Source organism: Zootermopsis nevadensis, unplaced genomic scaffold (assembly GCF_977971745.1).
Source record: "Zootermopsis nevadensis isolate Lab colony 2312 unplaced genomic scaffold, Znev_1.0 Znev_ptg000010l, whole genome shotgun sequence".
NCBI lineage: Eukaryota > Metazoa > Arthropoda > Insecta > Blattodea > Termopsidae > Zootermopsis > Zootermopsis nevadensis.
Genome location: NW_028259142.1, coordinates 11233440 through 11352335, shown reverse-complemented (window position 1 = coordinate 11352335; position 118896 = coordinate 11233440). Strand labels below are relative to the sequence as shown.

General features: G+C 38.2%; 1 protein-coding gene across 3 annotated transcripts; it reads right to left on the bottom strand.

Moving 5' to 3' along the window:
- Positions 1 to 4898: 4898 nt before the first annotated feature.
- Toll-7 (Toll-like receptor 7) lies at positions 4899 to 117294 on the bottom strand. Of its 3 annotated transcripts, XM_087346512.1 has the most exons (4): positions 117279 to 117294; positions 111452 to 115034; positions 70519 to 70575; positions 4899 to 6069 (listed from the first exon to the last, which is right to left on the bottom strand). In XM_087346512.1, exons 1-2 carry the CDS (start codon positions 117280 to 117282, stop codon positions 111481 to 111483), a joined length of 3558 nt encoding a protein of 1185 aa, XP_087202638.1. In that variant the 5' UTR covers positions 117283 to 117294; the 3' UTR covers positions 4899 to 6069; positions 70519 to 70575; positions 111452 to 111480. The 3 variants fall into 3 exon arrangements, with proteins under 3 accessions (XP_087202638.1, XP_087202637.1, XP_021916930.1); XM_087346511.1 differs by lacking the exon at positions 117279 to 117294 and having other exon boundaries at positions 111452 to 116321; XM_022061238.2 differs by lacking the exons at positions 4899 to 6069; positions 70519 to 70575; positions 117279 to 117294 and adding an exon at positions 73739 to 73939 and having other exon boundaries at positions 111452 to 116321.
- Positions 117295 to 118896: the final 1602 nt, after the last annotated feature.

The window sequence follows — 118896 nt, the reverse complement described above, 5'->3', positions numbered from 1 at the left end:
GTGACCTGTCTTACATACATAACACTAACATGTCAAAATTATATGATATACTGGACATACTGCCACGTAATGTTTACCAGGATCAGTACGTCTACGACGGTCCTAGATTTTAATTCGTAATAGAACGTTTACTGGTGGCTGTGTTGTAAAGAAATCAGTGATAGCGAACAAGCTGGTAAGCATACCTGGTTGACGGTTATCGGAAAATTGATGGCCTTTTGAAGCATATAATGACATTAAATCTTTAGAATCAAGAACGAAAATCAGTGAATTCTATAAACTCTTTCAGATTAAGTAATTAATGATAAAACTACTAGCAATTTCAGCGGAAACGATGTGATTATAGCTTTGCTGTATCTACGGTTTTTTTTTTGTAAAGGAGAAAACTTTGGCAGTTCGCTTCAGGAACTACTGCACGTTAACAGAGCGTACAAGCATAAATATTTAATGATCGTGCAAGCGCAATGGAAACAGAAAGATTTATTAAAATCCTTAAATATTTTCCAAATGCATTTTTGTTAATGTTAATTTATTGCACATACAAATTTATTGTTGGAGAGAAAATAACCACGCAGAGAGGAAAAGATAATATTGAAGTAGATATTAATAATCTCGGCCCAGAGACCGGCAATCCTGACTGGGTTTTTTCGTGGCAAATGCCGGAATAGTACCTTAAATTAGGCTACGACCGCTTCCTTCCACAGCCTTTATAATTCACTATCACCACCCCCCCCCCCATTCCAGGGTATATAGTCTCATCTATTGAAGAAGCGTCGTTAAATAAACTACAACTAAATAAATACGGTGGATTCATGTGCTTCAGGCCGATGGTGGGCTTTTGCAAACAGGGTGAGGAATTTCGGGGTTCATGACAGACGGACATATTTGGACTAGCTGACAGACTTCTAATCGACTGCATTTAAATAAAAATAAATGCGACAATAATCACACTGATTGGAATCGCGAAAAATGTTTCCTTGTGTTTCGCCAAGAGTCAAAAAAATATTTTAAACAAACAAGCAGAAATAAAAAATAGGCCTACGTTATGTTACATTTTTAGACGAGCCGTTTCTACGAACATTTGTAAAATTCTATTTGTTTCATCTAAAACAGGAGATATGTAGGTGCAAAATGAACCAAAGTTAAATTTAGACAACTTTTGTTATAGATCTCAATTCAACACTTAATTACATCAAGAACAAGAAACAGAATGTGACTGTCGTGGTACAAAATTTACATCCGCAACAAAATTCCTGAAACATCAAAGACTGATGCGAAGAATACGTTTACGAACCACATCGAAATCCTAATATAAACTGAAATACACGTTATGTTCCCTCACTCTGAGGCATTGTGAGATTTCCGTAAGTGTCACAGCGATGCAGAACACATTTCCTTTGACATTAAAGAAATTCCCGCATCGCTGAAACATGTTCTGTTTGGAACCTAACATTAAAATCGAAGAGACACGAAATTCCACGCACGAAACTGTGATTATGTAACCCACTGTTTCCAATTCTGGTGTTTTAACTACAGAGGCACTGTCGTGATACGTCAGGTCGCTGAAGTGACCCTATCCGTACAGGTATCTGTGATCAACCGACCACTATCTGGAGAGATCCCGTTATTCGAATTCGTGGTTTAAAGGTATCTATCAGAGTAATTTTACGGTTTTTAGGTTGTCCAACGTAGCAAAAACTTTACATCCTACCCAAACGTCGCTCTGCAGAGTCCTGGATAATAATTAAAGTTCGGAAACATGCTACCATGACTGAGGATTTTCGCGTTTTCTTCGTCTATCAAGAAGAATTCTGTGGTAATACTTTAAAATAGACATAGACCACTTCTTTCGTCAGCAAATCCACTCAATCCTTCAAAGTTACCCTAGAATACGACGGCATCGTTTAAAAACAGTCATTAAATAAATAAATACGAGGTGCGATCGGAAAGTTTCAAGACTGTGTCAATAGAGGGCGAACCGGATGTAGTACGAGCTTCTGCCGCTAGGGGGTGTGGCCTACATTCATAGTGAATCAGTGTGCCAGCCGGCATCATCGAATTAGCATTTCTTTCTTAGTTACGGGCGTTTTGGTAGTGCATTACACCGACCCTCCTGCGATTTCGGAATGACGTGTGCATCAAATTTTGCCAAAGACTCGCCAAAACGGCTACGGAAACCTATGAAATGCTAAAGCAAGCATTTGGGGAGTCCGCAATGGGTCGTGCACAAACTTTTGTGTGGCATTCACGTTTTAAAAATGGCCGAACCTCTGTCGATGATGACGAGCGTTCTGGACGACCATCTTCGAGCACAACGCCCGAAAATGTTACGAAGATTCGGCAGGCCATTCACGAAGATCGACGTCGTACCATCAACGACTTGTGCGACATTGTTGGGATAGGCTATGGGACCTGTCAGCTGATTCTAAAGGAAGAACTCCACATGCGACGCATCATGACAACGCGCCAGCGCACACCGCCCTCAAAGTTCGCCAGTTTTTGGCCTCAAACACCATGGCCGTCATCCCGCACCCTCCTTATTCGCCGTGTGACTTCTTCCTCTTCCCGAAGATAAAAATTCAGCTAAAGGGAAGGAGATTTGAGACGATAGAAGAGATTCAGGCAGAATCGCAGATGGTGCTTGACAGGCTGACAAAGAAAGATTTCCAGGGATGCTTCCAGGCTTGGCAGCGGCGCTGGGATCGTTGTGTTCACTCCCAGGGGAACTACTTCGAGGGTGATGGATGAATTTAATACCTGAGATAAGTGTACGGGTTTTTATAGGCGCAGTCTTGAAACTTTCCGATCGCACCTCGTATATCACTTAAAGTTTCCTTTCAAAATATCGTTTTTTTTACATGCGTTAAACTCTTGATGTTAACTCAGATATACTCCATAACACAAGATTCTTCTAAAAAAACCTGATAGTTTTTTTCAACTGCAAGAGAAAATGTCCTTCTTTTCAATCTCATTAACGATCTCACAAAGTTCAATCACTGGACTCTAACTTCAGCTAGTTTAATTGAGACAACACTTTCCAACCCTGTTTATTTAAGGTTCAGATTTACTTATCTTGACGTAGACTCCCAGCATCAAACGTATCGAAATCCATCCAGTGTTTCGAGATGGAACATGACGACATACATAATTCCAGCTTTGTTTGCTATGTTTTATAATTCGTGTTAACAACGCACATAATGACCAGGAATGGTAATTATTAGAGACTCGGGAATTAGGGCAGTGAAACCAAGTGATAAACTTACATTTGTAAGAAAGTAGAATCTGATGAATCCGATGTCTGATCCTGGCGTTGAAACCCAGAGACTGAAGAATCGCCGGGCTCAATTCTATTTCGTGACGATCCAAAGTCTTTGTCCTCTTCTAACCACAGCGTCCGCGTTTATTGAACTCACTACATTCCTTGTACGTAAGTATGGATTATAGTTTTATTCCGGCCTGTGAAATGAATCAGCGTTACTCTATAAAAATACTTTAGGCGTTAATGTAGGCTACTATAACGAAGCCACGATTTTTTATTATTATAATTGATCGCAGCTAAAATTACAGAACACGTGTCGAAACGTATAATACAGATATGCATACAGACAAAAAAAAAAAAAATTTTGTCATATTATTCAAATAATATAACTGGAAAATTTATGAAGGATGTACATCTTGCATCAAATACTTTACGTATATTAACCCAAAGGAAACAGACCTAAGATTCCCGAGATGTTTGGAACAGAGAGACTCTTTTTGACGTAAATACGTCTATATGGAAGGGTCAGTGTCATTCCGCAAAAAAGTGTAGGAAATATCAACAATTTGTAAATATGGACTGACAACAATAGTCAGCTTGCATGCATTGTTATGTTACCTAGGAAACGTCATATGTTTACTCGGCATTGTTGTGTTTCATTACTGCCGTCAACAATCCGCTTTCGTTATTGCGGAAAGAGCTGAGCTGTGAATCGCTTGTAGAAGAAGTGCGTCGTAGAGTAGATAATTTTGTGCTGGTAAAAAGGTTTTAGAATATATATAAGAATTATTAAGAAATCTGTTGCTGCGTTTGTGTGTTGCGTCATACTATGTAGAGATAACAAGATGGATGACATTGAAGCTAAAAGAATCCGTAATACAGAATATATGACACAGTACAGAAAATGTAAAAAAATAAAAGTATTAAATAATGAACTCCACAGTGTATGGTCAATGGTGAAAAAGTTTTAATTGTAACCCTGTATATTTGTAACCACAAACCTATTGATGATTGCAAGAGACTTATTTTGAGTCATTTGAGACACAGTAAATCCTAATACAATGCTGATAATAATGACAGGAGATTTTAACATTGTTTTAAAGAAGGAGGAATGTTGATGTCAAATCCTCAATGTAGTACTACTAGATCAAAATCTTGTATAGATATGGTGTTTGCACGATATATTGATACTCTAAAATGTACAAATTTTATAACATATTTCAGCTACCACAGACCCATCTTAAGCGTAACTAATTCAAGGTAGGCAGTATTATCTTACTCAAATTTTAATCAATTGTAAAACGTGTATAAAGAAAATATTTAGAATAAAGCCAATATATAAAATTCCTTGCCGTATAGACGTATTTACGTCTAATTCTCCGGAACCGTGGTTCCACTGTCACTTTTTGTTAAACAATACAGTTAAAAATGAGACACATTTAACATCTTCGTCAGTTACATTTAAAAAAAAATTACGATTAAACATATTAAGATAAACAGCTATAATACTTGCATACGAAACACGCCAAAACCCTTATGCATTACGATAGGTTGAATATGGTAACATTTGTTAGAACTTATTAATTAAGCAGCTTCACATATTTTATAATACACGAGCAATAAATACACAGCCCACGAGTTATAATTTCAAATAGTTGTTTATTAATAATAATAATTTATGTACAACATTGGCAGCACCGTGTCACATATAAAAGCGAGGGCGAAAAGAATAATTTTCTGACTAGTTACCGTATATGAAAATTTTAACACAGTTTACACTGATACGCTTACACCCACCTACAGCTAATTTTAACAGATGTTTGGGTGGTAATTATATCATATAATAATAGTTTTCATGCAATACTGTTGTTAACATCACCACTTAGAACGTCTCCATCTATGTCTTATCGATTCAGTTCACATGGACGGGTTGACAAGACATGAAAACAAACAGTGCAAAACAAAACAAAACAAATAAAAATTAATTACATAGTTTTCCAGAATTAAGAAAGATTTCTACAAGATAATGTGCAAAAGTGAAGTTCATTTGTTTATATACAGAAGCCACAAATTGCACACTCCTCACACGTTCATTAAAGAAAACTAAAATATATGTATATGTATTTACAAGGAAAAAAAGAATAAGAAATCACTGTATTCTTCAGTTATGTTGTCAAAATTTCAATTTCCGTTGTAGATTCTTTTTGCGCGGAAGACCGGATTTTTACCAGTTTAAAGTTCTCATCACACATATTCTGCTTCGGTCACACTATAAAACACGCATTATAATTCATGACTTGGAATCACTTTGAAATATCTGCAGTTTTAAATATCACGAAAATCTTAAAACGTCTATAGGTCTTTGATACACGAAGTTGTAATTCGTAGTTACCTCTGCCCCTTAAACATCGTGCACAACGCAAAAAGATACGAGAGTGTCACGACCAAACTCGAGATTCATTAATAAAATAACAACAAAAAGCCAAGCCACAAGACACAACAGTCGAAGTCGAGCTAATGTCTCAGTTCCTTTACAGAACAAGGTTCATCCCACCCCATCCATGACTTAAGAACCTCTTCTTACAGATATAATCAGCGTATTATAATAACAAGCCTATTGTTGCACATTAGAAGCGACTGCATCGATATTATTAAAGCGTTTGACTCGGGTCTCCAGCACCATATCCGGCTGCAGCGGAGTTCGTGATGCTTGGCTAATCGTCTCCTCTAGGCCGATTACTTCTTGCTTCTTACAGACCCTCAGAAGGGGCACTACAGCTGGACGGTTCATGCAGATCACGTGTTCCTTCCTGCAAACAAAAGAAGGAAATAAAATAGTGTCATTAATATGTTACAAAGATGACTAATTTTAAAAGCTGTAATATAGGCTATGACGGAAACTCCAAGAAATAGTCCTTGCGCAGCTAAGAAACGCTCAGCTTTACAAGAAAATCTCCGAGATTCATTACCGTTTTCCACTGAATACGTAGTATCCTGAGCCAGCTAAATTCACTCAACTTTCTCACAAATTATTTCATTAACATTAATTTGATAACGTCTACACTCCGGTCTCCTCCATCTTCAGGTTTAACAATATATAGGCATACGAGGTGCGATCGGAAAGTTTCAAGACTGTGTCAATAGAGGGCGAACCGGATGTAGTACGAGCTTCTGCCGCTAGGAGGTGCGGCCTACATTCATAGTGAATCAGTGTGCTAGCCGGCATCATCGAATTAGCATTTGTTTCTTAGTTACGGGCGTTTTGGTAGTGCATTATACCGACCCTCCTGCGATTTCGGAATGGCGGATTTTCATGAACAAATCAAATTTTGCCAAAGACTCGCCAAAACGGCTACGGAAACCTATGAAATGCTAAAGCAAGCATTTGGGGAGTCCGCAATGGGTCGTGCACAAACTTTTGTGTGGCATTCACGTTTTAAAAATGGCCGAACCTCTGTCGATGATGACGAGCGTTCTGGACGACCATCTTCGAGCACAACGCCCGAAAATGTTACGAAGATTCGGCAGGCCATTCACGAAGATCGACGTCGTACCATCAACGACTTGTGCGACATTGTTGGGATAGGCTATGGGACCTGTCAGCTGATTCTAAAGGAAGAACTCCACATGCGACGCATCCTGTCTGAGGACCAGAAGCAGAATCGACTTCTCGTTTGTCAGGAGCTCAAAGATCTTGCAAGAACCGACCCCACCTTCCTTTCTAAGCTCCGTGTGACTTCTTCCTCTTCCCAAAGATGAAAATTCAGCTAAAGGGAAGGAGATTTGAGACGATAGAAGAGATTCAGGCAGAATCGCAGATGGTGCTTGACAGGCTGACAAAGAAAGATTTCCAGGGATGCTTCCAGGCTTGGCAGCGGCGCTGGGATCGTTGTGTTCACTCCCAGGGGAACTACTTCGAGGGTGATGGATGAATTTAATACCTGAGATAAGTGTACGGGTTTTTATACGCGCAGTCTGGAAACCTTTCGATCGCACCTCGTACTTTTTAATTCCTCATGTGTGTTACACGCCCTAACTATTACATTCACCTTAATTTAATAACGCTTATAAATTTCGGGATCAGTGCAACTTATGCACGTCCTCACTTAGTAAGTTTCGTACTTCTTCAAGTTTCTTTATATCTCTTGGTTCGAATTTCTCCTCGAAAAGTAGTTCTCAAACATTATAGTTACTTTTCAGGACGACAACTTAATTTCTAAATACTGAAGTACATAATATAAAATACTAGTACCTTTTTTATAGTGTTAATAGTTGTTTGTTTGCTTATTTTATATTTTAATACACTACACGGTATGCAGAGTTTTAAGATTACTGAAGTACATCCTGCAAAGCATTCTTATTGAGCCACCGACCAATTATTACTTGCGAGATACGAAGTTTTTACGGCGGTGAGGATAATGATGTTCTTAATCTCGGCTTTGGAGCCGTGTAGATTCGCATGTAGATGGAATGTTCTCTCCCTTCGTCGTCCCTTCCTCTAACGCTACAAAAAATCCCTCCACTTCCCAGTATCACCATTTCAACCCTGAAGATGGGTACAGTATGTTTCTCCGAAATTTTGCCATCTACCAACAAGTCTACACTGTGCCAAAACCCAGAACACCATCACCGTTAATCATTACTGCATTTCTGTACTAGACGTTATCATACATCGAAATGTAATTGTCCTCAAATATCTGTAGAGCATTCTACCCGCCTCTCCTTTAAAAGGATTATGCGACAATGGTGAATTGAGTTTGTTTCACAATGCTGTTCCTTTGGAAATAATAGAACAGTAGAAAGTGCAATAAAAACAGTAACTGCACGCTGGTAGTGCCGTACGTCAAACCCAGCTTAAAGATGATAAATGATGATGTATATCTTGAAAATTTGCCTAGTAGAGCTAATTGAACAAAGCACGCACGCGACAGCGAAGTGTCAAAACCTTAAGGCATATCTACTTCAGAATACGTCTTTGTTTATTAGCAATTCTACGAAAGACGTTTGACATATCTGAGTTCGGATTTTTTTATATTTCTTAGTTCAGCGAACTCATACTTGCATCACGCAACGCACTTGATTATGAAGGTCCATTCTACTGCATATTTAATGTTCTTTATCAACGTAGCTGCAAACACCAGACGGTTGTATGGTGAAGATAATAAATTAATATTATTTTTAAACTGGAATGCCAACATAAATTGGTTTAGTGATCGACTTGGTACGTGGAAATCAAGGTCTTCAACACCTAGAAACACGAAGTTATGCACACGATACACACATGATTTATGTGCACCTGAAATGCAAGTCACAAAAAGCTGTTTCAGATGTCTGTATTTAGGAGGTGATTATCATTATTCCGGCAAACAAGTAGTGAAACTCTTGAGAAGAGCAAAGCCTCTCTAAGTATATATTACGCAGCAGGATAAGATGAAACTCACACTAATTGCCCGCGAGGACGGTTCTGTCCCCAGGAACTAAATATTTATAATGACTATGTTTCATAAGACAGTATATTATTACTTGAAAAGAAAGCATGACTCAGACAGAAGTACTTTAATGCCAAACACATTTCTTAATTAAAATCTAAAGTTTTTTTTAGAATGGATGAACTGATAAAGGTAAATTAATCAGGCTTTATTGTCATCATCACCAACTGACACAAGGATTATGTCAAAATTTGTCTTTGATCGTGCCACCTCTTCATACATCTTCCTAAATCTCGTCTAACTCTACATTCAGATATATAAGTATATACCTCTGAAACAATAACAACACATTTTATGACGCTTAAATTTTTCGGAATATAATTCAAGTATCGAGCAAAAATGAGTTTGTGTTAGTAACACGTACACAAGTTAAGTCTACTATTTTTATTCATATTAATCTACTTCCTTTTTCAGAACTTCTGATTTATATAATATCTTTCCGTTCTAAGGCTTGCTTTGCTCCTAAAAATAATTGTTTAAGAAAAATCAATATTACTAATATGAAATATTCCAAAATTCTAATGCAAGTCGTATATCCCTTCAAATATTTCAGTCCTTGCCACTTAATGTTTAGTTCTTAAATATCTTTGTGCACTGCCATATGAAAACAGTGATATTATTAAAATATAAGATGCAATTCTATTGGATTCCGAAGTTCACAAAGTCCGCGAAGTGTACGCGTCATCTCTGGGTTAGCAAATTGTCTCTGAGGTCCACAATATAAAAATTCCCTCTTCAAATTATTCGCCTTGTTGTCCCTTCTTCTGCAAGACTGCAAAGATAATTACCAGGGACGTTCAAACTTTTAATATTAAAATAACAGAAATATTGCCAGACCTGAAAATGTTACAAGTCCACAGCTTCCTATCCGCATTACACTTGGCAAGAAATTAAATCAAAACACACGAACTCCATGCAGCAGGGATTTTATTGAGGAGGTAATAGATGGTCATCTAGTCGAGAAATTCCAAGTCTTCTACGGAAACCGAAGAATAATTATCGTGTTCACAAGAGCCAACCACTGGTCGCTGTTCTGAACCTGATTAATCCAGTCCACACCCTCCAACCCTGTGTTCAATATCTATTTAAATATTATCAGAAAATAATTCTTGTGATAAGAAAGTACGTTAGATGAAACAGTGCATGCAATATCACAAGATTATTTTAAAGAACGTAACCCAATATATGCTTATTATTGAGAAATTTTCGAATGTGCGTACCTACATGACAATCCAGCGCAAAACTAAATAACAGTTGCAATAACATTAATAATTTCCCATAGTAAATTACAGTGACCGAGATTACCAAAAGACATTCACCTAAAAAAAAAACCCCGCAATAAGCAGTTACCTCACATTTCTGAAGGAGAAGGAAATTACTTTGAGAATGTGCGTGATGAGCTTCGTAGAATAATAATGGATGAAAGGAAAATGATTTCATAATTTTGCATCACATGTCGTGACGTGGCTAGGTATGTGATAGAAGTGGGGCCATTAGCACCTCGGATCATCATAATTTGGTTTCGGTGCGCAAAGGATCAGCTGTTTGAACGCTTGAACGGATTAAGAACGCCTATATACAGGACTACAATGCCTATATGTAGAACAAAAAAGTTGCATTTTTGCACCTGTAATTCAAATGTTTGTGAAATACTGCCGCGTGCCGTAACTTATTAATCGACTAAGATATCACCAATTAGAGAATCAATGAGTCTAACCGATTAAGCAAGTAATCGTGACAGATCCTGACAGCGAGACCAAAAGCTGGATGCAGATTCGACATGAGGTCAGCGACCGTCAGATCATGCCAACTAGAACTAACGTATTGAAGCTTATACTCATCACAGTCTTTGTTGCATGAAAGTGCTTTACCCGTTGTTGTAATCCTTAAAGTCGACATTGCTCCCGAAATCCTGGCACCTTTATTGTGACAAACAGACGGGCGCAGTCCGGTGGGTGCAGTAACAAACCTCAATTACGACGGCCATAAAGAGTCGAGAGACGTACCTCACTTCCCTTAACACGTGGACTAATGAATTCAAAGGTTCACACCGATAGCGGAACTTAAACATCGAACTCGATGGCCAGGATGTGTCCTACGCTGCCTCAAGATTGGACTCACAACCTAAAATCTCGCCGATGTTTATCTACTGTTTCACGTTTTGGCCTGTCGAGGCTAAGGACTTGCAATGGACTGATTCCAAATCTAAAGGTTTCTACATCGTGAGCAGGACTAAAAAACCCTTTTGATTCAGGGAGGTCGAGGTGAGTGAGAGGAGTCTGGCGTAAAGGAGTAAGAAGAAAGGGTAGGCTGATGACGAGTAGAAGGGTGGAGGAAGGAACAAGATTAAGCAGAAACAATTGGACATTGCGGAAGAAGAGGTGGAGAGACGAAGAAGAATGAGGAGGAGGAGAATAACAAGAATAATAATGAAGGGAATATGGAGATCGTGATAAAAGGTGGAAAGAAAGGATAAGTGTGTATGAGGATATGGAGGTAAGAAGGAAAAGAAGAAAAATGAAGGGGGATGAGATAAAGGAAGGAAATAAAGGAGGAGTGTGGATGAGATGGAGGTAAGAATAATAATAAAGGGGGCAGAATATGAGAAAAATCAGGCGGAAAAGGAGAAGGCGTAGGAGGAGGAGGAGTTGTAGGCGGGAAGAGAGGAGAAGGGTGAAAACAGGAAGGAGCAGAATAAGAATAAGACGAAGCAGAAAGTACTCAGCTCTTGATGAATCATACTGAATGTAGGTGGTTAATTAGCGATGTTCTTTCGAATCCAAATTCTTGTGAGTTTCGCGCTAGTTCTGATCACTTGAAGTTCTCGTTCTGGTCTTATTTTCCACTGGCATACCGCCACACCCTCCCTACAGATCATACTTAATTATCGTGACTCTAGGAATGCCGGCTGCCGCAAGCCTTAAATTACCCGCGTCTCGACCTCGCACTGCAGTCGAATGCCACTGCAGCTGTCTTCCAGTTCCACACTCGCCACAGAAAGTAGAAAATTATTTTCCCTAACTAGGAATCCTAATTTAAAATCCAAATGTCAAGTTCGATATTTTATATCGTAAGAGCCGTAAGTTCACGACTACCGAATAAGAGTTCTGAAAGTTATTTTTATAACCCTGGACCGGTTCTGAGAAACATCCAGTCCTCTAGATCATTAAATTATTTGCCCTGTGGTCAGTGGTATGTAAGTCTGTGAGCAGAGCTTGTTTTGCTTTGCTTGATCATTCTGATTCATATAATGGCCCACATGTTTTGACCGGGTGATGAAACGACCACGCGCACTACTAAGAAGAGCCTTTTGAAGGTCACTAGAATGGTTGAAGGTCAATACAGATGAACGAAATACATAAAATAAACTCACATTTATCAATTCCTGTTTGTCCAGATGAATTCATATACATACCCAAAACTGCTCAAAGGATTTTGTTAAATTTAGTATGGAGTTGAATTCCTGGCGGGGGAAGGACTTCTTCGTTAGCAGCACGTTCAGACCGGAATTACTGCCTGACAGTTTAACTTCCTTCGCTGTAGGTACGGATGTCTGCAGAAAACTTGGCGTGTGAGTAACGTCACTATTGTAGGACACTGACAGTGATTATACTGATCATTCAAAACTTATCTGACATTCAAGAAGCAAACCACTCGAACAAAAAAATAATAAAAAAATATTATTTGCCAATAAAACGAAATCTTAAAACACAAACAGAACATTCACGTTAATTAACGCTACGGTCGCAACTTCTCCACTTTAACGGCTTCCAGAACTTAAAAATTAGATAAATGTTTCCAGCATGACGTGGCCAAGACTTACGCCGCGACCATTACGAGCTAGAATTTTCCTGGAGGGATAGAGGAAAACCACGAGAAACCTCAGTCAGGCGATTTCCTGACCGAGATCTGAACCCTAGGCCTCCCAAACACGAAGCATGTGAGCTAACCAGGCTGCAACGTTTTGTGGATATATGTTTTAAAATAGCTATTACTGATCTTAATAAATTTGTCTATCAATGTTAGTATGATAAACTAGTCTAGTTCACTGGACAGAGTACAACATTTCTGAAACTAGATTTGTTTCCATTCTTATGTGAAATGTGTTTGAGATTAGCTCTACTAATTGTAACATACCATTTAAATGATTTGTATCACTGCAGTTATTTGTTGTTCGTCACTGAAAACCAGCCTGTCGAATATTTGTACAACAATATAGACTTTCTAGACGCCACGGTGGTCTAGCGGTTAGAACGCTGGCCTTGTAATCCAGGGGTCTCGGGTTCGATTCCCGGCGGTGCCTGAATTTATAACTTGTGTTGGGCAAGGCCGTAGTCTAGGCAACACGGAGTTTTCCTCCGGGGGCTTCCTCGGTTTCTCCGTGGCATCCCAACAACTACTCCATTCACACACACAGAAGAAGGCAATGGCAAACCACTTTTGGATCATCTGCCAAGAACGTATATGAACAGGTCCCAGTCCGAGAAAACGATGGAAGGACCCTGTTCATATGGACCTGTCGTCAGACAGAACACTAAATAAAAATAGGCTTTCGTAAATAAAACAAAACACAACAAAGCATAAATAGTAATATGGATACAGTCCATAAATTACACAGCCGCACATATATGCACACTCTCAAATTTAAAATAACACACGACTGTTCTATCTAGACACCGAGTTAAAGTTGGTACAGCGACACGCGGAAAATAGACAAACGCCGGACTGTGTTCAGCTTTTCTTGTGCCAGACAAAGCTGAGCCTTGATCTACATCGATTCCAACCTTCATCTGTCCCAGCTGTCTGTCAAGTATCACGATATGGAGCACTTACAGTACGTATTTAATATTATTACATATATGAGCCGGCGTAGCTCAGTCGGTATAGTGACTGGCTACGGACTGGACGACCGGGGTTCGATCCCCGACGGGGGCAGAGGGTTTTTCCTCTAGCCTCTGCGTCCAGACCGGCTCTGGGGCCCACCCAGTCTACTATTCAATGGGTACCGGAGTCCTTTCCCGGGGGTAAAGCCGGCCGGGGCGTGATGCTGACCACTCACCCCCATCTAGTGCCGAGGTCAAGAATGAGTAGGAGTTATACCTCCACTCCCCCCCAAGCGTCTACATGGCGTATAGTGGGACAGCTTTACATATAACTAAGGCGACGAGTGACTTTTAACACGTGGCAACATTGTACGCCATACAGATGCCAAGCAAGCCATGATGAAATTATAGCTTTGGCTGTTCAGGTTTTAACTCTAGCTCCCATTCGTTCGGCACCTAGCATTCTCTCTCCTTCGTCCACGTAATTGTAGAGAAGCAAGGGAACGGAAGGTGCCCCCGGCCACCACAGACGTTTAAGTATAGGTGCAGAATGGGAGTGGACTGGCTTTGGACTAGAACAACAAGAAAAAGGAACAACTAACTCCCCTCTGGCGATACAACACGACCAGAAAGATACAGAGACGAAGACAAGACTGCCTTAAGCGGATTATACCCCGCTCCAGAATGTGACTTCATTGCTATTGTTTATCTATCTTTCTTTTTCTCAATCTCATGATTTCATCCACAGAAAGGAGAAACTGCAACATATACTTTGGCATTTTCTTCTTTCTATTCTATTTCGCACCTCCATGTAGTCGGCCATTTTATGAACAAGAAAGTTTTAGGGATGTCCACAACGCAGAATATTTCACAAAACATTATTAGTTGCTCGGATAACAATGAAATTAATCAGTTTTATGGCCTAAAAGTAGAGAATTTATTATCATATCCACAAAAGCAACAATGTACTACACCTGGAACTCGATTCCTCTAAAAACATATTTTAAATTTATGTTCTTATGAAGATTTCTGTCTTCTGGGTTGTTGCGCTGTGTAGTCTGGTAGGTGTTTACCGACGTTTCAGAGGTCATACTGCCTCCGTCATCAGGGCGATGAGTATGAAGATTTCTGTCTTCTGGGTTGTTGCGCTGTGTAGTCTGGTAGGTGTTTACCGACGTTTCAGAGGTCATACTGCCTCCGTCATCAGGGCGATGAGGATGAAGTTTCTGTCTTCTGGGTTGTTGCGCTGTGTAGTCTGGTAGATGTTAACCAACGTTTCAGAGGTCATACTGCCTCCGTCATCAGGGCGATTCTTAGTATGAAGATTTCTGTCTTCTGGGTTGTTGCGCTGTGTAGTCTGGTCGATGTTAACCAACGTTTCAGAGGTCATACTGCCTCCGTCTTCAGGGCGATGAGTATGAAGATTTCTGTCTTCTGGGTTGTTGCGCTGTGTAGTCTGGTAGGTGTTTACCGACGTTTCAGAGGTCATACTGCCTCCGTCATCAGGGCGATTCTTAGTATGAAGATTTCTGTCTTCTGGGTTGTTGCGCTGTGTAGTCTGGTCGATGTTAACTAACGTTTCAGAGGTCATACTGCCTCCATCATCAGGGCGATGAGTATGAAGATTTCTGTCTTCTGGGTTGTTGCGCTGTGTAGTCTGGTCGATGTTAACCAACGTTTCAGAGGTCATACTGCCTCCGTCATCAGGGCGATGAGTATGAAGATTTCTGTCTTCTGGGTTGTTGCGCTGTGTAGTCTGGTAGATGTTTACCGACGTTTCAGAGGTCATACTGCCTCCGTCATCAGGGCGATGAGTATGATGATTTCTGTCTTCTGGGTTGTTGCGCCGTGTAGTCTGGTCGATGTTTACCAACGTTTCAGAGGTCATACTGCCTCCGTCATCACAGCGGTGAGTATGAAGATTTCTGTCTTCTGGGTTGTTGCGCTGTGTAGTCTGGTCGATGTTTACCAACGTTTCAGAGGTCATACTGCCTCCGTCATCACAGCGGTGAGTATGAAGATTTCTGTCTTCTGGGTTGTTGCGCTGTGTAGTCTGGTCGATGTTTACCAACATTTCAGAGGTCATACTGCCTCCGTCATCAACCCAGAAGACAGAAACTTCATACTCACCGCTGTGAAAACCTCAAATCATACTTTTTTTCTTATCTTCGCGTTGGTCTATGGCTGCCATGTTTTACTTTCCCTTCGGGTTTTTCTGTTATAATTTCGCATGTCTCTCATGTCTCTATGCATGCTACAAGTGATGTACTTCAAATGTCCTCCTTGATGACACCAGCCAAATAACAGTGAAGAACAGACATTATTTAGCTCTTTATCACGCAATTGTAACCACGGCCGTCGTACTCATTCTCTTTTACAAGGAATCATGGCAACTGAAACAATCCTATTTATTAAGGCACTGCAGTATTGGCAGTAACCCCTCCTCTGGCTTCCTGGCCAAAAAATTAGAAGTCGGGTACAAATACTCAAAATGTTTAATTCTCCGCTATAACGACGGACCAAGTTCCACGACCGTAAATGACAGGTACAATTACACCTATGTATTTTAACCTATAAAAGATATTTCCGAAATTATGTTCTTATTCTGATCATCAATTTTAGTTTGCCTACTTTGTCTTTTCTAAGTCTCGAAATCTGATCTCCAGAGAAATAGAAACAAAGTATTTCGGTGTTCTGTAATTTTTACACCACTTTGCCATTTTATGAACTACTACTGCAATTGGATTATTATGTGTTGATAAAATGAAACTCTGAACAGTAAAGTGAGTGACTGCTAACTACGGAACATTTCTTCAACCACTTAGTGTAATAAACAAAACACTGTCGCACTGGCTTAAGCGCTTAATAATCAGCGTAAATGATTTCTCAACGGAAGATACTTAAGAAATAAGTCAACTAAAGCACATTTTATTAGACCTATATGCAGTATATTCACAAAACATTGTGAGCAAGTAACAAATTCTGGTCAACTTATCAATTCTGTTCCTAACGTAAAAACATTCGTCATGTTTGAATATTTCTAAGAAGAGGCATTGAACCGGCATGGTTTACACACGTCCTTCCAAATAAACATTGAAACTGTGCCTTCAAACGGATCATGATCGTTTCCTTCCATACACCTTCCAATCCATTATTAAAAGTTATTTTTCCATTCGACACAACAGGCTAACTCATACAGTTGAGAAATAACAGCTAAATACATTGAGAAACAATAAAAGCTGAGCATTTTGTAAAGGATCGTTGTCAAACAAAACTTCAAATATATCAACGGCGCTAGTGTTGTTCCCACCTCAAAAGTTAGCAAGGCCGCATCTTTGGAATCCTGGTTCATACGGTTAGTTAATCACTTGTAAGCGGATCTCTGTTTAAAGAAACCTCCTTCCATAGGACTGAGTTTCTACGTTAAAGTGTGGTTTACGCTTTTGAAAGCCACAAAGAGCCAGTGTGTTTTAACTCTTGAGAGGCTGTGGAGGACGTTTCTTCATTACCTTATATTCTAAAATATAAAGTAAATTCAGCCTAAGATCGGTCGGTGTATCTATGCAAGGTAACTTATCTCGTGCGTAACATGCAGAGGTTCGACAGAGCTCTTTAGAAATCCTGCAAGTTGCGATACCCCCAATTAGAAACAGCACAACTTACATTCTCGCTAATTAACTCCATGCTGTAGGGAAAACTTGAAAAGTTGATAGGTCCCGATCTAGCCAAGAACTTCCCCGCCATTATGGAACCCGGATGTTTAATATCGTGTTCACAAACGTCCGTCACTGGATCCATGAATTTGCATTCAGTGTACATCTTAACTTCCTTCTTCTCTAAGATTTAAATATTGTGTTTCTTTTTTCTCTCATGATCGTTAAACGTTCCCGACATTTTAAATAAAATAATCCGATTTCAAATATAGTTTAATTGATACTGCAGACCTTAACCCGCTGATTGTAAATGATAATACATTTCCATCATCTAGTTAGCAGAACTTCTGTATGACTCATTAATTCAAAGATATAAACAAGGAAAAAAGTGTCTGCACAGGAAAGTGGCATTATAAAACGCATTGCTCAAGAATCTGCTTGCAATGGCTTCGGATTATAACCTGTTTTACACAACAGGCTTACATATAAATTTCTAAAATGATTTTAAATGGTTACTGCTTTGTTTCTGGTAGAAGAAACATGAGCTAGCTTCTAAGAAGAGGGGTCAAAATGCAATGGACATTTCCGTACAATATATCACTGTAGCCCGAAACAAACAGACCCATATTGCGAAGGCCTGCAAAGAACTGCGTTTTACTATTTAACGATGCTTTTCAACTGAGCAGCTGATATTGCTGGTGTTCGGTAGAAAGACTATAAGTTAAGTTGAACTTAAGCTCTTCTCACCAAGCACGAAAAAAAGGAGAATGTTCGAAAGGCTATAACCAGCAGATATGTAGTTGCATATCTACAACATGCAGTGATGGACAACACGCTTATTTTTTGTATCGGTTGGTAAAACTGATATATGAGGGCTGTGTATGTGTTAAGAAGGGATTACAAGTTGGAGGGCATAATTTCCAATACCATTTATAACAAAAATGTAAATGTTAGTAAATGTTTTTTGAACATCCTGCATATAGCGTCACTTCTATGATGATTTAAGAAAAAATAGAAATGCTGTTTAAGTGAACAGTCATAGGGTATATTCGACCACGGCAGTCTTGCACATTTGTTTACAGGAACTGAGGAAAGTCGCAAAATTGCGAGACATATTGCCAAGTCGGTCGTCCTGCGTGCCCATATTTTAACTCAGGACCTCAAAATATGTATCAGAACTGCACTGATATGTCGATATAACCTATTTATCACTGTCACGGCATTAGGCAGAAGAGTTTTTCTGGTTCACGCTTCTTCTGCTTTGTCCTTCCTCGGGAAAGAGCTTCCAATATCCAACGGGAGACTGGGTCCAGCCAAGAGCCCGGCTGGATATTTTGACGAAGAGTAAAGAATCTCACACCTGCCAGATAACAAATCCTGATTACCCATCTCTTACACCAGTAACCTGAATCACTGATTGAACTGTCTTGGATCGTTGCAGTTAAACCACTAACGAACAGACGAAGCTAATACTTTTCTTGAGAAATGTAGTCACTGAACTCGCCAAGAAATTTTCCCCTTTTACTGACACCATATGTTCATATAGTGTTCACAAGATCCTGCCATTAGATCCTAACTTGAGTCAAATAAATATAATGCATACCATCACAACATAGACCATTTTAATATTATCATTAAAATGCCTAGGTCTCGCAAATAGTATTTTGTTTGGATTTCCGACTAAAATGTATACATTTCTTATTTTTTCCATGCACTTTACGTGACCCCCCCCCCTCCGGCCTGATTTGATCACCCTAATGAGACTATTTTGTGAAAAGTAAAAATTATTTAAACTCTCAACTAGGCCGAAAAATGTTTCTCCATTTTCCTGTTATGTATTTTATCATTGGTCCAAATACACTCCTCAGCGACTTATTCTCAGATATATTTAGTGTATGTTCTTCTTTCCTTGGTGAGAGACCAAGTTCCATACCCGTATAAAATAACTCAATCTGAACTTACTGTTAATTAAACTGGCATACACACATAGTCAATAATATGAAATATATGTTACCGAAAATATTTCGTTTTTTGCATTAATGAAAAGGCTGGTGGGTAGGCAGACAACAGACAACTGGCTCAGTCGGATACACAAAGCAGCAAAATAAGTAACACCCTGGCAACGACAGTTAGCAATACCCAGAGGATGGCCGGTGGGAAAGGTACACAGGTGTGCACTACCTCGCTGCTACGAGTCACGAAGAGTCCGTCACGAAATGCACGGTACCGAGCTTCAAAGTAGAGCAGTGCCTCACGTGAAAAACTAAACCATGGCCAATAGATCACGATTTGAAGTAGGAACACTTAAAGTGAGACGGATTGTTTACCCATTTAATGCAGCAACACAAATAGGTTGCTTATTGAAGACGACCGTCTTTTGCTTTGTTGCGCCGTGTAGTCTGGTAGAAGTTTACCGGCGTTTCAGAGGCCCTTGCTGCCTCCATCATCAGCAAGCACCTCTGAATGTCCAGTAAACTTCTACCAGATTAAACGGCACCGTGAGACCCTGAAATATTAGAGGATGTTTATTTTCCTATTTCAGATGTTATGCCAACACATCTTAATTACATCCCATGGAACTACAAGTTATCCTGATGACAAAAGGAAGTGGAATAATTTGTAATAACAATACATATATACAAATATAACATAACTGTAGAACGTTTCATATTTTTTAATCTTCCCCTGGGATTATGGCATTAAACTGACAAGGGTGAGAATGTTAGAATATGCAGCACGCATGTGGAAATTATACATGCATGCACCATTTTGGGTGAAATACTCAAGAAATGTGAGATAGTAGGATAATATTACAACAATGCATCCAATATAACAGTGTAACAAATGTAGAATTAGTTCATGAAATGGACTGAAGTGACTCATCTCCGCTGTATGAATTGCCGTGACCTTGAAATATGCAATTTGGTTACGGTTACTATAAGAAGCCGACTTTACCATATCAAAGTGAAAGCTAGACTTTTGGAAGACGAGAGAGAAGGCGTATCGAAATGGCACAAATAAGATCCCTAAGACCGTTCGTTGAAGCAACAAGAAGAGACCATGTCCGGAATGAAGACATTCGACAACTTGAAGAATATAATAAGATCCACGAAAATGGAACGTAAAGCCAATGATGGGAAGCTGAGTAAATTTCAGCAGACGATCTACTCAGAGCAGTAAATTAATACAGACACCGAGAACAAAGAAGCCTAGGAATTTGTGGAGAATGTCTTTGCTTCAGAACAGCGAATATAGTACCAAAACCCTGAGATGAAGAAGAATAGGCCGTATATTATTACACAAAATACTCCAAAGTTTAAAACATCGATTAATCTGAAATTCTTGTCGTATTTCTCCCATAAATGCAGTTTTGTCCTAAAGATTTCGATTTAGATACGAAACAGACACTAGAAAGCGGAAAATCGATAAGTACCAAGCGAAATGCAAGCGTTGTAACAATTTAGTGTTATAACATAGGCAAGAGAAACACTGACAATGCGAAGATTATTTCTAACACTTTCAAATAGAAATTCGATGTTCATATCAAATATTAAAAACGGACTAGAAAGACTACACACCTCCAAAATGCGGGAGTGGCAAGCTCGTTAAAGGTGTAGAGCTACGGAGATAGTATATATATGCATGTAAGTAAGTCTATACTATAAGGTTATTGAGCAGTACACATTTTAATTTGTCATTTTTGTTTATTATTTTAGTTTTCCACAGAACATTAATGTATTTTGCTCATATTTTGTCGAGAGATGAGTGTTATAAGAATTTTTCTTCTGAGACGAATCTACATTCAAGTAAGACGAAAACGAACTACAAAAACAACTGCTGAAATAATGTTTCTTATTTCAGTTTAGATGTTAACCCACGAGCGTTGTTTCACGTATATATATTATCACCCATGAATGGAAACAAATCGATTATAAATCACCGTGAAGTCTGGAGAGTTCTACAGCCGACAAAACGTCCGTGTTAAAATTCACAAAACGTGTGGGAACTTTCTAAAAGAACAAAAATGTCATGTTTGAGGTAACCTAAGAACTAAGCATATATCGAATTGATGGATAAGACAGTCATACAACATTTTAATGTAAAAACTTCACGAAAACCAAAAACGTTATGTATGAAAATATTTATTGGACCAGAAATACAGACGAAAACTATTTGTAAACAGGTCAAATTTTCTAAAATACTTCCTTCTGAACAAACGCCTATATCGCGAAGGAACCATATCTCATAAAATAGGTCCATTTAAACATATTATATTACAACAGAATTTTTAGTTCATGACTAATTCAGGCTGATTATATCCGATGCTTATAGCCCACTACTCATTTTCCTTTGCTTTCCAATGACAGTCGCAGGTGTAAATTGCTCACAAATCGCGTCATAAATCCGCTATTCATATCGGTTCAATTCTCTGGACGCTTATTGATTGCAGTCGAACGCTTGAATGTCACAAATCGCAGATGGATGATTTAAACTCGGTCAGTATCGGCTAGCTATTAGATCGGCATTAAACTACGAACGAGAGCAACCGATTATAGGCATACATAACCCAGACACTGCAGAAGGCTGGTGTATGGAATCAATATCCCGGAACGCTACCGGAGGACTTTGTGCTACAAAATAGCTAGCCTCAAATGAACAGCGGTTTGCTATCATTGCAGTTACACGTTACAAAATGTGGTAACAAGTACCAAAACTCATGATCTGTTGGGAGGTGGAGTAAGTAATGTTGTACCCACAATTGCAAGCATATTGAAAAAAGTTAACATACTGGCATAAGGTAATATTTTAATTAATAATTTTGCATTTACTCGGTACCATCGTTCACAAAGAAGTGTACGGTCTATAACATAATATTATGGCCAAAATCTCTTCATGTAAGTAAGGTATTGCCGATTTAGCGTTCTTCAGCACACAGAGAGAGGAGAAAAAGAGAGCTGAGTGAGATTCAAGGTTCTCACGGCAGCGATTATGAAGGTGGCTGTCTTCTGGACATTTCAGAGGTCCTTGCCGCCTCTATCATCTGGGCGGTGATGGAGGCAGAACGCACCTCTGACACGTCAGTGAACTTCTACTGGGCAACACGTTGTAACAACCCAGAAGACGGCCATCTTGACAATACAAATATACACATAGTCACGCTGTATCCGTCTCGTTTTGTCGAACACGGAAGAGAAGTTAGATTGTTGTATTCGGCCAAATACGGCAGTGGTCGTGTCTTCTGACGATATTTCTTAATGCTATAACAAGGCGACACGTAGTATGCAAGTCTCACGATGGAATTCAACTGTATTTTCGATTTCGGCCGCATAGGTATAAAGCACACCGACCGTAGCGCAACGTTACATTACGCACTTGTGTCGCAAGAATTTTTTTTAAAATTTGTTTGTCCTTAACAGACGGATCATCTATGGAGGTCAACTTCTCTGGCCACCACGGACACCCGACTTCATCTCTTGCAATATTTGGTTGCGGGGAATAACTACAGAATTAAATTAAACCAAAGCATGCATAATATTGATCTTAAGCAAAGAATAATCACAGCTGTTATCAGACCAATTTCAGGGAAGATTATGTAAGATATGACATGTGTAAACGCTTTACATCTGAGTAAAGAATTACTGCAAGCGACTGGAGAAATATTAGTATAAAGCTTATGGAGAGATGTCTTTCCAACTAGAATAACAGCAGTTCGGCTGGTCAACAAATTCTCAATCATTTATAGGACCTTAAAATATATTTCTCGGTTCACAGCAAATAGCCACCGGAATCTTAGCCAAATTCTCATACAATTTTTATTCATTAAAATATCAATCTTCCATTTTCGCTAAGATCAAGTAATACCCCCTCTTCAGTTTTTCAAACTAATATTTTAAGTTTCTACATGCGTACCACATGCCCAGCCCATGTCATTATCCTTTTTCCAGCTTACCGTCACTTCAACGCATGTCTATTCTCCTCGGTACCTTGAATCTTCCTTTGGAATGACAGACAAAGATCCACACCCATATAAATGAATATGTAATATCCTAAATTAATTTCATTCTTTTCAGTTTTCGCACGAGACTTGGGAGACTACAGCTATAATTTAATCAATGTAATATGCTTTCGAATTATTCGATACCAATGACGTCTTTAAATTAATTTAGGCCTCTATGATATCCCACACAAATCTCACCTATGTCTTACGATAGTCTCTCTTGTGCAGGACTGATAAAGTTAAATACTGCACGACTTTCTCACTTCCCCGTCTAATTCTTCATGTAATCATCCAAACAAGACCAGGCAAAGGAAAAGGACAAACAAACACAAACACACAAGAATTGTTTTATTATAAGGCGGATTTAAATAAATTTAAATACAGCAAGCTCTCGCCAATCGCACCAAACTCGGTCTGATATTCTGCTTTTAGTACTAAATAAAAATACGTTAAGGTCGTGACATATATAATGTGTCAGAAAGACGTACGAAAATCCGTTTAAAGTGAGTCAGACTTTTAATAACTATAAGCCACTTCAAAACTGCATAGAACCGTAATTACAGGTAACGAGAAGTTTGCTTATATTATAGAATGACACAGATGCCCACTCGTACGGCTACCAGACCAACTTCGTGTGTGGAATTAAAAATACAGGAAAGAGGAGTTACAAACTCTACATGACATGCAATTTGACTTAGACTACAACACACCCCTTGCAACGTCTACTAAATCTCATATTCTACAGGTCTATAATCAATAGTGTGGGTCATAATGGCATGAATATTCTAAAGGTTAACCCGAATAACAGCTGAATTTAGTGTACGTCCAATTTGGTTATATGCCCAGATTTTAAAGGTGTATTTAATCCACTGCAGGCGCAAAACAGAAGTATGGACTATGCTTTTTTATATTACAACAGCAACACTAATAAAACAGTTAAACAGTTCTAACATTAATATCCCATTCTCCTCTTATTAGCCTGAGGATTATTAAATTAAAGCAGAATGAGATGGTAGGGACATGTAACACGCATGGTACAAGCCACGCTGGCGAGGTGTAGGTGGGAGGATAAGATATTTAACCTTATTTTCGAGAAATAAATGTAAAACTGGCTACCGGACTGAACTAGCTGAAGACAGTGTCCAATTTCGGAAGTCTTTAAACATCATGATGAAGTTTCGGGTTTTTGCGCTGCCCCATAAATTTTGCTGAACATTTATATGAGTAACTGTTATTTCAAGCCACTAACTACAGGTCAAAATTTGAATCTGAGACCTCCCTTATACGAAGGAGTGCTAACCACTCAATGACAGTCTGACATAACAGACAGTGGAACTGTGGTGAGTAGTAAATAAGGAATCTATGTCCAGGTATTTCAGGTCCTCATATTGACAGTTAATGATTAAGTCCTCCATGCACACCCAGTCTATCAAAAACAGTTTATTTGACAACATAACCGTCAATCTTAAATAGGTATCGTTGAATGCTTTGTGCAATGAGAAATTCGTATACAATTTTGATCGGTAAATTTAAACACTTTGGCGATAAAAACACGAGTGGAAGGATAATATTAAAATGGATCTCTGACAAATGTTGGATTAAACTGGTTAAGGACAGTGTTAAATGGAATGCTTTTGTAGTACGGTAATAAAAAATCGGGTACGATAATACTAGGGCTATTTTTAAACAAACTTTAAAATAAACACCATTCACTTAGAACTGAAAAGTGGCTGACACAGTAAATCGCATTAAAATTATCCTTGTATGATGCGTACTAAACGTCCTACAGTTGAAGGCACACTGTGGTTATTAACAAACTCCATGGAGCATTCGAATAAACTAAATACGAATTTGATATCCAATGCTATTCACTGACAACAAAACCAAGAGATTAACAACTCGGAACACAGTCATTTCATTGCACATGTACGCCTATATCCTATAAGAGGTTTTTGTTTCCCTAAGGATGTCTATTATACACAGGGAGATATCTGTACACGAAAATCCAAACGAAACAATGAAAAGTACTCCATAATGCACATAGCAGTAAATTCAATGACTAGTCTACCACAAACTATTGTCCTACAAAACAATCCGGTAGGACTATACGTAGGCACAATGGAACAAGTCACGCACAAGCAAGCGCGCGCACACACACACACAAGAATATTTAAAATGCTTTGTTAAACAGTAACCACCATTAATTTTTGTCTCCTGGGACTGAGCATTACGAACTTCTGTTTAGCCATCAAAGTTGTACCACACTAAAAACCGCAATGCATTTCACTGGCTAAGCATAGTAATTTAAAAATATTTTCCTTTAAAACTACACACACTATAGGCCCATAAATTTCTTTCGACGATATGAACGAGATAAGTCGTGTAAGAAACACCAGATACTCCTTATCACTAACTCCATGGAGCAGAGTAAGTCTTGAGATGTTAACGGTATCAGCAGCTACTGATATACTGAACCCAAAGGTTCATTATCGTGTTCACAAGAACATTTCACTGATCCAAATCCTGAGCCATATAAGTACAGTCCACACCATCCTATCTTTATTCATTTAGGATACATTTTAATATTATACCCCTATCTGCATCACAACGTCGGTATTGAATAACAGAGAAAGACAAAGTTGTATCTGTGCACAATTATCGCGATATTGGGAACCACGGAGATAAAGCTCCATGGATTTTTAACCTCGTCGCCAAGGAAGATGAACTTCACGTTCCACTCGCTTTACACCAGGTTCCCTTTGGATAAGCCCACCCGTCGCGATCGCCAAAAAAGTCTCTGATCCAGAAACGAACCAACGTCTTCCAGCCCATAACCGGTCACCAAATTGGTATCCCCGGTGCATAACGTAAATGGAAATACACTCTTTCAACATGTCTTGACAATAAAATAAAAAAATTATGGTTTTCTATCAATGGAATTTTTTGAATTATTATTAAAACACACAAAAGGAAATAATACATGTATTCTAAAACGAAGTCAGCAGTCAAAGGGCTAATACAATCTTGGGAATGTTTGCTGGAACCATTGAAAAAAGCAACGACAGGTGCACTGTGAACAAAAATATAATAATGTAACGTAAATATGTTGTTTAGTGGAGTGCATATTCAGGATCTGAGAGTAATTAGCTACTTCAATAGACGTCTTTCATACTGTCTTCACTTAATCGGTTTTTGTTCCTGGAATTATTATAAAATTTACTGTCCTTCAACAGTCAGGTGCCCATTGCCCCACTTCTACTCCTTCAGACGCTTGTGAGAACGAGACATTCATTCTGTACGCCGTTAATACACTCACAGTAGAAGCTACTATTTTTTGTATAGCTGAATACACTACTTGGAGATTCCTCTTTGTATCTGTTGACTCTCAACTGATTTATAAATCTTTTTTTATTTTACTAGATTCTGACCTTGAAACCATTATGTTAATCAGCTACAGTGTAGCAACCATTCATCAGACCATGTTCGGAATGTCAGACACTTTTATGAGGATATTTTAATTCAATGATTGTAAGAAAGCAACATTAAAGTAGACTCTCAAGATTTGAGTTTCAAAAGCCACTACAAACGCAATTACACAACACACACGCACATTAAGAAGTTAAGCAAGTTTCAATAAAATTACTGAGTCCATCATCACGAACTTAAGTTACTCACTGATCTCTTGTAACAAAACTCACTACCGTCATTCTAATTTTTCAGACGTGCTCATTTAAACATCATCAGATTGTAAAGATTATGACGTCATTTTGCTAATGGTACTGGTGTCCTCTTTTGAACACGGCAATGAACCCTCAGGTTCCATAAAAGGTAAATAATTTCTTGACCAGCTGAGAGACTACTGACTTCTTACGAAGATAAGTTAGTTACGCCAACTCATGAAACGAAAGTAAGAGACGGCTCCATTTTTGATTTTTGACGGTTACTTTATGAGTATGTCAGGTCAGTAAAGTTTTATAAAATATTTTCATGCATACAGACATATGTGCGCACCTAGGAACACACACACACACACACACACACACACACACGAGTCATAGGTTAATTCTAATATGCTACTTCGCTCACTAATAAGTGAATTCGTGCGAGGTTTGTCATTATTCTCATATTCCCTGAAAAATAATTACAAGAAAATATGACAATTATACACTCCTTTATGTTCACAGAAGGCTACTACATAATGTTAATTGCCCAAGAACGCATAGAAAATGCCGTACATCTTCAGTCTGTTTTGTGCTTGTTACCAGTTATCACGTTGCTCTACTGGGCAACAACCCATATTCATACTTTTATACCCTATTCATTGAAAAGGCTCCCTCGCAAAATTCTGACAAGGAAACAACACAACTCCCTTACTAATTAAATCATCGGAGCAGGGTCCATATAGTCACAGCTAGTCAAGGAATATCCCGCCTATTATGAAACCAAAATGGTTATTACCCTACTCACAAGAGCCAGCCCACACCCTCGCAAAGTATTTCCTTAATGTAAGATTTAAATATTATCCTTCCATCAATTCCTAGGTTTCCAATGTGTAGCTTCTGATCAGGCTTTCCGACCAACATTCTGCACGCATTTTCCATCACCACCATCGTGTTACGTGTCTATCATATCATCTTCATTAATTTTATCATCATAACAATATTTTATGAAGTGTAGGATAACAATTACGAAAATCTTTACATTTTAACCTTTAGCTTACTGGAGACACATATGCTGGTTTTTGGCGGAGCATTTAAGTTTCTTTAAACGAAAGGCAATTACAGAAAAAGAAAATTCAGTGCATAAAAGGGTAATTTCCTCCAGTCCCTTGTCATTTCATTCCTCTAAGATAAAATATTTTCTTCAGCACCTTATTCTCAAACACCCTTAATTTGTGCTGTTATCTTAATCTGAGAGATCAAGTTTCACTCCCATACAACAATTAGGTAATATTACTGTTTCGTATATTTTAATATCTTCAAATAACAGACGGGAACACAAAAGATTCTGTAGTCCCCGCACGTAAACTACTCTTAATTTGTTTTTGTATGATATTTTGGTTTTTTATCGTCGTTCTCAAATATTTTTGACATTTTGGAAGGATTTATTAGCCGTCATTATATAATGATTTTGTACTACAGTCTGGGAACGAGACATGAAAATGTAGAAATACTTATTTGTTTCTGTGTTTACCTCTAGGCCAACTCCATTCCTGGCATCAAAACCGAGTTTCCGTGTTTTACTTTATGACATTTAAGCTTTCACCCAGTGTGTCGACACAGTGTATCGTTATGAATATAGTAAATTAATTTAAGATTTACTGCATACATACTAAAAAAAAGCTGTTCCACTATATGCCAAGTAGGCGCTTGTGGGGGGGGAATAATAAAAAATATATACATGAATATTTACTAATTAATATTACGTGGGTGGACCAATAAGCACAAGAAACGATATGCCCCAATATAAACTTCGGTGTTGCCGTTCCTTAGCTTGGACACTGAGTGTTACTTGCCCACAGACTGTAGGCAACACGCAAGCCAATTATTGACTTATTTGCCACCATGACTACTGCTGCCACCATTATCATCGCGAAGACTACTGAAGCTAGTACAGTGCAGTGAGAAATGGAAATAGCATACTGATCAAGTGCAATAAAGATAAGATACGACAAATTTATTATTCTAGGACTCGTTCACTGTCTTCACCGATTAGCCCATTTCTTCAATTCGGGCAAAGTTTGAACGTGCTTCTGTCGCCTGCAATAAAATATTAGCAAATACAACAAAGAAACAGCGAAACTTATTCCACAATCGATGTTTTAGTCCCAATCCGACTTTTCTCGTAATTATGATTCATCCTTTCAGCTAAAACTTGTAACTCTTCAGTTTATTCCACACGATGTTGTATTTATAATCAATATTCTTAAAGACAGAATTGTCCCTCCATCACAGACACTGTTCGTGTACCCACTAAACTAATTATGTACATCTTCAATTTTCTTTTGCAAAAATTTCTTCAAGATTTACTCCTTCCGCCAGAGTTCTACCTCTGTAATAGTACTTGTAAATTTTCATATTTTAGTAGCACGACTGTTCCCTGCAGTAAACCTTTTATTTTCGCAAACCTGTTTAGTTTTGTTAATATATAATTACTTTAATTCTTTTACTTAAATTCTTGTATTAATTTTATCTTATTGCAGACTTCAGCTGTTGGCAAGCACCCTAACAAGGAATTATTATTATTATCATTATTGGCCATCAGGCTGTTGATACAGCACACAAATAATAAAGAATTGAATTGAATTATTATTATTATGGCCTTCTGGATGTCGATACAGCACATTAATAATAAATAACTTAATTATTATTATTATTTTATTTATTCGAAATTTTACAGGGTATTTACTTCTATGCACCTGAAACAAACCTTGCCCCTGAGGTAAATAGTACAACAGCTATTTCTGAAAATATTGTTTTTTAATAAGTGTTACATGCATTATTTATTATTATTGCAGTAGTAGTAGTAGTAGTAGTTGTTGTTATTGTGTTCACTGTTAAAACCGGGTATTACCTTAGCGGCTGCACTGGGTATTCGTACTTCTGTCGCCGGTTGCAGAAAAAAATAATTTTGTGGACAGCAAGCGAAATTTCATTTCTTTAACTTAAAAAATGTATTACTACTATTCACTTGAAATCGGATGAAAGATGTATTTATACATTTCACTGAGCTTTCAAAGAAATTCGATTTGAAGTCATTGTCAATTTTATAAAAAATCAGTAATTGTCATACTAACTTGTTAAATTTCAAATGATTTGAACAATGTAACAATGTACTTTTGAGCACTAACGTTACTTCAACGTTACAGGCCTCAAGATACAGTTTTTATTTTATTAAAATATTTATTTTTGATTGTTTATTCTTGCGTTTAGATGATGCAAATGTATCTGTGTTCTTCAGTAATAGGAAATATTTGCCCTTCTCATGCAAAGGGCCGCACAAGACGGTTGCAAAGGCCATATGCGACCCGCGAGAGACATGTCAACCCTGGTTCTACACTATTACACTGTTTCGGTTCGTACAATCAACCAATAGACTAGCGATCGATGCCGGCTAGTCGACTGTTGAGCGGAGCTACAAATTGAGGTTGCAGCCAGAATGTAACATTCCACATTTTCATATCAAATACTCCTATTTTTAGATGGACGAGGCATGTATGTATTGCGTACACGGGGATGATAAATCAGTGCAACATTTAAATGACAATAACACATTAAAACTAGAATTATAGGTAAACTATGGCACAGAACCGAAAATGTCATCCACGTACGTAATTCAGGTAGGTTATCATATTATTTATATCTTAAAATATAACAAAAACAAAGTTCGGTAATCACTGTTGACGTTCGTATTCTGGGTCACAACGCCAGGTCTCGGAAGTTTACACAGCGTTATAAACCAGAAGGCTTACATCTGTCGTAAAAACCTCAAGTATCACATGGTAGTCATTGTCCCAGATCTCCGTAAAATTCAGAGTGCGTCATTAAGTTCTCTACCACGTAACTACACCGACTCTTGATATGACTCATGCCCACTTCGCCCCCTCAAATACTTTCCCTGTTATGTGTTAACACATTAAATGTCGATTCATTAAACAAGGATCACACGACAACCCTTCGACTCCCATCCGTGACTTGTGACACTGTTCATTTTACGACACCGGGCGCTCGCTTGAGATCCGACAGGTGGACAGATAAACCGTAGCAATATTTTAAATTAATCTATAAAATACATACTTTTTTGTTTCCGCTGGTTTACCATTTAGTGTGAGGATTTCATTTTGTTACAGAGTTGCCATGGTAACAAACGCTTATGTCATTCTAAACTTAAAATATTTTCGGGGAGGGACTTTGCAAAGGCTGGACGACCGCAGTTCGGTGCCCGACAAATATGTGAACCTAGTGATTTAAGTTAATAGCAATTTTAGTAGACAGCCACGAAGTTTTAATAAAATGTCGGCAGCCCGCTTATTGATAAGAAAGGGAGAATGTGGTCTCGTGTGCCGAAAACATTAACCTTTAGTTTAATATTTTTCGTGCAATAGAAATATCTACAAGTGACTTTTCCTAGCAACAGGACAATATAACAAGGGATAAATCTATAATATTTCGAGCCAAACTAGAGATAAACAGAGGATATAAATAGCAAAAATAAAATTATTTGCATACATTCAATGGAATCATTTTGAAACACGACAGCGAAGTATACAAGAAGTTTGAGGTTAACAAAATGACATGTTATTATAGAATACCGCGGAGATTTGCTCACGGCGGTAAATGTGTCGATTTCGGTCTTTTGAAATTTGCATCAACCTACAAGTCCACAAGATCTTGTAATCAAATTACCAACACTATCAAGAGGAATCACTTCCGAAGATGGAAATTACAAAGAGAAGTTTTCAACTGCAGGCCTCGGGTAAAATGCGGCCCTTGCCGTAAAGAAAAGGAAGGAGACAGAAGAAAACACCCATCTCTGATTTCTTAAAAAAATAAACTTTCATTTATCAATTTACATATGTTAAATAATATTTTCGTTTGTGATATATATTTATTTTATTGTCGTACTGTATTATCTTCGAAATTTAATAACTGTAAATTGGTTCGATATTACCCTCGACTTTTTATTAGACATCGTATTATTCGATATTTTAGATTATCCGACCGTCCTTCGGATAATTGGGACTCTGCTGTGCTCTGCTGCTGTTGTGTTACATAGTAAAAACATTTCTTATATAATCCTACAATTCCAGTGATTTGGCAGCGCACATTTCTATTCCCACAGGAGCATTTGCAACTGACACACGGTTTATTTCCGGGAGTTCGTACAAAAAAACGAAAAACGCACACGCACAAATAAGATCCAACACGGTGACATTTTCCTCCACGGCTAGTATTCCTTATTAATCCATCAGTTCCCGATCCGATTTCAACATAAAATTACTTTTCCCACAATCGGCCAACCAACGACATCATTTATTTAACGAACATGATTTCAGTCGTCTGTATTCGACTTCTGTTATTATTGGCTAATTCCGTTTGTGCGATTGGTTTCTTTCATTAAATAGACCGGATGTGTCTTCTTTTTTTGATATTTCCATTACAATGACTCGGAGGTAGTATGCATGACTGCAGATACGCCAGATGGCCCGACTCACGCTAACTCTGTTAAGTTATTTAACAAAACTGTATCTAGTAAGGAGGATTTGACTGTGTAATGAAAACTATACGTCATCTGTGTATAGCCAATAAAAGTATAACTGCTTAAAAACTGGCTCTGTTCAAGCGTACAAATACCGATAAAACTGTCATTATTTCTGAAGGTTAGAGATGGTTTTAAAGCAAACCCGTTCGTATTTCTCATAACATAACATATCAATCCCTTTGTACTGTTTGGTGCTTATAATGGAAGGTAATCTAACTTCTATGCGCACTGCACTGAAATTCAAATAGTTCCACACAGATTTGTGATTGAACGTGTCAGTAGAGGGATTGACTTCTTTAAATGCCTGACGTTTTTGAGTGGAAAAGTGGACCAAAAGTCATTGGCTGCTGAGATTTTACCTGCTTATTCCTGGATAAAGAGGCAGAAATGAGCGAAGAATATAAGTGCATAAATTAAATTTGGGATGTCAGTTGATAACGATAAATCGACACATTGATAGAGTATAGGCCTAGTATTTGATATCGATATCATTTCAGAGTTGCGATACAATACGCAATTTATTCGTAGTATACAGCTACTCCTATTATTATAAAATACTAAAACATGAATACTTTGTTCAAACAGAACATTTGGGGATATTTCTCAATCAATTAGAAAGAAAGAAATGTAATGGGTAACTAAAAAAACTTGCACAATACACATCAGACTGAATTATTTACTTAAAATATTTAGCCAGATTTAATTAAATGCGCAAATAAACTGAAATTTAAAAGTGAGTTCGACAATTCGTAATATGAGAAAGCAGGACATAGTTTTTAATACTTAATTTAATTACATTTTTTTTAAAATTAAACAAGGTCTAAACCGATAGATCGATTCGATAACGTCTCCGATATGCGAACGGAATTCCATACCGACTGGAGTCCCTATATTAAATAAACCAGTGCCTCAATATTTTTATCATGCAGCAGACAAGTACAGAGAAACAGGTCAGTAATAATAATTCAATTCAATTCCTTTATTAGAGTGTTTGCCAACAGCAAAGAGACTACGACAGGCAAACACTAATACAAAAGTAAAACAAAAAACACAAATTAGATAATAATAATTCAACAACAAGATAGTGTCTGTAATCAGTTACATTTTAACATACGCAGGAAAGTAGGGGTAAAGTTAGAGAAGAAGCATACCGAAGGCAGTTGAGACAAGTCAGGATAACCAAATAACTATTCTGTGGAACCAACTAGTCAAAACAGATTGAACCATTTCAAATAACAAACCAGATATCATAATCCGAAACAAAAAATCTTAATTGATACAGTAATACCAACCGACCGAAATATAATTAAGAAGAAAGCGAAGAAGATCTTGAAATAGAACGAATTGTGGAAAGTAAAAGTAATCCCAATAGTTATAGGAGCAACTGGAACTGTCTCCAAGTCACTCAAAAATTATTTGGCCAACATCTCGGGCTAACACGACTTTAGGGAACTTCAGAAAACCGCCATTCTAGGAACATCATACATCATTCGAAATACGTTGGTGTCTATATAATGCCTCACACAAAATCTGTTAAATGCATGTAACACTTATAAAAAAAACAAAATGTATTTCAGAAATAGCTGATGCACTATGTACCTCAAAGGCAATGTTTGTCTCAGGTGCATATAAGTAAACACAAAACGGTGAATAGATGAAATAATAATTCATTTCTTTACTGCCAGTATGCCACCAACAACCAAATGACCAATCAATGATACAGCACAAAAACACGAAATAACAATAAACAAATTATAAGAGTAGCAGTAATAACAATAAAACATAAACCTACATGTAAAAGTCTGAAGTAATAAATACGTGGAAATTGCAGGACTTGAAAATAGTTTACCTCAGTCTACTTTTGTACCAGTAAAACGGAACTCATACTTTTGAGTTATTTTTAATTCGCAGGTAGAAACTCCTTGACCACAGGGAACACTAAGACACTTCAATTTCCTAAATATTCTGAATATTTGAGGTCAACTTTCAAACCCAAATTAAATAATAACTGATTGAAATGTGATAAACAAAGGCTGGAGAATCCTTAATGACCGTCGAAGATTACAGGGCCTGCACAGTGGACGGACTCTCGCTAATTCTCATTATATCGAATTTCTTTCTGCACACGTTATGTCATTCCAATATTGTGTTCTGTTAATAGCTACTCAAATTTCCATGTGGGTTTATGGAAAAATAATTCCGTCCCTGTCTCTTTTCACTGGCAGCACGGCCACTAATTAAGTCTCTCAGTAATATGACGAACTGAACGGAGTGAAAAATTAAAGTTTATGTATGAACATGCGTTAATTAAGTTTAGTTTACTACACGGTTGGGATGATTCTATTAATAAGCAGCCTATGAATAGCAACCGAATACCTTGCTAACTCAAAAACATCGTATTTCTAATTAATTCGTGAAAGATGATCTTTCATACACGACCCTCCTACACCTATATTATGCACGAGTCGTAACAAAGCATTCACATGTCTCTATCAATCCGCATTTCTTCCTCCGTACAAAGATTAGCATGGATTCATAATTTCATGTCTCCCTTCGATCCATTGACCGTCAGGGTATGATTTATTATAGATTTAAACTTTGCACTTCCTGTGGAGGTGGTCACGTGAACTAAAGCGTAACTGCTAGAACTATGGATTCCTGGGTTTGAATTCAACTTGATGCATCTACGTGTATCGGCGTACATCTATGTCATGCTGTCCCTTGGAACGGATTATATTTCAGATCCATAAAAATAAAAAGTAAAATAAAAGTTTTTTAAGAGATTTTAGGTGGTCTCGGCAAGTATGAAGTTGGCTGTCTTCTGCGATTTCGGGCCGCGCAGTCTGGTAGAAAGTTAAGGTCTCGCGACGACTGTAGCAGCCCTGAGGATGGGAGCAGAGATTGTTCTCGAAACGTTGGCAAAAAATATTGTTTATTCACAATAATGACACCTGATGCGACTTGTAGCCCGAGAGTCTTTCATCAACAGTATGGTAGAAGTTTACCGTAGTTTCGGAGGTGCTTGCAGCCTCCATCATAAGGGCTCATCGTGATGGATCATGGGATCTTTTCATTCAATGGGTTTCACTGTGTGAAAATGAAGCTCGAAACACGAGATAAACTTCAACAGGAGAATCTAGCATTCTATAAAATCACAGCTCATCTTCGTACTTTGGCGGTGTTACGGATAAATAACAAAATATCAAAACCTAGGATTGTGCACCACGAAATTCTCGGTATTAGAAGTGAGAATTCTGAGTTATATCACCAAAGTATTTTGCATTCAGTGATATATTTAAGTACTGATTTAAGCGAATTGGTTCATAGACGTTAAAAGCCGACCTTTCTTCACCTGAAAATTGACGTACAGCGTCCATTGATAAGATTATTGAGAAATAAATTTGAAAGAATATTAAAGGAAGTGTCCGTGGCCTAATTTAAGATATTAGATCGGCATTAGCTTTAAAGGGACTAGGAAAAACACAAATTACCTGTTAGGATAACCGGTCTCCCGTTGATATTTGTACCCGGCATCTCCCACACATGATGCAAGAATGCTATCCACTCGATCGTGACGTTTCATGACATCTGTCTATTTATTGTACAAGCCTAGTAACTAAATTAGAACAATGCCAATGCCCGTTATTAATGCAATGCTTACAGTCCGGTAGAGCCAGTCCACGAAGCAACCGATTTAATATTAATGAAAATAAATGCGATTAGCATGTGTGTTCCCATTGACAGCATAGTACTGAACGATTCAAACTTTCATGGTTTTATTAATTTTTTATTACTTTACTTCCTTCGAACTTCACCATTCTAATAATAAACTCATTTACTACTTATTCTTTCTTTTTGAAATTACTAATGCTTTCCCATTGTCGCTAATAATGAATTTGTCTAAATGAAAAAGATTTTTTAAATTCAATCGACTTCATGTAAATCAGTCCGTTGAACATAATTTCCACTAGCAAGCGCCTTCACAAATAAGAAAACGTCTACCTTCCTCTACACACCTAAATGACGTCTTATATAGACACATGGATACCTCTAACTTTATCTTTTGTATTAACAGACATTTTTCCTCTTTCCACTTAACTTCTAACAACCATTTCCTAGTATGCTCTTTACGCACTGTACGAGCTGAGTTCATGCAACAACAGTGGAAACGCTTTCTTTAATGAAGTACACACGTTTCCAAAACGTGTTCCCCGAAATCTGCATTTCTCTATGGCAACTTAACTGAACCTTTTCGGTCGACGTCTCCCTTAATCCTAGAGTAAGGCTTCACTCACCTATTTTTTATTACGAATTCATGTTTATATCAATGCACGTGTACAGAAACACAAAGAATTTTTATTTTAGAGAAACTTTCAAGTTCAAATTTAAAAGTGTCACAGACATTTAGGCATGTTTGACATTCCTGTCGTAAATAATAATAATAATAATAATAATAGCAGCAGTAACAAAAACAACAATACATATGATGATACTTTCTACTCCATCAATAAAATAGCAAAGGTTGAACACTCGCAGATTCAGATCGGCGGTGATAGAACTTCAGTTGCAGATTTTGTGACAAAGGGATAGACGACAATAATTTAGCATCTCAGCACAAAAATATAGAATCACACCGCTTTCGATCCACAGCAAATCAAACTGACGAAACGACTTTTTAATCCTGAAATACAGGGCCAATTAGAATGTAAGAGTTGATTTCACAAGTACACGCGTGCAGTGACCAAAGGCTTCACCTTTCAAAATCTTTGTTCGAACGGTCAAGAACGGAGAAATGAGGCCTCCTCGACTATGGGTCATTTACTTGGAAAGTAGCAGCAGAATATACTGTGGACATTGCCTTGCTTTTATTGGCAAGCCATTATTTTGAACAAAACATGTTTCATTGACTGAAAAATGCAACAAAACGAGAAACGGACCACAAAAATTCGGCTAGTCGTAAATCCTACCACTCTGAAGGCTTAAAATTTCTCCCATGAACCTAACTGGAAACTCATATTACAGTTGTTTGGTATTGCTTTGAATGTTGTTTTACGTGATGAGATATATCACAAGATATGTCGTCAATGTGCGGAAGATTGTTTAGCCTAGGGGTGGCAAAATTTTAAATCTGTCTCTGCTTATATAAAATAATTTATTTTCATGATAATCCGCCTAAAAGGTAACGAACTCTGATTTTAGCTTCAAGGACACCAGTGCCTATATTGTACCGATGTATCAAAATTCGGTCAAGAAGTTGATAAACGCCTGCAAAACTGCATCGCGTCACACTCCAAAAGACCACAATCGGAAAAATCTAATTGGTCCAACAATTTTGGAAGTGAAGTCCCAATAACTCCATGTACGTTCACGCAGTTTGTAACTGTCTAACCAACGCTGACACAAACACCTTTCTCCAACAAGTTTTTAGTCGAAATCTGTTCACTTGTTTCGGAGGCGAACGTGTTGACAGACAAGCATAACCTTCCAACATTTTTTCCACCGGAAAACATTTGACGTTATTCTAAATATACTATTTTAATTTCGTAGAGAAAGTGGTTGGAACCTTCAGCTTGTACTGCCAGCACGTTTTATGACCTTGGTGTTACTGCAAGGATACTACCGTTCAGTTATTTTAGGTGACACCGGATTTTAGAAGCTGTAATGTACAACAGCAACGGACATTAATGCTTTCAGCAGCTTCTAATGAAAGTCGTAGTAACTATTACGACTGCAGCTACTCTCTGATCCCAAGAAAAACGAAATACGTTCAAGTGTAGGTACGATATATCACAGAACTACATCTGCACCTCTGCAACGCGTTAATCTACCTTTCTAAAACAGTTTCAGGCCTCAGCAGCTTTGTATATATATTTAGATGCGCTCAAAAAGGACTAAAAGATCCCACTGCTACCATAATATTGCAGCTTTCAGAAGATAACTGTGGGCAAACAACTTGGCGCATGAGCGGCCGTTGCGAGAAGCTCGTAACGGTCGCGGTGGAAGTCTTAGCCACGCCTTGTTGAAAACATCTTAAGTTTCACTTCTAGATTCGACCTACATAACCTCTGTAATTGAAACGTAATTAATTATTTTAAAACTCAATAATTTAATTCTAAATAGTAACCTCGGCAGCTGAAACATCTTCAATCATAAAAAATCTAGGTCTCATTCGATACTACATAACATCACAATCTGAAACAGCGTCGTTAAGAAAAGTGAGAATCAATCAACCGTAGCATATCAATCGACCTTTATCTTAGATGCGCTGTGACGTGGCCTCAAATTAAACATTCTTCCTACTGACATAAGATCATATTACAAAACACGAAAAGTTTTAACTCAGAAGTTGAAACAACGTCGTTAAACAACTGAACAGTCAAGCAACCGGGCGTTCTCGACCTGTGCAGATAAAATGCTTCGTGGTGTCCTTAAAAGCACAATGCCTTGTTGCGAGGGAAGTTGTTTTCTTTCTACGACACGATAAGGGCGGAATTATGCCGCTAGGGACACAAGCTAGCTGACCTCAATGTCAGATACGACGGGTAGACGACTGTTTGCTCACCACTTTGAACGAACCTTGTGTTGCCTGTAGTCGTTTACGGAAGCAAACAGAATGCCTTCGTCTTATAGATGGCAACATTTGTGTTTATAAATACAGACTCTACCAAGCAGAACCTCGCCACTAGAAACAAGTTTATTTTCATTCAATGCTTGTCCTCCGAAAGCAAATCGAAGCTACAGAGACTTTCTCATTACTTACAAGACTATACTAACGTTTTGAAGAGAGAAATTAAAATGAGATGCTGTGTTATCCGCCTGACACTGTGAACGCACAAGTATTCGAGTTAAGGAACTGAAGCAGAATAAGAAGAAAGAAGAGGGGGTTTAGGAGGGGAGATGGAGGACAAGAAGATAGGTAACAAAAAACAAAAGCTTTTGTTTTGTATCACCTCCATACTTGTGTTGTTCAGGATACAAACAATTCACAAAGGAGACTTCCCCTGATCACGAAGATCGAAAGTGTTCAAGGTCATTCGAAGCATTTATAGTTTGCATACCGTGTAGTGTATTATAATATCAAATAAGTAACAAACAACTATTAACACTATTTCTAAATCCAGTTTGAACCATTTGGTTAAATGAATTGATTTCCCAGATGTCACTGATGATGAGGTTGAAACGCGTATGGTAATAGTGTCTTTTTTATAGTGTTAATAGTTGTTTGTTACTTATTTGATATTTATAGTTACAACTACAATTATGGGTTTCAACGTGTAGAATATTTACGCAGGTCGGTGAGTGGACATACTTGTATTCGGGGAGTACCCAGTTCGAATATCTGCCGCATTACCCACAACCTGACTGACCCATCTGACGGATTCCTCGGTGTCTCTAGTACTTTCTAAAGATACGTCGTTCTTCTGTATATTTGATTGCTCAACATTGGTGATCACATTATATCAGAGTATTTTAAATTGGGTTTATGTAAGTTATGAAACATTGTCTTTAAACAACGTAAGACGCAATCTTAAAAATGTTTTTGAGACCGTTTTTCCACATTAGGCTAGCGCATGACAGAAGCCCCCAAACTAGGGGAGGGGCAAGTTAGGGATATGGCGATAAATTGGCTATGATCACATGACTGTGGTGCCCTCGCACAACGAATGTGAATTAATGAAATAGTAAAGTTGGTTTGGTCTAAGATACTGAGTGGAACACAATGTGAGGAATGTTTAGTCTGTCAGTCCAGTATATATAGACAACGTAATAAAGTTCTGGCGTATATTTGCAAATATTACTTTCATTTAATATAAGTTCATTTTTAAGTATAGATAATCAAGGAAGTCTATTATGTTTAGGTCTATTTTTAAGTGGCGTAGTAACTGTATTAAGATGTTTGCACCATATGCAATATAAAGCTTAAATTGCCTGTTGGTAAATGCTGTAGTGTCGCCTTATTGTCAACAGATTTCTTAAATTTCTTTCTCCCAGCGGTTTAAATTGTCTGTTGTGTTACATGCTGCAACCACTTTCAGTGATAAAATCTAAAGAATAATGTTTTGTAATGCCCATCAAAGATCGCAGAATCATGATTTCTGTTGCTTCAAGACATTCTTAAATACTCAGCACCATTACCGTATTTGACTTGAATTTGCTAAGTGTATTTATTTTACAATATCTTTACCGCAAATTATCTTAGTAATGCCATTTATTGTTCTCTATTATTTCCATGCTCCTTCCTTCGTACAAAATATGAAAGCCAAGACATATAGAGAGACATAGACCCGGTGCTCCGTTTTCCCTACACAATATTAAACTCAAGTGGAAGTAAAAATTCGTTTCGCAGTCCCGGAAATTCAAAGAACCACCTTCTCCCATGGAATTATTTTTCTCTTTTTCGTGACACAGAGGGACTTTCTTGTCACTGGTGTCCGGACAGCAGACACTGCACTGCTACGTGGGAAACTGCCCAAAGGCAGCCATGTCAGCCTGAAGCGTGACAAAATGGCAGACCGAATTGAGGGGGAAATTTCTCAAGACGAGAAAGGTCAGATGAAAAAATATACAAGCACAACCAGAATGTATTACCGTTAAAACTTTTCTTCGTGGACTCCGTTACTAGAAATCGCTTTGAATGTTGACAACCTATACCAGCTTTTACGAAAAATTTATGAATGTTCAGTCTGTCAAGTTTACCGCTTTCTCTTCTAGTTGTGGTGGTTTTGTTCAAACAACGGCTAAATGGTGCCATATATCAGCGGTCCTCAACAATGTCCTTGAGGTTGGAGGTCTACTCTAAAATGCAGTTCAGTGTCGCAGTCTCAGCACACGAAACAATGTAAGCCAGGAGTTCCCAACCCGCGGCCCATCGATGTATTCCGTGCAGCCAGCGGGCATTTTTGTAATATTGTCACCTTGTACTAGTACTAGTTGCCTGATATCAGAAAACACACGGTGTGCCTCTAGGTTGTATGAGTAGATATCCTATTTAAAACACTTCTAGGATTGTGTTTAATTTTTTTTTTATTAAAAATCGATATCACAGACTGTTTGGTATGGCTATTATTCCGTTCCCATTAATAGTATTAAATATGTCGGGCATACATTCATATCGGGTTAGCATCGTAAGCTTTAGAATGCAAATAGAAGAATACCATCTCTCCGGAAGTTTTAATAGTTATCTCATCACATCATAAACAGTCTTAAATACTGAAAATTCTAATTAAACTTTGGTATTTCATGAACTAATAATGGTTGTAAAATTAAACATCATCCAGATTGAACAGTTTTAATAACAAACATACATACATTTTAAGCAAATAACAAACTCTATGTCACAGTCCTACTTTAGAAGCTCTGACAGCAAATTTCCCGTCTTTTATAGGACCCGAAGGTTCGTTACCACTTTAACAACAGCGCGCCGACTGCTGTTATCCTGAGACAGATAAACCAAATTTACACTCTCCAACCCTATTTCTTTAAATTATATTTAATATTTCTTTAACATTATCCTCCCATCCACACCTAGTTCCTCCGAGTTCTCTTTCCTTCAGGTTTTCCGACTTAAATTTTGTAAAAGTTTATCATCTCCCATGCCTTGATTTCCCTGACAATACCAGATGAATAGTACAAATTTTGTCCCATTCCTCTCAGAATCAAGCATTCGCCTCAGCAACCTTATTCCGAAAACTGTAACAACCAAAATCACCACCACAAAACTCTCTAAGAAACGTTCGTGGGGAACAAGTCGTTAGGAATACAACTTCTAATTCAGAAAATTTCGGCATCAAATCTAGGACAGCATAAGTTATCCTGGGGACCTCCATGGTATTCCTCAGATCCTCCAGGTAAATTCTATGACAGTTATATTTGCCACGATTTATCCCCTCGACATTTTTTACAATGCATCAATCTACCACTCAACGTTACATTTTCTATACATGTGAAAAATGTTGTTACATAACCTACAATATATAAATGTAAGAAGAGGGAATTAGTCTAGATAAGAAAAAGAAAGACATGTAGGAAATGTTAGATGTAAACCTCGGTGCATTCAAGCTCAGCCGGACAAAGCGACTCACTATAACTACACGACCGGAATTCGATATAAATAATTGACAGTAACATTTCCTTTTTCCACTACGGTTCTAGGACCATACAAACCCTGTTCAATGGGCGCTGGGGCCCACCCACCTAGTTCCAGTTCCAAGGTTAAAAATATACAGAACATTATTTCCGCTGTCGAAATTTTGTAACGAGTTTTCAGTATTTTTAAAAAACTGGGCACGTATTTATCTACAAATGCTCAAAATTAATTTTCCGTTCCGATATCATGTATCTTTCAATGATAAACAGAAGTTTCGTTATATTTCTGAAGACATGGTCCAAAATTGTGACATGAAATACTTGTGTGTAGCAAGATAAGTATAATTTATGTTGCATTCATCAAAACACAGTCGTCTCTTGGGACCACAGGATTTAGATTTCTTTAGTTAAGGCACTTGACATGTTTGTAGACCCCATACAGTGCTGCTCTCTAGTTTTAAACCGGCATTTGGTTGCGCAAGCCACAAAGCTGAACAATAAACGCGGGGGTGGTCTACTACCAAGCACGCCCAAATGTGGGCTATTCCATGTTCTAGAGGCTCAATAGGTAACACAGAACTGAGCCCAACAAAACTTGTTTGAGTTGTCCTTTCTTCCAATTTTTTCCCCACCGTCTCAGTCCTTCCGAACCCAAGGGGACATTTCTTTTCCTTTCAATGGAATATTTTCGCTCAATACAACTTTTCTATTCTTATGCTGTATGCGTAGCTATGAGTTGCGGGAGGGGCTGGAGTTTCTAGACCCTTCCCTGATTCAGGCAAAAAAACACTCGTTCATGCATTCCGTATTGTGCAAAAGGCAGTCTACGTGTTTTTCCGTGTTGTCTGTTGCCCCATTGTTCAGTACAGTGATGTTTAACCACCTCAACCTGAGGGTTCAGAATATACACTCAAAACTGACAACAGAGAAAGCCGACCGATGTATGTGAGCGCCATCTCCAACATGTGTCTCTCGTCTTTATGAGATGAGAACGGGCTGTAGTTTAAGCTACAGATAAATGGAAGGGGGAGAATGAACCGAGTTAGAAGTAGAAAGAGAAAGACGAACAGAAATAAAGAAAAGAAAAGAGGAAGTCAACAATAATAATATTTGGACCACTACTAAACCCCATAAGGTTATAATATAACACATTTATCCCACCCCTTTCTCTTCCCAGTTGTTTTGTCCTCGTACCAAAATTCTCCCAAGCCACGAAACCACTTGCTGCTTTATATTATTAGCGTGGTCTACTCCACGTATTTTGATATTGTTCCTTCTCTCAATAAATTGAAGCAACAACTCAGACCGGGGGGGGGGGGGGGGGGGCAGAAGTTAACGAAAAACTAAACGTGTGGGTTGTAAAAGACAGCACGTGGGTTATGACCACCACTGCCGACCCTCGAGTAACAACGTGGAAATTTATGACCCGTGGTTTAAATGAAAGAACTCCGGTGGAAAAGGAAATATGAATTCTGTATGAAAAGAAAGGTGACAGTTACGTTCATCATGACAGGTTACACTGGGACTACTACTACTGAAGTTGTAATTTCAATTCTATTTGCTAATTTCTCTAATAAATATCAAACGTTAAAGAGACAGGTACAAATACAGTATCAGATTGGGTGAGCGGACAGCATCACGCTCCGGCCACTTTCCGTCGTCCAAAGAACCCTGGAGAACATATTTAATATCGAACTAAGTAGATTCCAGAATCTATCTGGACGTGATGCTGTGTAGATAAATCCCTGTTCTTTCGAGCCCACATTTAATCAACGCACTTACAGAGCTACCTCGGACAATAAACACAAACCTTCCCTAACATAGAATACTACTGTTTCTGATCTAGAAGTATAAATAAATACAGGCTTCGCTCATTGTCTGGAATAGAACAACGTTATCAGATAATTTTATAATAGTCTCAAAATTTAGTAACGTATTTAATATGTACTGCCAAAATTATCCATATGTATTTGCTAAGCTTGTCCATGTTCAGAAATAATTGGATGCCCCTTTTTAAATAAACTGGACTTCGAAGTTGAGGATGTAAGGCTTCTACCATCACAAGACAATATAGGATAAGAAATTTTGTGACGAACTTCTAACAAACTAGGCTACTTTCATTCCAGTGCACTACAGTTTACATGATGATAATATAAATAACGATAAATTAATATTGAACTTATTGATCCACTTCTGTACAAACTTCTACCAGCACAGACCCAGACGGCATTAGATTTGTCAGATAGGCTTACAATCACAAAGTTCCCTTCTGTCGCCAGGTTTTAACACGTACTTGTAAATCTTGTGCTACAGAATTTGAGGAAATGTTATGATCTATTTTTCTACAAAAGTACCAGCAGCAAATTCAAATCGGAATAGCCTGAATGAAGAAGACCAGTCGCCTGGGATGTTACGCCATGTAATCTGACCCACGTTTCAAGGTTGTTTACTTCCCTGATGGTAGAGACAGCAAGCACCCGTGAAACGACGGTCGATTTATACCAGACTAAACGGGGCAACATCCTAGAAGACAGCAGACTTCATACTGGTCGCCATGAGAACCTGAAATCTCACCTGAATAGCGTACACGTGAATGGTTATTTAACCCTCAACGGAATCGAAATAAAGATAGACTATTTTAGTGTAGGGCTACTAAAACGAGTTTGATCTAAATCGGCCTCGTATCTTGGACAAGACATAGCTAACAGATCGTTTTAGATTTAGTTCTCAAACATCCTTTAAAAAATCTGTGTAATTTCTACGTGTGTAGTAGATTTGGTAAACATGTGAATGGGCGTGGAATGTTCAGTCATCAGGGCGTATAAGAATTTGTAGAACCTGCTGCACCCACGTGGGTAAATATGAGATTTTCAGACGAGAGATAATGTACAGGAAACGTGTGGAAACTTGCGAAACTCTCTTTATCTAAATAAAAGAACATCGACTTTAAATCGGATGTTTCTGCACTGCAAGTCAAGTAATCAATCTCTGAGAAGAGCAGACGTTTAACAGACTTAACAGGTGTTCGTTTTATCCCGACACCGAGCACCGTGGAAGGAAGCCTTTAAGGTAAAGCGACCGACAATGCTGCCACCATAAGGCGCACGGTCTCGTTCACATCTCACCATTTAACGCGCATTCTCGAGACCACATCTTTCTATTAACATTCTGACAGTAGGATTTGAGGTCATGACGGTGGTGAGTCCGAAGATGGCTGTCTTCTGGGTTGTTGCATCGTGTAATCTCGTAGAAGTCTACCAATGTTACAGAGGTCATTGTTACCTCCATCATCAAGGCGATAACAGGCTTTAACGCGCAATCCCCATCCAGTGAGCTGGTGTTGCGGCATCTACGAGGCTCGTCCACAAAGTAAGTTTCCCTGGGGCCGTTTACAGAAACAAAACACAATTTCATGGAAATATTTATTGCAACAGATACAGCAAGTGTCCAGCTATTTTTCAACATATTCGCCACCGGAATTGAGACATTGGTCATACCGTGGGACCAACTTTTGAATACCTGTGTCGTAGAAGTCTGCCGCCTGGGATTAGAACCACTGTGTGACAACCATCTCCGCCTCTCTGTCATTCTCAAAACGCTGACGCTGACCGGACAGGAATTTCTTGAGGTGTAGGAAAAGATGGAAATCACTGGGAGCGAGGTCCGGGCTGTAGGGTGGATGATTAAACACCTCTCAGATGAACTCCTGCAGGAGACTTGCTGTCCGTCGAGCCGTGTGCGGCCTAGCGTTATCACTGACCGCACTTCACAGTCGGCGGGAGCTGGAATAAGAACCTCCATCTTCAACAGCTGCAACGATGCTACTGTGAGAACGCGGGAAGTACCGTTAGTGCATGCGCCATGCTACGTCATTGCTCTATCACGTACGCACAGTCGCTTCGCGCAATATAAGGTTTGCTAGCTGTGGGACGAGTGGGAAACTTACTTTGTGGACGCGCCTCGTATAACACTTCTTCTAGAAGAACACGAATTATAATCTCTGTCAGATTAATAAAGACCCTTATCACTGACGAATTTCTGTGGTTTCCCTGTCTGCAGGCGTATACATGGATAACTGATACAAACCATAACAGAGTCCTTGCAGATCCTTACCAATATGTCACTCATAGTCAGCTTGAGTAATTCGGCAGTTCAAAAAGATAATTTTACAATCGATCACCGTAAATTTCTAATCTCTCTATTCCCAGGTGTGATAAGGAAGACGAAACAATGAAAATGAAACTCACATTATGCTACTGTGTGTATAAAACTACATACAACATGAAAAGTTACTTACAGGTCTAATTAACGAGAAACTTCATAATTTATAATATTCATCTAATATTATTAGGTAATTTGATTAAAGCATGACATGGGTCGATATGTAGAAGATAATACATTACATTTCAAATGCAAAACCCCAGAATGCAGCATTCTTAAACAAAATGGTTAAATAATAACAAACTGTGTGTTACCATAGATAGGGTGAGGTGGTCGATAATGGCTTCTAGTGGTTCAAAATAGGGTCCATCCCCAGTCTAACTTGACAATTTCTTAAAGGCAGGTATTTTCTCATAATTTAAAACAGAACCTCCATAATAAGCTTAATTACATAGATAATTATGTACATTATAGTCTACAACTAAGTAATTTCATAAATAGGAATCCTTGAGTAGCTTAACCGGAAAGTTGTACCGTATTCACAAGAGCAAACCAAATCAGAGGGATGTTGTTTCAATTCATGCTATTTATTTCATATTATAAGGAGTTGTTAGCTCTTATCCAACCCCCACCCGGGAGAACAACCCCTTTTCCCTTTTCCCTTATCCGCAAATGCTTATTCAATACATTTGCACAACTTTAGGACACGCCGTTATGTGGAGACAAGGGACACATTTATGACGCCAAATTAAATAAATATGCTCTTTAAATACATAAATATATACAAGTTAATATAGTCACCTACCAGAAATTACAGTTGTAAGTTATTTTTCCTCTCTACAGTTACAAATTTTATATCTTCTTCGCTCGTAGTAAGCATCTCGCTTGCGATACACGTACGTCCTCATATGCACCAAGTGTGCGCACTATGTGGCAGGATTTATTCATTGCCTTCTACGTTTTGCAATATTAAATTTAGAATTTTAGGGTAACGATCTCTAAGGTGGTTGCCTCTCGTGTGTTGATGCACAAGTTGTAATAGGCCACATTTACATAATGACGAGTTATAAGAGGTTGCATATAATCCAGACCCGAGGGAAATCTGAACCCCTTCTCTTGTATTACAACAGACGCAAGCTCACACGCGCTGTAGCTTCGACGTGGCAGTAATGTTCAGGCTACGGCCAAAAAGCATCCTCTACTGAGGGTCGCAGGCTTTGACAATTAAAACATGATCCACGTGTCCCAATTAGCAGGCGACTTGTTTGGCTCTGCAAACACTACAGTACATTATTACGACATTTTGCCTGGGCGTTATCCACTATGTTGTTTAAAAAATAAAGTTACAATATAAAATTTAAACCCAAGGAATTTAGAATTTTTCAGTTTTATATTGAATTTATAATATAAAATTTAAAAAACTAATTCCAGCAAATGTTAGTTTCTAATTTTTTATTGGTGTAATTTTTAAATACATATAATGGATTACGCCCAAGAAAAATATAAATATGTGAAGAAGTTTAGATTGGCAATCAAAAAAAACTTCGTTATTATACTCACGTGTACAAACACGTGTTCATCTAAACTGTAACGTTCAACTGAGCACAGAATAACAACGCAACAACAAAAAAGTCTTGAAATTACGCATGTACATACCAATACCATATTCAATCGAGATTTGTTCTGTGGTTTTTGAGGTAAAAGATGGAGGTTGGCGGACAAACACATCACAGTACTCATGAAATACGTCAAGCAAATTCAGATGGACTGTAGGCAACACATTTTACATGATTTGAATATTCTTCTCAGATAATCTGTTCTGAAAACACACTGAATTAACGTTACTCTGCCAGTGCGATTTACCAAGGTTCACACCCATACTAAACGGAAAGTATGAAGTAAGTAAGTATGCAGCCGTGTAGTGTTTTAGATGGCTACCAACGTTTCGAAAAAAATTATTGCCTAGATATTCAGATAAATTTGGTTAACATGGAGGAGATATGTTCATCTGAAACGTTTATAATCTACATTTTTACCTTCATAAAAAGTCACAAATCTGATACTCATGTTTATATATTTTAATGTTTACACCGTTTTACACACCACAATAAAATATAAAATACTGTGAACTGAATTTTTGCAAAAAACTTATCTAATTTAACATGACATTAATATAGTTAATACAGTTGTCTTTATATTTAAACACATCCAATATCCGAATTGGTTGTAGTTAGTAATATGCACTGAAAGATCTGTGACGTAGATTTGTCTACTTCTACCAGACTACACGGCGCAACAATCCAGAAAACAGAAATCTTCAGTTCACACCAAACTTTCCGTGGAAAATTCTTCGCTGAAAACGACAGAAATATTACTTTCCAACAGGCTACAGCATGTTATACAGCTTTATTATGTACTGTACTTCACAGTTGTATACAGAAATCTCGGTGTTCTCGTGAGATGCACAAATAGAGACTACGCAGTGTTTTTAATCATCATAAAAGGAAGCTGCAACGGTCGGAGACAAGGCACAGTGTTCTTGAGAACACAGAGTTGGGTCTGTGTAGTAACTGACAGGCTTCGGGTAACGTAACGGATGTGAATGCAGTCTTTGTATACGTGAGAAACTCAAACGCAGAAAATGTAACAAGAACATTATTCATCTCGGTACAAGTTTCATAAAATCTAAATCAAGGGCTTGTAGTACTATGACAAATTTTATCAAAATCTAATTCACTGTAACGTCGAATGAGTAGAAATTAAAGTGCCAGTAGCCTGTAACAAGTACCGTTGGAATATGGTACTTGAAAATGTACTAAACATTGTTAGGGGAGTTTCGTTTTGGTTCGTATAGTTTCAGAATAACCCTAGTTTTGATGGAAGTTCAAGTCAAACTTCATAAACGGTTCGTACATAAAAACTCTTACAGGTCTATTACATAAAATACTTCCAATACTACATGACTACGACCTCGAAACTAAACATACGTCAGAATCCATTTACACCGCAAACATTTTAATATTATCCTTAAATTTATTATCGGCCTTCAAAATTATCGCTTTCTAATAAATTTTTCACCAAAAATGCTGCATGCATATATTTCTTAATTCATCCAAGTATTATATCCAATCCATCTTAACTTCATTAAATTAACTACCATCATAACATTCTACCCGTTGACCTTTATGAATCAAAGTTATTCGTTATTTAATAAACTCCACTCAAATTATTTAATTAACTCCATATAGCAGGGTACTCCTTGAGAAGTTGACAGCCAATTAGTCATTAATAAATTCTCTGCCTCCTAAGCAACTCGAAGGTTCATTACCGTTTACAACAGCTCATCAATGGACATACACCCTGCCGGCTGAATCTCTTGCACATCAGATCCATTTTTATGATATCCTCATATGTACACCTAAGTTCTTAATGTGCTCTTTTATGTTTTTCAACTACAATTTTTATATTTACATTTCTCGATCGTCTTATGCAACGTCTTCTATCCAAAATTCTCTGTGAGCTCCATTTACATCTAGGTAAGTTTAATCCTGTTGATTCTTCAATGTGTAAATGGATATGTTAAAAGTGTCTTATGTAGTTTTAACATATGGAAAACCGTCGTTCTAATGCCTTTGTCCTGTCATCCGTATGGTATCGTTACACCTCAAGGGAGACATACGGACGACAGCAGATAACAACCGACATATCCGGGTTTTGAGGCACATGTTATGGGACGAGACCCCTCCACCGAGTTTCAAACGTCGTTTTAGTCATGGTTTATGGAAATTAATACGTTCCGTACAATACAATGAAGAGAGATAACAGGCTTTTTTATCAGTGAACAATGTCTGAGTCCACAAGCATTACATTCCGAAAATGTTGCGGAGTTTAAATTTAAAACAGGGCAGAACAACGGATACGTCCTGGATCCGCACTCGGGAGGCCCCACGTTCAAATCTCGACCCACGTAACGGTTGAGAGATTTTATTTCCCTCAATAGCTCGAACAGAATACTGTGAATGTGATACAATACAGGCCATGGCCGTCTCCTTCACAGTCCTTACCTACTCATTGCTCATAACCAGCTTGCCATATCATTCGACAATTTCGATAGCTCACGTATTTAAGTAAATAATCAATTGTTGACGATTAACATTTTAAAAAATATTAAACTGACTGTCACTCCACCTTACAGGGGGTTCCCTGAAGTGTTAAAATAACTCAGCCAGTGAAAAGTAAAGAAATTCCTCTTTTACTTAAGAATAAGGTTCATAACCGTGTTCACAAACGCTTGTCATTGTACTCTTCCTACACCAGTTCAATCCACTGTCCACGTCATACATGTCATATACAATCATATTACTTGTGTTATTGGAGCTGGGATAACTAACTACTACAAAAATCACTCTGAGAGAGGAGGATCATGAGACTTTTTCTGACCGTCTCTACGGTTTCACCCACTTTCATACGTAACATCATCGGAGACGCTTCCTATTGGATCTAGCGTCATCAGACTGAGTACGATCTCTCACTTGATCTAGTAGATATGCCGCCTACATTAAAACTGAGTTGAGCTTTACCTCCGCTCACGTAGGGTATGGGACTAATGCCGGATGTTTAAAAGATTTTTGATATTCCATTAAAGTCAGGATTCATAAGAAAACTGAAAAAAAAGTATTATCAGAGCTCACACTTCCATAATATTCGAACAATCATTCAAACAATATAAATGTTACATATTAAACATTACATTATAGCATATTTTCATAAACTCTGCAAATGCCAAGCATTGAGAAAAGTTAATCCTAAATACGAACGCAAATAAAACAAATGAATTTCCTGACATTTCATTTCTGAAGGTCACAGAGCTTCTAAAGGGTAATATCTTAAACGAGAACCCAATGTTAGAAATGTTAATAACGTAATAGAAGGCCCTCGCACATATTATTCATTGGGTTCTGGTTTTAAAAAATCACACTTTAGAAGCTTTACATTAAGCAAGTACGTTACTAACACCTCTGATGAGTGTCTATAAACGGTGTATTTTTCCAAGAAGTTTGAAGCATGAACATTTCAAGAACACTTACGCATTCAGGGCGATCCTCATTATGGAGGCATCAAGCACCTCTAAAACGTCGGTAAACGCTTACCGGACTACACGGTGCAACAACCCGGAAGACAGACATCTTCATGTTCACCGCCGTGATAACCTGATAACGGATCATTACCGTCACTATCCAGTCCACACAGTGACTACTTCGGTAACTTCCATTCACTCCTAGGTCCCCAAAATAATCTCTTTCCTTCAGATTTACAGATTAGATTTTTGAACGTATTTAATATTAGCCCATTCGCCCTGTATACCCTGCCAATATTTTAGTTTAATCACGTTAATAATATTACACCTACAAATTACGTAACTCAGTAAATAAGTTTCTCAGTTTTCCTTTCGTGATTCGTGTTATAAGGACATCTGAAGAATATCAAAGCCATGCTTCCAGTTTAAAATACCTGAATTATAAATGAGCAAAGACAGAAGTTTCTCAAAATGTAAGCTTGCAGAGAAGAAAATTTAGATCGTAACTTTCTAAAAATAATTCACTTACGTCTATTCTCGAACTAACCTTGTTTTCCTTCTGAAAATTCTGCAATGGACAGTGTTATCATAACTCCAAAGACAAAAGTATCAGGAAACAAACGTTCGTTTCTGCCTAGACTGATCATGGCGTATTTCAAAATTGAAAACCACACAGATAAAACATTTTGGCAGAAAATCTAATATAGATATTGCGTCATGTAGTATTGTTGAAATTTACAGACAGTTCAGATATACTGCCGTCATAATAAAAGCGATAACTCATCGACAAGATGACGGAGGCTTCTGAAACGCCTACAGATTTCTACCAGATTAGACTGCCAGCTTCATACTCGCAGCCGTGAGATCTGAATTCTCAGTCAGAGCTCACGTCATAAGAAGGCGATTAAATCCTTTTGCTTTCTTTGTTCCTGCAACCACCGAGAGAAAAGCAGCATGGGCAAGAGTAGCTCTAACACCATCATGACCAAGAAAAACCACCCCCTGCTATCCTAGGCGTGCAGAGCTTTTTGCATAATCCCTGGGCAGGAGCTTATAGTACACGCGGAGCAGTAATTCTGGCAATTCATTGCCAGCCTACCCTTCGCATGTAATCTGCCAACAGCTCTCTCTCTCTCGTCTACTGGGCAAATACGCGTCTTATTGTCACTGCATTATACATGTATAGGTCTGAAACTTTCCTAGTCCACTTCTGACAATGATCGTCTTTCAACATTCGATCGTCCATCTTCGACTTACAAAGTAAAAAGTTATCATAAGAAAGTCTGCTTATATTTGTGGTTTATTTAACGACGTTGTCAGGAACCCAGATTATACAGAATCGAATTATACGGCGATGAATGTAAGAAAGACTTGGAAAGAATATTGAAAGAAGATTTCGCGTCATAATTAAAATAATAAGCAGTAATTTGCCTAGAAGGACTGAGGATAAACACGAAAATATGTCATGTTAATCAGTTTAAACTCGGAATTTCCAGAATATAAAGCAGAAGTACCAAATCAATTGGCCGCAGTGTTCGATATCCAGAAATAAATTAACTATAAAACTTTCTAGAGACTAGGTAAAAAACCCGAAAAAGCAACTAAATAACTAACATTCAGGGTTGTGTGGAAAATATATGTAGGGGTAGGGCGTTGAATTCGCGGTGCCCCACATAGATTATATGTGGTGATGTATTATCTTCAAACACGTAAACTTATCTGATGCGGTTAGAAGAACATCCATCTGTTCTTATATATTCAGATCATATTGTTTTAACGATTCAGAATAATATCTAATAAATATGAAGAGGGGTGTGACCGACTCCTACGAATAGTTTATAGTATCGAAACAGTGATAAGTCTGTTCATAGGCTTACTGGTATATTAGCACAAGTGAAGCATTGATGAAAAATTATATTTTATAAAAAAAGGGTTTCCTCGCATAAATCTGAAAATTTGTGACGATGGTGTGCTGTTAAAACGTCGAACTCTCTGTGCATTATCCGTAGTCTCGGTTTTCGTAATATGAATTCTGAGGATGGAGACAAACACATATCTCCAAAACGTCGCATTTTTAAACAGAAATCAAGATGATGGATAATGTCCAGATAGTTTGATATTTTTGTGTTTCTTAATATCTGCGTGGGCTAAGATAATGAATAAATGATTCTAAAACGATTCTCGGCTCTTGCCGTATATACTACAGAGATATTTGGAAATTTTCTATCATATGTTGATAAATAATGACAACCAATACTGGGAGAAACATGATTTTTAAAGATAGTCCATAACCGACATTAACGTTACTTATTTTGGCGACGAAGAATGGTGATATTCTCAGCGGTTGCTGAGCATCTGAGACATACATTCCATGAGTGAAACGAAGTCTGACTTTGCAAAGACAATATGATGTTTTAAACAGTCTCATTACCGGTAAGTCAATGTTTTTAATGTTAGTAGTAGAGTTCATAACGCCTGTAATATCTGCGGGATGTGGACGAAGAGGGTCTGGGTATATAAAATTCCTTACACAGCCGCAAAGCTCAATCCCGCACTGAAAATGTATGAAGCAGAGGTCTTTCTCACAGTCGATGCATTCTCAGTTAGATAAGAATTTCGCTGCTTGTATGAAACTTCAAGATTCGTTAGCATGTCCACAAAAATCCACATTTGAACAATATTATGGATCACGTCAAAGGAGTCTACTTCATGGAAACTTATTTCTGTAACATCAATTTTAATTCTCCCACCTAAATCTAAGTTTCCCAAGTGATTGATATTTTATGTTAAGGATATTTGATTGAAGTACTCTTGCATTTCTCATATCACTTGCGTGTTACATGTCCAGCCCACCTCATTGTCATTAATTTCATCATATATATAAGATTAAGTAAATAGTAAAAGTACGAGCCTCTTTAATTGTGTAATTCTCTCTGTCTTTCTGTATACGCCCTCTTTTTAATTCTCAAAGAAGTATGAAAAAAAAACACTGACTTTTGAGTATCCCCCTTCACTCCCACCCTCACTATAAGGGAAAATTCATTTACACAGGAGACAATGTGGGGTACATACATGAAGTCGAGTGTATCAGATCATTTCATAATTATTTCGTTCAAACTTTTTAGTTATTTGCACATTAAGCGTATCTTAACGAATACAATAATTATGGCTCTAAAACAGTTTTTATACTTATGACAAGTGTCAGTAGTTTTAATGCCATAACTGCACCAACATGTAAATGGAAGGAGAATTCGTAAATGCAGATTCTCGGTAAATTTCAGCCACGACTTGAGGACACAAAAACGAGTCTACTACAAACATCTGCATAATATTAAACTGAATTTACGTAGACATTAATCACTAGTCTGTCTAGCCATGCAGTAAGCGTCGTCGAAGGATAAAGGCTACATGCGGAACTAATTAGGTTTAACTCTAACTGCACATAACGGAAGGTTAGCTTCCACAAACGCTGAGGATGGAACGACAGACAGACAGACGGGCCCCTTCATTTTACATTAAAAGTATATACAGAGGAGTTGCCGCGTACAACAAAAAAATCCAAATTCACACACACACACACACAGGCGTTTGTGTATGTTATATTTATTTCTTTATAAAAGAGATAAAGCCATTTTTAACAAGCAAAGTAATATTAATTAAACTTTCGATGCAAGGAGTTCATCGATTTTTTTAGACATTCACTTCTTTGTTCACAGAAAATACAACACTCTTCCTTTACAACGATTAATTGGTTAAATATGAATAAATAAGTTGTTTATTCTGATAATGACACGAAACCAATAAGGCAAAATGTAGAGGGATATCGTCCTGATGATGGAGTCGGTAAACTCTTATCAGATTACACGGTGTACCTTCATAATGATCTCCGTTGTTAATTTTTGACATCAGTCGATGCTCAACAATATTGTACGTTACATTAGAATAATTCATTTAAAACATTCGACTTCTTCTATTAAAGTAATAAAACATTCTAGTTGCTCTTAAAACCCTGGGACATGTTGTGGACATCTTCGAAATACCTCAAAACACATGATTCTGATTTACGGTTGAGGTGTTATTAATGATAAAAGACTACCGCATGTAAACACTGACTTAGATATATCTCGCTCCGCCTTAAAACAGAACGCTGCACAACAGGATGCCATTCTCATGTATCCCACAGAGAAGCGATCGAAGGTGGCTTTTAGCCATTTGATCCGTCCATTAAGTGGTCGTCGTACTAAAAGTGGATGAAAGCACGCAAAAGTGGACGAGATACGAAGGGAACGCAACTCGAGCTTAAGGACTAGAAACTGGACGATACGATGCTTTTTGTGAACAGTAACAAAAAAGAGTAACAAAAATAGTGTTCATTATCGGAATCGTCTCACGTAGAAAAGGACACTTATTCGAATTTGTTTTTACCGACCAGTAAAGACAACGGTATGAGTCACACAGGAAGGGTTAGTGATGGTTTATCGACAACACGGCGTTAATTGTATGGATTATATAGCACGGAAACGTAGACTGGAAAAGAAGGTTGTAGAATGTACCTAACGTGATCTATTTTAAGGTATTATATTCATCAAATCATCGTAGAGATCGTGAACAAGTTAGAAAATGTATACTTGGTGTAACAGCTCAAGTAGTCGTGACACCTAAATGCGCGATGTGTAAGCCGAGAGAGGAGAGTGCAGTAGTAGTGGGGGTCGCACAGCCTCAGCTGCGGTGACGCACCGAACTAAACACAGCTAGAGCTACAAACCAATTGAACCCCTCCAGCGCGTGTTTCGGACGGGTCCACTTTTCGCTCGGCCTCTAGTCACTCGCTCGCTCTGCGGTGTAGGAGATTCTTTGTAAAGTCGATTGTATACTCGGCTTATCAAGGAATAGCAAACATTCGCTTGTGGAAAGTTCATCACCGTGTTTACAAAAGCCGGCCACCGTACTCTATCCTGAGCTAGCTGTATCCATCCAATTCACTTCAGAGTAGCACTGCTATACGTGGAGCGAGTAGTCGTGACACCTAAATGCGCGATGTGTAAGCCGAGAGAGGGGAGTTCAGTAGTAGTGGGGGTCGCACAGCCTCAGCTGCGGTAACGCACCGATCTAAACACAGCTAGAGCTACAAACCAATTGAACCCCTCTAGCGCGTGTTTCGGACGGGTCCACTTTTCGCTCGGCCTCTAGTCACTCGCTCGCTCTGCGGTGTAGGAGATTCTTTGTAAAGTCGATTGTATACTCGGCTTATCAAGGAATAGCAAACATTCGCTTGTGGAAAGTTCATCACCGTGTTTACAAAAGCCGGCCACCGTACTCTATCCTGAGCTAGCTGTATCCATCCAATTCACTTCAGAGTAGCACTGCTATACGTGGAGCGAGTAGTCGTGACACCTAAATGCGCGATGTGTAAGCCGAGAGAGGGGAGTTCAGTAGTAGTGGGGGTCGCACAGCCTCAGCTGCGGTGACGCACCGATCTAAACACAGCTAGAGCTACAAACCAACTGAAGCTGACACCCCTCTAGCGCGTGCTTAGGACGGGTCCATCTCATACGACCAAAATCAGGCCTTTGCGCAGGTGCCAGCACTTCTCGCGCGACCTATAAACAAAAGCTAGTACAGTATTATTATTCAGTGTTCTGTCTTACGACAGGTCCATTGCTCTGCCCAAAAAGAGCTCTCCAGTTGTCCCTATTCTCAGCTTCTCGTTTTAATTCCTGGAACTTCATCTTCTTTCCTTGTTTAAGATCGTCGGTTAGCTGTATCAGTCTTCTAGTACAGCACGCGACTGTAATCTTGAGACTTGCAAGGAATGCAGGAAGTTCGAAGCGTTAAAGGCTAACGCTATCTTTTCTCCTTCCTCCTTCATCCCACTTCCTCACCCCGCAAGTCTCAAGACTACAGTCGTGGACTGTAGCTACCACAAAGAAAACCAAATACGCGAGACGAGACATTTCTTACACCCACATTCGACCTTATCTCGAGAATTCGAAAGTACCATGCATTGCATTCAAGCACATGCTACACTTCGATACAGTACTGCCGTCTAAATTACGATATGAAGACAATGACAAGACGGTGTAACCGAATCATTCTACTTTCTCCATCCAAGTCACGAGTAACGTGTGTGGCAAAACAGACTTGGTACTGTTATTTGTTATTGTTACAATGGCGTAACGCTCCCTCTGTGGAAATGCGGTAGATAACGGGGACCATTGTCACCCCGAGATGATACATCAGTAAATATGGTGCAGCGGTTGAATAATACTGACAGGGTAAAACCGTATGACTTGGAGATACACCTATCACAGGGCCAATTTATCCACCACGAATCCCACATAGACTGCCCTGGGGACGAACCCGGGCTTCCGCGGTGAAAACCCGGTGACTAACAGACCTGTTCTATGTTCTAACCGCTACACTGCTATAGTTTCGTGGTCACGTTATAGGAGTGTCTCTCAACGGTTGATGCGTGGACCGAAGCCGGTCCAAAAATTCTAGTTGGTGTTTCGTATTGATGATGTCACAGCTGGAAAGAAATATGATTCCACACAAACCTACGTATTTATTATTCGTGCCAGTTTAACGCCTAAATGATTTGAAATTAACACACTTCAATCGTTAAATAGCTTTTGTGGTGTTGAATAATTAAAACGGCCGAATGGCGAGGAACAGAACACAGAATTTTGGGGCCAATCGCTTCACCCTACGAACAGAAATGTTATACATTCCAGAGCCCTCAAAGACATCTTGAATTACTTTGTATGTCCACTTTGCAAATGCTCACTGAGTGTTAGTGACATATGCTGAGCTCCTGTCTTAGAATTATAGCCTGGATATCAAAACCCATTGAAGGCAAACCTTACCATATTATTATTTAGAAATGCAGTACCTACCTCAAAGTAAACACACGTATCCATTACAAAAGATAAATTGGTTAATGCTGTTTATGGACATAATCTTTGATTATTTTGAGAATCATATACAACAAATAAATACAAAATATGGGCAAAATGCAGTTATTAAATGTTGAAGTAGTTGGTACACATACCGCTAGACTTTAAATGTTCACGACAAGAGTTCCAAACATGTAAAACCTGGGACATGATAATCCTTTCTCGTCAAACAGGATTTACTTAAACTTGTTACAATTTGTTAAAAATTTTACGAATGCATCTATTTAAAAATATTTATTTATAAATATTAGTACCTGCGCTCTTTAAATAAATATATAATTTAAGCGGAAACTATTTTTAATATAAGCTACAAAGTGATACAACATTATAAATCTTTACGCGATCCACACAAAATAGTACGGTGGGCCACAGTTTACCATTCCGTGACTTAAAGAGTAAAAATTATAAATAAACATGTGTAGACTTGCTGGTGATAACTGTAGTTTGTGTGTAGACTGATTTTTGTAAAGTTTTCTACAGTGGAAGGTAGGTAGGTTACCGATCCTCAGAAAATCCAATGCTGTTTACCGGGCAGTGAAACAAAAAAGGATTCAAGAATCACTGAACTACAGAACTATCAGCAGCGCCGAAGGTGCTGTGTAAGGTCTCCTGTGATATTGTCCGTAATTGAATACACCCACAAGGTCCATTAGTCCACTAATGCGTTCGGAAAGAACGACTAATGTGTCAGTGTATATACATCCTACAAGTGCACAGGAAGATGCCAGTTACAGTTGGCTAAATATGTCATTGAATGTTATAAAGGTGTATGTGCTGTAATGTTACCTGAATGTAAACCACTTTCTCCTTACGTGGGCATAAAGTCCTGGAATGAACTATCTAACCCCCCCCCCCCCCCAAAAAAAAAGTATGAAGATATTTGATATTCACAACTGGAAATCAAACATGATATATTAGGTCGGTGTATTAATAACTGTCAGCAGTCGACTCTGTTAACTATAGAACGTGCTGCCTGCCTGAGCGGAGAACTGACTTGACCTTCAAACACAAGTACACATCTGCGCAGGCGCACAATCAACTGACTCTCAATTCATTAGTTTTATAGCGTTTTAGTATTTGGTCTCGACGTTGTATTTTTAGTTTTTCATAGTTCATACAGAATATATTAATTGTGTCACTGGTAGCACATACATAGCTTCAAATATGCACGCTGTTCCATCGGTGGAAACATATTTAGGACGACAAAAATGTTTTTATGACAGCATATAGTGTGACGTCACGGCTGATACTTGGGACCCAACATTGTCAGTGTCAGACCTATCTGACTCAAAAATACATGTTTCTTACGCCTATTACCTATGCAACCTATATAATAAAAATCCAAATATTTCTGTATAACCACTGATTCATAAGTTATTTAACAACGCTGTTTATACGCATAATGATAAATGGGATGGAGGTCATTAATGGCGAGTACGTAAATATTTGGAAGGAGATTATCTTTAAATTCGCCTTAAAACTCAGAAAACAATAACAAATGCAAGTAATAATAGCCAGTTACAGAGTCGGGATTCAAACAGGGTACCTCCCTAAATGAGTACAGTTACTAAATCCATAGTTATTTTTTGAATCAGTGTTACGGTTGTTATACAAGTCCGCCATTAGATTCTGGGGCAGGTGAACCTAGTACACACTAACATTACGTACTTCTTTGAAACCAATTTTAATATTATCATCAGATATATGCCTTAATCTTACAAGAGATATTTTACGACTAAAATTTTGCAAGTATTTATCTCCCAGTGCATGCTACATATCACACCATCCAATCGGTTATTTCAAGAGTACGCCTGTAGGTGACTCTACTGCTTATTCGTACAATCTCTTAGGTCCAAATATTCTTCTCAGTGCTTTATTTGGACACACACAATCTACGTTCTTTGACTAGGGTGAGACCAATTTTCTAAGCAATAAAACAACAGGAAAAGTTATAGTTTTGTGTACTTTAAACTTTAGGGTATCAGATATGAGAAGGTATACTCGTTTACAATTAAACCGTCGATGAAACTTCTGCAGCTTTGTTGGTTCATTTAACGAATTTTTGGGTTATACTGGGTATATGGCTTGGTTTATTTATTAAGGGTTCTATAGATTATGGGAAATATGTATAAAGGCCGATACACACGAGGCAGATAAAATAGCGTTTAGAGTCACAACAAAGATACAGTGTTCCGGAACAAACATTTCCATTCGGCTCCAATAAATGTTCTACAACAAACAACTTCCACCAGTCTTCAAGGAATATTACAGAACAATGAATTGAAAGTAGCCTTCGCGGAAAATTCTAGAACAAATAATATCCATGTGTCTTCGTGGATTATTGTAGAACAACGAATGACAAATCGTTTTCATGAAAACAACTCAATTTGTTTTCCGGAACAAATTATTTCCAATCGTCTACAGGAAATACAGCATACTGCTAGGTTTTGTAATCGTCGCATCGGAGCGGTTGGCACTACTGATACTTATTTGGGGGATCCCGGTTTCAAATATGAGCCCAGTGATTGGCTACCCTGACTGATTTTTCGTGGTTTTCATCAGTTTCCTAGACAAATGCCGTAATAGTACCGCAATTAAGACACGATCGATTCATTTGACATACTATGATTCGGCGCTATCAACCAGAAATAAAATGAAAAACCAAACCGGCCATACAGTTTATTTCTTAACAGTTGAAGACGAAACAAAATTATTTTCAGATTATTTAACGATGTGTTTAAAAAGTAACCATTTAATTTCTAGTGTGAAGTCGGCCAGCGACAGATATCATAACCGCAACGAAATTAATTTCTTTTCTTTAAATGTTACCTCAATAAACGTTTTAGATTTATGTATACAAAATATTTTGACACTACTTTTAGTAGTCCTATTGATTTAACGTCGGAAGCTTTCAGACGTCTTATTGATTTTGCTGAGGACAGAGAATTAAAAGTGCCAAGACTGCAGAACTCCAGTGTCACGATATTTGATGTGAAGCTTTCACGGAGGATGTCAATAAAATCTTCTCGAGCCAGCAAACGTGTAACTTGGTTAAATTCTGCCGACGTTTCGAGGACCATCGCAGTCATCATTTTCAAGGCTAGAGAACAGAGATTGACCTCTAAACGTCGGCAGAATTTAACCAAGTTATGCGGCTGCTAGCCCGAGAATACTTTGTCATGATATTTGTACCAAGTTTCATACAAGTCGGCCTAATGAAGAAGCTATTCTTTTGAAACCTCGCAAGTAACTCACACGTTTATGGCGTTTTGAATTATTTGGCAAAGTTACCATAACACAGTCGAATGACACGAAAAATTCCGACTAATGATCAGTAGGTAAGGATTTGAAAGGAAGTGGCAGTAGTAGCTTATATAATGGTATTATACAAGATTTCACGTGACAAGAATAATAAATAACACAGAAAAACCTTCAAATATGATAGCTCACAACCTGGTAGTGACTCGAACTGGGTAACTAACACTAACCTCATCAGTTTTCTTAAAAAATTACAAGTCAAATCTTATTTTCATAATATCGGAAAATGTAAAATTTTGTGATGACCTCAATTGTGCGTGATGATCGTGTAACTGTACTAGCTAAAGGATATACATGCAGCAATCGATTGAAATGCCGTACTGAAGCCTCATCCAATGAAACACAGCCTATAATTAGAGGCACGACCCGGTCTAGTGCACTGGCTGGCGGTTCGTGACGGTAAATTTAAGAGGCACGTACCGCAATGGGAAAACAATGTGCCCCAGGCATCGGCTCCAATCACCGAACTGAATTTTATTAAATGTTAATATGTTCTGGGCGATGCTTACTTTCCATACAGCGAGGCTATCAACAATTGTAACTTAATAAATACACAATTTAGTGTTGCATATTATGCGCAGTTGCTATTAATAGATTCCGATTAACTTATTTCATTGTATATCATTATTTTAGTTTGCGAAAACGCCGTTACGTTTGTAAATATTTCCAACTTCATTACCCAGTTGTAGTGGTTCATTAGTCCATTATTTAAAGTCATAAAGCGGTAATCTAAGTGTCGATAGATGAACAGTTTTCTTAAATACTCGCATGTTTTTCTTGATCAATTACCCATGATACATCATTTCGATATCTTGAATATCACGTAGCGCTACTATCGCTTTCATAAAACAATTTCGTAATAACCAAGTTGTTATTACTAACATCAGGTAGGTAAATATTACACGATTGTGTTGTCCTCTAATGACTCAAACGTCATATCGAAATTGGTCCGGTATTTCAGGAGTTGAAAGGGGAAATGATAAACATAAAAACACAGCAATTTTCATGAAGAAAGGAAAATAGTTTAGAAAAGTGTTCAAGTGATTATCGGTCGTGATACGATGACTGATATTTTGTACAAAATATTTGATTTTAATGTCTTATTATGAAATACATAAAGAATTTAAACCTATCGTAAGACAAAATGCCAACTTCGTGACGAGGTACCCGTTTCAACATAAACTCAACACATGACGTAAACCAGTACGTTGTAACGACGTACAGTTTGTTCAAGAACGGATATTGAAGTTTTTTAATCAACATCCAATTTGCATTTACGGCACTTAAAGCTAGTTTCGCATTCTGTACATCTTTACCTATCTTTCCAATTATCTGCTAAACTGGTTCATTGATTCAGTCATTAGCTGGGACAATTCGGAGACCTTGGGCTTCTATTGGATGAACGTCACGATGCTCCTATAACAATTACTCACTGGACAATTGTTATGTGTGTGTGGGCACACATTCACGAATACAAAAATAGTTTCCACAATTGAGAATACTGAAGGTGGTATAAAAATAAAACCAAGGAGAATTGAGAGAAAAATGAGAAGATAAGAAGCAGAATTACGTAACTGCAAGTAACATATAGTCACCACAACAATTTTACATAAATGTTCTTCTTTGTTAAAAGTTTCCATGAATATTCAAAATTACCAGGCCAATATATCTCACTCTAACCTCAGTTAATGAATTTTCCATCATTTAATCTTCACTGTGCTTACTATGACTTTGGTAATATGAAATAAAACGATAAAATACCCCGTAAAACATTGTTCACATTAATAATAAAAAAATAAATAAAAGCATATTAATTTATTCGAATTTTAAAAACAGTCCAGCTTTGGTCATATGAACACAATATTATATGACACCGGAAAATCACTCTTGACAGCCGTAATAAAATACACTGAAAATTATTCATCTGTAAAAAGTTTTAAAATAAATATTGCTGTGGTTTAATTTTTGTTGCTTCACTATTTCCGGAGTTCATTATCGGGTTTTTACAATTTATGAATTTTTATTTTGTTTTTGTCATATCCCACAACATACATTAATATGGTTGGACGTGTTCGCATTATCGAATTTTTATTATTATGCTTATTTTTCAGGCTGTTTATGCATTACACTGTGCGAAAGTTTGATTACACATAAAATGGAGAAGCGAAATACGAATTGAGAGGGGGGAAAAATAAGAACCCAAAAAAAGAAGTAAGGTTGGTGAATTTCGCATCATTTCTATACGTAAAACTACAGTTAACAAAGACTTAATTCGATAAATCTGACATTCGTAATTCAAAACGGGACACATTTCGAAGAGTTTTGTTACAGTACTAACTGAAGCAGGCCACAGTGACAAAACATGCAAGTAGGATATGGGAAACAGTAAATATTTTAAAAAATTGTTTGGTAAGACCTCGAAAAACTGCCACTTTCAAGACCAGAAAGAATATGAAGAAAGAAATATCATATTTTGACGCACTCAAAGACACATCTCCGTGTTAACAGTAATTCACACGACGACTGGAACTAGAGCCTATTAAACCTCCACATTCTACCCCTCTAAAAATCTTTTTAATAGTATATTTTCATCTATGGAGAAGGGGACTAGATTCATATAATTTCTGCGAATATGCTCAATAAGCAGACATGACAGCTGACAAGGGCTGGGATTAGCTGGGGGGCCAACAACTCCTTGCTTAAAAAAATATCATGTTCAAAATTTCACATAGGGCCACAGGCTTAAACTTTGGGTCCCATTAAAGGCGAGACATTTGTTGACAAGGTGAGGGAATGACAGTTTCCGAGGATGCTGTTACAGTAGCCGTCATCAAATTGCATATTTCAAAGACGAGGTAAAATCATACGGCGTTGCAACACCAATGGCGGATCAGAGGCGAGTAAACACAGCTCTCAACTCGCAGTACAGCAAAGCTAATAACGCTGTTCTCTTGTTCAAACGTGACCTTGAAACATGCAGTTTGGTGACGATACTATAGTTAGTCGACGCAGTATGCTAACTGAGGAATTTCGCTTACATTTTTCTGGACACAGGTCTGTAATAGGTGAGACAGAAGAATATATTTATTATAGATCAGTAAGCCATCGTTGTACTAAGAGTGTGTTTGCGCTCCCAGCGTGATATAAATCATTATCTTAATTCGTTATAGATTTTGGACATGATCGTGTGAATACTTAGTAGTCAAATGTTATAATTAGGGTTCGGATGTTCATGACCTAAAAAAACCGAGAAATATGCCCCAAAAGGCAAAATATGACCTAATTTGTTATGAAAAAATAATCGCTAAAATTTAAAAAAAGCGTTTTGAATTTCAATCATGCTATTTATTTACATATGCATATACAACTATTACATTACTTGATTTCCTAGTAATTTTAATCAAAAACCTCAGCCGCTTTAAGTTGTAAATGCCTCGCTTTGGATCAGCATCAGATGTTGAGAATACGTGCTCCTATAAAAATAAGATAAATTTCAAGAAAGAGCCTTTCATGCATTTCAGATTCATTAATTACAAATAAATAAATAAACAAAATTCAAAATATTAGGTACTTTTCTTCACTCTCCTTTCTTGGCAGAATTACATTATATAACGATGTGCATTTTCAAGGTCTCAAATGAAACTCTTCTAAGATTGTCGCACAATATGGTATTGTAACTTGAGACATCACAAACGTTTCATGGCGTTATCGAAAATTACAGCGATAGGGGAGCGGTTTACTGTATCAAGGAGGAGTAAGTCACAAGGGCGGTCAGCAAAGAGCGTGCCAATAACGACATAACAGGCAGGTACACATTTTTTTTTGTAGTGTTGATTCGTCTGGAATTAACCGAGCCATGTATTTCTCCCAGAAAAATTTGAACTGCTCATTGTTCACTTTGTTCAGTTGGCAGACGCCATCAATTCACACAGGTCCTTTGAAAATTCCGATGTCTTGTTTGATGGTGAAGGTGTTGCAGTGTTATCGAACAGAAGTCGTTACTCGCTTTGATGACTGGTTTGTCGGCTCACAATGTTGTTGAACAATAAATCCCTTACCAGCTGTAACTTTAACTTTACAAAGTTTACAGAACAGAATTGTTCCATCAGAACTAAAATATTCCTTGCCGAAATCTTTAACGAAACCTCTTAACTTCGCACTTTCAGAACACTTCACTTTTGGCATCTTAACTAACTGAAGGATTCACTGTAAATTCCTCAGATATGTAGTTTCAAGTTAACAATTTTATACCCAAAATATAACCAAAATATGAATTTTATCCTCAAAATATAACCAAAATATGCATTCAACTACAAATATGACCAAAAACATTAAAATGGCCTAAATATGCATTTATATGTAAAATAAAAACAGCATAATTGTGATTAGAATAAAACAGTTAGTGTTTAATTTCATTTTAGAATCAAAATACGTAGAAGCCTCAATAAAAATATGACATGTCATGAACATCCGAACCCTACTTAAAATACAGGAATTTAAGGCTTACGAAAGAGTAGGACCGTAGCTGGCGTGATGACAACTTATAACACAATACTGCACTTCTAGTTCTCTGGTCCGCCTACGCGACTCCAACAAAGTTAAAAACAATCCATGATGGTTAGCCGCTTTATCTACTAATTAAAGAAACCTTTACGGAAAACAATGTATTCAGCAAAACTGTAAACAATCGCTCATACATTCTCTTTTGACGTGCGTCTACTCTAAAAACCAAGCACGTGTCTTCAGATGCAGTGGGCAGATATTGATCCTGGCGACAGACGGAGGGACGTAAGTACAACTTAATGTGTACGTATCAGAGGACACAGCCAGCTTATGGGATATTAACGATAAGCTTACTGTGTCAAATAATTCCATGCAACACAGTTCTTAAGAAGCTAACGGTTTGCTCAGTTAGTCAAGAATTCTGCGTCTTTTATGGAACCAAAAGCCTATTCTGAGTCTGTGCCCTTGAAGATTACAATTGGGTGACCGTAGTATATAACGAATGTTGTTGAAGATCTGATCAGTAGATGCACAAATTACTAGTTAACAGTGCTTAAATTATACACTACTACACGACAATGTAAACCTCGGTAATGTGAATGTCTACGTCAAAATAAACGAATATGGAGCTTGTAATGAAAGAGGGGCGGGCACTTTATTTCGTTCTAAAATCTTGTAAAGGCACAACATCCCTGCGTTTTGATGTTCTAACAGCGGTCGATTATGGTCTAAATTACGACGTCGTATATTTTGTCCGTAGTTACCAATGCGTTTCAGTGGAACGCCAGTAACCAGGTTGGTAACAAGGATGAACAGTAACACGACTCGAAATACCACAATCAACACAGACCTTGTTAATTTCACGATGAAGTGAGAGTGTGTCTCTCTAGAACTGAGTCTGGTAACGGGCTAGATGGTATATGAGTAAATACGAAGCATCAGTGGAATTACAATGACAAAGGATAACCGAAGAACTCGGAAAGAAACCTCTTCCAGTGTCACTTTGTCCATCCTAAATCTCACATGGAACGCCCTGGGAACGAAACCGGGACCCCGCGGTGAGAAGATGCGGCTAACCGCCTAATCTATGGCACGAACGTATTCACTCTTGCTTCTGTTTTACAAATAAATTGGATCTCCGCCTAAAATGATGTTAACCTCATGTAATTTACTTCTAACAGCTCTACCCAATGACAGGTATTAATTGTAATGACAATGTTTATGGAACAGACACGTACTTGAGAAGCTACTAGTCGTACAGCTGATTAAGAACTTTCCTGGTATTGATTACTTTATTCTTCAGCCAGATGGAATAAGTATTCATGTAAGACCCATCTTAATATTATCATTTAATCTACGCCTCTAGCTTTCAAGTCTTCGCTTGGGGGTTTCCAAGTGTAATTACAAAAGCACCTCTCATTTAATGTCATGTCCGATTCATTCTTTCTCCTTATAACCAAGCTAATATAAGCGTCATATTTGTTGAAGAGTACAAATTCTGATTCTAATTCCTCTGATTATACCTAGAAATTTATGATGCTTTCTCCCTCATGTATTCAAATGTTCTCCTCAGCAATTCGTCTCGCACAACCTCAGCCTATCCCAGTTATTCTCAGTCTCTTCCAGACGTGCGACCACACTTTCTTATCGACTCGTAGGTCGCAAGATTAAAAATGAGGATAATTTATTTCAACGCCGAGACAATTAATTAAAAGTGCTAAATATCATGCCTACTACTGCTAAACGTTTCATATAATACTTAATAATCTTTATTACTAAAACCAGGTAAGATACTGACACTGCTTTTTTCAGTAATATTTTAATATCAGGTTTTAATTTCTATTCCTGCGATTCATGTGCATCAAATTCAGTAAAAAAAAAGTTCTAGCGACACTTAACACCGAGCAGTGACAACATTAAGAGGAATTGTATTCCGATATCAGACAAATATTTTTTATCACACATCGTTGAACAATATTACAACAGTTTACACGGACGACACAGAACATGACGAGATGCATGCGGCCCGCCGGTTAAGAATTTTTTATGTAGCCTAAGTTCATCAAGCGTAATCAAAGTTATTTCTAATGTCGACAAACATCTTAATCCTGTTTGCGTCTCTTAGGAATAATAAAATAAAAGTGTATCATAATCACTTTCGATTTGTGAGGCTTAAGAATAAACTGATACATAAATCTTAAATCCATTTTCACCAGTTGAATGCGTTCCTTTCAATTGGTAGGCAGACAACTGAGCATAGCCATCCAGTTCTATTATTTATATCACATTGCTTCTGTAGTGGTGTGACTGTTTGTTTATAACATTGTGACCTATTATTTCTTCCATTTACAACATCGATACCATCAGTCAAAACAAACCATATACGTTGACAGCTATGCGTGCATTGTATCGTGTTCATGGAAGGCCTTATGCAGGTACCTTAGAGTAGACTGCATCGAGTCAACAGCTAGAAATGACAATAAATAATAAATTTCCCGCTACAAATAAGGGATTTGAAGCCTCTGGAATAATTGCTTTCCAGTGATCCTTGCTAAACAGATAGAAGATCGATTCAGCGATAAAAACATTCGAAAATCCACTTGGAGTATTAGATTCCGTGGACACATGAAATGCATTCCCATGTGGGAAAAAACAGGTGCCATGTTAAATTAATAGAAAATGTTTTGATGCAATTAGGTTTACGCATGTGTAAATGTATTAAATTAGGTTTCGGGGAGCTAATAACGTGTTTCCATCCCAAAAATGATATCAAACGTAACGAATTTCATTTCGTTCTACATACCACCCCGTTAGTCTGGTATCATAGGTAATATGATTCTTTGTCGCAGTTATGATGGCGCAAATAAACATTAACGCAAGGGACTTTTACCTGTGAGGCTACCAGTAAGCCAAAGGTATATGCTATGAAATTACGCAATTAATAGATTTATCCACGAGAGAATTTAAATCGCATGCACTACGACCATATTTTAATAATCATGACGTTCTCTTGGACTGGCAAAACTGCGCATTGCGCTGGCGTGATTGCTGGACATACTAAGTAAACTGCTGAGTCACAACTCCAATAGTGACTTATGTGACAGTCTGTCTGTACTCAGAATATAAGACCATGTAAATCGTATGAAACTAACTTCTGCAGGACAGTTTTCTTGTATGACCTTTGTTCATTACAGACTAGAACGAGAATATAAAAAAGAGAAAAAAACATATAACGTTATGAGTTTACTTAAAGGCCTCATGGATTTTCACTTCTGTGATGTCAACTTTATGTGTAAGTGCAGCTCAGTCAGTAAAGTGACTGGGCGAATGAGGTTCGATCTCCGACGGGGCATAGGATGTTTCCTCTGACCTCTGCGTCCAGATCGGTTCTGGGGCCCACCCTATATCCTATCCAATGGGTACCAGTCTTTTCCCTGGGATAAAGCGCGGCCGGGGCGTGATGCTGACCACTAATCCCCCATCTAGTGGCGAGATCAAGAATGAGTAGGAGCTATACCATTTCTCCTCCCAAGCGCCTACATGGCGTATAGTGGAACAGCTTTCCTTTACTGATGTCAAATTTACCATTTTTTTCCCACGTAATCCTGTAGAGTGGATTACCTTATGTTCATGTATAAAATGACAGTGTAAATAATTTATAGTTCAGTGAACCGAACAAATGTTTTAAATTTCCTTATACAATAATTCATTCCTTTTTAAATTCTAGATTGTGATCGTTACGCATCGGCCTCCAGCCAATTTCCCAAAACCTGTCACTAAGAGAAACGTTCAATACGACATTATGACGGTTCATGTTATGAAATATTTTCTATCCAGTAGTCATAAATCGTAAGCCTACAAGGTTGCCAAAACGATTAGTAAGTTGCATTACATGTTATGAGTTAGTATCACTATTTCCGTTTCGAGTACTTACTTTTCGTCTGACGGTGAGCTGCATGGTACTTCCGACTGTCATCAGGCGTAACGAAACCTGTAAGAAAGAAGAACGGGTTTGTTATAACGGTTACTCCATGGAATTTTACGCATTCCTGTGCATTTTTTGAACAAAGCATGCAGATTGAACGAACAAATCTTTTAGACCATGAACATTAACCGTGCGGGGCAGGACAATGAAGAAGAAGAAGACAGGTAATAAGCATAAGAAAGGAAAGACAGAAGAGAAAAATAAGGAGGATTATAAAAAATCAAAAGGAAATGGAGTTCATAAAGAATACAGTGAGAAGAAAGGAAATAAGAACGATGATGGCACGGTTAGCAACAAGCAGTGATTCATAACCAGAAGGCCATATTCTGATTTTCGGCACGGATGCCAACTGATCAGAGATTCTGTTTGGTTTTCCTCAGCCATTCTAGTTAAGTGATGCCATAACATTTCCATAATAAAATTTAAAATTTATATTCAATAAACTCAGCATCAATCATCTGCAGCCTACTATACGAACAGTGCCATCTACATTTATCATTGTTGGGCCTACCGATTTTTGCGCAAATATGTTTCGGCTACACAGGCCATTATCACTGTCTACTCATATACAGTGTGTCCCAGAAAGACCTATACACATCTTCAATGAATAAAATGAAGATAATTTAATAAACTAAACCATTACATATATCAGCATTGGTACTTTGTGAATTAGCGAATCTAGTGTAGCACATATGGCAACGGTGAACAATTGACTGACAAGCGGCCACCAAAGTTGCAAACGTGTATGAATACTTTTGGGACAATCTGTATATAAAGTTCACTCATTAGCCTCACAATTATACCTTTCCCTATTTAAATGACGTAAAACAAATATTAATATGTTAATAATTTATATTTAAATATATAAAACCACAAATCAAAACTGCTGTATGATTACCTTATACATAAGGTGTCCCAAAAATGTATACACACAAGATTAATATTCCGTATAAATTTGTATACAACTTTTTTGGGACACTCTGTATTTAATTGTTTTGACAAGGGTTGTAAAATAATATAAGAATCTGTCCTACAAATATTAAACTAAATCTTCCACCAAAAGAAAACAGACAAATCTTTTAATCTTACTAATAATCTTTTTCAAATCAGATCAACATCGCCGTGGTCACAGCATTGGGTGTGAAATATCTGCTGCATGTGTTGATTTATAGCGGTCAGCAATTAGGAAAGAGCGTCGTACTATTTCGAGTAAATGGAATCCAGTCAAAATTTTTGCCTCTGAAGCTTAAGTCATCACCTCGTCTTTGTCTTTTTAGCATTCTTGATACATTACGTTTCACAGAAAATGTTAATAGGTTACTTTCTACCACAATACATGTAGCTAGTAGTGTGCTGGGTCATTCTACATATCTAAATTATTTGTTCGCTACGCGCATCAACAGTAGTGAGCTCTTGTTCCGTCCTGATTCATTTCACTGGCCAGTACTCCTATTTGTTTAACTGTTACTTCCCTCGACATCTTTCATATTTAAACGTCACACAACATGTTTCCAGAAAATACATTTTTCTGAAGGTTTTGTCACTTGACAACAATTCCCTATTCCCAAACTGTTATTAATATATACCATCCATGAAAGAATTATTTTCACATTAGTAACTCTGTTGGATCATCTTGAGGAACATTTGCTTCAATAAAGCCTATAAAGATTTTACATTTATCTTTCTATTAAAAACGGAGCAGTATAATCCAACAGAAATCCTGAATGCTATTCCCTAAAATAACACTCATACAAAGATGGCTGTGTTCTGGGTTGTTGCGCCGTGTAGTCCGGTAGATGTTTACAGATATCGCCCTGATGATGGAGGCAGCAAGGACCTCTGAAACGTCGGTAAAGTTCTACCAGACTACACGGCGCAATAAGCCAGAAGACAGCCATCTTCAGACTCACCGCCGTAAAAACCTCAAATCCTAAGCACTCAGCCATCTATAAACCGAATGAAACTGTCACATACAATAAAATATAGCCCAATTTAAAAAAATACTGAATAATTGAAACAAAACGAATAATTGCTTATATTATTTGTATTTCCTGGTATGTATGCAGACATAAAATAAAAGTTATTAAAACTCTATAGCAGATGAACTGATTTTTTTACAGTATAGTAAAATTTCAGGGATTCTAAAGTGAAAATAAATTAACTTGTAACATATTTTATGAAAATATGTAGCCTATAATTGAAAAGCATAACGAAGTGTAAAGGATAAAATTAATGCAGTTTATGCATGGCGGGTGCACACAGCTTCACAATAATACATGATTTAATGAGCCCACAGGTACCGAACGCTGTTTTAATGTGGTGGCATATGGAAGCGCTTAGTTAATCGACTGAACTAACGTGCGTAGGAACTAGTGATTCCATGATATGGAAGGAGCTGCTTTCGTAGGCATAATGCAGTACAGACAACGGGTTCGCGCGTAAATAATTAGGAATTCAAAATTTCTACAGAAGCGCAACGAAGGTCGATAAATGCATTTCAAAAATTCTGAAGAAGGAAAAAGAAGGCCGATAAATGCATTTCAACGTTGTGTTTGTGTCGACTGATCATGAACAGAAGAAAATTGGTCGGAAGCATCTGCCATATCGGCATGTCTCTCCATCCGATCTGTCTGCTCTAACAACGCGGCGGATTTCAATGAAACTCAGCAGCCATACAATGCAATGGCATGAAAACAATTTTTTAATGAAGTCAATTAAATTCGAGAAAATCAGTACTATCGCCCCATAACAATACTTGCGTACGCCATCGAAAACGCTGTCGAAGCTCCTCCAATTTCTCTAGCCATCCACTCGATATCCATTCGATTTACAAGGTACAGCCACTTTTCCCCATACACATTACGTTGACAGCAGAGAAACGTCCTAAGTAAACGAAATGCACCCTTTTAATAACGCCATCACCTCTGCATTTACAATTTTATGTTCGTATACGACAGAAATATTTATCCTCATGTTTGTAAGATCAATTTTATTGTACTAACTTAAGAATATTTTTGGATTTTCATAGCGAAATTATTTAAGCAATATACTAGATAATTACCAGCGTTTTATTATTCAAAATCTGAAAGACACTAATAGACTGGCAACCATGAGCATGCACTAAGAAAACAGCTGATAAAGAATCTGAAGAATTTATTAATAACTGCTGATAAAATTATGGATTACAACTTGGTCTAAATTCGATCCACTCGCCGTCAAAACTCGTGTGTAGCAGCAGCTGATACTTTCCCACGATTCATATGCCCCCTTTTCTCTCTCTCTCTTCTTCTTCTTCTTCTTCTTTTTTTTTGCTGCACTAACTTTGCCGAAACAAAAAAACTGCTGTTGTCTTTGCAGCATCCGCGCCATCCTGCCGGATGAGAGAGAATCATTAAAAGTAGCAACATTTGCTTCAGCTAGAACAGTGTTCTGATCGATACAAGAGGAATTTAAGTTTTTGTAATTACTTAAGTAACTATTTATCCATGAAACGAATAAAATAACTATGTGACAATAAATGTCAAGTGTACGCAGCGTTGACATAAATGACCTCTACTGGAAATCGCATTTCGAAAATTCCACCCACCTTCTACCCTCACGACGTCTTTATACGATAAACTTAAAACATTATTTCCCACCTACTTCTTGGTCTTCCAAGTGTCCATTTTCCATTAGGTTTCTCCACTAAAATTAAAAATATATTTGCCTATATTATAGCAAAATCGGAAAGCAGTGGGGATAAAAATATTTTTAGCTTACCTGAATGAAAATGGAAATGCGTAATTTGGAATTGGTATGCAGGGTCAGAATTTAATAATTACGCCCTATGTAAGCAAAGTTTTACTGTTGCCGAAAATTATTACTAGGGGAGAGGTGTATTGCGCGCATCTAACTTTAAGCTGTTAGGAAAAGACATTTATTAAGCTTTTAAAATTTGACAGCAAAGGTTCAAGAAGAGAATTTAACCGTTGTTATCATGGTATAAGTAACAAAGTCAAATATCTACTACAAAAAATATTATTTTTGAAAGAAAAAAAAGACATGCAAAACAGGCTACGTAAGCCTGGAAGTACAAAAGACAGCCATTCTCGAAACGGGACAAATCTCGTGAATGATATTAGACATAGTACTTCAATATTTTCAAATGTATTTCACAGAAGCTACTCAGTAATAAGCTTTAGGGATAATATGCGACCTTAAACCACGGATATTCTACTGGGTAGTACAAAAATAAAAAAAATTAATAACTATTTACATATGAAGTTTGTTTTATATTTTAAAATGTGAACAGCCTCTGAGCCCAATGACAGAGTAACTGTGAATGATGAGTTCGAAGGAAGCAGTTGTGACATATTTAATGTTAGTAATACCTGGAAAACCGCAAAAATTCCATTAAGATAATTGGATTTAGAAGCAGAGAATCGAACATAGGTCCTCTCGATTACAAATACCACTCAATCAGTGTGGACGGATTCATCTAATGGCAAGAATTATTCAGAAATGACTTTTCTATATTTTAAAATTTAAAAATACTATAAAAACATTCTATATTGCTTCAAAGATACTATACGATGAAACTTGGGGACTATTTTTGATATTTCAATCCTTTTACCTTGAGGCTGAAAGTTATAAGCAGCAACATGATCATCTCCAAAATTCACATCGACCACGTGAGTCCTATGACGTCAAAACCACTTTTCTTCTACTATGATTACCCCATCACTTCCTCCACCTCTCTGCCACGGTGTCACTCCAATTTATGCTATTGATTTCCCACCCCTAGCGAGCAACCAGCCAGTCGAACGCACGCACGAAAACTAGGCATACCCCACGACGACCTCTCTGCGTCTACCTTCAAGTCTTGAGGGCAAAACCAGTTTGCTGCCGTCTGCCAAAGCCTGAAGATCTAAACAATGACGTAATAAAACAATATCCCTTCAAAGTCCCTTTATTTGTTAAGGAGAGATATAGACCTACTGTTAACAACGCGTTTGAATTTCCGTCGTTTTAGGGTTCTTTAAGGACAATTACTTTTTACAAGTAGAATTTCCTTGGAATTGGTACCACATAACCGAAGAGTTACACAAATGTGACATCACTGTAAACCGCTTTAACACGTTCAGACTTTGAACGAACAGCGCTGATCGGAACAGTGAAACGAAGAGGAGAATAAGAAGATAAGACAGGAGAAAAGAGGAAGTACAGAACACGAAGTCAGAAGAGAAGATAAACTAGGAAAAAGGAAAAAGACCAAGATATAAGAAAAATCGGTTTACGTCGTCTCCAAGATTGTGTTTTTTCACAAAACTAATTTCTTCCTGTCGACTTCGACTCTGACAGACATGGGAATTCGAATGAGCCTCGAGACCATATGTATGAAAAATTTGTTCACCAAAATTCTTGAATCAATTATCAGATTTGACACAGGGATTTCAGCCGATATCGAAAAATCGAATATTTAATATACATTCAAATTAGCGGCATGGGCTATTTCGTAATTTCTTCGTGGCATCAAACTGTTAGCAATTTAAGAGAATTGATAAAACAAAACTCCATCCTTTAAAAAAAATCTTCTTATTGAAAACACTTAAGAAAGCATACAAAGTTTAAGGTTGAATTTAATCAGATACCTGGTAATTTATAGATGCTCTAAACCGATAAAATGATTCGACATCAACGTAAAGTATCAGATATCAATACGGAATTCTACAACAACATAGCCGTCTTCCGTAGACGACAGAAATATGTCGTCTACGGAATGGATGGCCAATCATCCAAACGGCACGTTTTTACCAACCTTAATTTATACGTAAACGAATACTGTACCATTGAATGGAATTAATGAAATACAAAATCCTTTATTTGAAGAGTGCTACGACCACAAATAGCTACATCCATCTCCAACCTACCATCGTGATAACCTACTCACCCATGTTTTGCGCCATGCTCCTGTAAGAGCAGGTAGTTGGGTAACATTAAATTGATTCGGTATCGATCACGTTTGAATAATTTCCTAGAACTGGGAATAAAAAGTGCACTGCAGGGGAGTGATGGGTAGCAAACTGAATGGATAATGTTCTAATCAGTGTAAACGTCCTGCTTTTCCAACTGTTCACGATAATTAGTAGCAGTGGCGGTAGAAATGCTGACGAAAATACTGCTGGATCACAGAAAGGCCGACAGAATGGAAATCGTAACAGAAATAAATGCTCTAGCCAACAGGTAAATGACAAACCTATCCATAAATAGGTATCCAAAGGTTGATTTTTATCATCTGACATTTTAAGATTTGTGTAACGTCTATATTATTGAACGAAACTGTATGCAAATTTCAAATATCGTTGTACACACTTGGAAAATTTATTTTTGCAGCTGAAAACACTGGAATAAATAACAAGATGGGTCAATTACGATGTAACAGAAATTGTTTGTATTTCGAGTGTCCATTCTTCGGGACTGGGAAAAGTGTGGTTACCAGTGTTTCGAAGGAATCTACAGGTATATCAGAAGACCACAATCAACATTTTAACACTTATCATAAACACTGCTAACCACCTACAGAATTACAGGCCTTAACACCCAGACAACCACAGTTTGTAACTTCAATGCCCAGAGAACCTCAAATCCAAGTGATTAAAAAAGTAAAAATGACAATAACTGTCTGACTAAATAAGTAACTACTTCACTAAATGAATGACTGGATGAATAACTAGCTAACGTACGGTAAAACAGCGTTACTAAAATCATGGAACTACATAACTTAACCAAGAGGATATTGTGACAAGGTTTACATTATGGTTTCAAATGCACAGCTCTTAAGTATCAGTCATAAGAAGAATATATATATATATATATATATATATATATATATATATATATATATATATATATATATATACATATGAAAAATAGGTTAATTTACGTCATGTTATAATGTTTAAGTGCACTGACAGAAGGTATTCCATACTAAGTCAAGGACTCGAATTCGAAGCACGTAATAACGTCCACTTAGCAACTGCACTTTTCCTTTTAAAGAGTTCTCATTTACATTTTTAACTTGGCGTGTTTCTCTCTCTGTATTTTCAATACCAGTTTCCTGCTCTCCATGAGAGACAGAAGAAATATTCAAGGCATATACGATATTTTTATTTAGTTTTTGCAGTTAAAATACATTTACGCTAATAACATTAGACATTAAATTTAAAGAGACAGTAAGATGCAAGGTTGTAGTTATATAAAATGTACATTACACGAATTTAAAAATTTATAGATTTTAAGAAACATATACATAATCTACTATCCCAGAATATGCCCGGAGGAGCAGAGAAAAAACCGCGAAAAATATTGGTCCGTATAGCCAGTCTGCGGGCAGCGGTCTGAACTAGGAACCTCTCGAAAATAAGGAATTCTAACAACTGGGCTGCTATGTGAAATCATTTACAAAGTTTAGGTATCATAATTTCATGTACACCTATATATAACTTACCTACATCAAATTGCACAATGCAAGGTTAAACCAGCGTTAAAATACGATAATAAATCATTGAACTGGGTTGACAGAGACAAATGAAGAATAGGTAACACAAATGAGAACTAAGATCGATAATATACGTACATATTGCTACATCCCGGTATAGATGGCATGCCGTACATGTCACGGAAGCTTAAACATTGAGAGCAGGTAAATGGATTTTGATCGAGACCAGTTCAGGTATTGCAACTGTTACATCCGAAAAGATAAGATAAACATTAAAAAAAAATTGTGATTTCGTAAGCCTGAGTACTGCCATAACTCTCCTTCGTTCAGACATATTTAAATTACGTAATGACATTTTAAAATTATATGAACAATGTCAATAATAAAATTGTGTGAACACTGTGATGTGCCTTTGGGCTCCAAAAGTGCAATCAGTTTCTTAGACAAATTATAAACATTTCAAGAAAGCTCCTTCAACATGTAGGCACAATTTTCAAAGAAAAAAGTTTCGGTTTTGAAATATGAAATTCAACAGCAATCACCATACATCCCACATTTATTACTAGCCGCTAAGATACTTGGTAAGTCATCATTAAACAACTCAATTCTCCATCAGCTATAATACATTAAACTGATGCCGGGCATATGCCTATGACAAACAACACAGTGCAACAAAAGTGAATCTCAAATACCAAAATGGATACCGAGTATGATATATTTGGACGGGATTCAGCTCGCTCGAGATTTTGGGCAGTGTTGGCTCCTGTGAACACAGTAGCAAACGTTCAGATTCGATGAGAGGGGTAACTTCTTGAGTAATGAGCGTGTATCAAATTTTTAAGAATTCTGTTTCATTCAACCAGTTAAGTACAATTACGACACCAACATTGTAAACTGCAGAACCAGGCTTGTAACAACATTTGATATCCGAAGTTTTCATGGCGGTAAACATGTCCATTGTTTCCTTCCAGGCTGTAACGCCATGAAGTCTTAAACGTGTTTTGAACATTTCGGAACACTTCTGCCCTAAAATGTTTGTTTCGGTGTCAATTTGTAGTGCGACCTGTCAAGCATCAAGATCGTGACAGGACAAAATGTCTGAATTACACACGTTCCCAACTTTGCATCCATCGTTGAAGGGCAGTAGAATGACAGTAATATTAGCGAGTATTATTAGCAGTAAAGAAACTACAAGAAAGGTCATTCATACCGTCGTTAAGTTATTGTAATTTACAGGAATTATTTATTTGCGTTGAGTCTAGCTGTGCCAGTTTATTATGTTATTTATAAGAGATGCAAACAAAGGATAAGATATTAGCAGCTAATTTTGATGTTGTCAGTACAGAATGGAATACACCAGTCTGTGTTTCATGGTCTAACCATTTTTACTTCGAATGCTGAACAGTGTTATGTTGTTGACTATTTCTGCACAATGAATTATCTGCTATGGGCAGTTTGTTTACAAATTGTAAGTGTCGCAAGAGGTATACATCTAGTGTGAAAGTATAGTAACAAGTCCGCGAGAGGTAAACAAACACTTGATGAAAGACTTTCGGGCAACAAGCAGCCTCAGGTGGCTGAATGGTGAATGAACAATTTCTTCTGCCAACGTTTCGAGAGCCATCTCTGCTGCGAAACGAAATTGCCCGAGAGTCTTTCATCAACTTCAGTCGCCGCGAAAGCTTCACTTTATACATAAATAAATACTTGTTTGGTGAATATGGCAGGAATTTGGCTTTAGTCGCTGTAAAGACATATTTTCACATTTAATTTATTTTGAAAGAAAATTTTATAAATGTCGTATTTTCAGTGTAATTTTAAAAAATGCTGCGGTAAGTTGTATTACTGTTCAACACACAAGGTTCATTGCCGTAAACTTTGAAGGACTATAAGTTATCATGTCGTCGTCCCGTTTAACTTTTAAAGAAATATACTATTTTTAGTACAGTTTGGCGTAAACTTCATAGTACTGGTGGTCACGCTACCCACATATTTTTTTAATTTCCTACAACCAATTATAAGAGCATAAATTTCGGTTCTATCAACTAGGCATACAAAATATAACAAACGTACTTATAAAACCTGTATAAAAATACTTTTAAACTTCAACAAAAATAAATTTTACGATAGTAATATTTTGCAGTTAAACGTGGCAAATACAACGTAGTCGAAATCTGTACTAGTGAAAATTTAAGTATAAATGGCTAATTAATTGTATAATTATTAATGTATAATTCTTAGCCTCACCATATACTGGGTCATTTAAAGAAAATTAAGCCTCATAAAATCTTATCAGTGCACCTAATTTTTTAGCATTAATATTCGGTCTCAGTAACATTTACCAATGTTTGTCGCAAAATCTAATTACACAAACTGGTTACAGTCCCAGTGGTTAAAGAAATTCTTCCCTGGACGCTAAACCGGACGGTGAGTGAATCTAACATTACCTCCATCTATTTCCGAGGTTAAGAATGTGAGCAGATACAAGTTTAGGTACCCCCACTCCCCCCATACGCTTGAATGGCGTGGTATTTAATTTAAAGCCAAGAGGTAAGTTTATTTTTACATCACGAGAGGAGACTTTTACATCAGGGACATACAGAGCATTACTTTGTTACAAAGTTCCCACGTTTAGTGTACTTGTCCTTTTGTTAAATGTAGTATGCAAATGAAGACGTTGCAGTCATAAGAAGTACTGGCTTTAGACAGCCGAAGTTTATATATATATATATAAATTTAGTTCATACACCAAGAAAACATAACAACGCCTTTCCTTTACAAAGATCAGTTGGTAAATACCCTTCAGGAACGTGACAGATAAGACGACTTTAATCTGGTTTGATGCGCCGTGTAATCTGGTAGACGTTTACCGACGTTTCTGAGGTGTTTATTGCCATCCTAAGACGCGATGATAATGGAGGCAACAGCATCCCTGAAACGTCGGTAAACTTCTACAACAATACAAGGTGCAAATATGCAGAAGACAATAAATAATCTTCATACTCGCACATCTCACAAATGATAGATGTTTATTCTGATAATCATAAGAAAACCCACAAACACTCTCTGCTGGCAAAAAGCGGATTTACTGAATTTTAAAATAGCTGGTACGTATAGTAAATACTGTGCTTTAAAGTATTAAACTGTTGATGGCACTACAGCAAACTGTCTAAAAGATTTATGAAGTAAAATGTGCGCATCTCCTCCAGACTCCATATCTCTGTATACGTAAAGTGTTGAGAGAAATACATATAAAGGTTATGGAATACGCCTGATCCCGCATACAGAGAGGGAGAATCGTTGTTTATGTGGTGCATCATACAAGTTGAAGGCAATTTTGAATTAATGAAGCTCAGATACTGTAAGGAGGCTCTCAGGAATGCAAATCACCTCTCGTCACCCGCTGTAGCCCCTTAGAAGCCGTCTATCCTACAGGGATTTCAAGGGTTTGCCTTGCCGTTATACCGGGCCCAGGAAATCACCTTAGACACAGCGGGTTTTTGTGCGAGCAAAATGCTGAGTGGAGCATAACATATAACATACTATACTTATGATTAAACCAGGCACCAGCGTTTCAATATGAGCCCATCTAACATATATCATAACACATTTATCTGAGTTATAACTAAAGACTAGCTGAGGTAATTTAGGCAAAATTCTAAAAACTAATTCGAGAATTTCTCACAGCGGTTAAGATGTTCACATTGGTTTTCTGAGTTTCAACGAAGTATGAACTTATAGCAGGGGCGGAGTGTTCATGTTAACCGTTTTACCCCGGTCAACACTTTAAAAACGAAGAATAAAAAGTCTCCTGTCTTAGTTTCATGATGGAGTGGCACTTTATACATTGGAATACAGCAGAACCGACCATATAAAATGTATCGTTAGTCAGCTCCAGCTAGACAAGCGTTCTTTGGTAAAAATTATTTTCATTATCTTTGCATTGAAAATATAGAGGTTATAACCATTTCTCAATGCCTACTTACTTCCTACCCACCCTGTAGTTGTGGCTCATGCTTACAGGCGAGAGCCGTGCTGGCAGATGATGTCTAACGATGCACTGACCTATTCTGCTGTGTTCCGGTGTACAAATCTTCCCGAGGATTTCCTAAGACCTTCCAGGAAAACTCTGGGACAGTGCCTTAAATAAGTCCACGACCGCTTTCATGTAATTTTCAATTCGTTATTAGATAATCATCCTAACACTCGATGCTATACAATCTGAGTTACTGACAGCGTCGTTAAATAAATAAACTTAAAAGAAGGCCGAGCTGTGAGGAGCAGAGAATGTAAGAGGCCCTAAATTTATGCTGTTCTGCCAAAAATCAGTTTCGACAAACAAGTAAATCAATATCAGGTTTAGACCCCTGAAACGTTGGTAAACTTTTAACAGACTACACGGTGCTACAACTCAGAAGACATCCATCCAAGTGAATCAACAGTGAAGAAAGAAAAACAATGTTCGAAACGTAAGGTCATGAATGTCTTTAAAATATGTCGGGAATATATTAAATAGACTGCAATTTGCTCATTCGTTTTGATAATAAGATTACTAAGGAGGTATATGGCTAAGAGTTACTGAATAAATCTTAGTTGAAAAGATGCGGTTACATTTCGTGCAATTTTATATTGATTTTAAAAAAGTGATGATAAACTCATCAACCAAACAATTTAAGATTTGCCTATTACACAGGTCTAAACAGATGTTTACTGTTCACTTTACCGCGGCGACGAGTCTGAAATCCGCTGAACATTGTAGTTCAAAGTTAGTAAATCGTTGAATTCAGGTGCAGCAACTGAAAGACGATGTAGCCACGATGAAGTATGGGTACTGTTAAATTACAGGGAAGGTGTTGCAGTGGGACAGAGACCTACCAAATGAAGATGGATGTCTCTTTTCATGCGCTGCTAATATCTAACGTTTGAAACCATTCGGTAGAAGTGAGTGGCTAACGGCTGAGGTTCTGGAGTTCCCAACACGGTTTGGTGATTAGATTTTCTATTATGTGTACGTAGGCCTACAAAACGATAGCTAATCTAACCCTGCCTCCTAACAAATTATTCATTAATCGGTATCACGCGGAACACTTTCCATTATCCGAGTTTCATCCGCTTTCAATCTCGACCGCTGGTCACTAAAAGGGCGATCGATAAAAGGAGATATACAAATATCAGTAAAGCGACAACCAACCATCCGAATACAGGAGTACAGCCCACTCTCGATACGTAACGCTAACAGTCATCTGCTGGTAAAGATATTCCTCGTCGTTTACGAAACCCAACGGTCCATTACAGTGTCAATAAAAGCCTTCTACTTGTCCTCACCTTTAGCAGTTGCATCCAGTTCACGTACTCGTAAAACATTTATTTATAATCGACTTATCGAACGTTGTGGTCGAGCGGGTAAGGTTCCTACTTTTGTAACGGGTTCATATATATCGGCCCGGAAACCGGCTATCCTGACTGAGATTTTACGTGGTTTTCCACAATTCCTCCAGGAAAATTCCAGAATAGTGCCTTTAATTGGGCAACGATCGTTTCCTTCCACATCCTTTCCAAAACACTGTTTGCTAATCATCCTTTCATTTGACGCTATATAGTCTCAGCTTCGTTAAATAAACTACTACAAATAAATTAAGATCTACTTTAATATTATCCTCCTGGCCATCTAACTCGTCTCCCCGATCCTTTCCCGGAACGTTGTTTGATAAAACTGTATTATTTCAAGCTAAATAATTAAAAATTTACAGAGGGTTTCTCGTTTGTTGTGCCGTGTAGCATTTTGGCTGTGTTAACATTTTGGAGAAACACGCGACTGTTCACATCAGCATGTAAACTCCAAATCCTAGAGCAAGAAATCAATATTTTTCTTTACTGACATTAGGGTGGGGTACAATTACATTCAAGCAATGGCGTCCTCTATAATAGCGGAGATTTTTTAATGTTATTAAGAGAGTCCGCAAGATTTATTCGATCTAAAGGCTACACGAAAAGACAAAATTTATATAGGCTCTACATTGTACATGGTAATGAGTTCGGCTAATGTATGGCTTACGATGAAATAAATATATTTATTGCTGTTGTGAATTAAACATGAGGGCAATTGTAAATCCCTGAATTACAGCTGTCATGATAATGTTATGATAAAACACATTCTGAAAGATCTCAACTAGAAACGTGAATTTCAATAACTCGTTATAATAAATGAAATTCTAGTTATGACAATTAAACGCAGTACAACACTTTAACAGCTGGTAAGGACATTGTTACAATCTGTGAGGTAACGAAATGTCATTTCAGAATTTAAATGAGAATCTTGTGGTGAAATTCTCTTAATTTCACACTTACGAAACACGGCACGGCGTTGTTTATATTTCACGGAAGAATAATTAAGCTAAATTAGTTATTCGTATTTATGGCGTAATTAGTGGGTCTACTTCCCTCACAGCACGAGAAATAATTGGGTTTGACGACCCTTAATTAAGATAATTGAAGTTGGCTACAATTTTAATACAATGTGTGTCCACGGTTACTACATTCTTGCAAGAACAATGGGCCTATATTTTAATATACTTTGATTAAGAAATAACTAACAACACATTTTATTATTTTTGGCTGCATTTAGTTTATTACACAAAGCTTTACCAACTGGTTAGGCAAAAGATACTATGAACAATCCACATTCTTCAGGGATGTACCACTATGTGGTCTGGTACACACTGACCGACGTTTCAGAAGAACTTACTGCTACCATCATCACGGCGATTAATAAACTGCGCTCATAAACGGGACCTTTCTAACAAAGGTCTGTTATCTACGCTGGCTAAGCTCCCATCTCCTATTGGTCCGGCTAGGGCCTTCTCTTGTCCACCCCAAACCTGTATACCACCACCACCTATCCGCGAGGCGTCTCCACCCTGATGATAACTACAGTAAATTCCTCTTAAATGTCGGTAAAAACCTACAATACACTGTGTTGCATTATAGAAGACAATCACTGTGATCACCTCAAATATCACCTAGTCCCGAATTTGAGTCTGGAACCTGGACTTCGGGCCGAGATTCTACTGCGGGGGCCTGACGATCATAAGGCACAAGGAGTGTGCACTACGTCGAAATTTTCATTGCACCCTACTATACAAATTAAAAAGCGAAATCTGTTTCGTGTATTATTTTCAGTTTGTTTTTTTGATACGATAACAGGTTGATGCTACTGCTACGATAAAAAGTCCCCTTAACGCAAGGCGACAGAACGTTATGTTTGCTGATGGTAAAAAGGATAACTACTAAAGGGTGTCGCCATGCTCATCAGCTCAGTTTCATCATCCATCACTTTCGAATTCTGCAGAAAAGATTTCCTGATTTGATCCAGCACTTGAATGGTCTCAGAGTAAAGGCTGTTTAATTTTAATTTTCTTCTTTCTGGATAAGTTGGATATTGTCCAATGTCTGACGTTCATTTGCCATTCACAATGCTTCGAGAGTTTGTACTCACATGACTGATTACTACACCAGGATATATTTTGTTTTTATTTTAAAGGTTGGCAGCCATTGTCGGGATCTATCTCGTATCCTAACCACAGACTGTGTACACACGTACAGTTTCTCTCCTCAGTCGACTGTAGAAACCTTCTGCACATGAAATAACGTTTTTGGAAACCTAAGAGTCCTTAATAAATCTAATTGTCATTGGTCCTTCAAACGGCCTGTCGTTTCCGGTAGCTCAGAATGAGTATTATGGATGATAAGAGTTGGAAGTTGTTGAAATATATAAATGACATATCAGAAGTGAATTTTGTCCACGAACACTCCACTTTGAAAGGAAACCTACACAGATTAAAACAAGAAATATATTCAAGAAGAAAACCACTTTCATTCTAGTATGGATTATAATTTTCTTTGGTCTCCATGATAGAACACTTAGCCTTAAAACACTATTACTGAGCTGCTCAAGAAATCCATGTCTTTTGTGGAACCGAAGTAATCAACGTATTAACAATAACCAGCCTCTGGATCTAGACGAGTTAATACCAGGATCTTCTATTCTTCTAAGACTTATCTTAAGGAAAATAAAAAGGAAATACATTCATCCCCAGCTTTCCACGCAACTACGTGGAGGAATCCCCCAGTGATGACGTCATCGCCAGCCAAATAACTCACACACGCACTGACCCCACACAACTCTGACGTCACTGCCACCATTAGAAGATACCGAAGACAAATTCTGACTAATTTGCCGTAAACACTATCCTTTGCGTACATTTCCTAACTTGTTTTGTGTGTTTGAATTTTCTTGTGCTGGTTGAGGTCCAGCGATCTACCATCCAAAGATTATACAAAAATGTCTATTTTGTTTAATCTTCTACAATTTATTAACTGCGACCTGGAACAGCTCAGACTCCTGAAGAAGGATATGTGACCGCTTTAAGGGTTTATTTTCACTTGAAGTTTGATGCTTGTTTAAATGTGTAGCGAATTTTAATTCACTTACCACAAGAGTTTTCGGCAACGAACATAGAGGCTCTTTCTCATGTGCATCCATCTTCATTCTGTTTTTACTTTTCTTTTCCTAGGCCTAAATATTCTCCTCACGTAACGTAAACATTAATCAATAATATGAGAACAGTTTCAAGTTTCTGTAGTTTAAAGGGCGCTGGTCTTAGGAGCTGGGATGAAGATGCAGGGCCCACCTCAATACATTTTGAAGCTCAGCGTAGTTGGAGAAGCCAAAATGAAAGAGATAAATTATTTTCTAGTCAGGCTACGCTCTGCCATGGAAACACTGCTGTAACACAGAGATACCTCTACGTGGATGTCAGTTCTACGTACAATCCAATATTTGATATCAGCGATTTTATAATTTCCAATATAAACACTGTAAATATAATTCGTTCACATTTTGATAAAATTCAAGTAAAGGAAGAAGGTACACAGCACCAAATAAAGCGAGTAATTAAATGCGGTGAATTTGAATATAGTCGAACCCAGGCAGTGCGCCAAAATTTGTTCACTACCAATACTGTCGCAAAAACTGGGCAAGCAGAAATTTTGTTGTTGTCTTGTTGCACTTTCGTTTATTAACGTGTTAAACAGGCATATAGCACTTTAAATTTTGTAGTTAGAATCTTGTACATAAGGAAAAGTAACAATTGTGGAGTTTGTAACTGAACTTACTCAGTACCATCTGATACCCTATTCATGTTTACCATTTCTGAAGCAAAATATACAGCAAATTGTATAAAAAATTGTTCCATTCGTCTGCTGAACGCGTAATTTCGTTTGTTACTTAATAATTCTACCAGCTTCAGTCTCATTTTCGAATTCATTTACCCTATCCACGCAACTAACGTATCCTCAGAATTTTAAATTTTACATATTTAAACCATTTCACATGTATTATTTTCCAATTTTCTTCTTTCGCTCAGAATATTACCATTACAGCGTCACCTGATGGGTTTACCACTGAATGAGAGATAGTTGGCAATATTTGCTGGCTTCCACCAGGATGCTGGTCTTTGTAGGGAAAAGTGCCTTTTGCTAATCAATACTTAACATTGTCCTTTCCCCATGTCACAAAAATGCAACTGATTGTGATTATGTGCATGTGTTTTGGTTATTATCGATAACTGATGAATTTAATAATAATAATAATAATAATAATAATAATAATAATAATAAGCATCCAGTTATGACGGCAACACGCCTGAAGTTTTGGGTTGCTTGTGGACCAATTAAACAATTAATAATAATAATAATAATAATAGAGCCGGCGTAGCTCAGTCGATATAGTGACTAGCTACGGACTGGGCGACCGGGGTTCGATCCCCGACGGGGGCAGAGGATTTTTCCTCTAGCCTCTGCGTCCAGACCGGCTCTGGGGCCCACCCAGCCTCCTCTACAATGGGTACCGGGGTCCTTTCCCGGGGGTAAAGCCGGCCGGGGCGTGATGCTGACCACTCACCCCCATCTAGTGCCGAGGTCAAGAAAGAGAGGAGCTATACCTCCACTCCCCCAAAGCGCCTACATGGCGTATAGTGGGACAAACTTTACTTTACTTTACTTATAATAATAATACAACGACCTTGGTAGGCATTATGCAAATTGTAGGATAAAATTAACGAACCGCGCAACAAATCTCACTGCTCTTGAGCAACGCTCCAGGGGTAATAAAGGAAAGCTTTCTTGACTCAAGATCGTTAAAAACAACAATTCCAGCTTCGTTAATAAGTTTGCTGGACACACTCCAACCACAAAGCAGTTACCGGCCTACATACAGACCTATCAATAATAGGTTTCGACATGACTTTAAACGACAAACAAATGAAACATGTAAGCAACAAAGCTTTGCAGGTTAAATTGAGGCACTAAGCCATTTTTATGTCAGATCTGTTTTGTTTTTTATTTGCTTTTTTATCTAGACAAACCTCCAATTAAATGCGGCTAGTCTCCTATGCTCCAATATTCCAACAAAACAAGTTTCTCTTTTGTTTCAGCATGTAAGTCAAACGAACAACTGGACTCCATTACTTTCAAATACACATAAACAGCTGCAGTCGATGTAATGCGCAATGCGTGACGCGGGGTGTTTCCTTCACACAAACTGAGTAGTCTAAGTATAAAAGGGCATCTCCACGAAACAAGCCAACTTCATTTACCCCCATACTCATTGTCGTATTTCTCGGTTACAAGGTTACTAAAGTTGGCATGAAAAGATATTAAGCAGGTCTGTCCACCTTAACGAGAAACGTATTCGACCAACAATCGATATTTCGGGGATTAAAAGAATGTCACCCACCCCCTTACAGGCATAACAACTTCTGCGCGATCTCTTAAATTGTGTAAACACTAAAAGCATAAATTCCATGTCGGGTAGTCTCTGTATTCTACATTCGATATACGTATATTCCTGATTGATCATTTTAAAGACAGAAGACGATCAAAGAACAACACGCCTCTCAGTGTAATTTCGTCCAATTTCGGATATTCTGTCTGGAAAGACAACATGTAGACTGCATTGAAATTTACACTGCACCCAATGTAGAACACGTGATCTTTGTTTCTTCCTATCAGGTAAAGCCGTCCCACTACACGCCATATAGGCACCTGGGGGGGGGGGGAGACGTGGTATAGCTGCTACTCATTCTTGACCTCGGTACTAGATTGGGGATGAGTGGTCAGCATCACGCCCCGGCCGTGCTTTACCCCCGGGAAAGAACCCCGGTACCCATTGGATAAGAGGCTGGGTCTAGACACAGGGGCTAGAGGAAAAATCCTATGCCCCCATCGGGGATCGAACCCCTGTCGTTCAGACCGTAGCCTGTCACTACAGAACATGCTGATGCGACTCATGAGTATCTCTGAACTTTCAGAACAGCGTTTTACGAAGTAGGAGAGGCGCAGGCTATTAGCAGTCCGAGCTCCGGTAATTGTGTGTAGCAAATTCGTTAAGGTTAAATAGCACGGCATTTCGCTCACTGTTTATTTGTGGATTTCGTTTAGTTCTCAAAATAAACATGAATCTTTGACTAAACACTGTTAACCGACGTCTATCTCTCTGATGGAGTCGATGCATTTGTCTGGAGGTAGTAATCAAAGATTAATCCCGATGATCTTTGCCTATTAAGAGGTTAAGTCTTGCTTTCTTGTTATGAATCATTGTTAATCATATCTGTGCTCAATTTCTGTTATTTTATCCTTGATGTTGATAATCTTAAGTCATATGCAAGCAAGGCACAGATAAACAAACGGCTTTCACTCGAATGCGAAGCGACCAAGAGCTGAGGCCTCACACGAGAAATAATTTGTAGTTAAATATTAGCTCTGACCAAACGTACACCTGCAGACCAAAGAAGACTACGTAAGAATAACACTGTTAACACTTAATTTGGATAGGATATCTACATTTTGGTCCCGCGCCGTAGCCGCGCGGTCTGAGGCGTCATGCTTCGGACCGGCGATACGGAATGCGCGCTGGTTCGAGTCTCGGGGGAGAAGAAATTTTCTCATGAGCTTTCGACCAGTGTATGGGACCGGTGCCAACCCAGCATCGTGAGGAAATTGGGGAGCTACAATGGGTAGCGTAATCCGGTCAGGAAAGCTAAAAATGGCTGGGGGTTCGTCGTGCTGACCACAAGTCACCCTGTATCTGGTTGGATGATCGTTCACCTCTGCTTAGGCATGTGAACGTGAGGCCAGCAGTCAAGCTAGTTGGCTTTGGCTCTCTGGAGCTGTTACGCCACGGATTATTATTATTATTATTATCCTACATTTTGACTGGCATTCTCAATGTATTAAAATATGAATTAGTATCTTCAGTGGATTGATACTCATCAAAATTTCTTGTACCCAGTCTTAGGTCTACTTAATAGAAACAGCGAACAAGGAGGCCCTTTCGGCGGATGTCAGAATTACATCTCGTCACAATATACATGCATAATTTACTTTAAGATAACAGAATGTTCTCTACGCATTAGTGATGAAAAGTTAACAGAAGTCCGTATTATTATCCGAATACCGTTGTAAGATAAGGTTTACCAACCTGTGACGCAAGTGTAAATCCAAACAAGAGAAGAAGCTTACAAAAACAGTTAAATGCGCTCAAAGAGTATTAGACAAAACAACTTACTGATATTTACGTCACAGTGTTCTTGCCTAGGTGTCTATGAATAGCAATGAGGTGACTAGGCGTAATATTCCATCTCCACATTGAAAAAATTCCATAGGCCTACACTACTACAAGCCATATAAACGTGAATTTTTCAAGAATCTATGCAAAGACATTTCGTGGAGAAAGATGGGTCAGAAAGCCAGCCATCTTGACCGAAGTTCTTTGTGTTTCTTTTGAACTCACCCTAACAGTTTTCCTACTGTCTACAAGTAACCAGATCAGCCGATACATCGTTGTTAAATGGAGAAAGGTAGAAACGTAAATAAATAAATAAATCATTTACGATGAGCCAGATAATGAGAGAGAAAGAAACGAAGAAACAAATATTGAAAAGGGAACCTAACCTAACATACGAGTACAGTACAAATGCCTATTCAGCAGCGTGTAGCATAAATTTCTCACTTATGACTTGGGTCATAAATACACACATATTTTATTATCAAAAATTAAATAGGGTAACTAGTGTCAAGTGGAAGCCTGCGAAACAAAAGAATCTTTACGTACCCTTTATGCAACTCCTTTAGGCTAGCCTTACATGCATGTTTTATTGCACATTAAAACGAAATGTTGGCACAGATGGTTATTTATGGCCCTCTTAAAAAAATATAAGGGTTTTGAAATGAAACAATCATCAAGAACAGTTCGGGCCTGACAGTGCGAATTACAAAGCATGCATTCTATTTAATACTAAAATACGTGATTCCCCGTCGTCGTCAAGAAATGACGTCATCAAAACAGCGTTAGCTATAGGAGTTAGGGTAATGCAACCTATAGGTAAAATGATCAGTAAATAAAGACCACTCGCGTCATTTCTTTACTCGGCAACTAGAGTTCATTTTCTTCCCTACAGGAGGCAGAACAGTCGAAATTATCGAGAAAGAACGACAAGGACTCTAGAGCAACCGCTCCGAAGGAGCGCGTTGCTCTAGTCAAATAAAAATGTTAGACAACAATATTATTCACGCTGAACAATATTCTCATGTCCTCTACAAAGTGCGGGTACTTTTCAAATGTAAAATTATAACTGGGTGTAGACTTTTCAAAACAATTATTCGCTTTTTTTTTATTTTTTATATCTTAACTGCGTCATGTTTGTGTTTAATCAATATAATAATTCATTCACCGTCCATACACAAACTTAAAATGTTGTTAAAATTTACTTAAAATTACATAAAATTACAACATTTTTTAGAATTAGATCTTGATACATTTCACATTTGACGACATGTTTCGGTGTATTACACCATCATCAGGTCAATCAATTTAAAAACTGTTTTAAAAACTGTTGCACATCCTGCTCCGCGTATATTGATACGTTTGACTGTTTTGATTTTCTTCCTTTTAATGCTTGGATGTTTATATCTGTAAAATTAATTTTCAAATCATGATTTTTGGAATTGACATAGGAAATATAATAATTTACAAATTTAAATTTAAAGGGTTATTACCGTAATATAACGTAATACAATTTGTAAATTATTATATTTCCTATGTCAATTCCAAAAATCATGATTTGAAAATTAATTTTACAGATATAAACATCCAAGCATTAAAAGGAAGAAAATCAAAACAGTCAAACGTATCAATATACGCGGAGCAGGATGTGCAACAGTTTTTAAAACAGTTTTTAAATTGATTGACCTGATGATGGTGTAATACACCGAAACATGTCGTCAAATGTGAAATGTATCAAGATCTAATTCTAAAAAATGTTGTAATTTTATGTAATTTTAAGTAAATTTTAACAACATTTTAAGTTTGTGTATGGACGGTGAATGAATTATTATAATAATTATTCGCTTACACCATAAAAGTCACATAGCTCAACAGCCTCGTAGACACGTGAGTGCCACTCAGGACTGTAAGCTTCAAACACGCTCACAGGATAGCATTTGTCCTCAGTACATCTGCCGTTTGCAGAGTCGACAGGAAATGAAACAGCTGAATAACAGGAATTTCCAGAATTTTATATTTTTCCACTTCTATTGTTATTTTTGTTACAACTGCTTTCAGCCTAACCGTATTATATTTCCTGAATTTTACTCTTCCCGTAATAATTATTACTGTGATGATTAAATCAAGAAGATGGGCTGAGCCTGTAGCACGAATGCGAATATGAGAAATATATACACACTATAGTAGGAAGATCCCAAGAGCGAGACAGGCGCAGATAAGATAATAATAAGGGCTTTAATAAAACTGGACGTGAGGTAGAAGACTACTCAACTGGCACCAAATGCCGTCCAAAAACCAAAGTTATAACATTCATTAAATTTACAAAACCGTTGTACTTTTTGACCAGCTATCATTATTTAAGAGAAAAATATGCAGTATGGAGTTCACCTATTGTAACAGAAACAATTTCGTAAATCATATAGTACTAACAGGCAGAGAACATCAGATACAGGGCGAATGAGTTGAAAAGACATACAAAAGACTGAAATACCATCCTGTCACATTATTAATAATTTTACAGAAGCATAAATATAAGAAACATATCTTAAGGAAGTTTCATTAGAGAAATGAAAACCTGTCATAAGATGTTAGGCCAGCAGATGACGAGATGGACGACGACAGAACTACGAGTCGGCATTGACATCGAAGACAAAAGAAAAAAGTCTAGGCAGACCACAAATGCGAATGGACCATCTGTAATTTCGTACAGACGAAAGTTTTAAACCGCATGTTGACAACCCCCCGGCCAGCAGGACGTCGTTAAAGCAGCCCACAATGATACCCCATTAACTAAATCCACGGTCAGAGAGTCGTTATTAAAGACTGGTATTTATTCAGCTGATAAAAAATACATTTTTTGGGGGAATTCGAAAACTCATTACATCGGTTTCTTAGCTTCCGATTTTCCGCCTTAAAAGCAATAATTCCCTCTTTCGCCATGTGTACTGCACCACCAGAACTTCTCGTCCCCGTTCACTTGATCACCTTAAGTGACGAACAGAAAAAACACAGCGCTCTATTAAGCAACTTATGTATCCAACATTGGCGTGTACTGAATTTGACGTTCACGCAATTAAAAAAAAGATGATAACAACGAAGGAATACGCATCCTCATTACACGAATAAATATATCTGATTACAACAGTGTAACAACAACAATAAAGCAGACCTCGCGCTATTATTATAATTACAGCATCGGTTGGTTTTCACGAACCAGACAGACGGCTGAGCGTCACAAAGCGATACTCTATTTTGACATATGCCATGTGGTCAATACAGCACTCACCACACACATTTCCAAAAACCTTGTTTCAGCTGAGGCAGCCCGAAGCGATGTAGTGACAGAGGCTGTCACGACATCCAGGACGTTAGCCTAACGCCATATCAGTGAAGACACTTCAAGAGAATATATTCTGGAAAACTCAACATACGGTTGTTCACGAATTTACAACTACGTTAAAAACAGCTTATTACAGAATCTAAACTAACCTTTCCAGACAAGTTTAAATATAATACAGGTGCTTATGTATGTGTAGCCTGCACTGGTATTAATCTGTATGTATAGGCCACAATGCATAATTTATTTTTCTTAATTTCTTCCCTTATTTTTCGGTAGTCCAATAAAGTATTATTTTCGTGTTTAATCAAAATCTTAACTAAGTCTTTAATTATGTTTTATTATATTATTTTGTTTTCTAGATTATAATGCACAGTCCATGATAAAAATCATTAAGGAGTGAGAACGCTTCACAGTTTACGTATAAGCTATATGTGTACAATATTACTTATACATAAAGGGTGAAAGATGCACACAGTGTATAGGCCTATTCAATTTTTTATAACATATTATCTGATGTAATATGTCTCAGACTAGCTCAATCAGTGGGCGCAACATATAGACATTTTCTCTTCCCCTTTTTTACTTGAAGACGAAAGGAGAATCCACTTTCCAAAACGTTATAGTTTTATTATTTGACGATGTATAAAATTCAACGATTCACTGTCAGAAACCATCAAAATTGGATTATTAGAATACGCTACTAACTGGGATACTGGGAACGACCCGTTCTTCAAGCGCCTGAGAACTGCGAGTCCCAACTTTTCGTTGGCTTGATCTACAGACATTCGGTAGGACTCCTTGGATGAGGGATCGGCCAGTCTACCTGTACACAGGACAGCACAACACAGAAAGACGCGGACAAACATCCATGGCTTGAGTGGGATTCGAACCCACGGTCCCAGCGACCAAGCGGCCACTGCGGACCCCCATACGCTACAAAAGGAAATCTTATTTTAGTGTGCCACAAACCAGGGTTCCAACAAATGAGTGGTCTGTTTTCCAGGAAGCAGAACGTCTTTTATTTCTTACAACCCAGTTTCTGCTTTTCCTCCCCACTGCCCTGCGTGTCACTACTCTGGTGACCTGTGTATGGGTCAGGGGTGGAGTTAATAGCTAAGGGGTGTGTCTGTTAAAGCAGGTAGTGTCAGGGGGTGGCACATGGCGGCCCGGAAGATTACAGACTCCGCGGTTTCTGGTCAACAATGAATTTTCCCCCTTCCATTTCTATTCTTAACATGAGAATTTAAAGCTATGGGAGGTACAAATTAGTTGCATTGAAATATCTTTTAAACCGTGAATCCGCCCTTTTTCAACATTTATTTTCAGGGAGTGGGGGTTTTATAATGCAATAAAACTCAACACATACTACACCGATCTGTGCATTATATAATGTCTGGGATCTTTTCCCACACACACGTAAAATTAAATTTATTATATCTGTGGACACTCTAACATGGTTAATATAAACCGCTGTTAACAGCGTCAGCCGGCCCAACACTTCGAAAACGAAAAAAATAAAATAGTCTTCTGCCTTACTTTTGTAGTTCAGTGGTGCCCGCACACCGGACGTAACACAGCACGCAGAACCAGACCCAACGTTAGCCACCTAGGGCAGGCTTACGCTGTAAGCGAGCGCCTAGCTGGCTAACAAAGCCTGGATGTGTTCCTGTGACTAATGACATCAAACACAAGCCTAATTGTCATGTTTCGTAGATAAGTACAATTAACTGAATATTCTTTTACGAAACATTCAATTTTGGTCTATACGTCGAGGAATGCCTATAACCATTTTTTAATGAATTCGGAAAGTAATTCGAATTTCCAAAATTTATTATTTTGCAGATTTCACCATAAACCTCACATGGGCTCATACCTGCTATTGTTATTTCCACTAAGAATGCTCTTTAAACATATTTACATATTAGTAGGTGCAGTATTTTTAGTCCACTTATGATAACCCAGAACGTAAGCAGATGCTGCTTAAATACGAAAAAATCTACAGGTCTAACAAGCAAATGGTCTGAAAACCAGTAAATTTTGAATTCCATCATCTGCAATCAAAAATCCAAGACGACCTATTCGCTGTTCTCGACAACATGATCAAATAGCCTACTAGCCATTTAGTAGTTTTGACTCGTTCCGAAATCGGTACCTAACGAACTGCTTTTAAGTATCTTTACCTCAAATGTATTACCATTAAACTGACTGTAGGCTTACTTAAAACATATTTCGAAATAACTTTGCAAACGGTCGAACACCAGAACGGGTGAAAAACAATAGAATATCCAATCATGAACGCGTGCTTTAATTATTTACTTAACGGTGATTTATTTACTCCGATTATTCAGCGTCTAATGAAAGACAAGGTGTGGAAGAAAGCGGTCATGTCCTAATTTAAGGTACTATGCCGTCATTTATTTGCAGTGACTGAGGAAAGCCACCAAAAATACGTGAAATCTAGAATATGAAGCACGGATGTACACCAGTCGACCACATCGTTCGGTCAGAGCGTTCTACAGTGTGATATTTAACCTTCTCATGGCGACGAGTATGCAAATGGATGTTTTCTGGGAGGCAGAACCGTGATTATTCATCACCCTGACGTTGAATCAAGACTACATACACAGTGCTACAACCCAGAAGACTTCTACTGAAGACTACAAAGCACAGACTGCTCAGTTCTTAGAAACTCAACAGAAGACGCAGCGTAAGATACACCAATTTAAACACGGCGCCCTTATGAATCCTGAGCTGTGTTGCACGCTACAGAACTAAAAGTTGAAGCTTCACCTTGAAACACATCTCGTTATTAAATAATTTAATTGGTTTCTATCATCACAAAAATCATTTTATTTGCTGGATGTTAGTTCGAAGTCCTTCAATGCATTACACAGGCCAAAAACTCTGAGGTTTTGTTTATAATTTCTGTTTTAATGTGACTTGAATCATTTATATATGACTTGAGGTTTTCACAGCGGTGAGTATGAAGATTTCTGTCTTCTGGGTTGTTGCGCCGTGTAGTCTGGTCGATGTTTACCAACGTTTCAGAGGTCATACTGCCTCCGTCATCAGGGCGATGAAGATTTCTGTCTTCTGGGTTGTTGCGCTGTGTAGTCTGGTAGATGTTTACCGACGTTTCAGAGGTCATACTGCCTCCGTCATCAGGGCGGTGAGTATGAAGATTTCTGTCTTCTGGGTTGTTGCGCCGTGTAGTCTGGTCGATGTTAATCAACGTTTCAGAGGTCATACTGCCTCCGTCATCAGGGCGGTGAGTATGAAGATTTCTGTCTTCTGGGTTGTTGCGCTGTGTAGTCTGGTCGATGTTTACCAACGTTTCAGATGTCATACTGCCTCCGTCATCAGGGCGGTGAGTATGAAGATTTCTGTCTTCTGGGTTGTTGCGCCGTGTAGTCTGGTCGATGTTTACCAACGTTTCAGGGGTCATACTGCCTCCGTCATCAGGGCGATGAAGATTTCTGTCTTCTGGGTTGTTGCGCTGTGTAGTCTGGTAGATGTTTACCGACGTTTCAGAGGTCATACTGCCTCCGTCATCAGGGCGGTGAGTATGAAGATTTCTGTCTTCTGGGTTGTTGCGCTGTGTAGTCTGGTCGATGTTAATCAACGTTTCAGAGGTCATACTGCCTCCGTCATCAAGGCGGTGAGTATGAAGATTTCTGTCTTCTGGGTTGTTGCGCTGTGTAGTCTGGTCGATGTTTACCAACGTTTCAGAGGTCATACTGCATCCGTCATCAGGGCGATTCTTAGTATGAAGATTTCTGTCTTCTGGGTTGTTGCGCCGTGTAGTCTGGTCGATGTTTACCAACGTTTTAGAGGTCATACTGCCTCCGTCATCAGGGCGATGAAGATTTCTGTCTTCTGGGTTGTTGCGCTGTGTAGTCTGGTAGATGTTTACCGACGTTTCAGAGGTCATACTGCCTCCGTCATCAGGGCGGTGAGTATGAAGATTTCTGTCTTCTGGGTTGTTGCGCTGTGTAGTCTGGTCGATGTTAATCAACGTTTCAGAGGTCATACTGCCTCCGTCATCAGGGCGGTGAGTATGAAGATTTCTGTCTTCTGGGTTGTTGCGCTGTGTAGTCTGGTCGATGTTTACCAACGTTTCAGATGTCATACTGCCTCCGTCATCAGGGCGGTGAGTATGAAGATTTCTGTCTTCTGGGTTGTTGCGCCGTGTAGTCTGGTCGATGTTTACCAACGTTTCAGGGGTCATACTGCCTCCGTCATCAGGGCGATGAAGATTTCTGTCTTCTGGGTTGTTGCGCTGTTTAGTCTGGTAGATGTTTACCGACGTTTCAGAGGTCATACTGCCTCCGTCATCAGGGCGGTGAGTATGAAGATTTCTGTCTTCTGGGTTGTTGCGCTGTGTAGTCTGGTCGATGTTAATCAACGTTTCAGAGGTCATACTGCCTCCGTCATCAGGGCGGTGAGTATGAAGATTTCTGTCTTCTGGGTTGTTGCGCTGTGTAGTCTGGTCGATGTTTACCAACGTTTCAGAGGTCATACTGCATCCGTCATCAGGGCGATTCTTAGTATGAAGCTTTCTGTCTTCTGGGTTGTTGCGCTGTGTAGTGTGGTCGATGTTTACCAACGTTTCAGAGGTCATACTGCCTCCATCATCAGGGCGATGAAGATTTCTGTCTTCTGGGTTGTTACGCTATGTAGTCTGATCGATGTTTACCAACGTTTCAGAGGTCATACTGCCTCTGTCATCAGGGCGGTGAGTATGAAGATTTCTGTCTTCTGGGTTGTTGCGCTGTGTAGTCTGGTCGATGTTTACCGACGTTTCAGAGGTCATACTGCCTCCGTCATCAGGGCAATGAGTATGAAGATTTGTGTCTTCTGGGTTGTTGCGCTGTGTAGTCTGGTCGATGTTAACTAACGTTTCAGAGGTCATACTGCCTTCGTCATCAGGGCGACGAGTATGAAGATTTCTGTCTTCTGGGTTGTTGCGCTGTGTAGTCTGGTCGATGTTTACCAACGTTTCAGATGTCATACTGCCTCCGTCATCAGGGCGGTGAGTATGAAGATTTCTGTCTTCTGGGTTGTTGCGCTGTGTAGTCTGGTCGATGTTAACTAACGTTTCAGAGGTCATACTGCCTTCGTCATCAGGGCGATGAGTATGAAGATTTCTGTCTTTTGGGTTGTTGCGCTGTGTAGTCTGGTCGATGTTTACCAACGTTTCAGATGTCATACTGCCTCCGTCATCAGGGCGGTGAGTATGAAGATTTCTGTCTTCTGGGTTGTTGCGCTGTGTAGTCTGGTAGATGTTTACCGACGTTTCAGAGGTCATACTACCTCCGTCGTCAGGGCGATGAAAACATTACCAGACTACACGGCGCAACAACCTAGAAGAGACGCTGCAATGTTTAGCGTTAAATCCCCCCACAACCAACATCCAGTCTCACTGCCATGATCAAAACCATTCTCCTGACTAACAGATAATAACTAAATCGTTGACAATCAATGAGACGCGACAATGCATAAAGTGAAAATTATTTCAGTGATATAGTTAATTAACAGTTAATTATATTATTATGTATTCTTCTCGCGACGTGCATGAAATGAAACCATACAGATTTTCATAAAATACAAAACCATGACATAGTAATTTTGTGTATAATGTAAAACAACAGCTCAACGGATGTTCGAAACAATAACAAATGACAACTCGATCAGATTTCCAACCCATGACCAACAGCATACGAGTAAAATTATGTACCACAGAGCTAACTTTAATTTCACTATATTGTTATTTAGATTACTTGCGGGAGACATTAAGAAACAAAAAATGACTTGAAAAGTTTTGAATTAAAATTACGTACAACAGACGTATTTTTTATGAATACAGTATTTTGTAAATCTGACACACTGTCCTGTATCTTGGAGGCTTAGGCTGTATATTATATGTACTGAATAGTTTACAATCTATAAACACAGACAAAGCTCAGTTTCCAATGACAAGTGAATCAGCAGAAAAGAAAGAACGCTTAAAATACATGTTCTAATACTTTTAATGACACTTCAATTCTCTTGGTGTCGTGCTTCAACAGCAAAATGGCCATTTACAGATATATTACAAATAAAAACAAATAAATAATAGTGGAAAATACATAAATTAAATTACAGTTTGCTCCAGCTTCTTTTGTAAATAAGAAGGCTAGATAAGAATTCATGAATAAATCTCATCTTACGTTGAATATATGTTTTTACATTATCTGTGATCTATTGTACGTGTTACCGCTTGTAACTTATAGTTTCTATTTCAGCTAGGAAAATCATAATATAAAGGTGCAAAGAAAGCCTGTGGACACAATTTGTACACAGGTGCGAATTTAACCTTTTTCTACTCGTGTCTCATGATCATTATTGACATTCCTGTGGTATGATATAGTGAGCCAGTATTAAGTTTTTAATAAACACCTGCTTCTCACATTCTGTTCAAATTGTTTATGAACGATACTTCACACATTAAGATCCATTTATCCACACGGCAATTTGTCAAGATTTGTCTGTTTTGCAGTCAAGGTGAGATTGATTTATTCAATCACAGTAATTGACAGGTAATTTCTGTGTAAGAATTTGGTTTCCTTTCTACAGTGCACTGCGCCATATTTGGGTCACTGTTATAAAGAAAAATGTGGGAGGGTCCCCTTTGTAGAGCTGTGCTCACTGCATCCACTTTATGAATGATTCATTAGGGGGTTGGTGCCAAGGGGGTGGACTGTGGAATAAAAATTCAATACTTCCTACCCTACAACAAAGTCCGTATATCTTACATGCTTTATGTTTAATATTCTATATATAGGCTACCCTTGTTCCGGTTACAGGCGCAAGGAAACAGAATTGTTCAGAGATATATCCATCCACTCAAGTTAATTCAATTTGTATTTCGATTTAAACAGCATTTATGGGTTAACACATACCTACGAAATATCCGTGGTGACATGAAAACTGCTTTAAAATTAAAACTGCAGCCTATATATCTTATCTGAGAAATTATTGAACTTGATAATTTAGACCTTTTTGTTCGTACTTGGGAGGTAGCGGATTAAAATATCGACACAGAGTCAAACTCGTATTCCGAATGAGGTTCTTTGTGGTTTTATTCAGTCTCTAGAGGCGAATCCTTGTATAGTAACTTAAATTATGCCACGACCGATTCCTTCCATGACCCTTACTCATTCTAAGCAGCTTACTCCCCAAATATTAAATAATTCACACATTCCTATTCATTAATCACCAATTATCCCAGCATTCGACGATATACAGGACGTTCCAACATACCGCAGAAGCAGCAGCAGCGAGGGAGGTCGAGAGAGATGACAACGTAGAACACGGCCGGCCATCGCATGCCAGTGGGTGGATTCCTACTTACGTGGAGCTCTCTTTACAATCTTAGGTTCCACGACAGCGTTATTAAATAAATGAATACAAAACGCATTCAAGATTGGAGAACAAAAGCCATTTTGCGGGAAAACTTGACACACACATATCTAATAATGCCAAGTACCGACTACGTGTTTAGACACTCATACACCTAATAATTCTAAGTTTAAAGGGTAGGAAGCACAGGTGATCTGTAAATGCGTATGGTAAATTGTACTTTTCTTTAATAGGTGTGTGAAAATACCGGCTGCTGTTACGACTCGACATTCTGAATTTAAATACATTTCTACACATTTAATAAGTAAAACGCATACGAAGTGACATGTTTAAGGTATAACATAAAATAATCGACGATGACACTCTCTTTAATGACGCGTGTAAGCAACGAATTCCATTGTGAAGGATTTTCCTTAAGTGCATAGCTGGTCAAGAAATGTCCTACTTTTATTAAATAATTGGACAACTCATCACACCATTTCAACCCAGTCTCCAGAATACTTTATTTAATATCCATTTTAATATTTCAAAGTTGCTTCTTCTCTTTAGGTTGGCCGACTATTTTAATGTAGGTGTATCACCTCCCAATGCCGCTACATATCCAGCTAATCTGTTTATCCTTGGTTTTATCACTCTATTAACAGAAACTGAAGGTTACAAATTATGAATTTTGTCAACTGTCCTCCTGTTAGCCCTGCTTCCTCTTTCACTAATCCAAAAATTATCAAAGAGATTTCTCTCATATAACCTGAGTCGTTCTCCTTTAAACTGAGAAGACGAAGTTAATACAGTCGCATGTAATTATTAAACTGAAGAATAAATACAACACTATTATAAACATTTTGAAGATTAATAAAAAGAATAAAAAGTTTAAAAACCTCTCAGAAACAATCCAGTACAAGTACGTTACTCAATTGTGGACCTAATCACAACAACGAAGTTGAATTATCTTTTGTGGTGACTATGGTGTCTCGACTCTATAAAAACCCTTGGTGAAATCCCTTTGTAGTTCATATTAATATTTTTATAGCACAAAATCGTGGTAAAAATATCCATATACCCAACGTAGCAACGGTCTGCAGGAAGAAGGGCAGTCTGGTTTTCTGTTTTCATAAAACAAAGTAAATTGGTTTCTGAATTTATAAAGAGCGGCTCCCAAATCGATATGCTACAGAGCTACAGAGAGCGACAAACGGTATTTATTAATTAATAACTCGTTATAAAACAGAGTACAAGGAAATAAACATGGCCAAATTATGAACATTAATGGGGATAGACACATACGCATTCGTGGAATACGTAACGTTCTATATTAAACTGTTCGTACTAACGTATACTATTTTCATGATAAAGAATCTTACTCTTAAAGCTGAAGATGCAGAATCTGCTCACAATAACCAGCCACTGGACCCCAATTATGATCAAGCATAATCAAATTCTAAAGTCCAATTATAATTTCATGGAGAGCAGACCTTGAAGTGCAAATGGTTGCTCTACTAGTCAGCCGCCCTATTTTTCTAACTCCTACTTTAATATCGTTGTTCCATCTACCCGCTTGCTTCCCATGTACTCTCTTCCCTTCAAATTTTCCGACTAAAAATTAGTATTTATTTCTCAAATGCCCAAAACGTGTAAACTTAAAAATTAAAGTATAACTTCGGCTTTCGGCTGAGAGCCGTGTTGAACATTTGGTGTTAACCAACGTTTCGGCAAACACTACAATTACCATTTTCTAGGTGGGTATGAGCTGGGCTGAGCCGAATTCCATCCGCGAAACCCTACAGATAAGAATTTCAAAATAAAGATTTGTTTAGTGCGATTTTACAATCGCGTTTTAAATACGCTATTTTTACAAATACTTCTTGTGACGAACGCAGTGGGTCTGTCAATGACCTTTCTTAAAAATAAGAAGTATGGGAACCATTTATTATTACCACTTTTCCTGGAACGTTTCAATATATAGGACACAGGGTTAAAATTCTGGCAAAACACAAGGGAGGGTTCTACACACTAAAACAATTATATAAGTGCCAACATGAAGGTAAGTATAGAAATCTATCCTGGCTGAATTACATCCCTCTTAGCACTTCCTAAATTCCAGGCGTCGCGACGACTACTTTAGGCCCTATATCTACCACAGACGTGTAAACAAAAGTTAGTTGTCAGTTCTGTCGATTAAGTTTTAATGAGATCTTCATATCCATTTGCTTTATTTTAAGCATGACATAACTGTTCTGTTCTGATATTTTAAGAACGTACGTCTACGTATTTCTTTGTGGATTAAAAGAGCCATTTCCCATATAAGGAGGCAGAAGAGAATATGAAAACTGTGAAACTAGGGGTTTAATAATTTATCCCTAAAGACTAATACTGTTAAGAGAGAGTGGATTGAGGGATTAAAATGGGGGATAGTATTAATATCCACCTAGGATAAATAAGGTGGGAAGTGTGACTGGATTAAACTGGCGCAAAATGCAGTTCAAAGGGAGACTTGTCTAACACACTGATGAACCTGATAATTCAATAACAGAGTGATATTCTTCACTACCTGAAGGAGTATAAACTTTTCAAGGATATTTAAGCTTTGTTTTCAGGCTGTACTATGTAGACTATTAAGGGATTAGGCAAAAATTGTTCCGAGAATACGAACCAAAATTCACAAACTCATAAGATCCAATTATTAATAATTTTCGAGCACACTAGCACATTAATGTCAGACTATATTACCGCTCAAAGCTTCTTGTATTTGTACTTGTACCATATTTCTGTGCCCACAGAATTCGCTTTATAAACTCACGTGAAAGCGTGGGCGAGTTAGGAATCTGTTGTCCTCCTCGACAATTCTAACAACAAGCACACTGGCGCCGATGTCCCAAATCGTAAACGCGCCATTCATTCTTTGTACTTAAAAATACATTTTCTACAGATTAAGAATGCTATACATTAGGGACATTAGTCTGCCTCCTGGAGACAGACATCCGTCACGTACCAAGAACATAAGAACTTACTTATAGGAATCCAACAGTTGTGTTACAGCCTTTTTTCGAAACCGTAAACGAAGGTATCATTTCAACACGTACTAACTCGATGTTCTCCAACAGTCCTTCATGAGAAGCTAATAGTACATTCAGAAGCCAAGAAATTCCCTGCATTTTATGGAACCTGAAGGTGCATTACAGTGTCCGCAAGAGTTCACCACCAAGCAGTATCCTAAGCCAGATAAATTCCATTCATACCCCAAAACCCAATTTCCCCATGATCCATTTTAATAATATCTTACCACCCATGCCTAGGTCTTCCGAGTGGTTGCTTCTCATACGGTTTTATAACCGAAATGTGAGCATTTCTCATCGTTCCCACCCGTGCTACATGCTCAGCCCTTCACATTCTCCTTGATTTTATTATTCTCTTCCGAAACGTAGCAACTACTGTAATTTAGCCTGCATGACTATTCTTCGTGAAACCATGATTAACGTTTCTGTAACTCGTAATAATCTAGAGTTTACTTAACCCCAATTTTTACATTCTCTCTAATATTTTCACAAGCCTTATTGATGTCCACATTATCATCCAAGTTTTCGAAAGATGTAAACATAATTGGGACTTCGACCTGACACTGTTCCTTAAACTTCTACATCGGTTAAATCTCTGCATATAAAACTTCTGTGTTGCTCGTTTACTAATCGTTAGTCTATTTCTACTTCTGCAACCACCAAATAGTGGTGAGTGTCAGAGTCAAACATTCTAAAACATGGAACATCAAGTGTATGTATTTGATTGACGTCTTAAATTAATAAGCACATCGTTACAAGTATTTTAACTAAAAGTTCACTGTACTTTGTTCTTGCAGAGAGAAATGCCGTACAAAAATATGCTGCTATGAAGATTCTAGTAGGCTTTAGTTTTACAAAAGTTACTTTCTTATTTATTAAAAGTATTATATAGACATAATCCCTTCTTAAGGTACTTTTATATCACTAAACTTTAATTTTGTTACTGTGTACTCCGAACGTTAAAATATATTAAGTTTTGGTTAAGTATTCACATACTTGGAATTCAGCAATATAAATAAGTGTATACAGTAGTAGTTGGCTGTGTTGACTTCTTTTGTTTTCCTTGCAGACGACTAGTCATAGAATAATATATTCTTCATTACGTCAGGGTAGCCAATGGAGAGAACAAAACTCAGGGTCCAAAAACTGTCAATTTTTTTTAATGTGACTAATGTAACTTTTCTGTAGGCATTCGAAACCCACATTTATTGTCTTTAGTGTAGATGCAAGCATTGAAGTATATAAATAAAATAAATAAATATATTACAAATTCTTTCAAAAATATTCAAAATGGTATAAAAAAGTGTTGGAAGGAAAAGATGAGGGTGTAGGAATATTTGAACACTGCAATGTGAACGCTACCGACGTATACAGTGCACAATATTGACGAGGCCATTATCAGAATCACAATGTGTAGCTTCTGCGTTCAAGTACTCGAAACTGCACGCGTATTGGTCTACTGCTCTTGGAAAATACGTCGTAGAAGAACCTCGGAAATATTACGAAAATTTGCGGCATGTTTTCTGAAGGTCGAGTCAATCAAGGCATGTAAAATTAAGTAAAGTTTAAGGCACTAACTCTTTTGAATCAGCGGAGAAAAGTACCTTCCTTAAACTACCTTATTTCAAAAACGGGAACAGCAAACACACAAAGCAGTTCCGAACAGATATTTATAAGTAGCTACAAGCATGCAAAATACTAGATAATGTTCTTTACGATTCTGAAGACAGCATACAATATTTATGAATGTAATTTTCCTCCTGGGCGGAGAAGTGCACGAACGTTTCATTCAATGATTAGATTTAATCAGATATAGAAGCAAAGATGAAATATAAAAGAAATCTTTTAAAATCTTTAAACCAAAGAAAACGCGACTTCTATGTTCAGGACTGAAAGCTTAAGTATAAAATCCACAAACGTGAATGTATTTTTGTTATAATATAAGCAATTGTATAGAAGGGACCTTAAATTACACATCACGAAGGCGTAAACTAGGCATTCTTAATACTTATCAACACAAAGAAGTCTACCTCCATTAGTCTGTAGGAGAGATAAGTGGATCAGGAGGAAAAGGAATATGTAAAGAAAGGGTGGGAAAAGAAAGAAGAAACTTGCTATTTATCGGCTCTAGTATGCAACTAGGTTTCAAAATTTCTTACAGTAACTAAGACACAAAGCTGAGACTACGGACTAGTCAGATAAAAATTATTCCCTGTTTAAATGTTCGTTAATTTTCCTTTTCGAGAATGCATCGTGAATAGTGGTTAAAGATAGACTATCTCAGTAAGCGCGCTTATATTAGGACCGTAAATTAAAATGTATAAGAACCATTTGATTCCGCCTGACTCGCTATGATTTATACTCATTTTGCCTCTGTTTATAACCCCACTATCCACGTGCAGGGGAAAACAACTTTTATAGTAGACCTATTAATGTAGTTGAAATTTTTTATTAATGCGGCAAAGTTAGTTAAAATTATGAACGACCTGGAGCTTTCTCGGTGACTAAATATAATGGATTCTCGGGCTACCAGCCGTGTCAGGTAGTTCAAAGTTTAGAAATAAACGTGTCGAGAACTATCTTCCTACTCAGTGTACTGAAGTTTAAGACGATGAAGAAGACAGTTCTCGAAATGTTGGTTTCCTTTTTTAAGTTTCAACCACCTGACACGGCCGGTAGCCAGAGAAGTATATATATATATATATATATATATATATATATTGGTTAAAATTAACTAAATATTAAAGAAGTCTATATTGGTAAATAACAAATTTGACAAAATTATTTTCCAGTAACAATTCAATATGGAGACCAAAAAAGGTGTAAACTCTGCAACTAAACTGGAGGTTGTAGTAATTAAATTAATTTTTGGGATTCCTTCCTCAAAAACGTGTGACTTCGAAACCCGGGTATAACGTCAAAAGTGACCTGATGTACCGGTAAATCATAATTTTACTTACTGCAGGAAATAAATAATGTGAGAAATGCACAAACATTTTACTGGAAAAATCCGAATTGAAGTTGCCACTTGGGAGACCCAAATGCAGTCGTGATGATAACGTTATAGTGAATCTTAGAGAAACTGGGACTGACGTGGACTGGAAAGGATTCATGTGGTTCAGTGCAGGGACCAGTGATGGGCTATTGTGAACACTGTAATGAACCTTCAGGATGAATAAAAGGCAAGGAAGTTTTGACTAGCTGAGAGACAATTAGCTTCTCGAAAAGCATTCTGCTCCACAGTGTTCATACCTGCTCCTGAAGACACCACATCACAGCACTGTTTGCAATGATTCATAAGCACGACATCAGTAAACCTTATTTTTTGCTTAAAAATATAGTACACAAACGTTTATTTCTTACACAAAACCGATACTACAACTAGTGCATATGTTAATTGTGAGAATTTATCACGAATTCCGAAGTTAAAACGCCAGTTGACTAAAATCTTTTGCATCCAGAGTTATGAACTGAAGTTTTTAACTCATACTGTTTTTAGAATTAACACACATAACACTGAAAGAATTATCCGTGTTTGACTTTTGTCATTCCTGGAGTGACCTATTTAAGTAGCTGTCGGATTAAATGTTTTAATTATGGTCGGAAAGTTAACCAAAAACCCAGTATCAAAATAACACGAGTCCAGGACTCATGTCGTTAAATGAAAATCAGACTATAAGGCTGCTTCGACTAATGTAATCCAATCGGAAAACGATACATTTGCCCCTGGTGATTATCATGAAAACAACAGCCCAGTTTTCTCAAAAAGTGGATGGGTGTGGGTCTGTAAATGACCAAATAAACTTTGTTAAGTCTTCCAGGCCAAATGCAAGGCCACTACCATATGCATCTTCGTGTTTGATGTTAAATATTCTAATCTGTGGCTTATGAAGCATTGTCATATAATGTGCTAAATAAAATAGAATAACAACAATGAAAATTGTGTCAAGTCTATAGAGGAAACGACATAAGGAAGGTGAAAATGTTCGCGCGTTTCACCAATTGGTGATATGTGGAGTCGATTTATCTCACAGAAAACAACCATTTATCATCCGAACAGCAAGCTGGGTGGACCCCCAGAATCGATCTGAAAGTGGTGCTGTGAAGAATAACTCCAATCTTCAAAACCCGTGGCTAGGAGCTTTACTGATTACTATTATAAATCATTATAATGTTCAGTGGAACTTCCGATTACACGGAATTCTAACTTTGTAAAAGTTTAATTAAGTAGACCTAACTACTCAGAAAAGTTGCTCTTAGTTTTTATTGTATTCAGAACGCCCATTTCTTCTTTTTAAAATAATTAATGCACATTATTTGTATCCAATGTCCACTACAGATTCACGAAGTACCCTGTTAAGATTATGCAAGTGGAATTTAATGACCATATTTTGAGGGGATTACAGTTTCACCATCATCCATTACAAATATCTGTGATGACCAATTTACTTAGAAAATAAATATTTTGTGACGCAGGTATTTTTGTATATAATTAATCTACGAAAGCTTAAAAAGCGTTTTTTTGTTAATTTAAGATGTAATTTCGGGAGATGGGTTACGAAAGTGGAAGGCAGATTAATATGGACGATCTATAAAATGGAGGGTTTTGTTCGACGTCGAAACTTCGGGTCCTGCTACTCTTACTGGAGCTGGTGTAGACAAACCGGATCGTCCTTACGCCTACTTCACAAACAAACGTCTATAAAACATCTGGGGGAGTGGTAGTCTAAAGCGTGTCCTGGATAATATATAATATTTTAAAGTAGGCCACGATCGTAGCAGGCCTATTCGTAATTCTTCATAATTCACAATTCATTGACAACCCAACTTCAACGTCCACGTTGGGCCTGTATCTAGCAGTATAACTGTGAATAAGAAATTACGAGGGTTTATTGACTCGCTATGTTAAAAAATTCAGATCAAATTTGAACCACCTGGTGTATAACCTGATCATTAATCTTCTCAACAGGGGTTATATGGGAGGCTCCTTGTATAGTAAATGGACAACCAAATAAATAAATAAATTAATCTCATATATGTGTTCAATTTTATTTCAATGCTGCAGGCCTCTTGGACATAATAAATAAATGGATCAGACTCCTTTTTGAGAAGCCCACAGTCACTCAGCTAGTGAAGAAATTCCCTGCCTTTTTGAAATTTAAAGATTCATCACCTTGTATTCAAAGGAGACAAGTTTCTTTAACGTTTAAGTATTCGGCATGCTCATGTGGTTCATTTGGTTCTCAGAATAAACAGGCAAATTACCCATCGTTTCAATTAAAATGCCGATAGACATCTGTAATGGTAGTGTTTTCTTGGAGGTAAGAGAATGTTTAAATATTTTTTAGACCATCTAATGTCTCTACAGTAAGGAAAAAGTAATTGAATACAGAGCAGTGCTTTCAATTTATACTAACAATAATATAATTTCCTTATTGGGTTCATTGCTACCAGCTAAATCCTATATACGTCAGCACTAAAATAAATATAAAATCAAAATAAACAACAAAAATAACACGCAAATAAGAATGTTGGTTAACATCTAACAGACTACACGACGCTACGACCCAGAAGACAGCCATCTTCCAAGTTAAAGTTGTACATACAATCATGTTATGGAAGTCAAACAGCTCTTTCCCCTACATTGATAATTAGAAATATCCTTGGGCTAGGCTACAAGAGACTGCAGTCCGTCCTACATGTACCATGTTACATAGTCTCGGGTTCTTCGTATCGTTAGAGAAGAATCCAAAAGACTATTATTTCGTTTTTATACAAGCAAATTTTACTACTCATATGTGAGTGTATAAATCATGCTTATAAAACATCCCAAATCCAAATTAAATTTGATATGAAGAAAAGTTATGTTTTTTACGTTTAATGCCAGATATTTCACAAGGTGATAATTAATTCCATAACCCCCTCGACTTTTTTATATATCAAGTTACGTACAGAAACACAGATTTTACGTAAAGATACACAAAACTTAGCTGTGACGAATATTTACTGAATCGGAAATACAGTAATATGGCATTTTACACACAAGTTTGGTGATCAGTCACAAATACTGATGTGCCATTAGAGGGCCTGAATACAAATTTACAGCAGGTGAAACCAATATTTGGACTGTAGTTCGTAAGTATGCCCACACTGACTGTCCAACATTAGTGATTCATTATGCAAACATAACCTAGTTCACAAAGCTCACGCCCCAAAAATGTCGATAAAGCTGTGACATGAAATCTGAGACAGACGACATATATGATACGGACATACGTGCGTTTAAATGACAGAAGAAAATTTGACATAGAACTGTACTATCTATGATTTTAATTGACATGAGATATTAATTTTTTTAAGCCAGGGATGATACGGGGTTCTGTGTACAGGTGAGGTTTTCCCCCAAGGTTAAATACACACGCGGTACATGTTTATACGAAATTTTGAAATTTTAACAAGGGAATAAACTGAATTTTTTTTCAGAAATGGGTTTAAATATTATTTTCCTGAAGTTTAGTAAACGTTCACTTCACAGAACAATGTTATAGTTTTATGTCTTATACAATAAATGCACACAGTGACTCCCAGCCATATACAGACGAGTCTTGTACAAAACCTTATGCTATAGTCGGCGCAGTAGTTTTTGGCCAGTGGAATTTTCAAGGGTAAGGCTAGGAGCGATTCACTTGTGCGATGGTATAATGCTGACTGCACCGAGGAGCTTATCGGACTGAACGCCCAAACAAAAGAAATGCACTGACCGTGCCACCTCAGGTACACAAGAGTAGGCCCGTCCGCCAGCTTTTCCAGCGGCCAAAAACTACTGCGCCGACTATAGTTCCAAAGAAGAGTGGATTGTGCTTGAAACACTACTTAATGGCAGCTCATAGTTTACTCGCAGGTTTATAACAAAATATGGTCTGTTTGCAATCTTTGTAGATCATTACATATTAATATTAAAACAAGAGGCAAGGACGTAGAACACTCACCTGGCCTGCACAGCAAGTATCTGCTCGCGTCACACCAGATACGACTTTACGCCACTCTTATCTCTGACGGGACCAGCTCCAGCAGTCCTCCACGGTTGCCTGCGCTGCTGTTGCTGTTGGTACATCCCCCTCGGCATCCCTGACGCCTTTCTCTCCAGCGTAGAATAGTCCGAGTCTATAGAAGAGTAAATGTGCTCAGAGATGGGGCGAGGACTTGAGCTCGATTCTGAATCGTGCCCAACGACCGCCCCCAAAATAAAATCATTGTGAGGACGCTTGTCGTGCCTGTGAGCTGGTCTGGGTGATGGGGTTGCGGTGGTCGCCGACGAGTAGTTGGTTTCTTCGTTTTCGTGCCCCACTTCTTGGTGATTGCTGCGATGTTTGAGAGGAGTTCTTGGCAGAGTGGCTGTCGAGGAGTATGAAGGGGGGACCACGATGTGTGGAGCCTCGTTGTTGGTCGCCGCGGCCGCCTGGAAAAGCGGGTGGTTATTGATGTGCATCTGCAGGGTAGGTGATGCCGAATGAGGATGTTTGGTCTTTTCTAGATACGCGTGGTGATGAGTTCCGTTGCCTACTCCAGAATCTAGAGTGTAATTATTGATATTCTGTCGGTACATGGAACTTTTGCGTTGGCTGGCGCCGTTAGGCATCGCGTACCTCAGTTTTTCCCAAAACCGCTTCTCACCCCAACGAATTCGGGCTCCAGTCTTCAGATAAGGCCTCAGGTCAGGGTCCAATTCTGCCTCCGGTAAGCTAGTGCCCTCTTCTACGATGACTAACTTAAAGACCCGTCCCTTGAGAGCTTCATGCAGTGCCGACCGGAACTCGAGCCGGGACCATTCTGTCTGCAAGAAGTTGCGAGACAAGACAAGGATAACCCTGCGACTGGCTTCAGCCGCTTCCATCACAACGGGAGAAGTGGAGAGTTGCATGTAGGCGTGATGCACCAGATCACGGTAATGTAAACACAACTGAAAGGAAGGGTTGCCTTGTTCTAATTCCGCGACAATGGACTGCAATACAAATTCCTCATCCTTGGGGCTGTAACATACGTAACCATCGTACAGCTTCTCGCGGTCCTCACCGTAGTGTTTAGCGGAGCCAGCTTTGAAGTGAAACAAACGAATTCCATAACGCGAATACACCCACACCCTAACTGGTTCCCGGAACACAAACACAAGTACAGTAAGCAGGAGCACCAATACGAAGGCTGATAGAGTAACAATGACCATGGGCAAATAGTCAGAAACGATAAATCTCTCGATGACAGACCCACCAGAATAATAATCAACACAAGCAGTATTGTTCAAATCCACAGCCCGTCGCTCCGGAGGTTTAGTTTCGTTGTTGAGGCACGTAATGTCCTCGCTGTCAATCACTTTGCGAGCATTGTCCGCTACCCAGATCTTCAGTTCTTGGAGGAACTTGCAGCGACAAGACCAATTGTTCTTACCCAACGTTATCTCCACGAGATACGAATTTAGCGTAAGTTGCCAGACGGGAAAAGTCTTCAAACGATTTCCGTCCAGCCTTAATATTTCCAAAGATCTTAGTGGTAGAAGAGTGACGTTACCAATAAATGCAATTATATTGTTCTGCAGATAAAGTTCTTTGAGATGTGACAAGTGCTCGAACTCGAAACCCTTCAGTTCATGGATTCTGTTATCTTCAAGATGAAGAATCTGAAGAGAATTAAGTCCATTGAAAGTACGATTCTGAATAGTCTCCACTCGGCTGGCGTTAACGTACAGAATTCGCATATTTTTACGGCCAATAAACACGTGATTCTGCAGTTCGCCGAAGTTATTTCCGTCCAAATAAAGCTCGGTGGCATCCATTGGAATCCGGTGTGGTATCTGACTCGTACCAAGACCCGAACAGTCCACGACGTTGGTTGTCCACGTCTGATCATGATAGCAAGTACAGTTAGATGGGCACATCATCTCACAGTCGCAGGCGTCAAAATCGCAACAATGACACAAGGCGAAACAGTGGGTCTCGTAGGTGCACAGGAACTGGGAAGGTTTGGCGTCAATAGCAGACAGCGTCGGCAAGCCACGGGAATACGTCATCTCACAGATGATATTATCCAAGTCCATGATTCTAGGGTGTTGGCGGAGTTGGGTCATGTCGTTTACCATCTGAAGCCAATCCATTGAACAGTCACACTGAAATGGATTTCCACCTATGTAAAATTCTGGGAGAGTTTTGTTCTCAGGAACTGGAGACAATCTTAGTGCGTTCATGCTCAGCTTCACGAGTTCATTGGCATATATGTCGACCCTCACGAGATCATGTTTGTCCAAGAAAGTGTTTGTGTGAACCAGAGATATCATATTATTATTTATAAATAATAACTGTATGCTGTTGGGAATGGACATGGTGGATATTTCAGTTATTCTGTTATGGCTGGCGTCCAGAGTCTTGATGTGAAGTCCTGTCTGAATCTTGAAATAATTATCCAGTCGTTCGATGTAGTTGGCGTGAATGTCTAGCCAATTGAGGTTCACCGGGACGAATGCGAAGTCGAACCAAACAAGATGGTTGTCAGACAAGTTGAGCCACAGAAGACTGGAGAGCGTGTTAAAGACGCCGTTGATGTCGCTGAGGAAGTTGGCGTCGAGGCGTATGGCTTCCAGCTGCGCGTTGTTTTGAAACGTACCCCGCTCGATATCCTGGACTTTATTCTTGGCAAGATTAAGTACCTGAAGACTTGTGAGGTCCCAAAACATGCCTCTAGTCAAGTTACCAATACTGTTACTGATTAAACGAAGACCATTCAACTGTTGGAGATTTTTAAACGAGCCATTATGAAAGTCACTAATTTGGTTTTCACCCAAATCCAATGTTTTAAGGAAGGACAGTTCCTTCAGTGCCTCAGGTACTTTCGTCAAAGCGTTCGAACTCAGGTCGAGTTCTTTCAAGTCGGAACAATTTTTAAACGCCTGAGTGTCAATATTAACGATCAAATTATTGCTGAGTGTCAGCTTGCTTAGCACAAAGAGTCCGTTGTAGAGCAGAGCGCTGATGTGACGAAGTCTATTATCAGCCAAGTTTAGGGTGTGCAGGTTATATAGAGGAAGGAAAGCGTTGTCTTCTATGTAACCTATAGAATTGTTCTTCAAATCAAGAATCTGAAGGAAAAATAGATCCTTGAATGTACGGACGCCGATACGGGTAATATCATTGTGAGAGAGGTTCAGGACTATAAGTCTGATCAGGCCGACGAAAGTTCCGTTGTCAATGTGGCTGCTACTCAACTGGTTGTGTGACAGGTCTAGCACGAGCAGCTGCTCCAGGCGGCGAAAAAGACCGCGCGCCATCTCGTACAGACAGTTGTTCTGCAGGTAGATCTCACGCAACTCCTTGGAACTAGCAAACAAACCTCCAGGCAAAGACTCTAACTTGTTGTTCGACATATTGAGGATCCTCAAAGAGGTTAAGCCGGACAAGGCGTCTCCGTGAACCTCTGCCAGTTCATTATGCTCCAGATATAGATGCTGGAGTTGTCGAAGACTTGTGATCCCTGAATCGGCAGGGAGGATCTGGAGTTGGTTCCAGGACACGTCTAGAGTCCTGACATCGAGCCCACCACCACACTCGAGCCTGGGAACACTGGAGCTGGTTTCGTATAGACCCATATTTCGCCTCGGTACGAATCCCAACATATCAGCGTCACGAATGCGATTTCGTGTTAAATTTAAAGTCTGAAGATTTCCCAAGTGACAAAATGCGTCTTCCGATAGAGAACGAATGTTGTTGTCGGAGAGATTCAGCATCTGGAGTTCTTTAAGCCCGTGCAAACTGCTCGGAGCTACTTCAAGTGACTTGCTAGAGCCCCACTCCTCATTGTGCGTGTTAATCGTTAACCGTTTCAAATCTCGGAGTCCACTGAACGCATCAGGTGGTAACTGTAGAATTTTACAGTCCTCGATAATCAATTCCTCGAGCTGGCCTAGTCTTTGAAAGACGCGGGGTGGCAAAGAGCTTTCGAAAAGCAGTACCTGGCTACACTGAACCCGCAGCCGCGCTGTGCCTTCCACTTGAAGGGCACTGAGGTTGTTTCCCTCCCCGTCCAAAGTTCGCACCTTGCATAACACCGACATGCGACCGGAGCTCATCTCATTGTTTGCACTTCCGGCGCATTGGTCAGGCGTCTCGTACTTGCTGAAGCCGAGGGTCGCGATGGGTGACAGAAGCAAGAAGACCGTTACTAGCGTGAGAAATCCCGTCAGCGAAACTCTCTCTGCGGTCTGTACTCGGCACCGGCAACAGGCCATATTCCTGTCCACACTATTTCACTGATTTACACACGGAAAGATGCAATTTATCACGATATCGAGTCAGAACGACTGTTGTTCCTCGCCGGCATGTCTTATCTTCGTAGACGCCGTGGAAATGACGTCAATCAAGAGTAGCACAATATACACACACAAAACAGAGTAGCGTCTTACACCACACCCGGAACAAATGTCAAACACACGCGCCAGATTACATCAACGCCGATACGATATTCAAATTAAGTATCACGCACATTAGAACGACTAAAACTTCATTGTGACCATAGGCTTCAGACGTGACTTTTTTGAAAGAGTAGATCCTGAAGTACTGTTGTTCGTTGGACATAGCACGAACGAAAAACAAAAAAATTCTGTTAATATCACGTGCGACATCCAACTGAATACATCATGCATATAGTAAGACTGTTCACACTAACTCACATAGAAAACACTTTTACTATTTCGTGTATAAAACAAATACATTTTGCGGAATTAAACTTGTAACGAGTTCGCAAACGACACATGAGACCGCCATACGACCCCACTTCATCCTCGACCGGCAGCACCGAAACAACTGACTGCTTACACGCCGCGCGTAGTTCGCTATATAAGCTCTGCCTGTGAGTGTAGGCTCGACCGCGCACTCGTCGCCACTACGCGGCAGCACTGAGCAGGCGAGTTTCCAGCAGACGTTGGTCTGATGCTGATGATTCTAGAAGAGTATTATCTGACACCTACACATTTCTTTCTGCGTTTAGACCAGAAGAGATGTCGCTTGGAACCACTCATTACGAGTCTTTGTAAAAGAAATCACGTAACTTTTACCAGGACTTTATAATGAATAAGTTTCAGAGTACCTGAATTTTATAATCTTTTACAACTACTAATTAAAAGAAAGCATCAGAATTCAATATTAAAAACTCTGATGCTATAAAATTAGGCTTAATTTTGTCAACTCATTGCTCAGTGAAATAAATGGTAAGCAGACAGTACTCCGTATGGAAGTACTCAACAAATCAATACAGTTCCCAATTAAAATACGGAACGAAAAAACATCAGGCTAAAGTCGCTTAATTAACACCCGTAACAGATGGGCAGCTATTGGCAAAGTTTTCCATGAAAGACACAATGGGACTCATAATGAAGTACTATGGGCTGGCAAGATCCGCGCTCATGTCTTAAGTTATTTTTGCCCATAATATTACGTTATAGAAAAGTTACAAGTAAGCCTATTTTTTAAAACCGAGTTCAACGCATCACCTATCCAATTTAAAAAAAACCGACACCTTCGTTTCATTACATCATTACCATTTCGGGCTGCTCGTTGCGTGTTATATCGGAGGGAATAATGTTTTTTTAAACATTAGTGCAGGTTTTGAGCACTCACGTTAACCGTGTTACTCCAGCTAAAACTTTAAATAACAAAACAAATTTCGCGTCTTAATTTAATGGTTCAATGGTAGCACATGTATTGTAACACAGAAAAATCTGTCAGATATTAATGTATCGTTAGCCAGCTGGAAGAACTAAAAATAAAAAAAAGAAACACATCTAAATCAGGAGAGCTAGTCCCCGGGCCGAGAATTGAAACCGGGAGCTTTCGATTCTAAGTATGCTTGTTAACCACTTAACCTTGGCGTGTGATGTAAGAATGTGAAAGTGTTTATGGAAAACGATTTTCTGTTACTGAGACATCTTTAATGCTTGAAATTTCCATCCTTAGTTATAAGCCAAAAGGCGAGGAAGTGTACCTATGTCTGATCGTTGAATAAGTACGCTCTGGGGCAAGAGTTTTCAAACTTTTAAGACCTGGGGATACATTCACTTTCTTATCGACTCAAGAACCGGAGGATTATAAATGAGGTCAATTTATCGAAACTTCAAGGCCATTTATTAAAACTGCCATTACAACTTTGTGTCCCAGATAGATTCACATATTAGCTTACTGAATAAATTTAACAAATTTATTGGTTTGTTACTTATATTAATCATTCACTTAAAATTAGATACTTAATTCATGCAGTAAGCATTTTACATTAGAACAGGCCTGTACAGACTGATGCAAAAATCAACGTTGGCAAAAGACGTAGGTAGCCGCATGCTTCCCGCGGGCTGTGGTTTAATAACCCTTGCTCTAAGATAAACACAACACTATTAATCATCAATACTGCTTAAAAAAAATAGCTGCTACAGCCAACGTTCTTACTCTGAAAGCCTACTCATAGTCAAAGGCCTACATTTGAACGCTTGAACCTGACAAATAAAGATGTAATACGATTAGCCCCAAACGTCGTGGTCTTTACCCTCGATTTACCCAGTCATTTCAGGTAAATATTGGGTCAAATGAAATCACTGAAAATTCATTCAACATCCTTTCGAATTTATTATTCATTAATTTTCCTAAAATTCATCGCTAAAGGGTATAATCGAAAATATTAAAAGCATCGTTAAATAAACCACATAAAAACATACAGAATCATCCTACGGTAGACTATTTGAACTACATCAATACATCATTCATAACTAAAATTTCATTCGAAAAATACTCCGACTGATTGTGATGTAAATTCACATTTAGTTCATGGACTTCACTCGTTATTAACTTCATTTTAGACACGTCTAAAACCGAATTATATTTTCCTCACAAACACAGACGGCGAATTGTAATAGCCAGCCAAGGGTATAATCTAGTAGGTACATAATTTATATCATCCAATACACTAGTAAGAATGACGTAATAAATCAAGTATTGCCTGTTAAAAGTCTACTGCTGCTGGTTTCTTCGACACGATTCACAATCCTTCATCTGTAATAAATAAGAACAAGCGATTCGTTACAATTTAACAAGCTGAAAGTTATATCTGTAGAATAGTGTATACTAAACTAGCAGTAAAGCCACTAGCCGTTGGCGTTAAGACTTCCGAAAGACCACACATTAGGCCTATAAGCTGTAGGAATAATAGGATTCAGTGGTGAGTTATGTACAAGGCAATGAATCTTGGAGTTCCATAAAACACAGAAGTTTTCTTAAGGACTTGAGCGACTGTTGTCTCCCCGAGATGGACTCTGTTCCACGTACAGTCCGCAGACCAGGAGAAAATCCCTGCTAGGAATTCGATATACGCGCATGCGCAAGATTTCGCGGTGAGTGACGACCCATCCTAC

Excerpts from the sequence above, each read along its gene's own strand:
- Toll-7 (XM_087346511.1), bottom strand. The coding sequence starts at position 115,731 with ATGGCCTGTTGCCGGTGCCGAGTACAGACCGCAGAGAGAGTTTCGCTG.